The following is a 120,363-nucleotide window of genomic DNA, read 5'->3' as shown; positions in this document are numbered from 1 at the left end:
GATCTACCTGCTTTTATGTGTTTTAGCCCAGCCTTTGTCATTTTTTTTCTAGACATTTCTTAATAATTTCCCATCATTTAATTTAAAGAAAACAATTGTATGTTCTGAGGTTTCTCCTGAAGGTGAATGCTTACCAACATGGGCACAGTCTTGGTTATCTAATAAAGCCAAACTTCACGGTTTCCTCATAACAATATCATGTATCTTTTATTCAGAGTTTGAAGATGAGTTAAAAAAAAAAAAAAACGAATAGAGCAAAACCATGTGGATGAATCCGAATAAATACACCTTTTATTTGACTGATTAACAGATCTGATTATACAAACGCCAACACAGAGCTCTGAAATAACAGGACCAATCAGCGAGACAATGACTGTACATTCTTGGTGTGACCCTCCCTTGTACTGACCCCTTTGCCCACCCACCACCCTGCCTGCAGTAACTATTCAACTGAATCACTAGCGCTTCTTTCTGTACAAGTAAAGCTCAGCTACCCACCTACCCCTCCCCCTCCCTTTTATTAGTGCACTGTCTGTTATCTACAGGTTGGAGCGGTATGTACCACCAGCTGTTTGGCCAATTGTAGAACCAAGTGTCATGATGTACCCTAAGTGCCTTCTACACGGGACTAGTGTTTGGGTGTGAAGCGTTTTTCTTGTCATGTTTGGTTTGTGTAGACTAGCAGACAGTGCTGCAGTATTAATAGTGTATCCACCGTTGTAAGAGCTTGTAGTGTAAGAGCATAGTAATGTAATTGCCTTTTGGTTGAAATGCAAACAGCCAAAAATCTCTCAACACACAGGGCTAGGTTGAAGTAACTTAATAACACCCACTCTCTCTCTCTCTCACTCTCTCACACACACACACACACACACACACACACACAATCATTCAAACACAAATACTGGTATGTTTTTCCCTTCATCTTAAAAAACAAGACTGTTTGCAATTTTGTTTCAGGCATTTTTTTTTTGTTCTCAATCTCTTCCTCTGGCCAAGCGTGACTTGCCCCACCTTACATGAAACACAATCACGCAATCATCCCTAAAGTACCTAAGGACAGACTCTTCCACATGCGCCCTTCAGCTGTTCCTACAGTAAAAACGCTAACTTCACCATCACAAGAAATGGATGGATAGAAAAACCCACACTTTCATCCTTGCAATCTTTTTTCTTCAACCCCGACTCTGACTTCTTCTCGCCCTCTCCTCTACACACACCCCCATTGGTCCCCCATATCCATTTACCCTCATGTAACAGACAGTCTTGTATGTAACAGTGACAAATATTCGCCCTTAGCATAACAGCCAGGAAGAGAAGAGAGGGAGGAGGGAAAAGGAGAAAGAGGTGTGGGAGAAGGAGTCAGGGGAGGAGAGAGGGTGTTCTTCTGAAAGTGAAAGATGACAGGGAGGTAAATCTGTGTGTCCAACCCTCCTTTTCCCCAACACCTCTCTTTCTCCCGGCATCTTGGTGATAGAGTGGATTGAGGAAGGACAAGGGAGGTTAGTGAGGGAAGACCACTGAGGAGAAAGGCAGGGGATAGGGAGAGAGAAGGAGAGCAGGGTAAAGTGTGTGGTCTTCATGTGTCCTGGCTGTCGGTGGCGGGGGTCTCGTTGGCATTGGGCAAGTCCGAGTCACTCTCCCGGCTGGAAATACGGTCTAGCTCTGCCTGTACGTCACCCAGGCCCAGCTTAGAACCTGCATCAGATACATGTAAACACACAAATTATACTAGTGCTGTACAAAAGCACACATTTTCACAGCATTGAGAATGCACAATACAATTTGCACAAGAAATTACACATGTTGAGCGTAGGAGCTGGGAGAATATTGAACATTAGAAAATGTTTGTTGTATTATTATTGCAAAATAATCAACATGCTTTTACTTTGCTCAGTAGGAGGGCATTAATTTGTTATTCAGATTATTCAAAGTGACCATTTTCCTCCTTTCCTTTTCAAGATTATTTTGCTCAAACATACCTTTGTTGATACTGAATGCATTTCAATTTAGTTGCATATTAGCTGACATCTCACTTAACATGTCAAAGTGTTAAATTTGACCTACTCAAAGTGACATGTCATTTTTGTGAATCTTTGAATGGACAGACATGCAATTTAAGCAACAAGATTTTTTAGGTTCCATGTTGTAGTTTTACAAAAGTGATAAATTACAAGAACTACTACTCAACTAGTTCATATTGAACTAACTGGAAGACAGACATTACTTGTCATCTATTGCTGTTTGTTTCCTAACCTATTAGGTATAACTTTGTTTTTTTTATATATATATATATATATATATAGGCTTATCTATCAGTAGAATTTGATATGTATTTTTCCATACTGCCCAGCCTTAGTTAGAATCATGTGTAATGTTTGTGGCTGTTGTTAGTTATGAGAATGCAATGCAACATGCCAAATAAAAAAAAATATATGCAGAGGAGCAGGATGGATAAAATAAGGGGTATAAGGTAGGGATGGGCATTTACAGTAGTTTCAGTACTCAAGTACTTACTAATCATCTTGTTCTACCAGAAAAAAAATTGTCAGACATGGACCTGCTGCCAGTAGCCCACTATGTTTTCTGTGCTGCTCATCAGTACTTCAAATCCCACTTGAAATAACAAGTGATGGGAATGGAACCAAGGGTTTTAAGTTTCCCCTGAACTGTTTAAATATTAAGAAAACAACGACAAGGATCTCCATGAACAAGACCTGTTCAGACATTATTTGGCCATCGTGGTCAACTCCTATACAGCACTTCTGTTTTCACCCTTCAAAATAAAAGTCCCCTGGATACCTTAGTGTTTACCAGACTTAAACTGAAATTCACTGAGCTTTACGCTACTCAGGGACAAAACAGCTAAAAGTAAAATATGACTCCATGGAGAGATCTGTTCATAAGTCTGTAGTAACAGCCACTTTATTGACACGTTGCAAATCAGCACTCAATTCTGCTGCATTTTCCTCATGCATGTTTTCCACTCTTGTAGCTTTTAGCCACAATAGTGGATTTTACACCTGCTTGAAAAACGTCATTAGCTCGCAGAAGCCTTCTCTTTCCACAAAACTTAATAGGGGCATATCTCCAGTCACCAGTTTAGTTATTAGCAGACACCAGTGCACAGGAGAAAAAAAAATGTTACTCGCTTAATGACATCCACAACAAGTACTCGAGTGCTTGTACCCATCCCTAGTAAAAGAAGAGGAAATACTGAGGCTGAAAATGTATTTATATCATCAACCAATCAGACGGAAATTAAACTGTAATGGCTGCCACTGTTTTCTCCTATAAGAAAAGAGTGCAGCTCTTAGGTTAGCCTGCCAGCTGGTGATTTTGACGTAGTTCTAGATCTTGCCACTAATGTTAAATCATTACAAATAATGTCTGTTGCAATTCAACTTTTCCAAAAGCAAAGAAGAACCCTGAATCATGTGTCGGTCTGCTTTCCTAACACAATTAAAACATTTGTGCAAAAATAATTCAGAAGCCCTGGGATCATCTCCCACACCACAATTTAGTTTACCAAAGACTTTCCTAAAAACGAATCGTTCAATATAAAATCCATGTGCATTTGTTGTACAAGAAGAAAATGTGTGATACAGGAAGAATGATCCCAGCAAAAGAGGGGGAGGGGGGGGTCAAGAAAAAAATGGATGCATATGGGGATGGACAATGAAATTAGCAAGCAATAATTAGTGAGGAGTTTCTGTCTCTCACACACCTTAACGTGGCCAGCATCCTCTGACTATTGCACACACATACACACATTATGAATGTTGTTAAAAGTGACGATACACAATACACTACAATGAGCAGAGTTTGGAATGAAAAGACTGTCACACAGAGCTAAAAATGCTTAAAGATGATAGTTGGTGTTCATCATTCTCTTTTGCATGAGCTATATTCATGTCTGACAGAGAAAGCAGGAGAGGAAGGGGACGAGGAGATGAAGGAGGGCAGATGAAAAAACAAAAAGAAGCTGAGTGACTGAAAACAGCAACAAAAACATCCTAAAAAATGTTTTAATAAACTATCACTTTCTCTTTTATACAAAGCAGAGCATTACAACGAACTAAAACGTCTACTCGTGTATTCTCACCTGACTTGCGTACTGTTCCTGGCGTGTTGTTACCGCCTCCTGGCGTCCCAGGACCCCCTGTCCCCGCTTTCTTTGTCAGTAGACTGTTAAAGAAGTTGGCCAACACGCCCTCACTGGTCTGACCTAAAGAACACACAGCAAATGGTTGAACTTACTCACAGAGCCAGGCACATGGGTGGTTACTTACAGCTGTGTTAACGCATCACAAACCTGACTGTGGCATGGCGTTCGCTACGTTGGCCGCAGCAGAGCGATTGCTCGTCCTGGGGGAACCGGTGGGTGCTCTACTGGTGGTGTCCTGTGAGTGGAAACAGTTCATTTTACAAATACAAACACTGGAAGGAGATTCCCTTTATTTTAACAGCTTTAAAAAAAAAAAAAAAAAAGAATAAAGACAGCCGCTTACCACTGGTCGCCCTGCTGTCACAGCGGGCTGTTTGGCGAGCAGTGACTGCAAATTAGAGCACAATATGCACACTCACTCTAATTAGTACCTAATTAACATATCAGGACCCTCAAGTCAGATTTAGTTGGAGGAGCTACAAGATGCCAACCAAGTGGCAATGAGAACACAACCGAAATGTTTCCTGACCTGCAGTTTCACCAGAAACACTTGGTCATCTTCCGCCTGAATCTCCTTTTCATGTACAATCTGTGGACAAGTGAAACAAAATTAAGAAATCTTAATTACATACAGCTCAAAAACAGCTAATAAGCTAGATTTGACCCCTGCAGGAGTATTTGCTAAAGATTAGTGCAACGGCTTGGAAAAGATGATTTAAAAACAATGATATGCAACATTACAGCAGTAAACAATGAGGTACACTTTAAGCTTAGCATGACTAAGAGGATCTTTCCAAGTTAGCCGATTTAGAAGTGAAAGCCTGTACCTTTCTGACTGGCGGTTTGACTACTACGTCCTCAAAGCTGTCGTCAGCTTTTACTGTCTGGAAGTTCTCATGAAGTATGGCAATCTTTTTCTCATTGTCCCAGCCTGATGGACTAATAAAGCAGATGTAGGGGTTAGAAAAACCAAACACAGATGGACGCACAGTCCTGCATACATAATATGAAGGCAGGCTTACATGAAGACAGCGTCTCTTTCCACCACTTGTGCCGGGCAGTGGAAGGGGAAGCCGTAGAGTCTGTGGACCAGGTATTTGTAGAGGATGTCCAGGTTTTTCATCTCCTTCACTGATGTGTAAACCAGAGACGCACCATCTGACACAGCTGTCAAGGACATTTTTAACACGTCTATTTCTAAATGTAGGAGAAGAAATACAAACATCAAAGGGACAAAAACATCTCTTGATACCAACGGCACTGCAATAAAAACAGATTCTAGCAATAACTAACTGCCACTTGTGCTTAGGAGAACTACAGCAGTGTGCCTTGTATTAAACACAATAAACCTTAAAAAATTGAGTACCATTTTCATTCTGACTAGAGAAATGATTCTGTAAATAAACAAACACATTTCAATGGGTACTGGGTAATAGGACTTATCAAACTCTCTTTGCAACAAAGCAATATAAACACCAACAGATCAGACACAGCTAACACTCGCTAAAACCCTGCAATAATAAAAGTGCTGCCCTGAGAAAAGAACACATTATAATGCTTTATCACCCTCCTCCACTACACGGCAGCTGGATGTAACGAGTATGCAAGTTTAAATGTGAATTAATGCCTTAAAGCTCTTCTCATCTGACAGCAAAATTGCAGAGTCAGCAGTATCGATCAACAGCGCTTTTAAAACCGCTAATTATTCTGTGCTGATCGATACTTTCATTGTTTAGTGACACTTCAAAGTTTCTGTTTGTGCAACTTTCAGCTCGCAGCAATGTTTAGCAAAGGATACACTGCAGACAGAAACGCCTGACGTAAGACTGGATGAAGTCCAGGTGCTCGTCTCTGTAGTCGTGCTCCTTCTCCAACGTGCTGATGGCATCGCACTGAGGTCAGATAATTAGGTGTCACACAGAGGGAAATGCATGCAAATAGATGCAAAGTAGAAGAATACAAAGATGCTTCTTTAAAATACACTAACAATTAAATTACAAGGTAAAAGAGACATTTTTCCATATATGTCATGATGATGCGTGTACCTTGGTACAGACCACCACCACTGGTATTCCTAGATTATGTGTTAGTGTGTTGTCTCCTAACGGCAGAAGCACGCTCTCCTCATCTTCACTCCTTCTCTGCGGGGTGCCATCCTCCCCACTACCAGGCTCTGTGTACTCCTGGAACTGTTTTACAACTGCACACAAACAAAATAAACAAATGTCAGGCAGTACTTTTTCAACAGTTTTAAACCTTTGTTGCCTCATGAGGCAAAACATGATTATTAAAAAAAACCCTCCTTATTTACATTTCCCTTAAATCCATACATACTTAGTTTCAACTTTATCTGCAAGTAAAACCGACTGCTGTATGCGTCACTCACGTCTGTGTTCCAGCTCTCGCAGCGTTTCCGGGGCGACTCGGAGTTTGTCGATATGTTCCCTAGCAACGGCTGCCCACTTCTGGAGAGAGTCCAGGGCATTCCAAGGCCGTGACATGTCCAGCGTTATCAGCAGCAATGTGTCCCCGATCGAGTCCACTGGGACAGCTACTCCCTGCAGGCCTTTGTGATAAAGGTCTCCGTCTAACACCCACGCGTTACACCTTGTGTGGTCTAAACACACACAGACACACAAAGCATATGGAGATGTATATAAAGCTCACACAACCATGCTCCAGGATTTCTTCACTGGAACTCTACTGGGAAAAAAAAATATCTTAAAAGGATTTTTGATTTTGAGAATTGGGAGCTCTTGCTAGTTACCATCAATGTCGTCGTCATGGACACTGAAGTAGAGGTATTCCAGGCCACGCCCCTTCATGTATTCCTCAATACCTTGAAGTTTTGCAACCAAGGTTGTCTTCCCTGAACCCACCTCACCTAAAGTCGGCGGATAAACCAGACGTTCAGATACAGAAATAAAAGACATGAGGCACAAGTGTACTCCAAACATGAATACAACCGTTACCAATTCATCTACACATTACTGCGATTCAATTATTGATAATCATACAACACAGTTTTGTTGGCAGCTTAATTGTGATCTTTTTTTTTTTTTAATATTCAATCCAAAACCATTCATTCCAGTCACTTGGTTAAATGTCACACAAAACAAAAATAGATTGATCCAAACATTCAAAAAGCATAATTACACCATTTTTGTAATTTCCTGCTTGAAAATTTACTCCAAGGATTAATTCAATAATCAGCTAATTAGTTGCAGATGTACCTTATAATCTACCAACTAATGTGTTATCTCCTCACAGAAATAAATGTTTTACACACATAATGAAAAAAAATGTTTTGACTATAAAACATATACAGTATCTCCTTTATGTGGAAACTGCAATTTTTTTATTAAGTAACAACAGCATTAATTTACTGCATATTCACTGTCAATAGACTGCACTTCTCATTGAGCTGACAGTATTGTTATGGATGTGTGTTTTAAGGCGGGGGGGGGGTCTAAAGCGACAGGGGGGCTCGCTGCATCATAGAGCAGAGATTGCTGATGTTGTCATGGATAGCACAACACACTTTACATCGGAAACCAACGCGCTGATTAGCTTGAATGGGTTGCTGGCTGCAGGATTACCTCAGTCGGATGTGTGGACAGTGTGTGTGTGTTTGTGTTGCATTAGGGACACGAGGACCGAGCGAGACAGGGAGGCACCCTGTGTCTGCTTCAGGCTCATACAGCTTCGTGGCCTCGTTTGAAAGCACACACAGGCTGATGATTTGTCTTGTCCCTTCAGCATCATCTCCACCTAGCTGCGGCTAGCATCACTGAATGCTAGAATGACTTGCAGTGTTTCAAAGCGGCCTGATTCTCTCTTTCAAGATGAGGTAGTGTGCGCGCACCCGTACTCGTGCGTGGTGTATAAGTGCCCAGAAAAATACACCTGTCTCACTGCTATCGGTCTCACCTTAACTTAAAAGCTTCAACACGAGAGCATCATCAATCCGGAGAAAGGCTAGCTTAGCTGTCGAGCAGTATTAAGTCTACTAGAAAGAGATAACCAGAAGCTGAGCTATTCAAGCTAATGATGCCTATTGGCTAGCCAGCACAGACTGCAGACACACACAGATACACACCCATGACCAGGACATTTTTCCCCGACGGTAGCTTTGATCTTGAATGGGTTGAAACTTCACTCAGGATGGTAGACCTGCAGAAAGAAGAGCCGCTGTTACAACTCGGCTGAAAAAGCCTAATTCATTCATTAAAAACAACGACTGACAGCGAGAGGCTAAAAGGAGCTAAGTGCTGTTGTGTCACCAGCGTCCAGTGAGGCTGGTGCTGATGCTAGCTAGCATCGTTAGCGAACTAGCTGTCAACCCATTCTCCTCCCCGCACAATGCACCCTCTGCGCCCACACTATGTGTTAATACAGCTTAAATAACATTTCACCCACCATAAGTCCTGTCCGTCCTCCTCCTCTGTGTTGGAGCTCTCCAGTGTGTTCTTGGGTCCAGCTGAGGTGGAGGATAATATCGCACTCCTCCCTGAAGTCGCCATCTTCGCAGGGTTTCTACACCGAGCAGAGCGCCCGGATGTAGCAGCTGAGTGCTAAGCTAGCCTAGTGGTGCACTACCGCACCGCGCCGCGGCCGGGGCGTGGTCCGCCCGCACAAAGCTGGACTCCATGCTCCAGACATAAATGATCTCATCCATCGCTAAGTGACGGAGCTGGACTTATCATTCACACCAGGTTATAAACAAAGGGGAGTCTACAATTAAAGACTGTTGTATTTCAAAAATCAAACTTAATAATTGGCCACAGATGGAAATAATAATTTGTTGTCATAATTTAAGGTTTATTGTGATTGATGCCAAAATTAAATTGTGAAACACCAGAGCTATTTTGACAACGACAGGCTATTAGAAAATATATGAATACAGGATATGCTTGTAGCCGATTTAACAGGATAAATGGGCTTTCAAAAGATCCACACAAATCCGTTTTAGACTATATCCTCTTAAAATTGTTTCCTTCTAAATCAATGCCTTGATTTGTTAATAATATGGCACCGTGCCTAAGCCTACAGGATAGAGATAAAGCTGTAATGCCATGTGAGAACTGGATGCGATTCAAATTGCGTTGGTGCTTTGACTATTAGAGGTTTCAGAGAAAGAGCCGTGATTTTGGGAACATTGGAGCACATTCTTCAACAAGACAATAGGATTATTCACGAGAAAAAGTTTGTCGAGCCAAAAGTTAATGTAGCCCCTATTAAAATCTAATGAGTAAAAAAGTCAGTGCACATCGCATTACAGGAATCAATTGATATTTATGAGCAGCCTTCAGCAACTGTTCTCCTACTGCAAACAATACAAAACTAATTTAGACGAGAAGACAAACGATCAAAGTGAAAAGTTAGGAAATTAAATCAAATAAAAGCACAAAACATTAAAACTCATAAAGCACCTCAAGCAAAGATCTGCCGGTAGTCTATAGTTATTTCTTACATATACCCATTTCAGCAGTAAAAACGTCTTTAGCCTATACTCTTCTAAATTAATCTGAACCAGTGAACCTGTTGGGCACAGCGTGAACTTTAATTTAACTGCCAAGTGGTCTCAGGTGTTCGGTCATCCCTGATTATAAGACCGGCGAGGCGTATCGCAGCCAATCAAAGCAGAGAACCAGAAAATCAATTTGAAAGGTGTTGAAAGTTCTCGGTGATAACCACCAGATGGCGCTGATGCTCTATGCTGACGTGTTGCTGGTCCCTGGACACGGCGCACTCTCTGCGCCCCCCCCATGGAACCGGCGGATTACAAACTCCAGTTAAGTGGCGCACTACTCCTCCCCCTCCTCTACTCCTCCTCCTCCTCCTCTTCCTCGCCATCCTTTACCCAGAGTAAACCCAGGCGCAAGAAAGAAGCGCATCCTCATCGTGCCTTGCCCTGTGGGAATCAGAAAGCATCTCTGTGAGGCTGTCAGCGCCAACAACGGCTGAGCTCTGCAGTGTAAGAAGGGGGGGGGGGGAACATATAGCCTTGACTAAGAGAGTGAGGAGAGGGAGATGGGTCCGGAGGCGCTGAGGTATCCATGATTGTGAACTAAACGGCGGTGAAGTTGTTCGGCTCCGCTCGGATCTTGTCTCCAGGTCGTTCAGGTGAGTTTTCTCTCATCGGGAGAGAGCAGCAGCAGCAGCAGCAGCCTGGATGGTGCATGTTTTACCTGGTGCAAGAGATATGCTGTTGCAAAAATAAGTATGTAGCCTATTGTGGTGTTAGTAAAATACACCCTTGATTTAATGATAATGGATGTTTACAGCCTGCTAGGAAAAATGGAGCCTACTTCATATTTAATGTTGAGCAGGAACTGTGTGACTTTTTGTGGATGTGTTAATTATTCAGTCGACTTAATAGAGTTAAAACACTGGCGTTTTTACCACCAGGCAACTGAATATTTTCCCGAAGATATCCAGAGTGTCTAAGAAGTTTCTTTATTCAAAAGAACACTGGAAAATACCTTGTAGGCTTATCAGAGCAAGATATGCTTTAATTTAATTCTGCCTAGAGTGCCTTAAGACAAGATAAGCCCTATGAGAGGGGAAGATCCTCTCTCTGCTTCTCTCTCACTCTCTTATTCTTACCTTTTTCTCTCACCCCATCTCCCTAATCCTCCCTCAACCCGTCTGTCTCCCTCACTCTTTCCCTGCCCCTGTCTCTCTGTCAGCTCTAATAACACTGAGTTCTCAACATCACACTGCTTCACTTCTGATACTATACTTTGCCCGGACGCAGCCTTGTATGTGTCCACTCCATCTTCAATCTGTCACCTTGCATGATTAATATTCCATACAGGGTTGCGTAACATGTCACATAGTTTGCTCATGCTGCCTGTCCTGTGGCTGCAGGCCGATGTTATCCCTGTTTGTCTGATAATCAATATGTGACAGAGTAATTACAGTGTGCTTGAGTGTTATGGACCTTCTGGTGGCTGGATCATTAGTGTCACATCTGTCAGAGTCACTTTACACACATGAACATGTGAAGGTGAACGGTCACGCACTTACTGTACATGCACATTTTAAAACACACACACACACACACACACACACACACACACACACAAAGTCAAGGGTCATGGCAATCGAGCTCTTGTATGATTGATTGTGTCAGTGTGGAGAACAGGAGCGGACAGAGAGGAGCCTTGAATGATTGTAAAGCATCTTACACCACCTATCAATCAATTCATTCTGTGTCATGCTGGTCATTATTTTTGATTTACGCACACATTTCAGTGGATGCAAACCATTTACGGCAGCTCACTTTTTCATTGGAGGTGAATACTTCTATCTAGGAGAATACAGTGACAAAATTGAATTTTTCTGCCGAAATATTTTTGTTGAAAGTTTGAAAGCTGCCCTGTGATTGTGTAAAGTTCTTTACTCCTAAATATTGGGAAGATGTATTCAAACTAAGACCATGAGCTGTCCTCACCAAAGCATTTAAGCCCATTAAACAAGTTGAAAGTCTTGGCATAACCACAGTTTGGGATTCCCCCTTCCCCAAGAATCTATGCCAGATCAGGTGACATAGTTTGATTCAAAATGTTTCTGTCACCTCTGGCAACAATTCAGCAGATCAGTCTTAAAGCTGCACTGTAAAGGAAAGTCCTGCACACAGTTCCTTTTCAGTAGTTACAGCAGGAGAAATCTTGCACATCCTCTGTCGCTGTCAGTGTCATCTGCTGTCAACCGGAACAGACAAGCATCTGCTGCTTCCTATACACACACAAACCTGCGCACACGCACGCAGAAAAGTACCACCATGCTCGCGCTGGAATTTCTGTACACACCACCTTCACGCAGGTTTGCCTTATGTCACATACCTGTGGCCCTTCTCTTTCTCCTAACATAGTCAGTTTCTGCATGCTTTAGCTAAAAAGAATCACCAGCAGCCAAATACACACATGGAACATGAATTATGGAGAAAAGACAGAGGCAGAAAGAGGGAGAGAGAGGCATTCAGGTCAGAGTCAGACCCAGTTCCAAGAGCTTCTCTCCCTAAGGATGACGCTACCAGACCGCTGCATTAATATTCAGTTTGTACCATCTAGCACATCAGACGTGCGGTTATTCTAACAGCAACTGGACTGGAGGCTACAAAAATCTTATACCCCAGTTCTAATTGTACTGTATGGACAGAGACAAAAATTATCTCTCATTCTAAGATTGAATATTCATGCAGCACACTTTGTCAAATTCAATATGAACTGTATGGAAAAGTTGAAGTATCTGGCAGCTGTTTCTTTATAGGCATTTTGGAAGGGTGTTTATGTTTTATTGATAATCCTTAAATGCCTTTAAGTAAACTGCTGTGACAGTAATTTGTTGATCAATGTTATTAATGTTTCTTTCTAAATATGAATCTACATTCAGGAGCTATTTAGCTTAAAATAAACAAATAGCCTGACTTACTGTAAACGGAAGAGCTTTAAATGGTCAGCTGTTTTTCTAGTCGTTAAGCTTAATAGGGCTGTATGGTAGGAGAACAATCTAAAATTGCAATGACAACGATTCAAACCACAACTATGTTACAAGTCGTCTCCACCGTATACAACTCTCTCTTGTTGCAGAAGTGCTACTCTTTTTCTTCACAATTGCAATCACAAGTTCTGCAAGGTTACATAGCCGTGGAAGTGCTAGATAAACTTACAGTTAGCTTATACAGCTCACCGCAGCAATATGTCAATGTGGCAGCGATCTTGGAGAGGGGTTATGATAGATTATAAAATGTTACTGGGATGTAGAGAATCACTGTGCAGGCTATGTCACAAGATTACTGTGATTCACAATAAACTCTTATAAGATATAGGCCTACATTATGGTAGCCTATTTAAACATTGTTTTACTTAACCGAGTGTATCATACACACAACAATCCCTTTGAAAATCAATTCACATATTAACCAGTTATGCATTTTTTTTTTATGTGGATAGACCTCCCCTCTTCATGGACTTACATTCATTATGAGCCTCGACTATACCCTATACTCCAGGATAGATGCATCTCATAAACCACAGCAAATTCAAACTAATGAATCCCAGTTACCAAAATCCCCAATAATCTGAGGGTAGGTATCAGCTGGCTTCATTTTTTTGGGGCTTTTTGTGCCTTTATTTGAGAGATAGGACAGTGGATAGAGTCAGGGGGCGAGAGAGACTGGGGAATGACATGCAGGAAAGGAGCCACAGGTCGGATTTGAACCTGGGCCACCCGCTTGGAAGACTACAGCTTCCATACATGGTACACGCGCACTAACCACAGCGCCACCAGCGCCCCAGCTGGCTTCATTTTTCATTGCAATTGAGGCAATTTGATCGGAGCAATTTTCATGTGTTCAAATTGGAGTGATGACAAAGATAAGGTTAACCGTGCATTACTAACACAAAGCTAACTTGCGATTCAAAGCTTTTTCTTACAAGTTGCTTCAAACACACACAGCTGGTTGTGCATCTGGGTGATTATCTCTTTCTTTTTTTTTTATCCGCTTAGGTTAAAGGTTGGTGGTAATTACATTCAGTTACAAGAGTCAATGTACCATTAACAACATTAAAAGTAACTATAAAGTGTCTCTAATCACATTCAAACAGGTGCAAGTGAAACTGAAATAAGAGTGCAGATTACCTCAATCAAGCTGAGTCTTCACCCGCCCACATGTCTCTGAGAAGAGTTTTTAATTAAGCAGAATAATTGAAAACACCTGTGTGGGTGTTTGATGGATGTTTGGGGCGTTTAAGATTAGGACAGTTATCCCTTCTCACACATTAAGTATATTGCTATGTGATATTGACCATTACTGATGCCCTGTGAGACATTTTCTACCAGAACATTTCCTCTACTGAAATTAATGTCTCATAAAGGTTACTTCCTCAGAAGAATTAGTTTGAACTTCACGCTGTAGATGGTCGATATTTTTTAGCCTTTAATTGCAAATGTAGTCAAACTTTTTTGGAGATTCGGGAGTCCTTTGACATTATGAGGACAGAAATGTTTGTGTCACAGCGATTAGATGCTTGACAGAATTCTATTTAGGGACTGGGAACACTATACAGTCTGTGGAAACCTGAGGAGAAATACAGGGATTTGTTCTAGTTACTCAGCAGAGCACAGTGTGTGTGTGTGTGTGTGTGTGTGTGTGTGTGTGTGTGTGTGTGTGTGTGTGTGTGTGTGCTGATCCGTACACAAAATGTGCACATACATTCAAACACAAGTTTTCAGTAACATGTTTTTATGCATTTTGACATGCGTTTGTATTGAAGAGTATAGTTTTGTGTGTATTTGTGCCTATTTTTGAGACCTTGTGTTGTATTCTGTGGCTTCAGAGTCCTGACCTTGAACAGTTTGAGCACTGTCTGCTTAGTCAGGGCCACTGCACCTGCTCATGTCAGAGCAAACAACAGTTACATTTGTACTGCAGTATCTATCTATCTATCTATCTATCTATCAATCTATCTATCTATCTATCTATCTTTACATCTATCTATCTATCTATCTATCTATCTTTACATCTATCTATCTATACATCTATCTATCTATCTATCTATCTTTACATCTATACATCTATACATCTATACATCTATACATCTATCTATACATCTATACATCTATCATCTAACCCTATTTTTTCCCCTCTTTTTCCAGTGTGTGATTGTGCGTTGAAGATGAGTAACATCTACGAGTCTGCAGAGGCCACACTAGGCTTCATCAGCTCTCCATGTCTGGCCAAAGTGGAGCTGAGAGTGGCCTGCCGGGGGATCTCAGACCGAGACGCCCTCTCCAAACCTGACCCCTGCGTGGTGCTGAAAATGCAGTCGCATGGGCAGTGGTTTGAGGTACAGACGGGAAAGGGGCAGAGTGAAGGGAGGTAGTGGGAAGGGGCAGTTTAAGTGTGTTGTATTTTTTTTTTCTTAAATGAAGGTTGTACTTAAAGGCAAGCCCAATTTTTTATTTCAAATAACTCACTACTGGCAGCCTGATACACTCTCTATTTGAACTCAGGTAATTTCTGACCTACTTTTCCTTCTTTTATGTTGGAATCCATCGAGCCTTCAGCAATGATGTTTCGCAACCATATTCCAGTTATATAACATCTTTACGACCTTTCCTTGACATTTTTTGCTTCTACCGTTCTACAGTGTTTCTGAGACAGCTTCAATGGAGAAAAAACTGTCTTAAAATGTAGCCATTCAATATTTTTAACATTCAATTTTTTGTTAGTTTAAACCCACTTGTCCATGATCCTCTGCACCAGTCAGATTGAGAACACAAGTGTCTCAATCTGCTCCTCAGATGACTCTTTGTGAATTTCTCACTCGCACTTGAAATTATTCAAGCATATCATTGAATTCATGTTTTGATAAATGATTGTGTGTAATCAAGGACTTACGCTCTGGTGCAGAGCTGTGATTGTGTTGCCAACCCTCTCACACTAAATTGCAGGTTATAAATAATGGATGCTAATTGTGACAGAGAGCAACCGAAGTCTTTTTTTTTTGTTGCAGATGTGTGTATATATTGTATTTATGTATCCAAATGTTGGCATCATTTTTTTTTTCACTCATTGTAACATCTCCCAAACAACCAGTGTACCCTAAACGTACCAAAACGATTTTTTTTCCCTCTCTATCCTTGGCAGTTGTTATTCGGCTCTTTGTGCTGTAAGAGGTGGAGGCAACTTATTCTTACAATAGATTTCATGGCATTCAAAAAAGGAAGATGAATTGAGGACAAATGCAAAGTGTTTGACTCTCAAGACCCAAACCTGCTGTTACATGGACTTAAGATGGAATTCCCTGCTTAAATGTCTATAATATTTATCCGCTGAATTTTACGTGCAGGTTCACAGACTCAAAATGTCACGGGCACACACAGAGTTAGACAACAAGCATCCACTTGCACTCAACAAAAAAGTTACCTTGTAAAGCCTACTGGTGCATGTTTGTGAGTGTGTGTTGCAAGAAACCTCTTTGTGGGAATGGGCAAATGTTAATTGGATCATCTTTCAGAGAAAGAGCTTAAGCCACTTCATTTGTGTGCACGTGTGTTTGTACGGGCGTGTGTGTGTGTAAGTGTTTTTTTTTTATTTTTTGCTTTAATGAGATGCCAGCCTATTGAGGTAAGTGTCAGAAAAAGGCCAAATCTGTTTGTGTTTCTTGAGTCTGATGATATGTCGTTCACTTTGGTGTGTGTGTGTGTGTGTGTGTGTGTGTGTGTGTGTGTGTGTGTGTGTGTGTGTGTGTGTGTGTGTGTGTGTGTGTGTGTGTGTGTGTGTGTGTGTACACAGCAACCGAGTGATTGAATTACTATCAGAAGTCAGAGGTGTGTGTGCGTGTGTGTGTGTTTGTCTGTGGCAAAGGGTTATCAACAATAAAAGAGACCCAGTTGTTGCTGCCTTTGTTGAATGTTTTGATTGCAGCGTTGAGACGGACCTTTGTTCGACTTTTTTTCCATTGCTTTCTGTGTCTGGCAGTTAGAGTACAGAAAAGGTGAGATCAATGTTACAGCCATTTCTCTGTGTAGTCAAAGCTCTTGTGTGGTTCAAACCATCAAAAAGAAAAAAAAAATCTATATTCCAAATACTGAAGTTGATACGTGTGAACAATGTGGCAATGGGGTACTTGTGGTAATTGCTGCAATGCTGAAAAGAGGTTCGTAATCAATGCAGAGTGGCAGCGTGTTGAATGTTAAATGAAATCTTTATACCTCGTTCAACTTTTGGAAGATCATGAAAACTCAATTTATGTTTTGAAACTGCCAACTATGAACTTGAACAGTTTTATGAAATGTTATATTCACAGTTCCATACCTTTTTATAATATACAGAAATGATTCAAAGATAGACATTTATATGTAAAACAGGAATCATAAAATTGCAGTTTATTGCGCAGCCCCAACTCTGTAATTTGTTCAACTCAGGCTGTGATCTTTGGAGAAATAGAAACCGTAAAAATGGTTGGAATTGTCTTTTATAACTTTAATCAACACACTAAGACTAACTTGGAGTTGTGGATATGGGTGTATGTTTGTGTGTTGCTCTCCTTCATGTCTGCATGTGTATATGTGTGTGTTGCAGGTTGACCGAACAGAGGTGATTCGTAGCAGCAGCGGCCCCGTCTTCTCTAAGATCTTCCTGGTGGATTATTACTTTGAGGAGGTGCAGAGGCTTCGCTTTGAACTGCACGACATCAGCTCTGGAAACAACGGCCTCCGAGATGCTGACTTCCTGGGATCTATGGAGTGCACCTTAGGACAAGTCAGTGACATGTTCTACAATTACATCAAAAGATAGAAAAAGTACTGAGTCTGTCTTTGGATGTTTTATGTCCAGCACCCAGTACTTTTTAGAACTTCAGGATGGATTGTATCATCCTTAAAAAGTATGTTTAGTCTGTTGGCATATTAAATGCAGGAATCTGGTACGTGACTTTAATTAGGTGAGAGAGCAACTTCAAATTAGAGGGGCAAACTTTATCCATGCATGGAATCCTAATGTGATAATTTTACTCAAGGTCAGCTGTTGTCACGATCTGCATTTCCAGTGAGCTGTCATTGAGTCCTTGGTTTAGAAAAGTCCAGAGGGTCTTGTAAATTATGTTTTCAAGGCACATTCGTATTTGCATGTGCTAATTACTACGGCCTTGTTTCCCATTTAGTGTTGTAGTTGCCCCCTTTTAATGCTTTACTTGTAATCAATATTTTAAGATGTATTTTGTGTATGTGCTTTAAGAATACCGAAGCGCATTTAAAAAGAGATTGCAGCAGTACTCATTAACAAGTTAAGTGAGTTGATTTCGGGAGATTAACAACTCAATCACGCTGAGTGGAATGACAGAGGGAAGGCAGAAAGAACAAAGGATGAAACATGTGAATAAGGGTTCGTTTCCTCTTCTCACCGTATTGGTCCTTTCACACATGCATACAACTCCTGACAACTTGGTGAGCTGCATGTGTGAACGCAAGCAGACACATTTTTCACTCCAACTTTACCTTAACTTTCCCTGCCAGCCCCTTAGTAGATTTCCCGTGTGAAATCCGGGTGAGCTGATAAATATTCAGGAAAATTTGCTATGAATGGCGCACCACCAAAGACTGTATGCACATGACGATGAAACTGCTTATGTCTTCTTTTCACCAGTAGGTTCTTCTCTGCTCTTTTGTTGATATTGTGAATGTGTGGAACAACATTGTACACATATAGCATTGATATAAATACGACAGAGATGGTCTCCTGATTTGAGGGACGTGTGCGAACAAGCAGCTGAGGGAGATTTAAGGAGCAATCTGCTGAAGCTTTCAGCAGCATAAAGCTGCTGGATTTTCAACACTTGTGAGAGTAGAGATAATTGACATAGAAAGGAGGATTTTGAAGGCCAGAGCCAGGGAGGTTTTGAAACTGGATAATATGGTGCCAACATTTTTATGTGGGTCTCAACGACAACATTCTGGATAATATAGCCTATCAAAGGTGTTGTTAAGAAGAAAGACATCGTTAGTGTTGATACTGTATGAAAGCAGCAGAGCCTGCAGCAGAGGCATGTATGTAAAGGTAACATTATGCCACTAGTTTCATTACTGTATCAATTCTCTTTTGTGTGTACAGTGGCAGACCCCTCCTTATCCCATAGGACCTGCTGTCATTCCTGTGACATGCACACAGGGGGAATAAATGTCACAGTCAGCACAGTCAGGTTTTGAGAAGATCTTAATGTCTTAGCTATTATGTCTTTCCTTCAGGTTGAATAGTTATATCTTATTTTATCTTTCCACCTATTGTTTTCTTTTGTAAATCTGTTGGGACTGTTAGAGCATTTAGCAGCAATAAAGCCAGAAATCTGTCTTCAGAGCTGGTGAAGAAGACTTAAATGCAAAGTTGTAAATGGAATAAATATCAGATACTTGTTGGGTTGCCGGAAAAGGCGGAACACCAAATGAATGATAATGTCGCTTTACACATCCAGGAAATGGAAAGGAATAAACCATTTCCGTTAAAAGAAATATGCTGCAAATTCAGAAACATTAAAAAATTGTTATAAAATGTGCAAAAGTACAGAACAAATGCAACTTTTTGTAGCATATTCTGTAATTTCATCAAAAGACAGTGACATTTCTCAAACTGATTTGAAGAACATTTAGTTTGTTTTGGATTTTTTCATGTCCTTTTAAAGTTGCATTGTTTTTGAATTTGCAGTCTGTTTTTCTGAATGATCATTTCGACTGTTGCAGCACCATTGCACTCGTCGCCCATTGTACATAACAGCTTAGCGACTCACCAGACCTTTTATTGAAAAGATACTTTTTGGGCCATTAATGCCTGTATTAAAGAATTTATTTTTAGGCTTTTTTAATGTCTTTATTCAGAGAGAACAGTGGATAGGGTCGGACACTGGGGGGGATAAAGACAGTGGGTAATGACGTACGGGAAAAGAGCTGTGGGTCGGACTTGAACCCCGGCCACCCTCTTCAAGGGGTGTTCATGGGGCTTGAAACTAACCACAAGGCCACCTAACGGCCCCATTAATGCCTATATTGATAGGACAGTAGAGAGTGGTGACAAACAATTGGAGGAAAGTATGGGGTAAGGGTGTGGGAAAGTGGGGAAAGTGAGGGTTGAACTTAAATCTTGGACCACCACTAGGACTACAGCCTCTGCACATGGGGTCCATGATCCATAAGTTGAGCTAAACCAGTGCCCAGTTTATACAGAGATTCTGTAACAGCGCCATAACAAAGTTTTCGCTCTTGAATGATTTTTTAAGATGATTTTGGGGGTTTTTATTAGATAGAAAAGACTCAGACAGTGGTGGATGACATGCACCAAATATCATCATGATTGGGAGTGGAACCGGCAACCATTGCGACAAGGGCTGTGGCCTGCTTTGCCTGCTCTTCTAACTGAGTTAAACCAGCGTCCGCACATTTATACATTGACACTGATCTACACAGCGCTGTCACATTATTGCCTTAGTGTGTGATTTTTAACAGCTTTATGGTGTTGCAGAACTAAAACAGGTGCAACGTGTAAACAAACAACCTTTACACACATTCCTGTTTCGTGCAGTTCCCACGTTTACACAGATGATGCTTCACCTTTGTTACTACCTCTGCTACCTGCTTAATAGTCCAACAATGTTGCCCCACCAATCTGCCCCCATACTTTTCAGGGCAATGAGGCGAAATAGGAGGGTGACAAGCATTTGTTAAAGGTGCTTGTGCTGTGTTTCCAATTTTTTTTTTGCCACCTGTAAGTAACCAATAAATAAATAACTGCAGGTTTGAGTAAAGTTTAATGCAGGTAATGTTTCCTCTCTCTTCAGGAACTAATCAATATTTAGTGTGCTCTATCTGATCACATATTGTACAAGCTTTCACCTATAAAACATCTCTTTGGCAAAACAAGTCTAGTTCTTAACCCTCCAGTAATGAGCTTTCAATGTTAGACACATTGGAATCCCTGTTTCTTTTTGGATAGTAACTCTGAACTGCATCAATTGATTTCCTGTCATTTAACAGCATTTCCAGAGCTCCCGATCCCACCGAGAATCAATGCCACACTGCAGCATGTTGTAGCGTCCATGTGGTTTTATATCCCTGTTTGTGTTTGTCTTTTTATGAAGTATTTACACCTTAAAACTCACACAGTTAGCTACCTCCACATGTGGTAGTAGTAGTAAGTAGTCCCCTATGCATAGCACCAGGCTGGCTCAAAACAGTAAAAGGTGAAAAAGTGTTAGAGCTGGCAGATCAAACCAGTGATACAACCACTTAGAAAATCACATTTGACGGGTACAGAGAGAGAGGTGAGTCCTCCATGCTGCTTTATGTCCGCTGGGCGTGTAAAAAGGCAGAAAGCTAACATTAAGAAAAGGGTCTGGGTGACACGAAGAGGGCGAGCTGTCTGAGGGGAAACACTGTGAGTCTGTGTGTCTCTGTTTCAGATCGTCTCTCAGAGAAAACTGACCAAAGCTCTTCTCAAGCAGGGAAACACTTCAGGGAAGTCTTCCATAACGGTATGACCGCGTGCTTCCAAAGTCAGCTACACACATTACACACAAGTCAAGCACGCACCACCTCCTGCACTCAGACACTCTGAAGATAATTAATTTGACGACGTTGCCTATGCAGTCTGCTTTGTTCCTCATTTCCATCTCATTTTCTCTCACCTCCTTGTTCTACTTCTCTCGCTGTCTCCTCTTCTCCCTCTTTTCTCCTCTTCCCCCACTTTAAAGGTGACAGCAGAGGAGTTGTCGGGTAACGACGATTACGTTGAACTCTCCTTCAGTGCCCGTAAGCTCGATGACAAGGTTTGTGCAAAAAGTGTGCGCGCTTTTAAATGTGCGATTCTGCTTTAAATATGGGAGAAGTTAACACTGTCAGGCAGGTGTGTATGTGTGTGGATGAAGAAGTGTGTGGGTGAAGGGGCCGTGGGAATCAGTGATGAAGCAATTCGCACACAATACACAGGAGTACAATCTGGCATTAGAGGAGGCCTGGTGAGATAGTTGGCCGCTCTCCTCTACCCCAGTAACCCCCCTCTTATCTCAGCACACAGAGATAACTTCATTCATTTTCAGCCTCTACACACACACACACACACACACACACACACACACACACACACACACATTCACGGATGACTAACCCAAACAAGTTGCGCCTTAAGGGAGAGATGGGAGGACGCTAGGGAGGGGTGGGTAAATTGGAGAGGACAGGAAAGGAATAGGTGAAAGAAAGAAGAAAGAACTCGGAGAAAACAGGTTGACAGGATGGTTCTGTTAGTGTGTGACTGATTTATGGTGATCAAAAGCTGGTCTGATGCAACTCCTTACATGTGTGTTCTCCCTCCGAAGGATTTCTTCAGCAAGTCTGATCCTTTTCTGGAGATTTTCAGAATAAATGATGATGGGACTGAGTCGCTTGTACACAGAACTGAGGTAATTACTTTTACACACAAACACCCACATACACACACATGCATACTGTTTCCTGCTTAGGCCTGTTATAAACAAAAACTGTGATGTTTTGTGCACTGGTAGACGGTCATGAACAACCTGAGCCCAGTTTGGAAATCCTTTAAAGTTTCTTTGAATACGCTCTGCAGTGGGGACCAGGACAGGGAGCTAAAGGTGAGTCTGCGGTTGTTTTTCATTACCATTATTGATATTGGTCTTGGGCACTTTAATGTGTAATCTGAAGATGATTTATTTTATCTATTATCTTAAAATAATGATCACCTTAAGAAGACCTCTCGAAACTTTTTCATTCAATAGTTTTTGTGGCATTGAGCAAGTGTATGGGCAAACCTTCTTCTATTTCTTACATATACATTTATCTATAAACTGATATCTGTATCTGCATACAAGTGCAGCTTTCAGTCTGACTAATCTTGTGAAAAAAAACTATATTGTGAAAACCAATCAGTGTTTGGAACTCCTGATTCCCTCAAATGCATCAGAAATGATGACTTCTTAAAAAAAAAAAAAAATGTTTTACAAATCTGAATTATGATGCGGTTATTTTTGCAAAACCTCATCGCAAGTTAAACACAAGAAATCTGCTTCTTTTTTGGGCTAATACTGCTGTGGTAGTGAAGCTTCTGTGTAACAGACTATTTGAGAGACTAACCGAAAACAGATGTACAGATCCAACCAAGACATTACAGTTTACTTTGCAGACATATCTGGAGGGAGACATTTTGCTTAACTCTGGATTTAAACTGATGATCACTTCTCAGGAACTTAGTTAGACTGTAAAACACTGTAATGCACAGAAGAGGTGCTCTTAGCTGGAAGTCTTTTAAAGGGGTTATACGTAACTTTCAAAAATACTGCGGTTGTAGTGATACCGCATGGCCGTTAGGCGAACTGCACCAGTAACCTGTTGCTCGCTCTCCCTCGCGTGCTGCATCATACGTGCTCGTACGTACACAAACGAGCATCATCATCGGCCGCAAAACACTGGATATTTACGGGCATAATGTTTACAGAGGAGGTAATTGGTCATACACATGTGAAAGTCTGTGAAGGAGTCTGTGTGTCTGTATTCATTCTCCATCCTACAAACGACAGTCTCTGCAGGCACTGGCTGAGAGCGGGAGTGTGTGATGAGTTTGTGCTATTGATCTCTGTAAGCAGAGCGGAGTGAGGAGGACGTTGAGAACATGCATAAAATGTCACTTCCTGGAGCCTGGAAAATATGAACCGGGGAAACATTTTATACAGGCAACACAGATAGACGGTGAACATCTATTTTTTCACATCAGTTAACCGTTCGCTTATTAATTGGCAATAAAAAACAATTTATACATATACAAGTTACATATAGCCCCTTTAAAGTTGGTCGCTGACATCACAGGGGAATTCCCCCATCGCTCCCAAAAGCATATACCATCATCAAACAGTTAGCCAGTGAGTTCCAGAACTGGTCAAAGCTAGCAAATATTATTATTTCAACATTATAATTATATTACATTATAATCCTTTCACTACACCTGTATCAAAAGGGCGTTTGTAAGTCTGGGCAAAGGTGAAAATGTTAGTGGAACATCTGCAGATACAACTCTTTTTTTGCATGTTATAAATATAGCAACATAATTTAATTTAACCTTAATTTTTATCTGGAACAATAAATTAGTATGCTGAAAACCTTCGACACAGCTCCCTTGTCAGTTTTCCCCACGGGAGGCACATTTAAGTTAAGAAAAAAGAGGCAAAGAAAGCACCTGGAGTCCTGCAGGCGCAACTTTGCAAGTGTGCTCCTGCGAAGCATACAACTGTGGAGATTTGTCAAACCTAAGCATTACTAAAGTGCCGCACAACATAAGTATTAAGCTGAATTAAAGTGAGTCGGAAAGCCGCCTCAGGCATCTCCGTCTGTTTTCCTTCCCCGATGCAGGAGTTGAGTTCAGGTCATGTGCCGCCGGTTTCCTGATGTGTTCGCTGTGTTATTTAAAGAGACTGACGGGTGTGAAAGAGCTCAGTGGTCGCTCTAAACTCTCACCTTTACTTTCCTGACCTGATCTGTGAGTGTGTATGTGCGTATGTGTGTCCACACACCAGCTCCAAACAGTCGTTCTTTGCCATGAATAAACATGAGATGTGCATTAAATATTCAGAGGCGTCTTAACTCTGCATGGCTCCTGACAGCAGGAGAAAGGGCTCTCACACCCACACACACTTTGACACTCACACACACATACACACACACACACACACACACACACACACACACACACACACACACACTTGCCATCAGCTATGGTTTCCAGGGCTACCTGTTTGAAGCATCAGTGAGAAATGGCAGGGCAGATATTTCTATTCAGTCCAGTGTATCCTTTTCACTGGCTCTTAAATGACCAATACATAAATGTATCAACCTCCTGTGCGGACACTGTCTGTCTCCTCCTTTGTGCTTCTCCTCACACCCTTTCCTCACCTCCCTACCTGTCTTCCCCTCCTTTCGTTTTGGTCTTCTCTCGCTCTATCTCCATCCAACAGTTAGCACGCACTGAATGGAACAACGCTTCTTCATTTTTCCATCACTCTCTCTCTCTCTCTCTCTCGCTCTCTCTCTCACAGCTCTCTGCAACTTGAAGTGGGTGTGAAGCAAGGCTGCAAAAAGGAGCGCTCTTTTCCTCACACAAAATCCCTGTCAAAACAAAGATACGCACATGTAATCACAGACAGGAGCACACACATACTTCAGGTGCAGGCACTTGACAGCTGAAGTGGAAGACAGGAAATAAGTGGGTTACTGGTGGACGTTTTTAATCAGTCGTTGTTAAATTGGTTCTGATCGCTACTTGTTGCTGCAACCTCAGACGAGTAGAGGTCACAGAGTTCAACTGCAAATCTACTAATTCACAACCATTAAACCTTCCTGACAGGTAGAATCCTTTTTCTGTCTAAATGAGTGTCACTATTGACTGACTTTATTGATTACATAAACTCTCCGAGTCTGTCTGGATATTGATGCCTCTTGTCATGTTTAAAATAACTGGATCGTTTCTTTATGAAGTGTGTAGCCTTGGCCCACTGACCCCTGCGTGATTCTACTTAAGATTGAAGCCATTTTTCATCTTTACGAGGAACTACGGTATTTCACCGAAACACACACACATAAAGCTGTCTCTTAAGCCACGGCCCTCTCAGCATCCTTAGATTAATATTTCACCGCTCCATTGCCCCCCCACTAACACCACCTTATCAATCATTCAGCATGGCATTTCCCTCATGCCACCAGCGTGTGTGTGTGTGTGTGTGTGTGTGTGTTTAGTTGACAGTGTTGCAGCTCTGCTCTAACTGAATGTGCGCCTGTGTTATACTTTTCTCTTTGTGTTTGTTTCAGTGCACAGTTTGGGACTGGGACTCAAATGGGAAACATGACTTTATTGGGGAGTTTCAGACCACTTTTAAGGAGGTGAGAGCGGAGCAGGAGGGCAAACAGGTGAGCACAAATGTACACATTTATTAGGCTTAAAGCAAGCTTGATCATTTTTGGATTTAGCTGTTTAAAACGTTTGTGATTGTGACATTATATGTAAACTCTTAATAAGTTGATCAACCGAACGATGACAGCTATGGACAATCCTCCAAAAAGTATTATTATTCATATCTTCACCATTATGATTATTATTATTTATACATTTAATATCTTAAATACCAAGTAGGGGGGGGGGGGGGGGGAATCAATTTATGTAAAAAATAGTTTCATAACTTCCAAAAATCTTATTTTCTGGTCTAATCAGTCACTCCCTACTAAGTGCTAAGGCTAGCTCTTTCACTCAGTAGAATGCCAAATGGAGCAGCAAGAAATTCAGCCAGTCTCACAGATGACTGGAGTAGATCCTGAAGTATTTACTCATTCAAAATAGACTTTGAATCATGAATCCAGAATCATTTTGAAATGAAAATCGATTCTCAATGGAATCGTGACCCCAAGAATTGAAATCAAATCGTGAGACACTCAAAGATTCCCATCCCTAATACTAAGTGTCTAAAAGAAATGCTATTACAAAAGGACCTGAAAGTATTTGAGACATATTAAGACGTAAATATATATATATATATATATATATATATATATTTTTTTTTTTAATGCAGATCTCTTAATCTCTCTTCATCTATTAAGTCTCTTGTTGTTATATGATTATAATAATGACACTCCTTTCTATTAACCAGATGTTGAACCACTAACATTAACATAAACATTTGTATGTTTGTCTGATTTCAGTGGGAATGCATCAACCCCAAATACCAGATGAAGAAGAAGAATTACAGAAACTCTGGTGTCGTCATTCTCAACCATTGTAAGGTGAAGTAACACAACATCAGTCTCAGTTACTTATACTTCCTTTGATTTGATTCTTACAGATCAAGTGAGCCGGCGTATGACTATTAGTTTTATTATCAATTAAAGGTGTCCTTTGGAGTTTTCTTAAAGGCCAGCAGACGTTTGTTTACATTCTTTGTAATTCTCACCAAAATGCATTTTGTCGAGGGCATTTCTTATACTCATTAGATATTTGCAAAGCAGATCTCTCAATAACTACAATTTTTAAATGTTGCGCATATTAATGTTGTATTTGATTTGGATTTTCAATTTGATTTGATTTGATTTTAACATTTGTTTTGAATATGTCAAAAAGAGAACTGGACCTACAAACAAACTGACAGACAGAAAACAATGATGTGTAAAAAATATATATATATTCTGTAAGCTGCAGGTACAGCCTATACATTCCTTTCTATCTAGATACACTTCTAGTAGGCTATAAAAAAGATTTTACTTTCACTTAAAACTGTCAGACATAAACGTTTCTTCAGCCTCAGCAAAATCATATTTTCTTCTCAGTTCACAACATACGCTTGGAGCCAATCCAAATATACCTCTGCTGCTATGAGCTGTCTTACACATGTGTATTACAGCTACACAGACCTAAAAGAAGAATTTAGGTAGACAGATTTACAATGATTTACCCCCAAAATAAACAAGATGAATGAATTCATGAGAATTTGTACTAACAGGCATCAATGGTTGATTGCCAGCAGCTTTCTTCTTCTTCCCTGGCGTTATTGATACATTGATACACTTTTTGGTTCATTACCTCCAACAACTATCAGTGAATTAAATTATGTAAAATCAGTGGCAGGAATGCGTGTCCCATCTTCTGTCATTTTAATACATGGTAATCCCACTCTTGTGTAAGTAATTGCTCCAAAACTCTCAATGTTTATTTATTTACAGTTTAAAAGTCAGATAACATTGGAAAAATGCTTATTTCAAATGTTACACCATTCATTTACAAACATCCAAACATCACATTTATAAAGCAGTAAAAAAAACAACTTACAGAAAATACTCATTTTATAAGCTGTAATGTTTGTGATTTGGGTATTTTTGTCTTTGGCTCCATTAAAATCTCTATAAAATTATAAAATTGTTATCAGTTAATTTAGTTTTCCAAATTAATTATTTCAGCACTAATTTCAAGCGTCACTGCGCATGCACCTCAGCAACATCCACCTCATTCAGCTCTTATCATATCCGACCTTGAATCAATGCCACAACCCTAATTTAAACATTTCCTCTCACAGATAATCAAAATGTATTCCTTCCTGGATTACATTATGGGAGGCTGCCAAATCCAGTTTACTGTGAGTTTTGTCAAATATAATCTCCTAAGCGTTTGCAGCAGCATGTCATTATCTGTCCATGCCCACTCATGGAGTGTGAGTGTGTGTGTGTGTGTGCACGTTTCTGTCCCAGGTGGCAATAGACTTCACAGCGTCCAATGGGGACCCCAGAAACAGCTGCTCCCTCCACTACATCCACCCCTACCAGCCCAATGAGTACCTGAAAGCACTGGTGGCTGTGGGGGAGATATGCCAAGACTATGACAGGTAGAAGCCTCACCATCCATCATCATTTAGCGGACACACACACACACACACACACACTCATGCACTCTAGATTTTCCCTCCGAGGAGCAAATCTTCTACATCAAGAGTTATAAACGTGTTTATCATTTAAAATGTTTTATAAATCTTCTGCTCTCGGTGGGCCTCATTTACCAATATATGTGTAGGAATGTTCATGCTCTGCATACAAAAGAGTGCAGGTAATATTTCTATCAGGAGAAAAGAGATTCTTCACCACCATGTGCACGTTTTCAAAACAGACACATTCTTAATTGACATGCATGTTCCTGCTATTTTAAATCTACACTACACTACCATGCTAGTTCTCTTCATAAGGGTAACAGATCCCGAGAGGTGTGTCCTATAGGAAGTGTCAAAGGTGTTCTATAAGAGAAGCATGTTCCCTATAGGAAAACAAACAAACAAACAAACAAAAATGGATTTAATGACAGAAGAAACTGAAAAAAATAGTCTGAGATTGAGGACAGAAGAATTCTTTTTTTCCTTCCTTGGAGAGAGCTTGGCGAGAAAGAAAAAATAAACTTAGACTGCAATAACCAAGCTGGAGAGTTTTGTGTCCCCTAAGATACTATACGTGCTGTGGCTCAGGTATATAAAACTCATAGATTTGACATTGAAGCTGCTTGGAAAAGAGAACAAATGAAGAGCACAAGATGCAAACCTCCCCTAATTACTGGACAACATTCACATGAGGGATATTAATGAGAGATTCATTGAAATGCAAACAACCAGAAGTTTGTTGAGAGGGATCATTTATTTCAAAATGGAACGATGATATGTACAATTTGCTGTGTTTTCTTGCATTCACGTTTACTTCAAATGAAAATAGCACGACACTAGCAAATTAAGCGATTTCAATATTGTTCTCTTTTAACCCTTTTTAGTAAATGTGTTTTTTCTGCTGTGCATTAAATTATGTGCGTGTACATTTTCTAAAGCACTTTGGCCTTCATCAGTTGTGCGTATGGATGATCTAAAACAGATCTAATGTTGTTCCTAGTGCAACAAATTCAGGTCATAACAGCCATGAATCCTGGGACTTTGAGTTAACTGACTTATGCACAGTTTGTGAACGGGGCAAGATGTTATAGTTATTGGTTGTCTTTTCCTGTGTTCCTTTCTCCATCTTTTTAAATTGTCTCTCTCTCTTCTCTGAATCTCTCTTTCTCTCTCTCTCTCTCTCTCTCTCTCTCTCTCTCTCTCTCTCTCTCTCTCTCTCTCTCTCTTTTCTTTAGTGATAAAATGTTCCCCGCGTTCGGTTTCGGAGCTCTCATACCACCTGACTTCAAGGTAAGACATTAGAGATGTGTGTTTATGTGATAGCAGCAGCAGCAGCAGCAGGGGGGGAGTTCTGGCTACTTGAGATTTTAGATATCTCTCACTGGCACAGCTTGCCTTTGATCAACATAAAAGCAGAAAGCATCTGTCTGTCTGTAAATGTTGTGAACATGTTGTGCTGAGTGTTTGCTTTAAATTGGCTGTAAACGGCTTTCTGTTCTCTGCCCCACAACAAGGTTTCCCACGATTTTGCCGTGAACTTTGATGAGGACAATCCTGAATGTGCTGGTGAGCAATCAAACACATACACACATTCACACATTCACACACACACACAAACACATGACTTCTTGACTCCCAGAAACTTTCTCATTCATGCATCACAGGAGGACCAAAACACTCCTCCAGTGTCACTGCTCTCCGCTTTCTTCTCACCTCGGCTGTCAGTACCATATTTCTCTCTCTGTATCTATCCCCACTCTCTGTTTCTTCTTCTCACAAGTACCAAAACACACACACACACACACACACACAGCTGGGAGATTTGTCAAGTACTTCAGTCTCGAAGATACAGAGAAAAACAACACTAATCTGTATGTGTGAAATGGGCATGTGAGCTCCTCTCACACATAGCTGCATTCCTGCAGTGAAAGCGCGTACGTCTAAGCTGGTGTTTGTGTGGACTTTAAGGGATTTTTTTCCCCCCAAATCAGATGCTCTAATCTCGGTACAAGAACTCTGACCTAATGAGATGAGCACATGATCATGTAGACACAAATACAGGTGGAGAAATATACAAGTACCTGTGTGTGTTTCAGGGATCCAAGGCGTGGTGGAGGCCTACCAGAACTGCCTCCCCAAGATTCAGCTGTACGGGCCCACCAACATCGCCCCCATCATCCAGAAAGTGGCCTCCTCTGCCTCCGAGGAGATGCACACCAAAGAGGCCATGGTGAGAGAGAGCATGAGAAAAAAAGTCTGCACCATTTTGTTCCTGTTGTGTGGCTCACAGCGAGATAACAGGAAGACAAAACAGTAATTAAAGACATCAGCGGAGGTAAAGGATGGAGAAGAAAAAAAAAGGAAACACAGAAGGAGGGGAATCAAATAGAGGAAGGAAGTGATTGCTATTAATTTTATTCCAGTCATACATTTTGAGTATAAATTCCTCTGTGCCTTAATGCTTCCTGCTCCCCTCTGGCTTTCTGCTGGATCAGAATGAGTTTTATTCAAATTAGCTTTTGAAAATTCACCTCTTTTCAAATGTAAAAAAAAATCATCCGACATCTATTCCTCCTTCTCCACGTCCTCCTCCCGCTCTTTCACCCACAAATCGTTCCCCTCCATCTTACCCCTTCAGGAATACTTCATCCTCCTGATCCTGACAGACGGCGTCATCACCGACATGGCGGACACGCGGGAGGCCATTGTGCATGCCTCCCACCTGCCCATGTCCGTTATCATCGTGGGCGTGGGCAACGCAGACTTCACAGACATGCAGATACTGGACGGGGACGACGGGATCCTGCGTTCACCCAAGGGCGAGCCTGTCCTCCGTGACATCGTCCAGTTCGTCCCTTTCAAGGATTTCAAGCATGTAAGTGGGGGTTTGGAGGAGAAGGGGAGAAGTCTTCAGGGCTTTGAGAAATTCATTTACAGGCAGAAAATGTGACGTGTTCGCCAGGGAAGTCATGCAACATCAAGACATAAACAAATGAGGTTGTTCATAAGAATGCAGCAGCAGGGGTTTCTAAATGCTGTTTGTCAGCTATTTTTGTTCCTTGTGTTGCTACTCTTAAAAGCATGCATAACTATAATGAAGCTCTTTACTTTCCGCCTAGAAAGCAACATTAAAGGACAGGACACATGTAAGTTCATAGATCACATAGTTCATAGTATCTAGTCTTTGCAAAGTTTAACATTTCAAATCATGGCAACAAACTTAAAAAATATATAAAACACAAGGTGCAAATCAGACACCCTACACATCTACTGGGAAAAACAATGTCAACACAAGGCTCATGTCAATTACAATGAATACAATGCCATAACATTCATTTGGACGTCCTCAGACGAGCCCTCCAGCGGCATTGCCAGTCCTCCTGATCCTCCATGCATCCTGCTAACTCGTGATCAATGCCATAACCTTAGATAATAAACAATTCCCCATGCGCACACACTTTGGGATCCACTTCAGAATCAAATAACCTAAAATAACACCTATGAAAAATAAAAGAAACTTAAAGTTCAGTCAGTTTACCATTTAAAGCTCCTGTGAGGAGTTTTTAACTTGTAATAAAACAGAGAATTAGTATTGATGCACCTTTTAATGAGCTACAGCAAATATGACCATCAGTAAAAAGATTGATTATTTCTATATAGTTATTTTTATTGCCAGAAACCGCTTCCACAGGATAGTTGAGAGACTAGGGGATTGCCAGCAGGCTGATAAAACAGCCTTTTTACACAGCAATGATTCACAACAAGTGACAGAGAAAAATCAGCAAAGTGTTTGCTGTTACCAGCATGTCCACAGTAATCAACATGAAAGCCAAGTTCCCTGACAGGAGCTTTGAAAGAAAAGAACACCAAAATGTCTCACAAACAAAAATGGAAGTTCAGTAAAAGTAAATTCAAGTCAGATTCCACCAGTATTCATGAAGCTGATCATATTGAGACGGTTTGCTGACTTCACGACTCGTCTCATCTAATGTGTTTGTTGCAAAAATAGTCTTAACAAATCCCGTTTTTCCAGTAATGACAATCTGCAAGGTTGAACTAGCTAGCTTCTAAAAAGTGAACCGTAGAATTCAATAGTTTTAATTCCAGAGCTATGGCTTTACCCTATGTAACCATTACATATTTGTGCTGCTTGAACCGAAGAAACTTTTTAAAAGCTGCAACAAAAACATTTTTATAAAACCCTCCAAAAAAAGTAGCTCACCATTTTCTCTACTTTTTGCTCTAAGTCAGAACATACATTGTTGTTGTTTTTTTTTTGCCAAGTGGGTATCAACACAAGCTGCTGTTACTGCTAGTTCGTACGTGCTAATGGGAAAATGACATCTGCTGTTGGATTACAATCCTAAAACATAATCAGTGCTTGAGATTTAGATTGTTTTCCACAGGCCTGAAAAATGCTGGCTTTGCATGAACATGCTAAAAAAAGATGTTGATCGTAATTGCTCATCAGTGATGTAGAGGAAATATGTGGAAATGTGTGGTCACGGTAAACAAGAATTAGACCAAGTACCTGATAGCAATGCTCAGATATTGAAAGAGGTATAGTTTTGTGCAGACAAACCAAAACTAAAAAGTTCTTCTCCAATAGTGGCGATATGTGTTCTGTATTCAGGGGGCGATTGGTTTTGAGTGTGTGGGCGTAATATGCTTGGTGTGCTCGTCATAACACATCAGCGCTCTCCTCATTGTGTGTTTTTGTAATTATGTGTGCTGACTTTGTGTGCGCATAATGTTTGTGTGTGGGTGCCCTCAGTCTCTTGCAGCATTAATTCTGTTTGGCTTTCACGGGGTGTGTTTGGCTGGCTCAGTTATGGTGAGTTTGGTCTGTGACAGGATGAGAAATCAACCAATTACATCCCAGCTGAAGAGGAAGAGAGTGAAGGAAGGAAGTGAAACATATAGAAACATTTCGGCCAAGAGGTATGTATAGAGAGAGTTTGGTTAGGGAAGAATAAATCAGGAGGAGAAGACAGAGGAGAACGATGGAGGAAGAGTTGTTGGGGGGGGGGGGGGGGGGTCAGCAGGAGACCAGAGCTAAAGACAAAAGGGAGCAGGGGAGTGTGTGACAGAGGTGGAGAGGTGATTTTCTGCTCTGTCGTTTCTTTTCAGAGGGGATTAGCAGGACAGAGCTGCTGTGTGACAGGCAGAGTGGGAGGATAACAGGTAGATAGGAGGGCGGAAATGTGAGGGGGGGGGGGTGTGTTCACTTTGATGATGCATTGTCTCTGGGAATTATGTGAGATGGAGTACGACAGACCCTCTGACTTTGAGGATTCTGAAGTGTGTGCCCACTGTGGGAGCGTTTGTGTGCGCTGTGGGAGCAAGTGTGTGCTCGCTGTCAAGGGCCCTGGTCTTAATTACTTTTTGAGTGTGTGTGTGTGTGTGCGTGTGTGTGTGTGTGTGCGTGCGTGTGCGTGTGTGTGTGTGTGTGTGTGTGTGTGTGTGTGTGTGTGTGTGTGTTCACTGGAATGCCTTTAGTGCTTAAACACTAAATATTTAATTATCAGACTGTACCTCTACAAGAAACATCTACCATTTCTCCAGTTCATTTGTTTTCAGCCCGCCGGTTCTTTGACAGAGTACAACATTTAACATTCTATTAAATAAGAAAGACCTGCCCTGTTTTGAAGACGAAACAATGCAGCCTACATCATCAAAAGAGATTTAGTGTCTTTGTTTGTGTTCCTTTTAGTTATTTACTGCATTGACAGGGGAAAGGTCCAAAACAAATTCAGAGAAGTACAAAAATAGCTGTCCCATTGTTGAACCCCCTCCCTTCATACATCCCAAAAACACATTCAAATTCTTGCAGAATCCATAGAGTAAATATAGGCACAAATATAAAAGGACAACTTCCCAATAGCCACCATTGCGGCTTAAACGGTAAGATCTAGATCCAAGAGTTCTTTCATGCTTTATTTTGTATAGGAATAGATAGAATATGTTGGGCACATCTATAAACCAGCTGCATTACATAAAGACAGAAAGGTGATATGTCCGGGATTTTTTGAGGCCGTCAAATGAGCCTGTCTGATTACATCATTCTCCCTGGTTCAGACCTCCGACAGCATCAGGCTCAACAGTTAATTCTAGCATCCTTGAACCACGCATGGCTGGTGATGTGTGTTTTCTTTTTCTTTCCTTGTGTCCTTCTCGTTTCTCTCTCGGTCTATCTGTGTGTGTTTCAGGCATCGCCAGCTGCACTGGCTAAGAGTGTTCTGGCAGAAGTCCCCAACCAGGTGGTGGATTACTACAACGCTAAAGGCATCACACCCAAGTGTATGTCAGACTACGAGTCCACAAGGACCTTCAGCCCCTGACAATGGAAAATCATACAAACACACTTATATATATATATCATATATATATTCTTAATGTACTGTATAATACATATACACATGCAAAAGCACAAGCACAGACACATACAAGTACACATACATACAGTAGTCTAGCTCAGATTTTTAGCTCGTTCTGGTGAAACAATTTGAACTACTACATTGATGACTATTGCATGTTCAGCCACAAAGGCATCACCTGGGAAATTATTACTATCTTCTGTATATCTGACAAATGTTTATAGAAATAAAAGCAGTCTTCTGAACCAGCATGCGGACTGAGACCACTATAGCCCACCCAAAGAAATGACACTCCTACCTTATTTAGATAACTAGCAAGTAAAGATCTGTGGGTAAGAAAAGCCAAAAATATGTGATCGCACAGCTGTAAAGATCTTAGAATTAGCATTGCAAATGTTATTTATGGGAATGGTATCGCCTCTGTTAGTATACTGCATAAATGCATGAATAATTCAGCTCCTGCTAATGTCCAATCTCCGGTAGCTGCTTGCTAGTTATAGAATAAAGTATCTCTGTCATTTGAGTGACATTCAGGGTTGTTTTGGGGGTTGTTTTGGGGTTTTTTTCTACAGACTTATTTGAGATTTTGCTAAATGGAAATGAACAACAGACAAATTGTAATAATTTCTTAATAACCTTCTTACATTGTAAAGAGTTTTGGGAGGATAGAAAATGTGTGTGTGGTAGACACTCATCTGTGGGCTGAAAACTGTTTTTTCTGTATTCTGCATGTTGATTATAATAAAGACAATTTGGTTATATCACTGGACTGTAATCTGTACTTGTTTGTGTACGAGTATTAAACTTTGTTGTGAGGACATTAGTGTTCTAAAAAAAAGGGGGAATTCACTTTTTTAGGGTCATAAATATGATCCCTTAAAGGTAATCCTTTATGTTTGAAAATGAGATTACAGATAAAGGAACAGTTCTGAGTAATAAAGGGGTTAGGTATGATATAGTTTTGGCCAATATAACAAAGAAAGAACAAGTGGCAGCTTGTTCATTTAATATATGTTTCTCTGGCCTGGCAGCTTCTGTCTCTGCTTTTCACTATAGACTCAGACCATTTTTGTTTTTGCATAAATCCACTGACATTAGATTTCAAACATTTCTTTCCCTCTGTTCATCTCAAGGACAGCCCTGCTTTGATTAGATAAATCACAAAAGACTAATACTTTGAAGTGCCACACACACTCCCTTTGAAAGAGGGGGCAGATTATATAACATATTCTCCTTTCTGCTCCTTTTTGTTCAAGATTTGAGATTTTAGGTTTTTAATGTGTTGTACTGTTTGATCAACGAACGAATCAAACTTAGATATAAAATATAACATACGCACTCAAATAACATCGGCTCGGCACACAGGCACCTTTTATCCACGACATCTCTCTTTCACTCTTTCTATGTCCCCCAGACACACATTAAAATGCAGACATAAATTCATTCTCTAATTTCCATATAGTTAATTAGGGCAAAACCAAAGTTGGGCTGTCCAGAGAGAGCTCTCCAATATGTGACTCATTCTCCGGCAGGCATATCAGTAATTACTTAGCCTCCTGATGTCAGTTTTAGATGCACCAAATTCATCGAGGGGGGTCTTACATGACAGCATGATCAGTTATAGGGTAGAACAAAACCAAACCATTAACTTAGCATTAACCAAAAATAACTATCCCAAGCATATTTTATATTCCATACCATTAAGCTATGTTATTATGCAAAACTATTACTTATACTACTAATATTCATTTACATCTATATTGTTACTATTGTTGAATCTTAAAAAGGCAAACAAACGGAGGGGCAGACATTATGCTTACCATTTTGTGATATTCACTGCAAGGCAGATTACCTTAGAAAGCCTTCTCAGTAACTTTATTAATATTTCTATTGTTGTTTTTGTTACCATTTTTATTTTTATTTGTATTACCATTATTGTTATTATTATTATTGATGTTTTTGTTAATGTTGATAAAATATTGTTTTCACATTTTAAATGTTACAGGAGACCATCAAAAAGAAGCTTATTTGCACAGCATCATGTATAATCACTTCATGTGTCATTGTGATGTTTTATTTGAGGGGTTTTTTAGGGCTCAGGATATGTAATCTTCACAAATGGCGTTTCAACAAGGCAAACTCCATTTATTAAAGACAATTGGGTTGTGTTATATGATAAATGATTCTGAGACCAAGGTAAACACTGCATCCGAAAACTCACCTTCTAGTTTAGGTTGGATTGTTTGTATAAATCCATCAACCTAATAGTTTTAAATAACCGTGTATTTTAACATTGAGTTTAATCAGTTTGCCTAATTCAGTAGCAGGTGGAGAGCGGAACCTTCGACATGATCCTCAATGCGACGGAACTATTACTGTCACGTACCGGATGTAACAAAGGTGACATTTAGAGCGACGAAAAGGAAGGCATGGTTCACAATATGTTGTGAGACCCTTGTCCTTGTGGTTCTGCTGTAGTGTTTATATTTATGTGAAAAGGTATATGTTAAAGAGCGCAATGTGGAGCTGTCGTCTTCTTCTGCAGCGGGGAACTCCACTCGTTTCTCCCCGAGCAGCTGGAAGGTAACTCATGCTAACTGGCTAGCTCTGCTTATGTACTTGATGGGACTTTTGCATGCAGCTTATCTTATCTAGGGTGCTTTTGAGGAATAGTGTTTTAAATATGAATCTATAACTGTCCTTTTTATTTTATATGAACCTGTCATTTCATAAGAATAAAGCTACTTTTATCATTTATGTGGAAGTTGTGGCTATCTGAAGTACCTGTAGTGATGTGTTTACTAATGTAAATGTTACTTACGATTTGATAGTTATTTGAAAAGATTTGTCTATATCAATGTTGGCACAACTTAAAGAAGGCCTGTGGCATCTGTTATTAGTTTGGAAACATTGTGTTTTTCTTTTCTGATTAATATAAAGACAAAACTGACCCTGTAAGTAACCACAGACTGAAAGTAAGAGATAAGTTATCTGCTCCTGAAAGCTGTCGTGGGCAGATTTAGGATTTTGCTGTCAGGATTCATTCAGTCCTCTGTCACTTTTTTTTTTTTTTAATCTCTTTTGGATTCATCTTAAAGCAGTGACAATTATGCCCGACGTGTGAAAGTGTAGCCTTGCTCGTTTGTCTTCAGCAGAGACATGTCAGTCACTGCATTGATTCAGTAACATAGTGGGAATTTATGCAACCCTTGTTCACTTTATTTAACTAAATTAACATACAAGAAAGCCTGGTATCTGAGTACATAGCAATCCAATTAACACGAACACCAATCTTGCTGTATTGATTTCAGAAAACAAAGGAGCCGGCGTTTTCACATTTTTGAAAATGTGTTTTTAATTCAAATTGTGCTGTAAAGATGCCAGGCCAGCTTTGGTGCAGCAGTGGCTCAGACTAAAGGGATTTGACTTGGAACTCAAGTTCTGTTACAGGAAAATGGGGCTGGTTGTTGGGGAGGTTCTAAGTAGGGCCCGATATGGAAAGTACCTGCACATGTACATGCATCACCACTTGACACCCTGGAGGGTGTTTATGTGTGTTATAATCCATATATAACACACTCTGCTGGTGACAGCCAGGAAGAGAACTGCGAGTGCAATACAACGATACTCAAATTAAATGGATGATTCAATTCTAATTAATCATTCACAGATATCTAATCTGAAATAAAATAGCCGATACTGATAGTCACTTGATATGCTGTTATCGGCTGATATTATCGTCTGGCCGATTAATCGGTCGGGCTCTAGTTCAAATTCACTTCCCGGGCATTGCTTTTTTATTTACCCTGCAGAAGACCCCGTGTAGCAATTTGGAACATCAATGTTGAATAACTTTTTATTGCTGCTCTAAACTGCCTTTAAATAAATGGGCATGTAATGTTTACTTTTGTATTGATTCAACACAGTTTTATTTGTCTGGCCGTTATTCATTTACTTCAGACATAAATTAAAACCATACTAGTGAACACCTGCATCTGATTTCCTGATTTGTTTTTTCTTCTTGAAGTCCTGCCAGTTTGGTGTGCTGCATTAGGACAGTTAAGACCACAACATGGTTTGAAGAACACCTCACAGAGGACAACCAGGAGTACATGAGGAAGAGTATGGCAGAGGAAATCAGAAGACAAACAACAGAAAAGCTCAACCCACTCAAAGACGAGCCTTGGCAGCGGCATGAGTGGACAGAAGGTAGGTGTCATGAGAAATGAGCTCTGTGTTCATCATTTACACTCCTAATGTTTGTTCACACTAACTATCTTTAAACCTTTTCCTCCTGCCAGGGAGCCGCAGAGTTGGGTTAGTAGCCGTCAAGTTGGGGATGGCTCCTATCTGGACAAAGACAGGAGAACGACATGTAGTCACCATGTTACAGGTACCATACAGAGTCTCACTGTCGTGTCCCAGTTTTATATTAAAACAGCTGCAGGCATTCTGCAGTGATAATAATTGGATTTTTGTGGTTATCATTCATAACCACGTGACTATCAAGTAAAAAAAAAAAAAAAAAAAGAAGTCAAATAAATTGGATTGTTCTTGAGAGTCTGCTGGGAAGAACAGAAAATATTGAACCTCTTTAAATCCCACCTGCAGGGCTTTGACACACATCTCAAATTCAGCAAACTTAACAGCGAGGTGTGAACAAGATATTTATGTGACAACACAGGGCTGGGCGATATGGACCAAAACTCATATCTTGATATTGATTAGCTGAATGGCGATACTCGATGGAGAGATAGGACAGTGGATAGAGTCGGAAATCAGGGAGAGAGAGAGGGGAACGACATGCGGGAAAGGAGCCACAGGTGGGTTGTGAATCCGGGCCGCCCGCTTGAGACGACAGCCTCCATACATGGGGCGCGCGCACTAACCACTGCGCCACCAGCGCCCCGTGTATTTTATTAAGAGTGAAAACACATGGAAAAATAAACTACCTGTTTGTGAATTTAAAAAGTAATATTATAAAATAAAAATGTTCCTTCAATACAATACAAGAGAGAGAGAGAGAGGAGGAGCAGGGTTAAGAGGGACAGACAGTCAGTCACCATCAGTGAGATGAGAAAAAGGTGACCTGGCACCTCTATAATGTTATTTTAATACAACTTAAACTATATTGATATTGTCTTACCCTATATCTTGTTTGAAAATATATCCATATATCTTAAAAACTCGATTTATTGCCCAGCCCTATGACAATATCAACAATATTTAAATACATGCTGCTGTTTTTATCCTGCACTACAACGAGCCAAATGCAACAAAATTTCGTTCTTATCTGCACTGTAAAGTACAAGTTTGAATGACAATAAAGAAAGTCTAAGTCTAAGTATAATATTTTCCATATGACCCATCTGCAGCCCTAGAGCAGAAGCCCCTCGTGTGACAGAAGCCCCTGGCATGCCAAGTGCTCCTGGCTGATGGAAGAGATGTATTGATAAGAAACTACTAAGTCATCGATGTGGGCATTAGAGAAACAATCATTCCTAACTTGACTACTATAGAAGAGATAAGTAAGAAATTACTTCTCCAAAAATACGATATCGAGAGTAAGACCATCAGTGTCTGTAATGCACTGTAGACAATGTAGTTTTACTGAGCTACAGTCAGGTTAACATGAACAGTAACATCAATGTTAGACCTTATTAAATCATTAATTACATGGAGATAACAGGTACAGGTGTACTCGATACTTTTGTGCACAATCATACTAGTATTATTTTATTCTGTTTCTACAGCTTTCCACAGTTTGACCCAATAAAGCACATAAGACACCTTATCAAAGTCAAAACGATTGGATTTTGATAAGACACATAGAACTATATGATTAATCAAAGATGAACTCAGAAACTAATTGTACACAACAGCACACAGTCCCTGACTGAGCGGACACAGCAGTCTCCTCTGCAGACGGTTTAACACTTGAGTCCAGGTGCACCTCGTTAAGCAATCAGTAGCTTCAGCTGGGCAGAGCCAGAGAAACACAGGAAGAGAAACATGCAGTCGTAACACGTCCACAACTCTGTAGCCAAAATCAGACAAATCTGCACAACTGCGACACAATACATAGGATGAAAGACATTTTATTATAATTTTACATTATAAGAATTTGCATCATGGTGTACTTCAAGTGAATGTTTGACATTTAGAAAATGTCAATGACATCACTTCTGTTATTAAAAATGTATCAAGCCACTATTTACTAGAATGTTTAATTATTCAATCCATTTTCCAGAATCGGCATCGTACATTCGATAATAAAAAATCATCATAGGCATAATTTCAGTCACGCCAGGAGCTCTTTCAGCATGTCAGGGGATTTTGTCATGCCAGGAGTTTTGGCTCCTGGGCTGCAGCTGGATACGACTAAATCTTTTAGTAAGCAAATGAAAGAAAAACTGCTTCTGTGTGTGCTCGCTCTTTTTTTTTTTTTTTTTTAAATGACATACTGTGGTGGGCAGCACAACACATGCAAATTTAAATTTATTTTACTCCTTTATTTCAAGTATTTAAAAGTCCAGTGATTTTAGAAGACATCCTGTTCTCACCAGCAAGTTCACTTTTGTCACATTTTAGTTGTTGTTTTTTTTTGTTATGTTCAGCTGAAAAAGTCAGCGCCAGATGGAAGGTAGAAATTTGCAATCAGATTCTCAAGGTGATGGTACTCCCACCACTTTGGCATTCTTGTACATGTTTCATCAGAAGTGAAACTGAAAGTACTTCTTAATGCAGCTACTCCAGAACATTAATAATGTCATTGTTGTTTTGTAAAAACACATTTTGATTTTTGGGGGATTTTTTTGAAATGTCATCTATTACTAAAATGCAGTTGATGTCATTATTTTGTATTTGTCTGAAATGAAGTGAGTGTGAGGTTAAGGAAGTTAACGTGAATAAATGTTTGACACCATTGGCTTTCATCTACCGTAATTATATAATTGTGGAAAACATGTTTTCAGTCCAAACAGACTTAGTTAATCCTGCCTCTGATGATTGTTTTGTTTTCTCTCCTCAGGTGCAGGACTGCCATGTCCTGAAGTATCTGTCCAAAGAAGAATTTGATGGACACACTGCCGCACTCATGGTCGGAGGGAAAAATGTATCTCCATTCCAAGTAAGACATAAAATAGCTGTTCATGTCATGATAATAACTCACTAACTGCAGCATCAGATGGATTCAAATTTTATGTTGTGAAAAAATAGTCTGGTAAATTCTCCTTCATGCTCCAACAATTTTAGTTGTCATTTGGACAAGATTTTAAAGCCAGATTGTCTTTGATGTGGCTTTAATTTATATTCTTAATGTCAATGTGAACAAAATGAAATGGTGTTCTTTTCATTCATCTTAATGTGCAGCCCCTGACAGCTGTGCAGAGAAATCAGCGCAGAGTTGTATTAAGTTTATGTAAATGTACAGATCATTTAGGATAATCAATAAAAATGTTCCTCTGTTGTGATACAAGATTTCTCAGCCACAATAGGAAGGCTGATGTGAAACATGAAAAAAGGCGTGTGCTTCATTTGAATACATGATGATATATTTGTTATGAAGAGCAGGAAAAATTCCATAAAACTTTTTGGGTTCATAATGGAACCTTGCTCAGCAACAGCCTCTAAATCTGCTGCTGGCAGCTATGAGAGAATGAATGATTTGTAGATCAGCACAAATGAAGGCTGATCGTGGTTCAGAGAACTGACTTTCCCTTTTTGAGCCATATTTAACATAACTTGTTAGATTGTCAAAACTCCTGATCCTGTTTAAATCAATTAAGGTAAATTAAATATAAACACTATTGTGTTACTACAATGTTTGATTTCTTCTGTCAGAAGTTAAATTGTTTAGCTTTTCACTTTCTAAATGTTTATGAATGACAAAAGAAGTCTTTTTGTTTGGAGTCATGGGGCGGCTGTATTTATAAACTGTAGCTATCATGGCACTTAAAGGTCATTTAATTACTGTGTGCCCATTTATTTTCCTGCCCAATGTGTAATTACAAACATTACTCAACTTAAAAACAGTGAGCCACATAGTGTTTTCAGCTTTACAAGGCCCTTTTCAAGGCTGAGGGGTGACTACATTTATCATCCTGATTTAGAATACACAAAGACAATGCATAGTAGCTCTTGGTTAAAAAAGTTCGTTTTCAAATGGGCGATTAGAAGACATATAAGGGCACTAATTAAAGTACGAGTAGTATTTAAAAGTAGTGTTCAATAGAATGAGTGTTTACATCGTGTGAAATTAGAGAGTATCAGATCTCAGTGTCAGCCAGTTTTTCTCATTTTCGTCCTGGCTTCATTTTACAATCAGGCTTTAAAAGAAAATCAAATCAGTGTGACAGATATGGAGACAAAACTGAGGTTTTCATTTCCTTGTGAAGCATTGATCTTCTATCAGGACTCTCGGTTCTGAGACATTTATGAATACAGACCCACAGTCAGGAAATTATACTCACGCACTAACCATCAGGGACCGTATTTCATCTTCTAAATAAACAACATCCATTAGAATTCATAGCTAACAATGAAAAGAACACATATTTTAAAAGTGTCTTTTTATGATTGTAATAAACTCAAATCACTGCCTCAGACTGTTTCTAAAAACTCTAAAATCTAAAGGAGGCTAAAGTTGTTCTTCTGCTAACCCTGAAGCTTCAAAGCTGTGCAAGAAAAACATCACACAGAAGTTATTTGGAAGAGAATCACCAGCTTGTAAATATGAGATGGAATTTGTCCTGATCAATCTTACATCCATTGTTTTAAAAAACAACAGGGATGGATAAATCAAGGTGTGATTTATTCATAAAGCTTTGATAGGTGCTTGTCAGGCCGTTGTCAAGGTTTACTCGTGGATTGTAAAGTGGTTTTGGATCCCTCTCACATGGCCTCTTTATTTCACAGTCAAAAGCAGCGTTTGTCAGAGTGTCAAGCTATCGGCAGGCGCATTTTCAGTCAACAGACGGGGGAGAGAGAGAGTGCATTTAGAGTGACTGGGATGAGAGAGAGAGCCCAGCAAAAGCAAATGTCACTGCCAAATGTGTGTGCGCCTGCACATTTGGCTCCCTTACAGTCATAACAGGCCCACAGTTAATTTTGAAATGCCAAAGTCCAAGTGCTTCTCACTGCTCATTTTTGTTCTACCACTTCATTTCCCACCTTACATTTTATTCTCTTCACCCGTCTCTCTGACTGACAGAGGTCTGAAGAGGATATGGAGATATTCAGGAATGCAGGCGTGCCTCCGAAACAGAAAGTCACCACATTCAAAGTTTCTGACAACGCAATCATCAAGCCTGGTATGCACACATCTTTTAGCTAGTGGTTAAATAATAATAGTGGTTACCTACAACTCCTACATTTAACTGTGGACAAACCAGACATGTTTTGCACACGTTTCTTGATGTTATTGTGTTTTTGTTGTGTTCAGGCACTCCTCTGTATGCAGCTCATTTCCGACCTGGACAATATGTAGACGTCACGGCCAAATCGTAAGTTCTTCTCCGCCATTTTTCCCTCCTCTTGGCTTCCTCTCCTACTTCGCGTCCTCTCTCAGCTCCAGCATCACTTTTTTGAGGATAGATCAGTTGCTAACTGTGCAAAACTTCTGCTTCTAATCATATCCTCTAACTTACAAGGCCAAACAAAGGTAAAGGTGAAAATAAAAGCATGCAAACACGTTTGCTTCTGTGTTTGTGTAGCATCGGTAAGGGTTTCCAAGGCGTAATGAAGCGATATGGTTTCAAAGGTCAGCCAGCCACCCACGGCCAAACGAAAACTCACCGCAGGCCAGGAGCTTCCGGGCCTGGAGGGGTAAGACGCACATACACATGAAATGACATGCATGCTGAGTAACAGCCTTGTCCATGCCAGACAGGAACAGTTGGTGTCTCATAATCCAGTAATGTGAGCATGTGTGTTGTTCATCATCTGCGTCCAGGATCCAGCCAAAGTGTTCAAAGGGAAGAAGATGCCTGGCATGATGGGCAACATCTTCATCACAACTTCTGGACTGAAGGTACACACACACACACACTCTCTGTCTCTCAGGAACTCAAAGGTACACAGTTAAACTTGTTTGTCCTTTCCCCTCTCTCTTGCAGATATGGAGGGTCAATACCAAGTATAATGTGCTGTATGTTAACGGCTCTGTCCCTGGTCACAGGAACTGCTTACTGAAGGTATAAAAAATAACACACACACACACGCACGCTTGTAGTGAGAGTGAAGTCAGAGGTCATCCGCAGCATGCTAAGTGTTCTGACAAAAACGAGCGACCTTGCACCTGTAACACCTGCAAGACGGTGTGATCTATCTTCATTGCCACGGTGCTCTGTCAGCAGTGTGTGTGTGTGTGTGTGTGTGTGTGTGTGTGTGCGCGCCTCTGTTTGTGTGTTTTACCATTGAGCGATTTAATATGCGTGCCTCAATGATGTTAGCAATATCCACAGCATCCATCTCCATACTCAGCATGTTCTGTTCGCCTCGTGCATGTGTATTTGTGTGCACACTTGGTAACACACAGCATATGATTTGTTTTGCAGACAGGCGTTAATGAATACAAATGTGCATTGCATTTCACCTACCTCACTTGTTCCACGCACACACACTGTGACCCACTTTAGATGTTATTAAGCTTAAGGACACACATGCAGGTTAATGATGTTAGTTCATCATTGTTTATCATTCTGTATGCAGCTCTTAGTACTTGTATGTAAATGAGTAACAGCTATTTTTAATGGTTAAAATCAGGGCTAGGGCTGCAGCTCTAACCATTATAAGTGGTTCTTTTGGTGATTTGAATGGTATGTTACAAAATGATCCATGAATGTTTTTCTGCATGTTAAGAGAGACATAACATTGTTCTGATTATAGCCTAAAAAAAAATTAGAAAATAGTTGAAACTGCTTGTAACATATTATATGCAGCCAAGGGTGAAATTTCCAAAATGCTTGTGTTTTTCTTGTTTTCCAAAATTCAAATTTTTGGGAATGAAACTGGGAATGAAATAAAACAAAGAAAGGTAGCAATTCCTCACGTTTGAAAAGCTTTAAATAACACTTTTGGGGTATTTTTGGTTAATTTACATCACTTAAGTTGTTAGCAAATAAAACAAGTCTTTCTATCACTTGATTGTATCAGTACTGCCTACAGACATGCATTGAATCCCCAGGTATTGCATTAAGTGTGTGTGTTTATGTGTTGCAGGTAAGAGACTCAGTATTACCAACCAGAAGCTCCACCCTGCTCAACCCTCCTTTTCCAACATACTTCGCTGAAGAGGAAGGCGACCTTGATGAAGACCTCTACGATGAGAACTTATTTGTTCACACAGAGCCATCATTAACACTGACTTAACCACATATACAAATACACACACCTCAATTTTTCACCCAAACTCTGAAAACTTTGTCTGTACCCTGTAATAAATAGTAATTGCTTTGAATATCCCAAGCCCCTTTTATTTATTTATTTTACTGTGCGAGATAAAACAGAGCCGAGCCTCTCTGTTTGATCCAAACAGTTATTACAGTGCCTTTTCCCGGAAACCATGGTAACTGTAGGAGTGATGATGTCACTAGAGGATCCCCAAGCAGAGAGATGAAAAACAACGACAAAGAAACGAGACAAGAGAGGAGATAGTGTGCAGAAATGTGCAATATCTATGCAGGACACAGGATAGGAGGAGGGAGGGAGGAGGGATGAGCTGGGAACAATAAGCTGCAGAAAACAGTGAAAGAGTGAGGGGAATACAGACGGCTAGAGGTGGAGAAGAAGGCAAGGAATCAAATGCAAAGAAAGAGTAACAAGCCAGGTGGGAGGGATGAGTTAGTGAAGGTGAGGTAGAAGAGTAAAAGGAGGGAGCCAAAGAGGCAGGGAAGAAGGCTGACAAAGGTTGACATTTGTGGATAAGAGGATGAATGAGGACATTAATGTTGCAGCAGGGACCACTGGGTGCTTAAGTCTGTGTGTGTTCAGCACTATTTAAATGAGAAAACCTCAAGCCCTTCTAGGTTGCTGTTAGTGACAGACCCCCCCCCTCCCCCACCCCTTCTGTAATACCCCTCCCTTGTATTCTCCTGCGATAAATAATCAAATGAGAATCATGTCCTCCAAAGTGTTCGACTCCTGTATAGCTTGAATGTATCCTCAAAGGCCCGAGCGTTTCTCAGTTCCTCACTCTCTCTGTCGGCCTCTGCTCCATATCTGCCACATAATTGACAGCAGCGGCAACAAGGCTTGTGTTTTGAAACCCTGACAAGTGGCAGTGATGCCTCACAGGATACCCAGCAGCAACTGAACACACACACACACACACACACACACACACACACACACACACACACACACACACACACACACACACACACACACACACACACACACACACACACACACACACACACACACACACACACACACAGCATCGATGCCTTTTCCTTAATTGAGGCAACACACAAATGCTTGGCGTACAGTTTAGAAAAAAAGATGTAAGGTGATGATACTGCTTTGTGGCAAACAACGTCCTACTGAATTTAACATGCTACAGCTTGTAGGTCCACAAGGCAGCAGGTTCTTTGAAATGGTAATGGTATCGTTTGAAAGTCCTGCAGTGTGGGGCCTGCACATCATAACACTGTTGTGGGGGTGGAGGAGAGGAAAGCAGAGATGGGGGGGGGGGGGTTAATGCAGCAGAGCATAAAGAGAAAACTGAATCCGGCTGTGTGTGTGTGTGTTTGCACATGAGGTTAAAGACCAGTAGGTTAGTCTGTTTTAAATTGGGTAATGACCTGATTAAAGCAGAGAGTCTGAAAACATGGATGGATTCTTGTGCAGTATCTATAGAGTGTGATAACGGTCTTACAGTGACCATCATGTGTTTTTATTAGCTGGACTTGAACAATTGGTCATGAATACCACGGTGCTTTCAAATTCTAACTCAGGGTGAAAAGGCCAATGGTTTTTACCTGACCTTTAGATTTATGTGAATGAATCTAATTTTAAAGCTGCTGCAGTGCAAACAGTACACTCCAGAGATGTAGACTTTAAAGCACTGAAAACCTGATTTTGCAATCAGCCTATTTTATGATGTATGGGTTACTTTGATAAAAGGAGAATGTTCTACCAAGTTATTGTTCGGATTTCAGAGATTTTTCAGTGTTTGCTCTCTTCGTCCTTGTTTTTTTTTTTTATAACTTGGTCACTTATTCATTTTATCCTATTAGAAGTTGGTATGACGTCTCTATAAATTCTTAGATAAATGGCAACAATTTCTTTAATATGCCGCAGTAACGTTTGTGCAAAATGTGAATGTGATGCTTCCTGAGATGTCACAGATTTGAGTGAAGTAGTGCTTTTCAGATGAAATTTGCCACGATAGCTAACAAAACAAAAATGAAAAACAACTGTAGAAAAAATCAATCTTGTCTACGACAATGATGATGGCTTTGTCAGGTCATCTAGAGGCAACAATATTAATTTCAGTTTTCAGTTTCATAACCAGCTAAAAACTCTTCTCAAGAGCTTTAATACAATTAGAAGCACGATGACTAAAAGTTAATTGTTTTTAATTGTTTTTATAAAAGGGTCAGTTAATAAAGATTGCCACCCATATAAAAAGTCCTGCACTCATGCTAGGTGACCATCACTACCCTGAGAAATATACTGTAGCACATTTTCCTTTTTTCTTTAAATCTACTTTAATATCAATGACTACGACTTGACTTAAGACTTGCTTTTACAAGACTAGAGAAGCAATTGGACCCAGAACTCATGAAAACAGCAGAGGAGTCTTTGAGCTTTGGGAGCGAGAAACAATTTAAAGGTGACATGCCTCCGCAAGCCTCCATAGGGCGGCACACTGAAGCCAACACTCTGTGAAAAACTACTCAAGTTAGCAAATCTGAACCCCACCCAGTCGTTCTGTTGTTTATCATGTCCCCTATCTAATCCCTTAATGTATAAGCACACATTGATTCAAGAGGTGGACAAGTTTTGGGGCTAAACTTTAATGATTTGAAGAAATTACACGTTAAGTGTCTGAGTGAAGGTCAGCGTGCGAGTCTGACCCCAGTGTGACATGATGGATCTACTGCTCCACTTCTGCTGGCTCAACACATGAGAGATCTGATTTCCATTAGCAATGAGGACACAACCACACACACACACACACACACACACACACACACACAAACAGTCCCTTTCCTCTTGCCCCTTTATCTCTACCTCATGCACTCACACATCTTTTATTGCCTCCTTAGCAACCAAAGATTCTTTCATCACGACCAGTCAGCTCTTCCCTAGCTTCTCCCTGGCCAAGTTTAGATCTAAAGTGTTGAACTGACCTGCATCTCAACACACAGATCAGCATGTGTGTGTGTGTGTGTGTGTGTGTGAGAGTGTGTGTTCCTTACAATATAAATTATTGAGTGTGTTATTGGAGGGACAGCTGGCTCTTGAACACATGAACTCCCTCAGTCAGAGAGACAGTTATAAGTCTGCAGTGATGGGAGCACAGAGGAGGGAAATGAATGTTAATGCAATTTCACACTGACTCCACTATCAGCAGACCATGATATTATAAATAAATTAAGTGTTTATACGAGCTGTAAAGTCAATTACCACTAGGAATCAAATTAATGAATATTTTCCCCAGTAAAAGAACTTCTTTTCATAAGACTGACCTCAGTCTTTTTAAAAGAGGCATCAGAGTGATATCTGAGGTGTAGAACAGACTCACTTGCTTGTTTATTGTTCTGACTAAAACTCCGGCCATGAATCATCATGAACAAGTGACTCAAAATATGAAATGATGAACTTATCTAATTATGAAATGAATTATCACCTCTGTGCTGCCTGCACAGAATGTTCAAATCAATCCTTCTTTCTGTTTTACATGCTGCTTTTGTACCTTTCCAGCTTGTGCGAACAAGCCTGTGTTCTCCTGTTACTTATATTAATCTTACTCATAATTACAGATATATTGTGTGTCGGTTTTACTCAGAGTTTATAGTTTACTACACTCAGTCGGTCTTTTTTATTATTGTTGCATTTTCTATTATGGCTTCCTTTTAACCTAAGGACCATTTTGTTTTTTACGATGCAGTATGAGCATTGATATTCTATGCATTATTTAGTGTGATGTTTTATAGTTTGGTTAGAATATGAACCTATGAGAGTTTTTATTTCCAGGACTTAATGTGAAAAGAAAAAAATACCACAGCTGGTAATTTCACAATCACTTCTATCGCTGCTCATCCCTCTAAGCCTCACTGCCGGGGCTCCTGCTGTGTTGAGCCCCTCCCAATAGTGCACACCTGCGTCTCAGGGGAGAGAGTGTGTGTGTGTGTGTGTGTGTGTGTGTGTGTGTGTGTGTGTGTGTGTGTGTGTGTGTGTGTTGAGTTTGATGCCTCCCACACGCTTGGGTAAATTTGGGTTCCTTCCTTCCAGCAACCACTGGGTGAGAGCAGGGTGCAGCCTTTGGGTCCCCACCTTCCTCTCCACAGGTGTTCCTATCCTGCCTTCAGATATGTTCAGTGTGTGTGCATGTGTGTCAATGAAAGCGGCTCCTACTTATTTCACCTCAGAAAGGAAGTCATTCTCAGTAGCTTTACTTTTTTTTTACATTTATTTTCTCCTTACCCCTGTGTTCAAGCCCACATTGGAGCCAAGACTTTGCCATTATAACAAAGACCTGTGGAGGAATGGGTAAGTAGAGCTGGAAAAAAATGTTTAAGGGTTAGTTATGGGAAAAAGAAGATCTCCTGAAATCTTTAACCTTTGACTCACCTTATCAAGACACGCCATTTTTACATAATGATGTTAGATGTTCAAAATGTTTGCAATCGTCCTTAATATTTTTTACAGCATGTACTGCAAATGCACACACTATTTTGTGAGGTTTAAACAAGCTAAATGTTGTGACTGAGAGGTAAATGTCAGCGGTTTTCAGCCGGAAACCTTCGCCACAAGAATGTGACCACGGGATATTGAGTAAATCAATATGGAAGCCGAGGGAGGAGGCTGCCGGTGGGGGATAAAGTGAGAGAGAGAGAGTGACACTACTGCAGTTGATGAACCATATGACAACAGCTAAAAGAGGGCTAGACGAGAGGTGGAGGAGAGGAGGCTGAGGGGGTAAGAGAGGCATGATTTTAAGAGGAGTTAATTCTTCCCGTTTCACCTTTGACAGGCAGGAAGCAGGTTAATCTGTGACCTTATCTGTGTGTGTTTTCGGGGTAATAAAGGATTGTGTATGCCTCTATTGTAAACATCCATTAATCATTCAGATAGCATAATAAAGGATGCTTTAATTGCAAATTGTACAACAGCATAAGGCGTGAGCATCCTTTAACAGATTAACACCCACGTACACGCCCACAAGCATTCAACAGCCTCAAGGACATTTTAGACATGCTCATATATTTTTAGAATTTATTTCACATAGGATTCTATTAACCATTAAAACCAGTAAGCCCATTATTGTCTGTTAATACTTTAATTCTCGGTTAATAAATATTTTTGGCAAGTCTGACCCCAGGAGTAAATCGTGCTCTTGCCAGGGACTATTTTTGCTCAGGATTGATTAATACACTTTTTGTGTGTTTTCATTATTTATTGGACTGACCCAAAATACACATAGGTATCTATTTTAACAAAGGGACATGTAGGCCATTGCAACAGAGCGGCTCATTGATGTGTTTCGTATCTAAATGTGTTTTACAATAAAGCCCACTTCCACATTTTAATAATATTCTTCAAGTTTGGCTACATGTGAGATACTTTTAAGTAGGAATAATTCACTGGTTTGATGTATTTGTTTCCTAAAATAAATGATATTCTCAGTTCACCTGAATTTTTCCTGGGAGCCGACACTGATATTTGTATCTCAGAAAAGCAGTCCCCCCCCGCCCCCCCCCAGGACTCACATGGAGAGAAAAAGTGAAATTACTAGCAGAAATGTAAATCAGTATTCATTGTATTCTTTGATAAATTTTCAACAGAGTAGGCCTACACAAAGTTGTTCATTCCAGTCTGCTAGGATGAATTTAGTAAATATGTGCAAATCTAATTTTGAAAACCTCAGAGTAGACAAATCCCCCCCCCCCAACCAATCACCTTCTTGACAAATACACAGATACACAAACATAGTGTCTAACAGTGCTATCTAACCCAGAATTGTTTAACTGTCACTCAAAGTATCAAAAGATTACAACTGAACAAAAAAAGCCCAAACGACATGCGTGGCTGGATACCATAACGAATAGTAAGATATCTCTCTTTAACCTATTTGAGTGAAGTGACCCTTTATGATGCAGCTTCTCCAAAAGCGCACACTCTCTCCTCTAACACACACAGGCACATAAGAGTGATGACATTTCTCACTCCTGGACTGAAAGCCATTCAGACTCACAGAGAGGAGTGCACACAAAAGCAACAACACAAAGAGACCCGGAGACAGTCGGTAAGCAGGGGTCCTCTTAACATTGTTGAGAGTTAAATACATCAAAAAGAATAATTTTAAAATGTATGAAGCATGCAAGCAAATGAAGACCTGGAGGATTTACTGACTATGAACAAAAGATGATCTCTGGCAGAGTCTGTGGGCCATGTTTTAGATGAGTTTGGACCTTTTCTTTGTTGTTACAAGCAAACAAACAGATCAAAAGAATCAAGAATCAGAGCTTTTGTCAGAAATGATTAGAATTTAGAATAAGTTTGGTGTTAAAATGCAGCCAGCTCACTGCACTGTGTGGGTATTCAACTAATTATAAAAACCTTCATCTGCTGTGAAGGCTTCTCAGGAGACCTGTGCGTGTGCTCGTGTGTGTGCTCGTGTGTGTGCTCGTGCGTGTGTGTGTGTGTGTGTGTGTGTGTGTGTGTGTGTGTGTGTGTGTGTGTGTGTGTTGCAGACAGAAGGAAGGGCAGAGTGGGAACAAGTGAGAGAAAATTACATCTGTTTTAGGTCAGCAAAAATACTTTAGAGCATTTAAAGAGGCAGTAATGAAGCTGACAACACACAATACTGGTCAATAATCCACGACACACACACACACACACACACACACACACACACACCTGCATGTACAGTATGCAGACTAATCATCTCGTCAACCCAGCAAAGCTTTACCTGCTGTAGGTCACGTTATTCATTCAGCCCACACACACACCTGTGTTCTATCTCAGCTCACATCTCCTCCCCTCAAAGGTTTTTAAAAAAGTGAGATCATGAGAGATCGTCCTGATATCTTCATGATAACGTCAATTATCACAGCATCATGTTGAATCAGCACACGCTCCCTCAGTCGACACAGTGAATGTTAATGAAGATGCAGATCAGCGGTTTCAAAGTGCCAGAGGATCTTATCTGGATCTACTGTATGCAGGACGCAGGACTGGTGGGGCAACGCTGCCGCTCAGTGGTTCATACAGGAGCTACACACACACACGCACACACACACACACACACACACACACACACACACACACACGCACGCACGCACGCACACACACACACACACACACACACACACAGAAAAAGAGAGAAGTGGGAATAGCAAAGAAAATGTTTTTGTTTTTTTTGTTTTTTTGTGGAGACTCTCCCCTGTGTAGTAGTTAAATATTTTCCAGCTTACATTGACAGACCAGGTCAGACAGACCAGACCAAAAACTATTTTAGTAAGGTAGCTTTGTTCATCAGGACTTTTTCCACATGAACAATCACAGAATTACAATTCAGCTATTTTGACTTTGATCTTGGCTGCTACTGACCTGTAAAAGCACAAACAATGAGATAACAGCTGTATGTGACATATCAAAAACTGTCAAAACTTAAAAAAAACAGGTAGTGGGAGAGCAGAGGAGAAAATAAAGAAATATTCAAAAATACTTGTTTGTGTGCACATACTAAGACAACAAGCCTTATAGTTGTCTATAAAGATGAGGAATAGCTTCTTTATGTCTCTCACGCTTCCTTATGTCTCTCACACTTTTATAAAAATCTCCAACACATCCTAATCCCAGGTTGTTTAATGATGACACTTTGTTACAGCTCTTGAATAGCGACACACATGGTGGCGTGTTTTGCCTGATATATAAAAACACAACTTTGAGTCTGTGTTTCTTTTGTTGAACATGCTGAAGGACTCGATTTGGGCAGAAAACCTACAAATATCAACATCAAAAACAATAAATTGACATTTAGTTTCACATGGGAGTGTCTTCTATACCCTACCCGTTTGTTCTTAAGCTCCTGTTTCTGTCTCATTCAAAGAACTCTGGTGCTAATAAACAATCAGGGTTTTTTAAGGAGTTATTGAACGTCGGGCTGAACAAGCAGTGTTTCTCTGCTGTCTTTTGCTTCACCTTTAAAGTCTGTTTTATCGTGTGTTGTTCTGTGTAAATGTCGTGTTTCTTCATTAGCAACGTCCAACTGATGACAAGGTGTACCCGGACAAAAAGTTTACTTCTACTGGAGGCTACATCAAGCTGAAAAGTTAAACCACCAGTGATTTGCACCGTCAGCACTGATTCTTATTCCAAAAGAAACAGCTGCTTTTTAGTTTTGCTAAGTTTGAATTTATTAAGTTTTTAACTTTATCTGAAGTCATGAATTAAAAAGTGGACCAGGATGCCTACAGACTCCCCAGAAACCTTTTTATTCAGAGACTGTAACTGGACTTGAGCTTGTATAGTGCTTCTCTAGTCTTCTGACTACTTAAAGCACATTTTACACCGTAAGTCACACCTACCATTCACACACTGATGGCAGAGGCTGCTATATGTAAAGTGTCCATCAGTATTAACTAATCCAATTCATACACATTCATACGATACGGACGAAGCAGCGGGAGAAACTTGGGCTTAAGTGTCTTGCTGAAGGACACATTGGACATGTGGCTGCAGGAGCTGGGGATCAAACCCCTGACCTTCCTTTTGAGAGATGACTGACTCTACTCCTTTTGATTTGATTGTTTATAAGCATTCTCATGCACCCACTTTGAAAAATTGTTTCCTGGAGAACTTCATTTCAAAGTGAATGTATTTTAGTTTCAGGGTAACTTCAGAGGGAAACTTATTTTAGACTATTGAGCTCTTGTGTCCTTGCAGAGAAGTGCCGGGGCATTTATTGATGCCCAACAGCTTATAAACACTGACAACAAAGGACACATAGAGGACACACTGCAGGCACCTTACAGACAGAGCAGCACAGGAGAGCTCTGTAGAGGCTCTGAGAGGCACTGAGAAATAAAAACACACTCCACTTTGAAAACCTTGCAATTACTCGTTTCATACCAACATGGGCTATTTCATACAAATGAGAAAAACACAAAGGAAACACTCACCTTCTCCTGATCTATGTGGGAAGATACGTTGCTTTTAAACCAGGAAAATGTCAGAGAACCAAAGCTGAGCCACTTTAGCCTAAAGCTGGAAACCAACAAAGAGGAAGTCACCTTGTGGGAATCATGTTGGATATTTAATTTGAAATGCCAAAAGGAATAAAGTGACCTCTATACTTCCAGAGAAAAACACTGAACACCAGAGAAGATGGAGGTAAGATTCATATCATTATAAAGAACGGTACAAATAAGACAAAAGGGCCTTGATAATATATTTATTCATTAGAAATTAATTAACTCCATTGTGTATCTGAGCTAAAAAAAAAAAAAAGAGGAAAGTATTGTTTATTTGGTAACACTTGGTGTTCAATCTATTATAGCCTACTTCTAATAAAAATGTCAAGTTTGATCTGTTTTTTTTTTTTTTAATTTCAGATACAGCAGATATCTGCTCTGTAAGTATGAGCTCTCCTTTCAGAAAAATAACCTGAATATAAAAGGTAGACGCAGCGTTAAATAACTATAACTTTTTGAAATTCCCTTAAAATCTCTCACTATGACACAATCAATCAATCCTTAATCAATCAATCTTAATTTGTATAGCGCCAATTCATAACAAATTTGATCTCAAGCCAATTTACAAAAAGCAGGTAAAAGACTCTTTGTTATGATAAAACTCCTAAAAAAACCTCTATATTTTCCATCTAGCAACGCTGAAGGGAAATATGGTTGACCTACTGGTTCAGTTTATCTCGTAGCATCTGGCTCACTTTGCCTCATCGCTATCATTTTAGAAATAAAGGCTTAGTTTAGCAATTCAGGCTAATCTTTAGCTAAATTGTTCACATAATTTCATATGTTGGAAATTGACCAACATGTGTCATACACACCTTTATACCTAGATAGATTTACTTTGACTTAAAAGCCATTTTACCTGGAATACAGAAAATGTACTTTGACAAAAAAAAAAAAAGTGTTTTTTGGAGGAAGAAGAAGTTACCTATGTGTCACATGCAGAATCGCTGCTTGTCAACAGGCAAGGCACTGCTTGAGGCTCCAGGCAAGTAGGGGGACCCCAAGGGCTTAGCAACTTTAAACCACAGCAGTGGCTCAAAAAGTGCAAATTTTGCAATGACGGTCAGAAAAAGCATAGCCTCTCCATGCCCTGCTAAACATCACATGTATAAAGATTGTCAATGAAATTGAAGGAAAATAAAGACAAATTATCTGTGGGAGGGAAAAAAGAAAAAGTAAAAAATACAAAGACGAGAAAGCATCGGGGGACTGGCAGACATAATGGTGATGAACGCTGGAGGGGCCCCTAAACAATATTTGCTTAGGGCCCCGACAGACTCTAGAAATAGGCAAAGTCGCCTAGAAATAGTGAGTGGGTTAACTTACCCACTGACTCATCTTACCCCACTCTCCACTGTCCATTGTGTTTTAACTTGGGTTAAAAGTGTGTCCCTTTTACTTATCCAAACAGAGAGTTTGTTCTGAATTGAATTTTATTTTCATTAAGAAAATATGTGTTACTCAATTGGGTTTTACTAAAAGAGAAAAACTTCCTTACTAAACATTAAAAAAACACTTTCCTGCCATGTGGCTCGTTGTAGAGTCACACTAAACACACTATCCTGTAAAAGTCTCAAACATCTTAACTTATCTGATTTCATTTTGTTCAGTTTGATGATGGTGTAGTGTCAAATTTGTGTAGCTAGTAGTTTAGTTCCTGTGCTGTAGAGTAAGTGTAGTAATGGCTCAATCTGCCACTCATCCGTCATTTAAACAAGGACACCAACACACCTCTTCATAGGCTGAGAGGGAAACAAAGATATTTCACAAACAACCTTCTCCCATTTTCGTCTTTTAAGCTGCTAAACTATAGCCTAAAGCTTTTAGCTTAACTTAAGGTAGCTAATGTTAGCAAGCTTTAGTTACATATTGCTGAGAAACGGACAATTTGTTGACCTAATGAATATTGTGAACTGAAAGGCTGTGGGATATTTTTTCAATTCCAAGGAAGCTACAGTAAATTAAGAAATATGTAGATGTACATGTGCTGTGGTTGGTAGCCTACTGTAGATTTTTTTTTTTTAAATCAGACTATAATAGAAACAAAGGTCACATAATTAGCCTTTAGCAGTTTGTTTGTTTTATTTACTGTCTTTTGAAGTGCATGCACCAGACGCTTTGAGATTGGTTTTGGTCTTCACTGTAGTGTTTGCTGTGTCCACAAGGAGGCAGCAGAGTCCATTATATTTATTCAACATGTAATTTGGTAACAAGACAGGAAAATCTGTTCTTCTCTTATGCTAACTGGGTCTATATAGGTCTTAGTTTGTGCCTATATTGTCTGTCCATCTTTAGAGCACAACACCCACACTTGAATTTAATATATATTTATTGAGGATTAGAAACATGATAAAACATACAAAAAAAAGCCTGTGAAGACATTACAAAATCTTAAACACTTTATAGCAAAACATTTACACAAACCAATGATAACACTAAGGCTAATGTGGTAAACCTCTATAAAAATGAACTATATCTTCAGCAGTCACTAACATTGGCACCATGCTAGAAGAGCGTGTTCTTATGTTGGCTAGTGGTTCAATTTGTGCTTTTTTGAACAGAAACCTGAGCATTGAGAAGTTGTTATTTACATGTGTAAATATGTATGACTATACAGCGCTTTATGCGGCTATTTTGGCGCATCCCTGTCTGAGTTGGAGATGTTGTTGTTTAAAGTTTTCCCAGTTGTACTTTTCTGGGCTCCGTGGACCAAGACAAGTTGACATGCTCATCTTGAAGGCATAAATGTAGGGAGGATGGATATATGACCTATAAACCACTAATACAAGAGTTAGAGCAATGATCGCTTGATTGATTAGAGTATGACTGATGTTTGTGTGGATGTGTGGTTGGCTGAAGGCCTGGTCAGGAGAGCGGCAGGGACCGGGTGCTGGCTGGGCTGTACTTCCCCTTGGATGGTGATGGTGGAGGCTGGGTGAGGTGAGGAGAGGAAGGGGAAGGACGAATGTGTGCAATTTTTTTCCCTGTCTCCTCATGCTCTGAATCAGGACCCTGTGACCGACCTCTGGGCCGCTGTAAAAGAGGCGAGCAGGAGATAGAGGTGGGCATGGGGGATTGGTGGTGGCAGGTGGAGGAGGATAAGAAGACAGGCTCAATGTGACTACTGGGTAATGGGTGGCAACTTGGTGAGGGGTGACGACAGGGCGAGGAATGCCTCCCTGACATGGGTTCCCGGGGACTGTGTGGTTGTTCCTTGATGTGTCTGGGTGACTTTGGCACCCTTGGTGACTTTGGTGTCTTGGGTGATTTGGGTGACTTAGGTGATCTGGGCATGGGGTGAGAGGAGTAGGAGTCGACGGTGTGAGCCGAAGGAGTTTGACTTAGAGAGGAGGCGGAGCCTCCATTGTTGGGGACCTTGTAGAGGAAGACATCATACTGAAGGGCCGGCCTCATGTCCGGATGGAGCTTGGCATCTTTAGGGAGGAGCACTTCCAGGCCAATAGTGACTCCATCCTGATATGGGAATATGGTAAGTGGATAAGGAGGCAACAATGTAGGGACAGTCACAGAGGAAAGAATAGTGAAATAAAAGTAAACAAAACATAGATGAAGTATGAAACATTGGGCCATATTTCAAACATAATATCTTAAAGGACCAGTGTGCAGGATTTAGGGGCATTTAGTGGTGAGGTTGCAACCACTTAATTGCTTCCCCTCATTCTCTTGGAACAAGCCTGAAGGTGAGCTCTGTTTGAGTTGTCCTTTCTTGTTAGTGCAACTGATGACTTTGATTTTGATTTATTTTTTTATATAAGTTACCTTTGATATTTTATTAATAGCTGAACCCCCGCCCACAATGATTCACATTTGTACTTAAGTACACTAAAGAAAGATATGTGCAAACATTGTATGTAATAGGAATGACACATGAAGCTGTTTAACCTATACTATCTTTGTTATTCTTTTCTTAAGAGAGCTAAGGATGCCTGGAGAATCTCAATTTTCAAAAAGTGATCAGGCCATCTTCAAAGTTATGTCCTTCAGCCCTTACTCTCAACTGATGTATACACAGACACAAATAATCAGCATCAGACATAGACAAATGAAAAAGGACATAATGATAAATATTCAAGAGATAACATTTCACACATGTAATGCGTTGAGGGTTATAGTAAAAAAAACAACAACAAAGAAACACGTAGGTGCAAAAAATAAATAATATTCTCTAGTAGAAAAATAAAGACAGGATTATAATAATTAAAGCTATAAATAGATTTCAATATTTCTGTTTCCTCTCGATTGAAACTCAAGGGTAGATTAGTTTTAGTTTTAATTAAAACACTGTTACTCTAGTGGGAGTTCAGTTCATTTTGGAGAGCTGTCCATGGTACTGGATTGGTCCACACACTGTTGTTTGTGTGGTTTAATCTGTGAGCAGCCTACTGTAGCACAAAAGCAGGGTCAGCAGTGCATTCTGTTATTATTAGCATGGGAGCGGTTGGGCAGTAGTTGGCTTCATCATGAGCATACATGCAGAGACAGAGAGCAAGCGAGAAAGAGAGCAAGTGAACGAGAGAGGGGACGAGAGAGAGAGAGAGAGATAGAGAGAGGCTGGAGAGAAAGTAGAGCTCATAGCAACACACAGGGACAAGCTGGATAAAATTAAAAAGATTTATTCCAACAACTGTGAACTATAATCCTCCATGTATACCAAAAAAAGTACAAAAGAACCTCAAGTACATTAAAGTATTATAAATCACATTGAAAACCAAGACACAGCATGTGTTATATATTTATATATATTCAAATATCAACTCCAAGCAAATACTTTGACCTCATGTAATCTAGACATATCCACTTATTAGCAAACATGAATAATTCGCAAATACAGATTTACTTGATTTTCACTTACTTCTTTAGCAAATTTTCAGACACTTTTTTTGTTGATAACACCAATGCATGCGAGCAGGAGAGACATTAAGGCGGGGCAGGCAGAGGTGAAGAGGGAGAGGGGTTTTTTCTTTGGGGGGGGGGGGGGGGGGTGGGGGGGAGGAAGAAAGAAGACAATGAAGGAGCAAGAGTTCATTTGCAAGACCAAGGCAGGGCATCAGTAGAGAGGAGAGTCAGTCATTAGTTGGTCCAAGCCAGAGGTTTTAGTCCAGCGTTAGAGGCAGGTGGAGGAAGGAAAGGAGGCAGCGGCGCCACTATATGATCAGCGTTTGCATGGCGGCCTTGTAAACAGGACTATTGTGCTCTTCAAGTTGTGTCTTTGAATTCATATTGTGCTTAAATTTTGACTTCAGGGCCTGATCGGACTGTTTCAAATCCACAATGTACACGGTGTAAACAATGTTAGCCTATCTTGATTTGTTCTTATTAGTGTGTGCATTCTATATTTATTTTGGTCTCCACCACTGCACACTTTTCCAGGTGGTCATATTATACCAGGTTGTTCTGGACCATGTTTACCTCAGCGTTCTCCTCAGTGTTGTTGGGAGTGTGGGCGACAGAGGTGGGCCGGTTGTTCTCGTGTTTGGGGGAATGAGAGTTGAGGATGTTCATGGAGCCCTCTTCCTTGGCCTGTGGGGACTTCGAGGGGTCCACCTGCTTCTGAGGATCATCCTGCGGGGGAAAGTTTTGTGACCTGTTACACTTGCCTTGCACGTACAGTGAACACATTTCTATACATGCACACAGGAGAGAAAGGTCACAGTTTTACGTAGATGTTCTGCAACCCTAATCTACATCAGTTAACCATGTTAGTATGATTGGGTGTTTCTGCATATCTGTGCAGACTTTTAATGCTTTTCTCAAGATTTGGTCTAGAAACAACAAAGAATGTGTTCAGGGTACTTTGAAGACTAATAACTTCCTGTCCTTAAAAATTCTGTTGAAATTAAAATCATAAACATAATTTACATTAAAGTCAGCAGCATTTTCTTGAAAGCTAAAATTGATATCTTTCAATTTACACCAATAGGGGTCAGTGCATGGCTCATACTGGACCTGTGTGCTTGGACATTTATCTTACCAACTACTCATGCATCGGCATTTAAGAAAATACAAATCGGACCTCTGACATTTTAGAACTGCATTGCTGACCATGTGTCTGCGGGGGCTTTTTAGCCTCTCGACCTGACATTTAGAGTATCCAGAAGTCAGTGTCACGCATCCAAAACTACTGCAGCAAAATGCCAGCAGCGCTCTGGGAGCAGAAAGATAAGTCATAATGTGTCCACTTGATTTAACCCTGGAAATGGGATGAAAATGAATGTTTTTTTAAATCCATTAAGATTGCGTTGCTGTTTACAAAGTGTGTGTGTGTGTGTGTTAAATGTATGAACACGACACACCCATCACTGAGACAGCTGTTTGTCTATTAAACGACTGTGTCTGTGAATATGTGCATGTGTTCAGTCCATCCATCGACTCGCTGTCACAGACACGTGAAGGTCATAGGCACAGCAGGCAGGAAGTAGGGCACTATTGATCTGTCACTCTAGCTACTCATTGACAACACTTGCTTAGCACGATTTCAAATATGGGGTAACAAAATTTTAAAAAAAGGTCCCAGGAGCAAAAAGGGCTTTGTTCTCTTGATCTTATTGACTCTATGTTGTTAATCTCTGTTAACATCTGAAAGTATTAGCATGATATCCCAGTGTTTATTGAGATTAGAATTTAAACCAGGCATCAGTAACACTATATGTTGGCTTAATAACCCGGTATGTGAGTACGATTGATGAATACAAAACAGGGAAACACATGAATCAGCCTCCAACACATCCCCCCCCCCCCCCAAACACCAACCAGACATAGATAAAGAATAATGCATACACATTTATATTCAAGGACACACAGGCAGACACACACATGCTCCTACTGAATGAGAATCCCTTTGTAGAAGCACTACATGCACTACCTGCAGGAGGGTAGAAAATGGAAGACCCGCTTCACAAGGACCCTAAAATGGCTGTCTGAATTTCACTGGCACAAGAACAGGCCAAGCAGTAAAAAACAAAACAAAAGGGAGGCCAGGTTCCTTATTTAGTTATTCAGGAAGCTGCAGAGGCACAGGTGAGAGATAGCTAATGTGGAACAACTGGCAACAGGAAGCCCTGCAGGAAGTGATTGATTATTTCACCCACAGAAAAAAGTCGAAAAAACCGCTGATCCATGATCAGATAAAGGAAGAGGATTTGTTAGTGAGGTTTGCAGCACAGAGGGGAGCCAAAAATCTGGCGGCTAGAGGATGCACAGTGGATAGATTTAAAGCGAAGCCAGGAAGGGAAACTGCTGCAGATGATGTGAGCATTTCCACTTTACATACCTGGAAGTTGTTATAAGGGTTTTTTGGTTTATACTCCCAGGTATAGCCGGTTGTCGATGGCTTCTGAAGAGATCCATGTGTTTGAAAAGCATTAAACACACACATACTGTACATTCACAACTTAAGGGGGAAAGCTTGTGAGGAGTTTTGATAAAGTAACCATGGTGAGTTAGATGTGTGCATACCACTATTAGCTGATTGTAAGGTGTTAGATCTGTGCATAAAAAATTTGATTAAAAAAAATAAAATCACTTCCTATGCTGACTGAGTAAGAAAACACAAGAGAGGTTATCATGAACGCACAGTAAAAAAAAAAGGTTTAGGTTAAAAGAGACAAGTTTTACATACAAGTGAGGTGACAGGATGAGTAAGACGAAAGAGACGAAACTGGAGGAGAAAAGGAGAATAAAACAGGAGGAGAGCTGGGGCGTACCTGACATATAATGTTGTCATAGTATGCCAGGTTGTGTGTGTGAGCTTGAGGAGCAGGTGGAGGGGTATCGCACAGTTTCCTTACGTTTGGCTGCGAGCCGTCGGCTGTTGTGGAAACGGAGAGGCCGTCCGTCTGTGGCTCGCTACTCTGTGGGCGGAATTTACTGCAAGAGGGCAAAGAGGAAAAGATGTGTCATAAATGTGTTTGGTTCAAGCAGTCTCTGCTATCGTATTGACTTTGTGAGTTATGCACAAATAAAATGACACCTAAATATGTATGTAGGTAGGCATGTGCTTGTTCATATTTTGATTTTTAATCTTTTTAATTGTATTCTTGATTGGTAGTGCTGTGGAAACATCCAGTTGTGTTCAGTCTTTCAGCCCAAGATAAATGTCCTTATAGGGTAAATAAACTGTATTGTACCACATCGTATCATACACATAATTTGTTATCTTATCATATGGCATCGTATTTGTATTACATCACATCATGTCATGTGTTAAGACATCATATGATATAATACGGTATTGTATCATATTGCATCATATCTCATTGTATCAAACTGTATTATACAGCATCTCACCATATCGTATCATTTCCTATCATATTGAATTTATAATGTAACACCAGGCCCAAATTTTCCTACTTTACCCATTTACAGTGTGAAAATTTGGTCTGGTAGACACATCACACAGAAAATATTCATCACAGTCTAAAAACTTTAATAATTTAGTGGAAACTAAAGGGAATTAGATCATCTCTAAGGACCAGTTTTCAGCTGGCGAGTAGAAATCAAATTGGATTTGATTAAAAAGATTTTTCCCGCTGTTCACTACTTATTCCACATCCCCATTAGGCTCCCCTCTCTCCCTGTCTTTTGCCGTTTCTCTGCTCTATAAATCACTTGCATTGAATATGATTTATCAGTTATGAGGTTGCAGAGTCTTCCAGGAATTAGACTGACTTAAATTAAGCACCCTCTCTTCATCACCCACACAGTAGTGTAATTCACAACGATTATTTTCTCACTTTCACCATCTATTCTTGAACAACTTCACACACACACACACACACACACACACACACACACACACACACACACACACACACACACACACACACACACACCTGCGTTTGCGAAGGCGCTTGTTCTCATTCTTGAGGCGGTGCAGCCTCTTGGCAAAGAACACGATGATCATGAAGAGGAGGATGAGCACACTGGAGGATACGCCCACCACCACACACAACACCTGAAACTCTGTCACCATCCAGTCGCAGCGTGTGCCTTTGTTCCAGATGTAGTCCTGCACGTTGCACCTGGAAAAGTTACAACATTGGCCTTTTTGATCAGCACTTTGACGCTGTTGATTTTGTTAACAGAAAAACACACCAGCCATATAAAGAAGCCAAAAGGTTTAACGTCAGTGTGAATACTCTGCACAAGTGCATTTACTTTATTTATAGCAACAGCATGTAAGCCAGAGTAAAGGGTGTAAAATGTTACTTAGAGCAGATGACATGTGTCCTGAGGTCTGCAGCAAAGCAGGGATTCGGCCTGCAGCCCAGCTCGTAATGAGATCAAAGGATCAGGATATGTGCGTGTGTGTGTGTGTGTGTGTGTGTGTGTGTGTGTGTGTGTGTGTGTCTTTTACAAATTCTTGTCTTTTTCTGTGAAAATGTATGCGTGTGTTTTAAGGGAGCCAGCATGACTCAGCGTGCATGTATGTTTGTATGCGTGTGTGTACCCTGTTACTCAGTTGGTATGAAGACATGAACACAGTTTACTGCCAAGCTTACAGCGAGGCTGCAGGATAGGACAGATGGTGCAATCAAGGCGTGTGAATCTATGAATGTGTGTGTATGTGCACAGGGAGTGTGTGTTTATTTACATGCGAATCCCTCCCTGACCTTAAAGCATTGTCATCTTGCCGGTACTTTCTATGAGTGTCTACATCGGCGGTCACTACACACTCTTTCAACGCCCTGCTTCCAAAACTGAGCTAATCCTTTGGCGACCCCGCTGTGATCTTGACCAGCCCTTATGACACATTAAGCCAACCCTCTGTCTCTGTGCGTGTACATGTTTTCAGTGTGTGTATGCTTCTCTGAAGTGTCCTAAATCTTTTCCTTTGTGTTAGGGAGGGACCATATTGGAAATCCTCCCAGGAAGATAATTAAAAAGGGGAATGTTTTAGGGCCTTAAAACTCCACAAAACCACCCCTGCTGCCCTTTTCATGCATATACTGTACGTATCCTCACGCTACTAAAAACTGATAATCCTATTTCTTTAATAAAATGATTTTAAAAAACATTGCTTCTTACAATGTCCACAAGGATAGGAAACGTCATGTCATGTTAATCAAAAAGTGTTCTTGTTTTCTCACCTGCAGAAGGCACCCATTCCTGCCACCACAGTGCACACTCCTCCATTAAAGCAGAAATTGGGTTCAATGTCACACTGAGGCACGCACACCCCAGGCCCCGAGCGCACAAAGCCGAGTCTGCAGCCGTCAGCCCCTATGGCGCCACCAAAGCCTGCACTATCACCACTGTTCGGCCGTGGCCTGGGAGTAGCCAGTAAGGAGGGTTTGCTTTCTACCTTAGGAACCCCGTTAGGTCTCACATTTTCAGAAACAACAGGAGCACCAGACAGTAGCGGGTTCTCGTCCTCCATGTCAGGCGGGGGTGAAGGGGTTGGCTCAGGGTCTGGGGTTGGATCTAACGCAGAGAGGTCGTCATCGGGGGAAAGGTAGTCATAAAAGTCAGAGAGCGTCCATGCAGTTGGACCTCCACTTTTTTGCTTCTGAGGTTTTGGGACTTTGTCCCAATCCAGAGCACCATCAGGCGGAGCAACATCCGGGGTAGGGCTATGAAACGCCACGGTGATGACGTCATCAGACATGGGGTTTCCTGGTTGGTCTGGACCCGCCCCTCCAGCAGTGAGCTCTTCTCCCCCAGTTGTGTCCTCTTCTATGAAGTCCAGGTAGGTGTGTTTTTGAGAATGATGACGTTTAGTGGAGCTAAGCGGGAGTGTGCCCCCGAGCCTGAGCCCTGCTCCTATCAGGTGATCTCTTTCTGCTGAGTCATCGCTGAGCACCATCCCAGTATTCAAGGCCCCCTTGTTGACAGATGATTGGTTGTGGTGATGATGGTGCCTGCCAAGCGAATGCCTCCCTGTCAGTCATACACAAACAAGCATTAAAGATCCAATCGAACAATCATGTATCATACTTCGATCAAATTGGAGGGACTTAAAACAACTTTGATACAAATTTTAGTTCCAACCAAGTGAATTGATTGGACAAGAGGTCCATGAGAGCTTATGTGTAGTACAGCAGCACTGGGACATTTTACTATATGTACGCATTAGTCCCTCTCAGGTGTTCTAAATACCATAAAATAACAATTAAAGCAAACTGTCTTTGTCTTAGTCATGACATACGCCACTAAAGCAACTGTCAAAAGACTATTTTTTCACCTGTAACATGATAAATCCAAACATACAGATTTAAACATACAAAATCATCATCAAACATTGATGATTGAAGAAAGCAAAAGTGCAAGAAATGTAGGTGTTCATTTTCTGTTTCAACAGTCCAGTTCCAGTCAAGCTGTAAAACTAGTTGTCTGGTTTTGCTAAATGAATGAACAAAATAAATCAGATGTAGTAAACTGCCGTGTAAAAGCAATATTACCGTTTGTACTAAATATTAACATCTATCAATGAAAGTAGCACAAAGAAGATTTTGTCAGTTATCTTGTCCAAATGTAGATTTAAAAAAAGATTAACAAAGGCAAGTGTGCACACATTATCATGTTTCTTTTGTGGATTGGAGCTTATCCCAATGTACGAGCTCTGTTTAGTTTGATAAACACTGTGGCCCAAGGATGAGATGTGAATAATTTAAACAGATCCCTATAGTATTCTGCAGAGATGCCTTCAAGCTGTACAGGCTCGTTTTCTCCAAGATTGCTCTTATGTCAACATATCCTTCACCATAGATTCAGCTAGATTCAACAAACACAATACGATAAAAAGAAAATGCAATAAGAAAAAAATTGGGTTTTCATAAAAGAGCTGCCTTGTGGAAAACGGTGGCTCAACAAAGAAACCCTCTGCTGTGGTTCCTGGTTAAAAGCTAAGTGATTCATTATCATGAACTCGGAACAAGTTGAGGACTGCTGTGTTATCAGACCATGGTGATACAGGATTAGGCATGTTGAGTGAATGACTAATGTGCTCTACTGACCGAGACCGGGTGAGGATTAGATTAGGATTTAGAGCTATATGTTGGAGGCTGACTTGTCAGACACCTCTCCTGTACTTTGCAATCTGCACAAAGTCACAGTGGCAGAGAGAGAGAGGAGAGAAGAGAAGAACAGACTCACAAGAACCCTTACTTCTAATTGATGAGCTAGTCGTTACAAACTCACTTTTCTGCAGCCAAACTTTGTTCAGAACCCACAAACTCTTTTAGAAACAAGTGGAGATGCCAAAGTATCCATAAAAAGTAGACCTGTAGGGCTGATTTTTCCAGAGACTGTATAATACATGGACATAGTCTAAGCGACGTTACCCATTGATTTCTGAAGCAGACTTTTAAAGCCCATCAATGGCGGAAACACATTGTTGGAAAGGCCGTCTCAAACTTACATCCGGTCAACCTAGTAAAAGGCAGAAAGCTGGAGCTGAGGCAGGCCTTAAGCCCTCTGACAAACAGCTACAATGTGCCTGCCCATCAGTCAGATCAGCAACACCTACTATTATGAATACCTTTTAGCCCAGATATCATCAAACCAGATGGAGATGTAGAAAAACATCAACCCACGTACAGTGTACTATTCAGACAAAATTCATCTTTCCAACCAGGCTCTAAACATGCTTGTTTCTCCCGTAAAAAAAAAATACATTTTAGAATGGCGCTGAACCGGACTTTTGCAGTCTCAAGTGAACACTCGAGGAGCTGCATATTTTTGCACTTTCACAATAGCTTCATTTGTCATGTCAACACCAGAGGTTGCAGCTTGAGCTTCCATCAGTAGTTTGATGCGAACAGATTTTATACATTTGGAAAATATGTATTAATTATCTTGATGACACATGAAGATTGATACCCCTGCTAATTATCAAGATAAAGCTAGCATTTGTTTTTTAGCTTAGTAGAAAAAACTGTACACATGAAAAATGGCCACCATGAATTCTTTCATTAACCTCTGAACAGATCGAATAAAGCTGTTTTTATTAAGTTGCAAAGTGGAGCTAACTGGCTGCAGGCATTATAGTTAGCGCACATATTAAAAGTGGTATCAATTTCAGAACGAGGGTTTTGGTAACTTCTGGCAGAGCACCCAAGTGTTTCAAATGTTTCTGCTTGGCTATGCTAAATGGTAGCTAGTAGCATTTTTTCAGTAAGGGCCATAATAATTTGTGATCTATCTTTAAAAGAAAGTAACATTTTGCATTTAGTTAGAGGATTGGACAAAGACTATTCCCAATCGTTTTGCAAAGCTAAGCAATGCTTAAGCTGCATGCATACATTTATCAATTGGAACATAGGAGTAGGAAGACTTTTTGGATGTAAGTTGTAACAGCAATAATAGCATATGTGTGCATTTCCCACAGTTTCAAATATATCATTAGTGATAAGAAAGAAAGAAAGAAAGAAAGAAAGAAAGTGATGTTGATCAGTTTTGGGAAATGTTTTCCTGCACTTGAGTTAATGTTCCCACAGTTTACTGAATTCCAAGGACCCATTTATACACACTTTTCCACTGACAAAATACTTGGCTGGATGGCTTCTCCTCCACTGCTTCCCTCAAATCACTGTGTCCAATGAGATCACTGTGTTCAGTGTCTGGCACTTCCATTCAGAGCTAATACTAAAACCATCTGAACGTGCCTTGAGTCACGAAGACTAGTGGTGGCAGAGGAACCATGAGATCCTCCTCAAACACACACACACACACACACACACACACACACACACACAGACAGACACACACACACTCTCTAGTTGCCATGGTGAGATGTAAAGAGGTGCCATGTTGAAAGGAGGAGTGGGGCGAGGGAGTTGCAGTGGAAACAGAGAATCTAGTGTTTCGCTCTCTCGCTCCCTTGTTTTTCAATCAATCAGCTGCCAGTCAGTAAGTGTTGATATGCCAACTCCAGCTCTGAGAAAGAATCTGGTAAGGAATGAACATGAACACATCATAATCTGTAAAAAAAAAAAATAGACATGCACGTGCACGTTTACACTGACTTAAAGTGATTCAAATTTCATTTAAAAGGTTCAATTTGCCAATTTGTTCCCTGTTGAGATTTAGATACAGCATCCTGTTAGAAGCTGGCAGTCTCACGGCGATTATGAGGGAAAAAGGGGAACATGAAGAGATTACAAGAGCAAGACGAGCAAATTGAACGAACAGGCCCTTGCCCCTGCCCAGCGATTCGATTTCTCTTTAAAAAAAGTGTGTGATTTTTGGCTTGAACTGCTTGCTGAGTAATCACCATGGTAATGCATTTTACCTGAGGTCACTATGCTTGGCTGGGTCAAAGAATCCCAGCAGCCTTGTAATTACACAAATTCTAAAAATGTAAACCTGTTTGAAGGCTCTTCCCAAGAAATACATTTTTTGGTGAGAATTTAGATCTCCTGCCACAGGCTGCCACACCCAACCATTTTAGTTTTTCTTTTTTCTATTGAAGCTGTATCCTTCCACCTTGGTGCATGTGTGTGAATAGAGGGGAGTCAGTGAGATGCTGATGATCTGATCTTTTGTGACAGTAAATGAGATTTCTGGGGCTACAGGGCAGATGGACCTCACAGTATGCATTCACTCTGACAGTGAACAAACACACACTTACATGGCAGAGCTCCTCTGAGTCTGGCTTTTTTTTTTCCATATGCTATGCCAAGGAAGCTACTTTTTATTTGTTCTATATGCAAGGGTAAACATTTTTGGGGTTTTATCCAGGACTCACACAATTAAGAAAAGTATTTCAGGCTATGTATTAACAAGTATTACCTGATTTAACAAGCAGCCAAAGAGAGGGCTTGAGGACATTATGATTTTTGAACATAAAAGAGTACAAACGATTAATGAATTAGCCACATCAAAGAAATAATAACGGGTACATTATTCAATAATGGTAAACATTTGCTCTTGATTTATATAGCCTAATTATTTAACGTCACAAACCTGCTATTGAAGCAAAACTTTACATCACTTGCACCAATAACGTGGTTTGTCCCAAAAATGACGTAATCATAGTTTACTGAGATACATCTGAACCGTAACAGAATATTAACATAAGCCTCAGCTTTGTGCATTTTTAAGCTTTTAATTAGATTGAATTTATGTAAAAGCAAAATACATCTTTTCACTGCACATGTGCAGTGAAATAGAGATTATCCTTTACGTCTCTCTTAATGAGTCGAAAGACATGCTCGCGCACCCCGGGTTTTTGCAGGGTAAGAGAGGCTCATAGCTTTTTTTTTACCGGTCAATATGTCACTGTGTTAACGCCTGGTTACACATCGAGGGCGAGAGATGCGGCGAGAAGGGGCGGGAGCGGTTAAAAACAGTGGCGGCGCGTGCCCACGTGAACCCCGACGACCCTCTGGTGCACGAGCTACCCTGTTGCTGGGCAGCGACTGCAGCGCTCATTTCAACATTATGATTATTTTTTTTTTCACGTGCAACTATTCTCATTGCTCGCGCCGCCATGGTGTGGCATGGGGCATGCAGATACATATGTGTCATAGTTTCCCCAGTGCTTATCTTAACGCACGGACAGTGTCAGAAGGCGAGGGGGGGGGGGGGGAGGATTAAGCAGGTCCGATTAATTTGGGCATCACCCTAAATGTCTGGAGGAATTCAATCCTTTCAGTGCCGTGAATAGGCTTCCTGTAGCAGCCACGGTGCACCTAATCCCGCCTCTGTCTGGGCCACTCACCGCGGCGGCTAGACGCAGCTGCAGAATAGGCTACTTAAATGTCATGCGTTTGTTTCTTTCTTGGATCACAGGCCCACCTTTCCTCCTTATGCAGGTACCAAACCATTTAGTTTATGGAACAAGTCGGTTAAGACGAGGAGGTATTTTTTCCTGACTACAGTTCAAGTTTTATTGATGGCCGTATCCATAGCTGTCAGCAGGAGAGGCAGATATGATCAGAAATAGCCTATTGAATTTGTCAGCACAGCCTAATTGATTTGAAGTATTTTTGATCTACAAACTCATATTTAAAGATGAGATCAATGACATTGCCTATTATATTCCGAAATGCAATAGGTATTTTCATTTTCAATGTGTTTCTTTTTTTTAACTAGTCCATAAAATAAAACTACATCAGCAGAAACATTCCTCAGCATGCAGGTTACAATTGGTTTGTAAGAAGGACTCTCAGTGGTGACAATAAAAAAAGATGAATCCAAATGTATCATCAATTCATTTGAAAAGACTGCTGCATCCTAATGCTGCAAATGTATTTGTCATTTTTCATATAACATCCATATATCAATGCATGCAGGTAGCCTATAGTATTTTTTTTTTACGCACGTACAGGGTGGGACTCTGGTATGGAGCAGTGGGCTTACCGTGAGCTTTAAGGGGTGCGATGACCAGCGAGATGGTCAGCAGCACATGCCAGGTCCCCAAAGGACTGTCAGCACGAGCCATAGTTTGAGCTTTTCCTTTGACACGCTTCTGCTCACTGAGAACCTGATCGTCCCTCAAGGTACCGCTCAGATTGTGGGGCTGTACGATAATCCTCACAGCGGATCCTCCAAAAGTTCAGATCTTGCCGGTTTTCTCCATGTCGCCGTTATCCTCCCTGACAGCTTCTGAGTGCGTCTGGACCTTTTAACAGCTCGGGTTCGGTTCCATTGTACCACGCGGGTCGCCTCTCCTCCACACCTTTCAGCGCGCGCGTGTCCCTCTGCGCTTTTAGGGGGGTCCGTCGACCGGCAGCACGAGCAGCACCGCGAGGGCCAGTGTAGTAATGCGCGCGACCTGCGTGATTTTAATGAGCCGGGTTCGCTGCTGCCCTGCCTTCATGCATGTAGTCCGTTAAGCTGTTCCCTCCAGAAAGGTGCACGGCAAAGCACGGCAAGACGCGCGCACACTGTGCGTTTGGGTCTAAATGTGCCAGAGCATGCACGCATACACACACACACATGCACGCACGCACACACACACACACACACACACGCGCACGCACACAGTAGAGTAAATGTTAATCAGTGGACAGCCTGAGCTTACTGCTGTAGAATGAGGGATTTAAACAGCGTCTGTTGTCACTAGAAGTCAATATGCTCCATTTTACACAACAGCTAATGTGTGAACAGTGTCCACCCCCCCCTCTCTCTGGGTGGTATTTATATGTCAGTGGGTTATTTGGGTGCATGTGTCTTTCACCATCAGAGAGAAGAGTGTAGGTTTGCCCAATATAGTTAATCCTCTCTTACTTTTTATTGTAATAGGAACAAGACAATAGCATCTGCTACTTGATGTCACCCCCACCGGCCCCCAACCCTCTAGACACTCAGATTCCCACTGAATCAATGGATCTTAAAATGAATCCCTAGCTCAAATCCTGCTCGCAGTGACAGGAGAGTGGGGTTGTATATGAGGAGGAAACCGTACAGTGAGGGAGAAGGAAAGAGAAATGTATGGACAAAAGAGGGGATGAGAGAGGGAGATTGTGTGTGTGTGTGTGCGTGTGTGTGTGTGTGTGTGTGTGTGAGAGTGTGTGTGTGTGTGTGTGTGAGAGTGTGATGGGATTCAGGGGACAGACAGACATGAGCTATAGTGGCTAACGTTGAGGAGATGGAGCCTCAGAGTGGAGGAGAAAAAACAACAGAAAAATGTTCACTGATGCTCTGCCAAACAGAGCAGAACGAAATTGTTTCCGCACTCGTTTACCCCCCCACCCCCAAACACACACACACACACACACACACACACACACACACACACACACACCCTCATCTGCTATTATAAATACACATACAGGCACATATATCCCATCTTTAGAACTCTCTCTGTATAGCAGAAGATCTATACCACGTGTTTTGCTTTTTTCAGACAAAGGAAGGGTCAGTACTGTGCAGCATGAACAGATGGATCACACTGAGAAACAGAAAGGAGGAATAGAACACCTTAATCTACGCCAAGCCCTGTGTCTGTGTGTGTGTGTGTGTGTGTGTGTGTGTGTGTGTGTGTGTGTGTGTGTGTGTGTGTTTGTGCATGTTGTGATCAAGCCATGTTGGTTTTCTATCATTTCCCTGTGTTGAACAGGGTGGGGTGGACAGGATGTCCAGATCTCCTATAGTGTGTTCTCTGTGTGTGTCTCTGAGATTGTCCAATGTTCCAGCATCCACCCCAGAGTGAAGAAGATGCTGATTATTAAGTTACATAACATAAGGGGTTTATGATTGCCAGGTAAGCACCGTGTGGTCTTTCTTGAGCAGCAGAGGATCTATTCATTATCAAATGGGAAGCTCATCCATTGAACATGCAGTACACCCAAACTTTTATTAAAGCAGGGCTCATTTTTTATGTCAACCTCATTTAAGATGCTGTGGAGGCGATTGATGTCCCACCCTGTGAAAAATAAGACAAAGAGATTAGATTAAAAAGACCCTTTCTTTAATTCCTCTCCACACTTTCCCTTTGATGGGCTGCCTCTTAGTTAGATCACATGTGGTAAAAGTAGTAAAAGTAGTAGGGGAGTGGTGTACTGGTAGCTCAGCTGGTTGAGCTCATACGATAAAGAAAAGTCTTGAACATGGAAACTCCTCAGATGTCACTGTAAACTACAACTGTAGTGTTCGGTGGATTAAACAATCTTAGAGAAACCAATTCACATTTTAGACTTTGTTATTGTATGGTTCTCTGATTTTTATGAGTTGCCACTTCCGTTTCTGGATATTGAGACGCAGTATATGGAGATATGGCAGGAGGCCGAACATAGATCAAAGGTTATTAATGGCAGAGGAGCTACACATACTACACCAATAATCAACCATAAATGCATTATTAGAGTTTAAGAGTATGAGCATGCAAGGCTGAATGGTGTTAAGTTGAACAACTTGAAATCAAGTTAAAAGTCAACGATACCTCAAGCAAGACTTTTTGATTCTCTTTCTTGTTATGCCCTTTCTGTGTTTCTTTTTCCTTCACACATAACCCTCTGTCTTGGAGTGACATTAGACAATCAACTCGGTTTCGAACAGCACACCAGTGACATCCAAAAAAAGAGCTATCAAAGATTGTCAGCCATCCGCAGACTGAAAGGACTTTATGTTGCCCCCCATCTCCTCCTGCTGCTGTATCAAAGCTTTAGCCAACCCATCCTACTGTATTGTTCCATCAGCTTCTTTGACATGTTATCTGTTAAAAACGAGGCCCAAACTCACACGCATCACGACCACAGCTGCTAGAATAATTGGTCTCCAAAACCGAACTCAACAACAGAGCCATCGCACGCATTGCAACCTTTATAGAACAGGACATCACACATCCACTGAACACCCACCTCAGCCCACTTCCCTCAGGACGGAGGTACAGAGCACTGAGGTGCAGAAGGGCTCGCCTTGGGAAAAATCTGATCCCTGCTGTCATAGAACTAAAGGCCTTGCTGAACAGGCCAGAGTGGGAACTCTTGATAGTTGTTTAACTCTGATTGTTTTGTACTCTGTGTTTTGTGTATGTGCTGTGAGAGACAGTGCTGTGAAGAAGAATTTCCCCCATGGGGACAATAAAGTCTAAAAGTCTTAAAGTCTAACTCTTTCAGATGATGGTGCATGCATGAAGGTAGGACCCTAGCACAGATGGTATAGGCAGACGTATGAAATTTATTAAGCATAGGCCTACATTGCTTCTAGACAGGTATGAGCAGTTTAAACGTGGAAACAACAAACATGCAGGTTGGTACACGGTTGGAGTACAAGGAACATTCAAGAGGCAAAAGCTTTACAGAAATGAAGCAAAGTAAAGCGGCGGTTTTACAAGGCTGAAAGGCTTGTGAATTGGTTTGGGTTGTGTCATACGGGAAATTAGTTACAGGTGAGCAGGTTAGGTGGAGAATTTCATGTGGTTAACACGTTTTATGGTGATACAGGGAGCAGTAATTTAAAAAGTTTCATGCTTGTATGTGAGATTTTATACATTCAACAAATGTTCTTGTTTTGTCTTTTAAAAAGGAATAAACTACATGCATGTAGAACATTATTCTCTATCAGTGTCAAGGTTGGTTAATACGTTTATTTTCCTTTTGTTTTCAGAAAAAAAAAGACCATCTGATGGTCAAGTTTGTTCCTTTTAATTAAACTGGGAACACATCCATGAAGTCAAAACCCTGTAATAAACAAACAATCAAAAACAGAAAAATCTGTGTGTTTTTTAACATGTTTTATGATAATAATGACAACATAAAGTAATATTTCTTAAACCAGGCATACTGCCAGCTGGATTGGTATTGTCAATTATTGCTTTGATGCAAACTTGAGTTGGTGCACAGAAATGGCTTTTGGCTCCTGTTTTCCTTAAATGTTGAAGAATCCAGAAATCTCAGTTTTGAGTCATATGCTTTTCCTAGTCTTCATTTTTCTAATGTGTACCCACACTGAACTCTGAATTTTCTTTCTGTTCTCATTTTGTCTCTTTAGTTTATTGTTGAAGCGTTGTGCTGTGCAGTGGGGGATGCAGATAACCCCCCAACATATACTAAATGTGTAAGATGAGACAAGAAGCTTACATTCATTCAGCACCTTTCAAACTTTATTGTATATTAACTTGTAATATTTAACTGTATTATCTTGTAAAAAAAAAATATAAATCTGTATATTGGTTAGGATTAGTATGTATATTTTGTATATTTGGGTTTAGTATTTGTATATTTACTGATGTTAGGCTTGCTCCAACAGTATTTCGTTGTACTTGTACAGTGACAATAAAGATGTATTCTTATCTTAAAAGGCTTCCTCTATTATCCCCTACACGGCATGCTACCACCCTCTACTGGAGGCATCGCACATTGCACTTTGACAAACCACACCTTTGTAATACACAACTGCACACGTGATCGCCACACGAAGGAGAAACCACTCGGCTGCCCCCGACAGGCTATGGTACGCCGCTTCGCTCCCACCCCACACTATTAAAACTGTACCCTAAAACTCAACAAGCAAGAAAGTAAAAAATGTAGATGTTAGGAGTACTCAACTCCCCGGGGTCTTAGCTTGAGACAGGGTCCAAGTCCAACAGGGCTTCGCTGGACTGCGTGGACGGAACCCGGCGGGCTTCAGCGGGGCTTGAGAGGAGCGATGGAAGCCACGGCACAATCAAAATCATCCAAAAAAAACAATAACACAAATAAAAATTACAACAATGTACTTGACTTTAACGTTGTTAAATTATAAAAAAACATTTCCAACCAAGCACACTTCTAAATCAAATGTTGGTGTGCACCATTTGGTCACCTTTCTTGAGAAACACTAGTAACACAAGATAAAAGTGGAAAGTTGCCTTAAATGTGAGGCAAGTTAAGCAAATAAAAAGTAAAAAAAAATAGAGCAGAGATAAATAGAATTCTGTGTACGTTGTGGAGCTAAAATTCACTTAGTTGTCGCTCCCTTAACGTAGTTTTCACGTGACATCACTCACTCTGACATTTCTCCATTAGTGCATGTCCATATGATCCTGTTTGTGTGCATGTATGTATATACTTCAGCCTATGTGTGTGTTGCATGAGTACATAGTGTAAAAACTGAAATTTCCCCTCACAGGGATGAATAAAGTAAATCTTCTTCTATCTTCTTCTTAATTACTGGTATGTTAGTTGTGGTCTTGAAGGAAATTCCAGGCATGAACTTTATGTAAAACTGTCAGTCAGTGACTGATAACCTCAATCGAACTGAAACCAGCTAATTACACAGTTGTAATCAATAAAAATGTCAACAAGGAAAAGACAATAATAATAATAGACTTATGTTGAATACACTAAGGGTCTAATAAGAATACAACCCTGACCAGTAAAGATAATGAAAAGCTGCCAGTTACTCAGGAAATGCTTCTTTAAGTCAAACCCTTTATACACACACATTCACACATTGTTGAGTAAAAACAGAACAAGTCATCCAGTTTCATGAAAAACAACTTTAATGAGCCGAGTTTAATCTTCAGATTCCTCAACTCTGACATCAGAGCACAAATATTTCACAGATAAAACAGACTGAGCCATTGATCAAATACACATCGACTGTGTGTGTGCTTGTGTGTCTATAAACAAAAGACTACTGAGCAGTCACACACCTACAGCTTTATAAACAGTTGCCTCTACTGAACATTAATGCCAGTGTTACATTTTTGTGTGTTTGTGGTTTTTCTGGTGAGTTCAGTTGTGGCTGGACGCTGTGGGACCCGGCTGAGCTGCAGCTGTCCCGTCTGGCTGCGAGGACGGGTCTGCAACGGTAAGAAAAGATTTTAATTTGCCATAATTGGTGAGAGAATCGGAATCTTAGTAGCGCACAGCAATATTTTGATCTCACAGCTTCAGGAAAGAAAACTCACACATGCCATTGGGCGCTCCAGGATGTCGAGGGGCCATCACCTGGGTGTTTCCTCCCCCAGGCATCATCCTGTTAGGCACAGACTGGCCTGAAGGATGAGGCAGTGTTAAAATGTATTAAAACATTGCAGATTTAAATGATCAAATTTATGACTTTGGATGCATTTTTATGCATTTTAAAATGTGTAAAGTGTTCTCCTGGTAGTGTGTCATTTTGTCTTTGGCATAGTGATTCCTGGTTTGTGTGTGTGTGTGTGTGTGTGTGTGTGTATGGTCAAACCTGGGTGCTGCGCGGTGTATCCCGGCTGCGCCTGCTGCTCTTTTTGCTGGCGAACCTTCATCTCTGCCTGTTTCAGCTGCTCCGTGTGGAAAGTCTGTCTCTCTGTCAGGAGCTGCTGCCGCTGCTGCTCCAGCTGCATGATATGCATACACACAGACACAAAGTCTTAACGACACTGACCGGTTTTTAAGCATGTCAATGTTGTGTCTTTACATTAACATTTTAACAAAAAAATATTGGTGTAAGTTGTGAGAAAAGGATGCTGTGCTGCTGCAATGACGTCAGACAGTATGCACATACAATGTAACAATGTCCTGAATATACAGCTATGTAGCGCAGATTAAAAACCTTAATATAGTTCCTTGACTTTATACAAAATATGTCTTCTAACCCAACCCCCCTTTTTCTCTATTTCTCTAATGATTTGCATGATTCACGTAGTTCAGATTTGTGGATTGGAAAATAGAGAATTCAAGATTGATCTGGACGATTCAAATCTGTGTGTTATGTCCACTCACAGCCTCCTTCTCACGATCCATGATGGTCTCCAGCTCCTCAAAGTGCCTCAGCTTGATCTCAAGCTTCTTCATCTGTGTCTCCACCAGCAAAGCCACCAGGGACTTGACCTTTCTCTCTTCTACAGCGGCCAAGTGCTGCCAATACAAAAAAAAACACAAAGGTTAGAAAAGTTAGAAGCAAACAGACACCATAAATAAAAGAGGAATGGGGTAGTGAGTGCATGTGACAGTTATGAAGGAGGGGAAAGGAGAAGGGGTGTGGAGCTAAAGATAAAAGAAGGAAAAGACTGAGGAAGAAGAAGAGGGGACGATAAGAGGCGAGAGGAAGGTAATATAAATTGGGTATAACCAAGCATGACAGTAAGGGAGGAAGAAAATAAATTAGAAGATTGAAAGGAAGCAAACAACCAAATCAATCATCAGAAAAAAGAGGTGGAACAATTATTTATCGAACTGAAACTTCTCTGCACTTAAACATTGAAAGGCTCACAATGCCAAAGGTTTGCAATATTACTAGAACTCTCTTTTTCAGAGTGAAAGCCTATGATTGTAGGTGAAAAATTCAGTTTTCCTAATAGTACACACATAGACAGATGAAAGCACTTATATTAAATATAAAACGTGTTCAAGAGAATGGATGTATTTGATCACAACTTCTAAAGCTTGCTGTTTAAAAGGTCAAAATGTTGCATTTCTAATCTGTTCTGAAATGGAAGTGGAATTTTTTTTCGGGGACGTTTATGCTCACAGACTTCAAAGAATGTTCCTTGTTGTCCCCTCTGTATCCAGTCTACATACTAAGCTCATCTTACCATTTTTAATTGTTTTTTTTTATTTTTGATGTTTTCACTGGAAACTGATCTTTGACCACTTGCAGGTCTGCATGTTTTTCAGACAAGATTGTTGTTCCAGTGTCATTGTAATAAAGCCTCATCTCTTAGATACATAATAGTCAAAAACAAACGATGTAAACTGAGCTGCTTCCTCTAAATTGCTTCAACAACTAAGCAAAAACACCTCACTGGGATTTGATTAATCACTTATTTTGAACCTAAACATATTTGCATGACCCTTCTCAGATAATCCTTCTGTTCATTTAGAGAGATTCTGTACATCTTGCATGTTACATCTTTTATGTTACATCTTGTGTGCAAAGCCAGGTGATCTCTAAGATGGTGCCTGTCTCGGTTGCTAGGCAACCTTTGGCAGAACTGAAAAAGCCTCTTTTTAAAATGCAAACCCTTATTCAGTTCCTGTTCCTGTGATTGGTGCGTCTTGAAGCAGAGGGGCGGGTCTTTACCTTGGCCTTTGTGGCAGCTGAGGCCAGAGCAGCTGCTGCTGCCGTGACAACGCTGGCCTCCACCAAATCCTGCTCCATCACCCTCCCCTCGTCCACGTCAGCCTCCCGTCGCCCAATGCTCTCCTCGTCATCCCCCCTTCCTAGATCTGCGGATGAATTAAAGCCATATTTATTTACAAACAGATACTAAGCACATCAAAATAAGCACTTGAACACTGGACATATTTACATACCGTCTCTCTCCTCCCCAAGTATATTTTCTGCATTTTCTCTTTTCACTCCCTCAACTTTGGCCCCTCTGGGTTCCATCTTGAGCCCATCTGACCTTAAGGGGACCTGAAACAAGACCCAAATGTTCATACATACAAACACAACAAAGGTAAGACCACTACATTCAGCAGCCAATGTGGTGAGGCTGTCTCAGATCTATAATTGCTTTTCACCTGATGGGAGGAGGAGTTTATGTCTGTTTTTTCTGCATCCATCAAATCTGTGTGACAGGAAAAGACAGAATAATGGATACATTAAAACATAGGTGTATACCCTATACTGTATGTTACATATATGTTACAGTCTTACCAGTTTTTTCGGGCTGGTTGGACATTCCGAGGATCTTATCCCCTGACTCCTCCTGCGTTCTGGAAAATTCCTCTAAAGACAAACATGAAGAAGCAATACACGCATGAAACACATATGGCCTTTTGTAACCTACATTATACACAAATACATGCTATTCCCTCCGTCTGCTCACCCAGTGCAGCCTTAGCAGCAGATGACGCCACCCGTGGGTCGACCACAGACGCAAGGAAGGCCACGGTGCTCATGACGGGGTTTTCTGATTGGCTGAAAGGCACGGGCTGGTACGCCAGCGGGCCGAGGGAGGCAGAAGTGTCTTCCAGGTAAGGGTCTTCTATCGGCAGACGGAGAAAGTGGAGGATACATTCGTCCTGGGTTCTGGAGCCCACATGCTCTGAGACTTTGTTCCAGTCGTCTCGGTAGACCTCTAAAGCCTGAGAGAGACGCGGAAGAGAAAGACGAAAAAGGCTGAGAAGAATACATCGCCAAAATGAAGGGCTTGTGTGGAAGATTTGGATACATTGAAAATACATTATTCCCTTTTGTAGAGGGCTCTGAGTCATGTGAAATATTGATGATTTTCTTACCTCTAATAGCAACAGTGTCTCCTGTTCTGTCCATTCCCTTCCTGCACTCATCTTAGTCTGACACATGAAATGAGAAGAGTAATTCAACAAACTTCATTCAAGAAAGAGACTAGTAAAACAAATAGGTAATAGCATACATTATGTAATGCGAGGAAAAAAAAGATTAAAGCAATTTGAGAAGATTTTATGTTAGTAGTGTTACTGTGCGGCACCTTAGGGTGTTTCTTGGTGTAGATGTCGGAGCGCAGACCAAAGTTCTGGCTGTCTGAAGGCTTCTCTTTGATCTTCTCTGGGAAATATAACATATGCTGCGAGGCGGAAACCTGCAAACGATGAGGAGTAAGTGTCAGACAGCACTGCACATGACACAAACACATGTGTAAAGCTGTTTGCATGCTCGTGTGTTTTACCTGCAGGGGTTTGTGTTGGAGGGGGGCCAGCCCAGACGGCGTGTCTGCCAGAACGTTGAAATGAGGTGTGGGTGGGGGACCCATGGGGAGGGGTCTGCTCTCTGCATCCACCTGGTAGTTAATCAAACCCCACTGCTCCAAAAGAGCATGAACCCTGGAGACGCAAAATATGTCTTTATACTAACTCACATGTTTGATGTCCAAAATTGAAATGTGTAAATAAACACTGCAGACACACTTAACACCCCACACACAATATGTTCCTTCCCTTGATTAATTTCCTTAACATATTCATGATTCACAACACCCACATGGCACACTTCATTTAGCAAGATAGAGCCGTAGCAAACGCCCACACACTAAAATATACCTCATGAGAGCGCAGACGTCGCCTGTGAGGTTGCGCCTGCAGGTCGTAGAGCTGAGATATTCCTGTGGGTTCAGGCGGTATGTGTCGATCATAAAGTTACGGTACGCCAGGTAGCTGCAGTGTAAAGAAAGAATCATGTTTTAACGGCTATGTCTCCATCAGCTGGTGGTCACCGAAGGTCTGCAGTACTCACATTTCTGGAGACTTGGACTTGTTCTTTCCGTTGAAGAATTCAGGCAACGCACGTTTCTCGGTTGAGTGAATGCTGCAATAAATGAAAAGAGTTTTATCTTGGTTCGGCTTCAAAGTTATTCTGAAGAAAATGTTAGGTTTGGACTTTGGGATTTATACAACCACATTTCCTAAAAAGTTTGGATGTTGTGTATCAATGTAAATTTGAATAATACAGAATGGGATGATTTTAGGAATTCAAGCAGAAACAACTCTTTTGACTGAAAACTCTTGACATTTAAAAAAATAAAAACTCTAGAGAAGTTTTGAAGCTGACAGTATACCAAATAAAATGAATGTACGGTGGTCTGGGAGGACTTCCCCCAGAACAAATTCTGGTTATAGAAGTATACAAGTGAGGCCTCTTGGAGTGTTTTAAGAAACTTTTTTTTTTTTTAAACATAAAACCTCCCACCACTGTAAGTCCTGCACTGAAATGTACTTAATTAGAAAATACAAAAGCCTCAAACAATACTCATATACTCAATCATGTTACCAACCAGTTGCCAGTTAATGTCATTAGTTGTTAGATATTCAAAGAGGTGTTTACTTTCAACATTTCACAACTTTTCCAATGTTTAACTTCTGTTGCGTCTGTCCCAACCTTTTGGAAACGTGGTGCTGGCATAGTAAGCAGGGTGACATAATATTCCTGCATTCCTTCCCACAGAAGCGAACTGAGCCCTCCTTCCTGTCCTCCTTTGCCCCTATTGCCTCCATCTCTACTGTCCTCCCCCATTAGCCTGCTTACTTCCCCCAGGGCCTCCGCCGGGCTTGAAAACGAGGAAAGCTGTAGCTGGCAAAGTAAGCAAATCATTTTCTCCAAAAAACAATGATATTTCTCAGTCCTAACATTTGATGTGTTGCCTCTGTGCTATTTTCATGTTTTGTTTTTCTGTTTTTATTCACATGCAACACGACATCCCAACTTGTTAGGACATGTGGCTGTATGAACTTCTACCTTTGTGTATTTATTTACCTGTTGTTATTGAACCAAGATGTGTAGCTTGGTATTATGATATGATGGGTTTGCTCTGGGATGTTTTCCTCTGCCTCGGACAGGCGAGATATCTCCCCTCTCCCCTCCTCGTCATCCTTCACACACATAGAAAGACACAGAGTACATTCAATGACAATGAAAATAAGACGCTAATTAGAACTTAAAAATGTTCTGATTGACTGAAAACATTTTGATTGAGAAAAAAAACAAACAGTAGTTTTACCCTTCCTGGAAAGTCATCCTCCTGGTCATCTGTAAGATAGAAAATCATAGAATGAGTAAATGCTGCATACACAGGAATGAAAGGCCAACCTTAAATTCTATTCTATATTACTGAAACAGAAATACATTTAATACATGCAATAATTCTGCTTCAAGATTAGTTTAACACGTGTGAACGTACCCAGGTCAGCCATGGTCCCTCCTTTAACAGGAGTGTTCTCACTGTCCTTCTTCGGGTTGACTACCAGAGCGGGCGACAAAGTCAAGGTTAAGGGAAGAAATGCTTTTTTTGTGAAAGTGTCTTAGTCCCTGTTTTTGCAAAGGTTTTACCATTCTTGGGTAGGATAACCTCTTCCATGTTAGGAACAGGGGTAGGGTCTTCCATATCTTTGGTTAAATCCTCTTCTGGCTCTTCCTCCTGCTGTCCACGCCTTCTCCTGTGCACATGCAGAGGACATCGTTGATACTGCACACTAGAAATGCCAAGCCATGAGTATACTTTGATGTTTGCTTTAATTGTTATCTCTCACCCCTTCTTTCCTTTCTTCCTACCCTCAGAGGGGGGAGGAGACGGAGAGCGTCTTCTCTTTTTGGAGGGAGTGGATTTGGAGTCCTGCTATAGACAGTCGTGGGTGCAGAGAGTCATTGAGTGAGAAATTACAGATATAAATTAAAGTCTAGTGTTTCATAGATGCCCGAATAAGCAACATTTAAGATCTGTGTACTAATGGTTGAAAACACTGTTTCATTTCAAAGTAAACGTCAAACAAACCTGCTCATCTCTGAGATGAATGCGCCGGCGGTGAATAATTGGTACATTCCTCTCATCCACACAGTAGTCCTCCTCATTCATCCACTCGTTGAAAACATCCGTGTCGAAAACCCAGCCAGCATGGACCTTTAGCAAAAACACAAATTGAGTATCGATGTGGAGCATGATGATGTAACTTGTCAGTGTCCAAAACGAGGACAAAATATCATAACGTGGTCTGAGGGATCAGATTTATGTGTTGTTGAAAGAACACTAATCAAACAGGTTATAGGACTTGGTTTTATTTGCTTCCACCTTATAAAGCTCATATATTCAGTTTTTGTAACCTTAGAGGAAATACATTTAATTTCTGCTAAATGCCCCCTTGACACTCAGCGACTTTCCACCAGCACTCTGAAGAAAACAGGATGTGGGTCAAGAAAATAGACCATCTTTGAAAGCAGGAAATATTACATATAATATAATATATAAAATAATTTTGTGTTGAATTCAAGTAACTGTACTCACCCTCCAAGGCTTCTTTGAATGTGGCAGCTCCTCAACCTCTCCTTCAACATCAGTGGAGGACAGCCAACTGTCATAACTGGGGGAAAGCGATAAGAAAAATAGTAGTTATGTGGTCTGTTTGTGTAGGAGCATGTGTGTGTGTGTGTGAGAGAGAGAGAGAGAGAGAGAGAGAGATAGCTTATGCTTTACCTGTCAGGGTGCATGCCCCAGTGTACTAAGACATGTTTGTCTATCCGCATGACAGGACGCATCCATTCATCTTGAAAAAATAAGGTTTGTTAAAAACATATCTGACAAGAGATATTAAAAGATCTAAAGACATATTAGTGTGTGTAACTGACCTTCATCTTTAGAAGCAGGGGAGGGGTAGATGTGGTGACTGGCGAGTGTTCGATCCTCAGTGAGTGTACCCTGTGGAAGGACAGACCGTGACACAGTAGTACTCGGAAAGGAATCAGTCAGCGCTCTCTCGCTGAACTTCTAGCTTCTCATCTATCAGTTCCTCTGCCTCCATATTGCACTTTACCTGGTGTTTGGTGATAATATCCGTAAGTCTGCTAGCCAGCTCCTGGTCCAGCGCAGGGTCCAGATATAGCACAGGGTGGGACATACAATTGTTCTAAAGACAAAAAAAACAAAAACACGTTCATCATCAGTGGTGAGTTCCTGGTGGGCTGATGTGTTTGTATTTAAAGGTTGCTCTGTCACCTGTATGAGCGCTCGTTCAATAGCCCCAAACATCTCAACATTCCTCTCAGTTCTTGATGGATTCTGCAAGTCAAACCTCCGCCTGTGAAAGAAGGAGAAGTCGAGTGGAATGAAATGAAAGGACGGACACGATTGCAAACAGCGAAGGCATAATGGACCTGCAACTCACCAGCCCTGCTCTGCCTTGAACTTGTGGGCAGTGCCAAGGATGTGGCAGAGTCCTCCACTTGGCCGCAGGTCCTGGAAGCATTGTGCCTGCAGAGGAATGATTACCAGTCTGGTGTGAATTTTTGTTTTGAGGTAGTGTTCAGAAATGCCAGGTACTGTTAGTATCATATCGAGACAGAGGGAGAGCAACCTACAGGGAGTTTAGTGAGAACAGGACTGGTAGCCTGTCTGCCAAAGGCTTCTTCTTGAAACTGGAGAAGCTGCAGGGTCACAGCAGCTAGAGCCTGACACGATGGAGCATCCACCAGCACATACTGAAAGACACACATATTTAGAGATGATAATGAACATTATAGTTTGATTTCAGAATTGTATGCAACGTGACGTCATTTAACAGACATTGTTTTCAGCGTAATTGTTGTTGTGTTTGGTTTGATTAACCTCGAAATTATCGTTGTATTTGCCATTCAGTGTGTGCTATTTTACAAGATAGCACAACTTAAAACTCATTTAAATCTAAAGAGGCCACAGAAGATGTAACGTTATCCATCATGATCATTTGTTTACAGTCTTGGTCACAGGACTTGCTAGCAGGGGGGCGGCTAGCTTGTTAGCTAGCTAGCTACCTTTTTGTAGTGCTTCCCGATCCACTGTCGCACCAGCTCCAGCTGAGCTAAAGTATCCGGACTCTCCCAGAACCTAGCGGACGGACTGCTGTCTTTTTTCCGGTTTGCAGAGGTCAATGAGGAAGCGTGGCTTGTGCCTGAAATCCCGAGGTTTGTTCCTCCGGACATTGTGGCCATCAATAAACACGATTATTTACTAACGGGGGGAACAAATCTGGCTAGCGCGCTCGCTAGCTTGTTGGTTCTCGTTTTCTATCGCGAGACGTAGCGAGATCAGTGCATTTCGACATAATGCTTTTGTATTATTTCATCTTTAGATGGCAATCATTTTCTGTTGTTTTTTTTTTAATTTTATTTAAATTCCACAACTATTTTGATTCAGTAGCATGATTTAAAATACCTTAAAAAGTTTGAATGCGCAAGAGAATATAACCCTTCAGAAAGAAATTGGACTATTATTTTGAAGAGTATTGCAAGGAAGTAACTGAGCAAGTCATGAAAAGTGAAGTGAAGTGAATTGACGTTGGTTAGTAAGATGAACCATAATTCATGCTTTTAATATGAATTATCTTTGCAATAATGGTTTGAGAACATATTTAATTATCTAGCGGAATTACTCGCTCTCCGTTTATATGGACTGTTTTGCTTTGGTGATGTACAACTGGCAATAAATGCTAGGATATCGAAACTTCTGTCAAGCTTCATGTCTGCTTAGCAGTGGCATCTAGTTTGTTATCATCATCGCCCCTTTCTGTAACTACAAAAAGTCAGACTCAACACAGCCTCTATAAACTATTCTGTCTTGGCACTGAAGCAGCAGCACCGCCTGTGAGTAACTCTTTAACCTCCACTTCATGTTTATTCAGGCCCTGAGCTCTTATGGGTGTCCAGGGTCTGACCACCTACGTGGAGGGAAACAGACACTTCCTCCAAGATGTGAAGTTCCGAGACAGTCGCCTCGTTATTGACGGCTGCAGTCTGTATTTCCGCCTTTACTTCACCCACGGTTTGGACCAGCAGCATGGAGGAGACTATGATGCTTTTGCTTGCCTTCTTACCCAGTTCCTGTCTGCACTGGCAGCCTGTAACATCCAGCCGTACGTGGTACTGGATGGAGGTAAAGATGCTTATATTTACTATGCAAATTATTTAGTTTGGGAAACCCAACTTAGACCCTGGTATCGATAGTGGAAAAGCAATTAGTACCTCTTAAAGTCCCTAGTCAGTTCAGAAAAGTTCATGTTTGTCTATAACACAAAAAAAAAACCATTCAATTTCTGTCAATTTCTTTGTGATTATAAGGGATTGACCCCAGTGATAAGAAGTTCCCAACTCTGCGTCAGCGTCTGCAGTCCAAGATCAGGGAGGCTGACAATCTCTCCCGTGGCAGAAATGGCTCTGTTCTCCCCATCCTCGCAAGGTCTGTCTTCATTCAGGTCCTCATGCAGAGAGGAATCCCCGTGGTCCAGTGTCCGGCTGAGGCTGACTGGGAAATTGCATGTTTGGCTCACCAGTGGAACTGTCCAGTTCTGACCAATGACAGTGATTTTTACATCTTTGATCTGCCAGGTGTGGGTAGAAACAAGACTCATCCTATTATGCCTAACAAGCAAATATAGATTCATTTTGCAGTTGTGTTGCAAACATTTCTTGTACTTTCTTCCACCTTAGGGGGTTACCTGCCACTCACTTCTTTTCAGTGGACCCACCTTAACGGCAAAGCCTCTCATTGCTACATCTCCGCTCGGCGCTACACCACTAATGGGCTGTGTCGCTTGTTTGGGGGATTGAACAAGGAGCTGCTACCTTTATGTGCAGTCCTGACCGGTAATGATTATGGTGCTCCAAAAGATGTTGAAACTCTCCTCGCTATGTTAAATGTGAGTGCATTTGGGCGAGGTGGTAAAGGCAGGGCACCCACTTCCCGCATTGAGGGCATCCTCATCTGGCTTTCCTCGTTTTCAAGCCCAGCGGAGGCCCTGGGGGAAGTAAGCAGGCTAATGGGGGAGGACAGTAGAAATGGAGGCAATAGGGGCAAAGGAGGACAGGAAGGAGGGCTCAGTTCGCTTCTGTGGGAAGGAATGCAGGAATATTATGTCACCCCGCAAAGCTCGCTGGCTCGCTGGTTCTCTGGAGGGCAGACCTCCGGGCTTCCACGACTTCCAGAGTGTCTGTCGCTGGCTGCAGCACAGGGTATGTTGCCCCCCATGGCGCTGGATGTTCTGGTGATGCACAGGGTCCTTCTCATACCACAGGTGGAAAACAGCAAGCAAGCAAGCAGCCACTGCTGTGCCAAAGCCATACGCCAGGCTGTGTATGGGATATTACTGCAAGATGTACAAGCAGGGGACGTAAGTGGACAGGGAAATATCAGCCAGGGTAGGGGAGGTGGTAGAGGTCGAGGGGGAAGGGGAAGGGGGAGTGATCAGGTTGGTAGAGGTAGGGGTCAGCATGGTGTAGGAGAAGCAGCTGTCCAGTCTCAGAGTCCTGGATGCCCGGTTTTGGTGGAGGAGTATGACCGTTTTGAACTAAACTTGAAGAAACAACAAGTAGAGGTAAATCTGACCAAGACCCCCATAAGCCTGGAAAAACTAAGCCAGGTAATTATGACAAAAAATGTAATTAATTATTTTTGTAGCAACAATTTTTTTGGCATTGAAAGTACACACATAGCCCATCTTAGTTTATTAATTTCCCTCATGTTCGACCTTCTTTTTCTTCAGGCTCCTACAGCAGTGCGTCTTGACATCCTTTTAAAAGTTTTGGGCACACAGGAGTTTGCCCTGGCTCCCGTTCCTCTCCACCTGTGGCTGGCTGTAGCAGTGACCAGCTTCTGGCTGCGCGAGGCCACACCAACACCCTCACAGCCCCAGCTCCATGCTCTGTTGCTGGGCTTGGTGTATGGAGAGCTGTCCTGGAACACCCAGGCTGAAGCTACCTACCATCAACATGCCAGTAAGTTGTGTCGTATCTTTTCTGTCGTCGCATATGAAGCACTGACAAGCAAGCAACCTTAAAGCTGTTTCTTCTGGTTTTCATCACAGTCCAACAGCTGAACTGGACCGCAGAGTGCAATGTGGGGGCGGGTCTGGATCGACAGCGTGTGAGGCCGGGGGAAAGACGGGGCCTAGATGTGGGAGCTGCTCACAGTTTCAGCCAATGGCAGGCCTGCCTCTGGAGTGCACTGTGTCTCAATCAGCTATTACTCCTGCCATTGCCTGAACCCCACTTAGCATGGTAAGGACATGAAAAGGGAGAGATGAGAAAGAGTTTATATTTCCAGCCAATGAGAATAAGAATTGATCTATTTATTTCATGTGTGCTAAAGTAACAACATTTAAAAGAACCTGCAACAGCAATATAAGATATGTGCAGCACTGGGGTTCAAGACACATTTCTCTTATGTGACAATCATGTAGTTTATTATGTTATGGTATATGTCATATCTTTTCATATTGAGCTGGGCACATGTCAGTGAATATCTTAATTGTTAATTATGTGTAAAAAAAAAAAAAAAAAAAAAGTCAATGTGTACAGTGGTGCAGTGGTGACGCTGCAGCGCGGAGGTTCCTGGTTCGAATCCCTGTGGGACAGGAGCCTCTTTGTGTGGAGTACTCTGGGCACTCTGGCTTCCTCCCACAATCCAAAGACATGCTCGTTAGATCAGCTGATGACTCTAAACTCCCCGTAGGTGTGAATGTGAGTGTGGCTGGTTGTCTGTCTCTATATGTCAGCCCTGTGATTGACTGGCGAGCAATTCAGGGTGTACCCCGACTCTCCCCCCCAATGACAGCTGGAATCGCCTCCAGCCCCTCATGACCCTGAACAGGAAAAGCTGTATAGATAATGGATGGATGGATATAAATTATGTGAAATGAGATGCACTGTATTTTTTTTGTAATGAGGCTGCCTCCCTCCCTCTCTTTGTCTGTATGCCTCAGGTTGTTCAGTGGCACCTTGTTGCACGGCCTCCTCCGGCCCCTGAAAGGTGGCCAAGCTCCTGAATCCCTCCTAGCCGGAGGTCATTTGTCCAGACAACTCTACCTGTGTCTGCTGGTCGCTGTAAAGAACTGCAGCTCCAAAAACCATCCCTCTTCAGCAGCAGGAGCAGCGAGGAGGAGAGGCAGAGGTCGTGGAAGGAGAGGAAGAGGGGGAGGTGGTAGAGGTGGTAGAGGAGCGAGAGGAGGAGGAGGAGGAGGAGGAGGGAGAGGGGCTGAGGAGATAAACAACAGGTTTGCTCTCCTGATGAGCGAGGAAGAGTTTGATGATGATTGAAGATGATTGATGTGTATTGCAGAGAGAAATGAGCTCGCTACGGGGCCAAATCATGAAGGATATTCCAGTGTTTGATTAAAAAAACACTCAGGGAATGAAATGAAATGTCATTATCAAGAGAAGAACTGCACTTCCAAATGGTTGTCATAGAGCTTCTTTATAGTTTTATTGCACTAATTTAACACTTATCAGTAATATTTTCTGCCAATACGTGTTAGGGCAGTGCTCCCAAAGCACACTCTTGCTATATTTTTAACAGATTTATGCAGCTTTTATCCAGGGTAATGTGACTGTAATTGACACCACTGTTTTCAACCGGACAGCTTTTTTCAACATTGAATTAGTTTATATACCAATGTTTAATTTAATCATCTGTTGACCAAAACATCGTCTGGCAGCTGTCACTTTTATAACCCATAAAAGATGTCTTTTATTTCTTTACTATATTGCCTTAATACTTATGAATTTGATGCTCAAGCTTACTTCTTTTGTACAATAAAAAAAATCAAGGAATTCAACATTTTAAATATAGTTATTTATTCCCCAAATACTAATCTAACAGTTCGTATTTCACATGCTACAAAAAACACAACATAGAGTAAGGTGCAAAAAATCAAATACAATAAATTCGGAGACTGCATTTATTCACCTTTAATCCATCTCAGGATCTTTTTTCTGAAGCAAAACCGAGGATCCAATTGAACAACAGTCTTTGATCAGAAGTCTTTCTGTCGCCTTAAACATACATTAGTGGAAAGCTTCCCTCTGGCACATCAACAATACGACTTCAATTCTGGCACAAAAGTGGAAAATAAATGTGACTGCAGGACATATTTGAAAGTAGCAAAGTATATACAGAAGTAATATGTCAAGTTTTCACAACCGACGAGAGCAAATGACACAACTTTAAGAACGCTGAACTCCCCTCTTGTTGTAAGATGAAGATTATGACGAGGCCGATTTAGATGTAGAGGTTGCGGGGTGCGACTGAGACTCAATGAGGTCCATGTCCTCGTCTTCGTTCACTCCACAAGTGTCGACCACACAGATCAGGCAGCAGGTGACCGGAAACGCCCTCACTTTGCTGCAAGTCACCCACCTGGACACACAGAAGAAAACTGATTCAGAAGGCGCTCCGGGGAATTACATAATTGCAGCAATTCTGTACATGCATTGGCAGTCGGAATCAGCTGATCAGTCATGTGTCACACTCTTCAAACATGTTTAGACGGTCTGATGTGCTCTCTTCTGAAGGCACCGGCTGCAATTCCTTTAATCAAAGCTGGATCTTCACACTTTCTTGGACGTAAATCAAAATCATGTATGTTCCCTTGCATGTGGCCATGTCTGTTAAATTCACGTTCAAAACATCAAAAACCTTTAGTTATTAGTTTCATTGTTATATTTTAGTAATGTTTATTTGAGAAACCAACCTGTCAGTCTCGGTATGATACTCCAGCACGTGTCCGAGCCGCCCCACAGCTTGGAACCCCTCCAGCACATAGATGACATCACCGACCGCTGCGCACTTCACTGTTACACCTCGCCATGGCATTGGGGCAGCGGGACGCCACTCGTTGGTAGCAATGTCGTAGTACTCCACAGAGTCCAGTCCACCTAAAAAGAATAATGGCCACAAAAAACATGTTTGTATTTTAACAGGGCTATTCTGTTTATATATGTAATGGGGATATTAGGATATATTTGTTTTTGTACCCAGTGCCCCCTGCCCTCCAACAGCATAGATCCTGTTGTTGACCACCGCAAGCCCGTGGTTCTTCCTGGCCTCTCTCATCCCACACAACTCCCTCCATCTGAGGACAGAGACACAAACAAAGTGTGACTAGAGTGTAAACTCACATCTGTAGCAGTGCAACAACAACAGCATCATGTGAGATACCGCTATTGTTCCTATGAACTCTTCAGTAAAAACATTTGGAAGTAGAGTGCTGACTTTAATCTTGACCATCTCCCTGTAATTCCATGACCTATTTGTCTGGTAAAGGTCTTTTAATCTCATAAAGGGGGCGGGGCGGGGATACACGGGTCAAATCAATCACCATGTCAGCTCTCGTTCCCTTTAAGAGCAAGGTTTCGCCCGTTGCTATTTATTAGGCCTAACTCGTATTGGCATATTCAATTCTTTCCTCCCATTGTCCTCTAGTTCTCACTGTACACACACACAGGTCACTGTTTGAAGTACTTACTGATGTTATAACCTCTGGAGCAGTCCCACTGATCATCAAAAACAAAATACTTTTTATTTTTGCACGAGGCACAGCAGCATAACTTCATTCAATATTGAAATCTCCCAACACGATTGATGAAAGCTCTGTATATTGTCCTTTTTACGAACTTTAAGTAATCATTATCGGCTGATTGACAGTATGCTACTTCTAGTATTAAGGATAGAATTAATGTGGCTCTCATCAAAGCTGCCAAGCCCTGCTATATGTGTTTATAACTCACTGTGATGTGCTGGGGTCGTAAACCTCAAAGTTGTTGAGCACCCTGCCTGACACGTTGTTGCCCACCGTTCCTCCACACACATAGATGAGCCCATTTGCTGCCACTGATCCGTGGCTGCAGCGAGCCATCAGCATGCTGCTCTTCACCTGCCACGATTCCGTCCTTGTGTCGTAGCATTCGAAAAGAGCGAGGGCAGAGCTGCCTGCAGACACACATGAACAGAACAGAACAGCATGATAAATGCTTCCAGATTGGATTCCCCACCCCCACCACCCCCCACGCTCATCAGTATAATTTTGGCTAATTTTCCAAACTCACCCACTTCAGACCCCCCCGAAGTGTAGATCTTTCCCTGTGCGGCGCATGCAGCCAGGCTGTCTCGAGGTGTGGGCGGGCCCAGCTTGGAGTACCAGCTGTCCTTCAGGACATTGTAACAGTCCATGCGCTTGATGGGAAAGAGCTGCGAGCCGCCCAGAATGTAGACCACATTGTCCCAGAAGACGGCGGACGCGTCACGGCGCTTCTCAAAGGGGCAGCGGATGTCTGTCCAGCTAGAGTCCTGCATGAAAAACAAAACTCTTACTTAAGCATATACACTGACGATTTCAACAGACTTACCTACATATAACTATATCTATGATGTTTGTTTCTGTAATATCTTAATACTTTACAAGGAAACAAGAATACATTTATATCTTTACTTGTGGACAGAATGAGATGGAAATGTGTGGTGTGGTACCTTGGGGTTGAAGTATCGACAGGACTGAGGCTGGGAGCCTCCGAACAGAGCGATGCGGTAGTCGTGCTTCTTGCGTCGTGGTCGGCTGTTCTCTCCCAGATCCTCTCGGTCCTCCAGAGACAGCAGGTGGTATCGCATCCCACCTGGGAACAAGATTCAACGTCTGACTACATTTTGTTCTGTATGTGTTTGGGCTCACGTCAACTTAGCAGACTATAAAGTTTAAAAAAAAAAAGTAACATCAACGTTGATCACAGAGGTATGATTGAGCGTCACTATGAGATGCTTTTTAAAATGTAAAGTAAATGAAGATCACAAATTAAATTGTAATTGATTAACACCAGTATTTCTGTAGTGGTGACTCCTGTTTCACATCTCCAGGAGCCCTGCAAAAAAACTGAAATTCTCTCCTCATAAAAATGTGTAATGAGGGATAGTTTTATTATATCCATTTGTAAATGATGGTTTAGGTGTACATGCTCCTGTCTCTACTCACTGATGACCATCTTGAGGCACTGGGGATTGTCCTGGATGAGCGGCTCAGCCTGCACCGTCTTAGAGAGGAAGGTTTTGGAGACAAGAGGGAATCGAACACACCCCAACACCTCCACCATGTACCGTTTTCTGTTGCACACGTCGAACTTTAGCCATCGCACTGCTGCATCATAAATCTGAAATTCAACAACACAACATGTGGTGACATACATGTTGTAAGAGGGATCCTGTTTAGCCCAAAGCCCTCACTCAACTTTGTCCTGATGTGATGAAACTACATCCATTTGGTAAAAGATGTTCCAATACTTTTTTCAACCCATACTACAAGATTTCAGGAAAGATGTTATTATAAAATAAATTAAGCATTCAGTCAAAAGAATATATACCTGAGCCTCAGCACGGACAGTGAGTGTGTCCTGGTGCAGCAGATGTGTGAGCTGTGTGACGTCCAGCTGCAGGAACTCATCCAGTTTGTAGACCTCAGTGAAATGAAGCTGGAAGAAGTCCTCTGCTGCTGCCTTCAGCTCTGGACAGTCCATACAGTCTGCCAGGGCAGAAATACCTGCAGCACAACAGGACAAGGAGCAGTTAGTCTTATGAGTTGAGTGACTGGTGGGCACACATCATGGAGTAGCACATGGTGAGATAAGGCTTAACCTTGACTTTATTTGTATTTTTACCAAGGCAGTTTGTTGCATCAATTTGTCCTTTGAGGAACTCGGCACACATTTTCTTCACAGGCTCAATCTGGTACTGGTTGGCTGCATCCAGCAACGACTGGACGTTACTGCTGTTCACTGAAATCCTAGCACACACATTTTTACCATTTAATACAGCTTCTGGAGACATCCGGTAAAGGGAACAGTGATAGAGGAGGAGGGTATTGGTAAAGTAAAGCTACTTTTTTAAGCAACATTGATACGCAGATCTTATTCATTCATTTTAAGCTGAAATTGTATCCCACATAATGATGACTCTTACTTTTAAACAAGATTTCTTACCGAGCTGTGTAGATGAATTCAATCAGCAGCTCAATGATCTCAGGCTCAGCACTCCTGAGCTCCACCTCATGTGACATTGACTCCATCATTCTGGCTAAAAGAAGAGATGTAGAGTTTGTAGATGAACATACACAAACAATGTTTGGCAAAATTAAATACGTGTTCTGCTCTACAACAGTTACACAGCATAGTTAATAACATAAGATCCCATGTAACATTATTTAGTTTGATAACAATCATTAGAATTCAATCAGCAGCTCAATGATCTCAATAAACACTACCCACATGACCTGCTTCATTATTATCATTGTATTATTGTATTATTATTATTACTTAGGTCTATATATATATACATATATACTGTACATTCTATATATTTTTTATTATATTATTATACTAGTCTATATTATATAACATTTCATTATATTACACTATATTTTTCATATTGCACTATATTATACTACATTATATTATATAACTGCACTCTGCATTACTGTGGTACAACACTGCCTCTCTTCTCTGCTGTTTACATTACTTGCTGCTATTTATTTATCATACCAAGTCACTTTAATCATCACTTGTCACTTTATCTTGTCATTCTCTTCAAATACTGTCTCAATTCTCAATTCCCCCCAGTTAACTTCAACATTCATTTTGTACTGTATATACCCCGTTTTTATTTTTAATTTTATTTTTGTTTATCTTATCTATTCTGTTTAATGTGTATTTGAGCTTTCTTGTCTGTGCTGCTGTAACGCCCGAATTTCCCCTCTGGGGATCAATAAAGTACTATCCTATCCTAGAGATGCACCGATAGTGAAAATCATCGACAACACTGATACCAACGTTTATAGTAACTATTTAGCTGTTCGCCGAGTCCATTAATAAACCTCTTCTCTGAATATGCAGTTATACCGGACATTGTGATCATTAAAATGATGTAACACAACAGATGCACATCAGCTTCTGGTATAGACCATGTCACATTTTTGGGCCAGTGTTAGCTAACAAGGCCATCATGGGCCAATAACGATGTCCAACCAATACATCAGTGCATCCTCAATATTTTTAAACCTGTATAGGACCCAGCGCTTTGTGCTTGCAGTAAAATCAATGTTTTTTGGAGAGTGTGTACTTATTCAAAGGCTTTTGTGCAACACATCTGTGCAACTGTGAACTCCCAAATGATTATAGTCTTTTAATTCACACTTCTCCCATGACAACAGGGAGAATTTTTATTGTCTTTGCAAATATCAAGTATATATGTCCTGTCTAAGATGTGTGTTTGCACACTTACTCGTAAACATGAGGCTGAAGAAGTGGCTGGCAGCAGCTAACACAACTCTGTGGGCAGGGAAGTGTTTTCCCTGGACCACCAGGGTCACATCACAGAGGGTACCCTGAAAACAGACACACAACACATTTTCAAAGTATCACAAACAGTGAAGGAACACACTTGTACAGTAAATGCCCCTCATGCCACGTCCTGTTACATTTATACACTCTCAGACAGACAGACAGACAGACAGACACACACACACACACACACACACACACACACACACACACACACACACACACACACACACACACACACACACACACACACACACACACACACACACACACACACACACACACACACACACACACACACACACACACACACACACACACACACACACACACACACACACACACACACACACACACACACACCTGTTTCCTCAGGTTGTTCATGACTCCCATGATGCTGGACAGCTGTCTGTACTCCTCTTTAGTGGCACACTTCCTCTCACTCTTCTTCTTTGAGCTTGACGCCTTTTCCTGAGTGGCCACCCCCGTCATGTCAGCCTGAATAACTTAAAATTAAATGAGAAGTTGAGTTACACTACACACTACAAACACTTCTAGCAGCAGTGCCAGCAGTGTGCAGCTGCTGTCTCTTTGTGGTTGGTAAGCCAGTGATGGTTTGCCTGCTAGCAGACAGCCGTGTGGGTTTAGAAGCAGCTGGTTTGAGAACAGCTTCTTCTTAGAAAGTCTTTAAGACACACATTGCGATAAAATTGCTATCAGGTGTTCAGATTGTTTTGAGACGTGCTAAAGTTCAGTATTTTGTATGCTAGAAGCTCGCTGGGATTTTTCGTCTTCTTCTGCAGATTTCCCACTGGTTAAAGAGACTTGCCTTCGCCCTCTATCGACGCACTGGTGAATTACAGGTTAACCTGCAGGATTGTGAAACTGATTAGGGCTTGCTGCTACAGTTCGTGGATAGCGCCAATAATTGTGACTGTTAATAACAATAACTTTTCACAATCATTTCACCAATTGGAATGCGACTACTATTGAATAAGAAAAAAAAATACTGTATAATTTAATTTAAGCGTTTTGCAATAGCGCCGTATACTTCGCTGCTTCAACTTACCTGTAGGCTCACCTGTCTGCGCTGCGTCCATATCTGCGCAGTAGTCCAGATAATAAAAACAGGAAGAAAAGTTTATCAGCAGGCACATGACGTTGACGTCATGTGGAATGCGAACTACATTCAGATTCATTGTCAGGAGTAATTGACCTGAAAACAAGCTGAGGGACACTCGAGCTGAAAATGCTCCGTTTTCTCTGCTGTTGCTGCTTTTCAGATGATTACTCCAACGACGAGGTATGTGTGTTATTACATTGTTTATTTGTAGCCTATGTAAATGTTGAAAATAAAATGAAGTGGATTCAGGCGAGAAAGTTGATCTTTCCTATGCTTCAGTGAGATTATGAGACATTAGTATTAGGCCTAGTAGAAGTAGCCTATATTCGCTTAGAATATTGACTGTAGACATTTCCACAGCAGACGCGTATTATTTTTCATTGAGTCTTAGCCAACAAAAACAATCAGCCAAGTTAATTTCACTTTTTTTTCTGTCACAAATACAATCTGTAACATAATGCAAAAGCAACCTTGGCTATAAAAAGTTTTTGACAAGTCAAGTATGAACCAAATGAAATATTATTCTTTGTTTGAGTTAAAACAATATGAATACTTACACACTGTGTTTATAAAAAAAAGTAGTAACATGCCTATAAGCCTTCTTTGTGCTTTGTGCTTGTTAAAAAAATCTATGTGAAGAAAACAACTTTATATTTCAGAGGCAGCCTCTCCTGCAGCCCAGACCACCTGATCTGGATGGACCTGCATCAGCCAGGCAGACCAGGCCAGCACAAAGTGGTACATCATCACATTGTACAATCAGACATTTTGATTGTCTATCTCTTAAACCTGTGCCCTTCCAATGCAAACAATTTTGGACAAATTTGAGCAATTTTCTCTTTTATGTTTCTTTTTTTTGTGCCTTTTGTGTGAGACTATTTTTTCTCACCCCTAGATACAATGACTGTCAAGCGGATTGGCAGGCTAGTGATGAAGCGGATGGGTGTGTCAGAGTTGGACCAAAGGTTTTCAGACATGGCTGAGACATTCAATGAACAGCAGGAGCGCTATGAAGGCATGGTGCGACACATTAGAAATCTGCGACAGACCTATGGCTGCAACCGTGATGATAGCCTGGCTTTGGCCGAGTGTGTGGAGAAGATCAGAGACGAGCATGGTAATAAGACACTTAGAGCTCCCTCTAAAGGTTCTGGATTATGTCCATGTTTTTCTTTCCTTGGGTCAATGTCTACCTATTTTCACTTTCAGAGGCCAAGCATAGGGTCTCCCTAAAGATTACGGGCTATGACTTCTCCCTCAACGTGATTCCTGTGGGATCAGAGGAGGAAAGTGAAGAGGACCCTGTGCCTCCACATCTGCATTTAGCTCAGGATGAACTCAAGGGCACATCTGAGGGCGCCAAGGCCACCATCTCAAAGGGTACCGCGCTTCAGGAGATGATAGGTTGGCTGCTCCGTAGCAAGGATCAGATGGTGGAGCAAGTGAAGGGACAAGCAGGAACTTATCAGGAAGAAGGAAGACTGCTGGAGAACTTGGAGGAGAACATTAAGGAAGCGAGGAGGGCAAAGGAGTTGTCACTGGAATACAAACAACGGGCTGGGGAAGTCCTCACCGAGGCTGCGCAGATCGCAGGAGCTAATTTGTAGTACATGCACATTTTTAGTACTTTGTTTAAACTCTGCAATTACAACACACATGCAACAAATATTGTTAGAAGTAATCATTCATTTCCTGTAATTAGCAATAACTTTAAGTGTTAAAAAAAAAATCAAAATCACAAAAATTCATGCATGTATTAAATTGCACCAAGTAAACACTCTGCTTTGCAGGCAGTTTTTGTCTGTTATAGCATGCTTACCACAAGATCATGAAGGCTTGAATCATATCTGCCTTTTAAATGTTCTATTAATAATTTAACAAATGTAGCAGACACTCTTAACACTAATATGTATGAGAGACCTTCTGGATGGGTGTAAGTTTTTCAAATAACACTAGGGGGCATTGCAGACTCACTTAAATAATACAAAAGTTGCTCTTCAGTTCCTATTGAGATTTAGTCTATTCTATTGAGTTGAGTAAATAGATACTCTATACTTTCTTAATCCCAAAACATTTATAATATATATATATATATATATTACTTTTTTTTACTAGTATTCTGGTTGTTAACTCTGCAGGACAATTAATTTTTTTAATGCAATAGATGATTGACTGACAGCTTAAAGGGAATGCATATTGGTATTGTAAGTTTCGTGACCAGATGTAGGGACCAGATTTGCGCACAATCAATTCATATATTTATTAACTGATTAAAAACTGCAGCTTTCCATGTGTGATTAATGTGAAAGCAAACAAGCACATGGCCCCTATGCCATCTTGATAATTAATTTTGGAAAATCCATTGTTTGAAAGGTGATTGTCAAGTGGTCATGCATTATTTATCAGAGGGGGAGACATTTTCCGCAGCTGCTTTTGCCTTAAGCTTTACAGTTTAATTTCTCACCAAGTGTGCAGGGTGTTGAGGGTAAAACCTGCAAACAGTTTTATCTTAAATGAAATGTTTGAGAAATAAAAATGCCTAAAACATTTACATGTCTAACAAGGCAACTTGCCAATTATGCACTTTTGAGTTCAATTAAATCTAGAATCAGTGGGAAAAAGTGTTTTTAAAATGTATCATTTATTTAAATGTGATATAAATCAAAGGAGTCAAATTAATTCAAGAAATTTAAAGAAATTAATGACTAAACGTCGTTCAATTATAATTTATAGCCTGCAGTATCAACAGTTGTTCTTACAATGCTATCATGTGCCAATAGATTGTGAATTAATTATTTATGTGATTCATTAAGAATCACTCTGCTGTCAAAGAGCACAGACTGACAGCGACAATCTACCTTGAGCGTGGAAATTATGAATGTACAGCCTAGTGTTTGATTTGATTGGATACTTGGTTTGGGGGGGGTGCGGCAGCGACATTGATACTGCTCGCTCATTGGCTGGGACGCGTGTCACTCACCGGAGAGCAAGTCTGCTCGTCTAAGGTAGTCTGAGTAGAGAAAGTAATGAAGATGGAAGGAGCTGATGGAAATCAATTATTGAGGAGATTTATGGAGTAGCGAAGTGATAGCTGTTTATACGTCTCACCGGAACGATAGTGGACAACGATACCAGGAAGTTGACAGATAGCATGCCAGTAAGTAAACAGTAACTTCCCCGGTTTACTTGGTGTCGCGCCTTAGCCAAGCTAGCTAACTAGCAAGCTAATCTATAAGCAACCGTAGTGACAGCTCGAAGTCATTCAGCAAGCCGACCTAAGGAGTGTGACGGCGGGGGATTCATTTACAGTCTGATACTGGCTAACAAATACACGACATTATATAACAGCACAGCTTGTCTCTTCCGACGCTGCACCAGTATCTTAACAGATAACTACACGCTGTTTACAGAGAAGCTTTGTAACCAATGTCATTGTGGAGAACTAGCTGGTTAGCAGTTCCTCCAGACAGGCATAGTTAGTTTTATTGGCATAAACCTGCCTTCAAGTTGTGAAGGCTTTCTGAAACATGAAGCTAACAAGGCAACCATTTTGCTTATGCAGTAATATAGGGGCAGACTTGTACCTGACTTCAAAATACCTGTGCTTGTGTGTGTGTTTGTGTGTGTGTGTGTGTGTGTGTGTGTGTGTGTGTGTTTGTGTGTGTGTGTTTGTGTGTGTGTGTGCGGGTTGTAAGGAGCTTGGTCAGATACTTCTTAAGATTCCTCAGGTGACCTCAGGTGATTTCTGTGCGTGCCCGCGCCTGTACGGCAGACGGCATTGTTAGATAATGCGTTGTTAGGATTTTTCTGATATCTATCATGTGATGCAGCTTTCCCCCAATGGCAGTAGCACTCAGTCAGTTCAGGGGTTTCCTGTCTGAGTATGAAGCTTAGCATTATTGCTGTTTGAAATGAGCTTTTTTTTTCTTCTAACTAATGCGCTGTTCTCAAAAGGAGACACTTGTCTTCATTCTTGTTTATGAGTGTTTATGCCTTTGCATCAAGGAGAGGTGGGATGAGTTTGGATGGGTGGTGGTGCCCTGTTGAAGTGGTGTCCTCAGGGTCAGACTGTGTGTCTCTTCACGCATTAAAAACTATGAGCAGGCTTGTTAATGTGCTATATTTATTGCTGCTCGTGTCTTGGTGCCCCTAATGCTTTTTGACAGTAAAGCCCGCCAGGTCATGGAGCAAGAAGATGGTGTGCGCTCTGCTGTCAGCCTCATCAGCATCATAGCTATAGTCACCCATTGCTGATGTTTCTGTGAAATATCCTGCGATTTTTTTTTGATAACATCAGTTGCCATCCCTCCACTTTTCTTATGAAATTATGCATGCACAAAGTACAGTTTAGTGAAATACATGTGTTGATTTTACAATCAAAAGTTTATTTTTTGTAAGCATTGATACATTTATCTCCATTACTAATCAATCAAGTCAGGCAATTTATCTGCACGGATTAACATTAAGTGATTTTGAGAGTTATTTTATGCTCTGGCCTGAACACAAATGGAGGGAAAGAAGGGCAGATAAAAGGCAGCATTACAAATGAAAAATCAGCAATGTTAATCACTGGTCTCTCCAGGCTCACTTGATGCAGCAAGACAGGGAATTGAAGGGGAGGAGAGAGGAGGAACGAAGATGCATCACTGGCTTAGAGGCAACGGAGAAAAGAGCGTAGGCTGCTATAAGAGGATTCCTTCCCTTCAGATCTCTCTATCTGTCTCCCTCAGCAGCAAAAACCACACAAACACACACGCACAAACCACAGACTCTGTTGTCCTGTCTACTTAGCTACAGGCAGTACCCTGCTGCATGTGTGTACACGAATGTGAGAGGAAAAGCAAAAAAGAAAAACCTCAAAGCTACACGCAAAGTGCTATTCAAGAAGACCCTGGGGGGATGCAAGGTGGGAGGCAATGAAGCAATAAGGTTAACAACAGTCCAAGATAGTCCAAATAAAGAAGACAACATAAGAAAGATGTGATATAAACCGAAGAGAAATGTCAAAACAAGATGCTTAAGTTACAGGAATGGATAGCTCTCAGCAGGGCTGCTGGTCAAGCTGTGAGTTCTGGGTTTGCTAGAAGCTCTGCCCTTTATTATCACGGTTATGTAACCCTGACTTCACCTTTACTAGGGCATCCAACCGCTCCTCAAAATAGTTCCTTAATGGCTTTTGCTTCTATTAAAGTCGACACAAACTCAACTCAGTTTGGAGCTTTTTCACTGGAAGTATGTCGTAACATTTCCTGTTACTGACATTGGTTTTAAAGCTTATTCGTGGTTTGGGTGTGCCTGTACAGGGGTGAGTCAGCTCAGCATTCTTAAGCGAGCAGTTTTTACACTAATTTGATCTGTTTTAAAACTCTATTTCGCTGTTGCTATAAGTTGTTGAGTGAAGTAACATGGGTGTCATACTATTATCAGCGTAACCAGTAGCTTGTGTTGATAGTCGTGCACCCTGCACCACAGGAAAAAGCAGCTGGGGCAGCTTTAAAAACCCACCCACTTTGTCTCTTTTCTCTCTGCTTCCTTTCCTTCTCCATTCAAGACTTCAAGCTTATTGGCCCACTCACTTCCTGAAAGCGTCCTTAGCGTATGTGTAATATGGAACTGTGGTAATCAGCTGGCCGAGGAATGAATGTGTGTGGGTGTCCCCCTTCTCCATTCTCACTTTAACTCTCTCTACGATCCCAGACAGGTATGTTGAGCTTTAGAGGACACTTTTATGTTCTTAAAGTGTTGTTTTTCTCACTGTTTCTCTGTAAATCCATGTGAAGGCGTGTTTGTTTTCTGTGTCGAGATTTTTCTCAGGTGCTCAACTGTTGACCTGTGAGGGCATGCGATCATACTGACAACAAGGATTAGGAATGTAAACTCAAAGGAGATCTGTTTGTGTTGGAAGGCGGAGTCAAAATTAAGCTCATTTAGACTGCCAACCCAGAGTGTGTTGTGTGTATTAGTGTGTGTTTCAGGGAGTCTGAGGCGGGAGCGTGGGTGTTAATTCAGAGGGGACGAGCTGTCAACTTTAGCTAGCTCACAAGAACAGGTTTTGTCCACCAGGCATCAAATAGACACACTTGCACACACACGGTTGTGCAATGTATGACACATTTCTTGTCACTCTTTTGCAAGTGCTTTGCTTCACCATAGATTTGCATTCGTGAGAAAACTGAGTAAGCCCCAGCTAGTGTGCTAATCACATTGGTTAGATCAATTTCTTGAGCCTGTTTACATTACAAAGAGGTTTGTGTTTCATTGCTTTGAGGTGGCCAGGGGCAGCACAGATTGAAACCAAATGAACTCTTCTGTTTTATTGACCTCTTTGTCTCTCACCACTCTTCAATTACCCCTCCCTTGGGTTTTCATGAATTCCTTTTATCCCTCATCTCTCTGACTGAACATCCATTTATCTATCCTTCAATTCATTTAGCTATTGATCTGTTCTCTGTTTATCCTCCTGCTATGCCTATCTGTCCCTCTCCTACATTTATAATTCAGCTACTTGTTCATCACTTCACTGGTTTGTTACATATTCTTGTCAATCCTGTTCAGCCACTTATTCTTAACACTGATTAATTTATGTGTGTATGTGTGAGTGTTTGTTCTGGTCATTGTGCTTGGGCTGTAAAAAGGAAGTGCACCGGCTGCTTCATTGTTTGTAGTGGGTTTCTGGTGTAACTTGATTTCTGTCATGATCTGTGTATCAATAATGACACGGAGATGGCTTACAGTTAGTTATCCAGACTAAGACAGAAGACAGTCATCAGCCTAATAACATAATTACGCTCTATGGTGTACTCCAGGGTCAATTAGTTCCGCTGGTAGCTCGTGGATTTTTCATAATGCTGTCTCTTGGGTTTTGAAAGCCTTTTTAGATTGAATTGACTCACAAAAGGTGAGTAGCCCCACATATTGATTTCTAGTCTGTCATCTTAAGAGGAATTACTTCGATACATGAAAATAAGTGGATACATACAACGGTTTGGATAATATATTTATTTTTTTCAACATATTTTTATTAAAGCAAGTTCAAAACATACAGTGCAATTGGGATGCAGTCAACATTTTTATTTTTTCCTCAGAGACATTCGAACACCCAGTATCACTTTGCCCTGTAAACAACCCTCCCAGACCAACAAATAGACCTCTTAGTTTAAAGACAAGAATAAAAGTGCAAGATTGGAAAACTCACAGAAAAAATAAATAAAATCCAATAACCAAATAAAAACAAATAAATAATAATAAAGAAAATTGACAAGACAAACATAAATAAAAAATGAATAAATAAATGAACAAACAACATTAACAAGAATGAAAGTCGTTATGTGCATACAACATAAGTAAATAGGAAAAACAGTATAACCTGTAAAAGAGACAAGATCACTCACGCACACTGCTCAACTTGAGCAATAAAAGGAAATACAACAGCTGTTCACATCCAGGCTACCACCTAAGCGGCTGAAGAAAGAAGTAAGGTCAGAACATAAAATTTGGTATTTAATTACGCACAGGTTTGCCCTGACTCGGGGGAGAAAAAGGGGGAGGGGGGGGGGGCGGCTGGACAGGCACGAGAGGACAGGATCAGTATCGGCAGGCGATGGTGTTCTACTACAATACCTCGTCAGGTGAGAGTTTCTCAAAATATTGAAGCAGAGGTCTCCAGTGAGTGTAAAACAGTTCGGATAATATATTTGTAATTTCATTTCATCTATCAAGCAAGGCCTCCCCCTTCTTCTTTTCAATATTGCAAATGTTGGTTTTGGCTGAACAAAACAAGGTATCTACTATCTGGAGAGGTCATACGTTTTATCTTCAGGAAATTGATAAGTCTGACTATTTCCAAACTCAAACCATTTCATTATTCATGATCTGCAGATTTATTACAAATAAAAACAATGAAGAAAAATGTGGTGCAGATGTGATGTGTCTAAAAATCTTGTTTTCCCAAACGTACAGCCCTTGAGAAACATCACATCATCAGGATTTATAAGCTTATAATGATCCTATATGATATTAGTTCAAATATATTGTGACACATGTAAAATATACAAATTTTGTCCATCTATAAAGGTCCACTTGAATGGTTTAAATTTACAAAATGTCAGTGAGTCTGTAGGAGAAGAGCATATCCTCTTAATGGCCTGACTCATCCGCACTCTGATCAAAGACTTTTAATTTGTCATTAAGAGAGCTGGACATTAACATGCACATGGCAGCTTTCGATTTGCCCTCCTCCGTCACAAGCATGAAAGAATAGAACAACACTCCACCACAAAGGGACTAATTTCTCTAAATGGAGGCTATTCTGCCTTATAATCCTTCCCCATTTTATGAGTCACTGGCTCCCCTCCCCCCTTGCCATTGCTGTCGTTGGTACAGTCCATAAATAGACACATGGCTGCAATGGAGGGACCAAGCACCGGAATCATAAAGAATAACTTATTCTGATGTGTGAAAGACAGATTAGGGAGAAGGACAAACAGGAGGGGGAGAAATGAGGATGAGTGGAGGGACGGGGGGAGAAGATAGGGAGAGTAAGAGATATAAATTCAACTACAAGCATGTTTTTTTTCAAAAACACACTTTTGTATTACACTTGCATAAACAGATATTATATTAGTATATGCATTTAAAATGTTTAATCATTGCAATTTTGAAAACTACACTTTTGTACCTGAAATCTGCTGTCTTTGAGAATATGCTTGAATTATTTTCTCAATACAGCTGGAAAGATTTATACTTTTAAGAAGAGGAAATGTGGGAAGTGTAAGACGTAATATAACAGGGGGAATAATGCCATCTTCAGCTTGGATTCGAGCACACATTTCTGCATAAGTGTGCACATACATAGAAGGACTTCTTCCTTCCTCCTTCTTTTACTCAGCCTCTGTTACCAGACTTACCAAACATGGACTCTGTTTCTGCATTCAACAGTTTATTTAGTCTTGTGCTTATGATTTGAGAGCACGCAGATACTCTGCAAAAAAAAGTCTGCTTTCGAACATGCACAATGCAAGGAGATGCTGTCCTCCTCCTTAGCTCATAGCTTATGCCCTTGGTCAGTCGTATCTTATTGTGAAATTCACAGTACAGTGGTGGTTAATGTGGCCCCAGCATGAAAAGACGAGGACTGCATTCACTTTATTTTAATTACTGTATTTTCCGCACTATAAGGCACACTTAAAAGCCTTTAATTTTCTCAAAAAACGACAGTGCGCCTTATAATCCGGAGCGCCTTATATATGGATCAATTGGTTAATTGGTTGATCCATACTGGTTGTACACGGCGCTCAGCGACACTGACTCGGATAATGACGAGAGGGAGCCGGGCATGTTGGATGCCGTACTCGCCCAACTGTTCAATTCGGACACTGAAGAAGAAGAATTCGAGGGATTCGTGGACGGGGAATGAACTGAAAAAGTGAGCTTTACGTGTTATACGTAACTGAACAATGTTGAGTTACGCACTAACGTTTGAATTAGCGGTATCAGACTGTGTTTCTTTTACGTGTTTACAACTGAACAAGGCTGGGAGATATTGTGAATATGCACATTAACGTTTGAACAACATTGAGTTATTGTGAATGCACTAATGAATGAACAATTTCGAGAGTTACTATATTATGAATGCACTAACGTTTGATTTAGTGGTATCAGACTGTTTCTTTTACTACGTGTTTACTGAATCAGGGAAAAGTTCCCCTCCACGTTTGGGAGAAGAGGAGTGGATGCATAACGCAACCCCAGTCAAACGTTTGACTGCAGTATCTTCTATTCTATGCGCCTTATAATCCGGTGCGCCCTATATATGAAAACGGTTCTAAAATAGGCCATTCATTGAAGGTGCGCCTCATAATCCGGTGCGCCTTATATATGAAAACAGTTCTAAAATAGGCCATTCATTGAAGGTGCGCCTTATAATCCGGTGCGCTTTATAGTGCGGAAAATACGGTATTAATTAATTATTAAGTCTCTTTTTGCAGTTAAGTTTTGTTAAATGATAAATTGATGATTCCTTGAAATGTCTCATAATGCCTTCACAGCTCCACGGAGTGCCAAATTACGTTGAAGGTTTAGTCCAAAAATTAAAACCACAATATTGAGGAATTCATTTTGGTGTGCTTTTGTGCCCATTGAAGTTCTCTTAGTGCACTGTATTGACATAAACCGCTAGGTGTCGGACTTGCAACCTACTGTTTCGCCTAGCTCTCGCCAACCTGTCCAAAGCCTGTCCAATATTTACTGTAGTCAGCTTCTTGCTTGGTATATTTTTAGCTTCCATCTGTCACTGTCCTCTTCAGTCTCTTAGCCTCAGTCATTGTATCAAACAGTACAGAGCTAAATAGCTTCTTTTTAGCTAAAGGCTGGTTTGGAACTAGTGCTGTAAAACTGTGCGCACTTCTCGTGAGAGAACCTTGACCTGCTGCAAAAGTCATGTGAAAACAGGCAACCCCAGCACTCTGAGGAAATGGGTTAGAATGTCTCTCTTCTGACAGTTATTATGCTATTAGATCGACTTTAAAATGACTATTTAACAGTGGATTGCATGCGAGAAGATGGAAGGCAAACCATAAAAGCATCTCTTGAAAAGGAACTTATGGATCAGTCCAACATTTTGTCACAGACAGGAATATTTCAACAGCTATAGGATACGGTTCCGACATTCATGGTCACCGGTGGATTGTTCTCCTTTTTGACTTGGCAGATCAGTCAACCTATCCTCTGGTTGCCATAACATTTGGTGAAGATATCTGTGATTTCAGAAGGAATTTATGAAATGTATTCCCTGACTTTTCATTTAGTGCCAACCGAATACTTTGGAAAATAATGCCTGTAAAACGAAAACCTTTGTGGTCAGTGTAGACTCTGACTCAGACTCTGTGTTGAGTGCTAATTAGCAAATGGTGAAATCATTTCTGACACCCTGTTTTTGTGGCGTTTTAAGATGCTTTTTAGTTTAGCACCCTAACAAGCTATAAGATTTGTTATTCAGCTTACACTACTGTGCTATGTCTGAAGAATAGTCTAATACAGCTAGTAGCCTGGATGTTTAGTCATATTAGGAAAATTGCATTTATCAAACTCTGTCAGTTGACTAATTGCCTACAAAATTAAGTTAGAGGAAAGACAAATCTATGTATTAATCTTTAGAGCTGTTTCTTTTTTCTTTAGAAGAACCTGATCGTGTTTGTAAAATGCTCAGAATTACAAAGTTATCCAAATGAACAAGATTCTATGTTTCTTCACTAGATAGTAGTTGATGTTTAAATCTGTTGTCAAAATCCCATTTTAATTTGTTTTCAGCTATTTTTGTATCTCTGTCGCTTTTTCTCTCTACATTTACATCTTTCACTTGCTCCCTCGTGATTGCAAAACAGCAATTCCAAAAACAAACCACTAGCTTCTTTATTAAAACTGCACCATAAGACTAATTGGTGATGAAAAGAAATCAAGAGCTAAAAAGCAGCAAGCGAAGATGGGTATCACCCGAGGAGAAACTGTTTTCGAACAAGTGTGGTGCCAAGAGGATGACAGAGAGAGAGAAGTTGTGATGCTGACAGCATAAGTGATGTGATGGATAACACAGGCTATCAAAAATAAAAAAGCTTGATAGAGGCAGAGGTGACTGAATGGTAGTGAAAGTCAATGAGAGCCTCTTGCGCTGTCTTTCTCCCGTTTTAAGATGCATCACAAACTGTTCATCTTGTTCAACAAGCATTTAAATTCAAAGACATTCTCTCTCTCATCAGTTCTTTCATGGTGAAGGCAGCCAGGTTTCTCTCCGTGTGGGTGATTTTTTTTTTTTTCTCTGTTTGCAAGCCTGAGTTGATATGAGGTTATGTATCGTACGTGCTGCAGAGGTGTGTGTCTGGAGAGGAATCTGAGGGAAGAAGAGACTTATGCTTCTTTGGAGTATTGAATCTATGCCTGGAGTGTGTACAGTCACTGCTCACCACTGCCGTGACATTGTTTGCTATGTGTAACAGAATATTTATAGCAGGAGAGACCACATTGTAGCAGGCTGGCAAACATGGAAGGAGCCTTGTTAAAGTTGTGAGTGCTTTTGTGTAAATTTGATTTGCTGTGTGTTAATAGTAATGCAGAGTGTATGTGTAATTTTTCTCTCTCTCAGGTAGAGGTGACTCCACTGCAGATGACGGATCATGTTGGCTATGGACCAAGGAGTGGTGGAGGAATGGCTGTCAGAATTTAAGGTACTGCTTCAATCAGTGTGTGTGTGTGTGTGTGTGTGTGTGTGTGTTCCCAAAAAGCAATATTAAAAAGCATATTGCATGATGAGTATGCATGCACTGCGTTCTCTGCTGCTGATATATTATTGGCAAAATTTCTTCCGCACTCTCTGAATGCCCTGTTGACGAGAGATTGCACGCTCCTATTCAAATATCAGCATTCAGCACCTGATACGTGACAGCCACAGAAACCAGGGCTTGTCGAGGGGTAATATTAAAGGACAAAATTAGATTTTCCTGTGCAGTCCACCAGGACCAACCTGTCGCCCACTCTCAGTGAAGCTGACTTCCAAATGCAACCAGAGCGATGCTGCCTCCCTGCACATAAAGCTTCAATACCGCAATTGTTGTAGTGCTTGTACTCATTTGATTGATATCAGTTCTCTTTTATTCACCTCTTACCATAATTATGTACAGATTTCTTACTCAAAATCACATTTGTGTGTCTTTGATTAGAGATTAATCAATAGGCAGCAAGTGTCAGATTGAAACTGATAAAAAAATCAGTCTACATTAACAAAAGTTTGTCTAACCTTTCTTGCTGTGAATTTATTTTTTTAACTACTCGCATGTCATTATTTTATAAGAGTTCTGCTGTTTGTGTGTTTCAGACCCTTCCTGACAGTGCTGTGTCCAACTATGCCGCCTCACTGAAGGACAAAGGTGCTCTGGTCCCTGCACTTTACAAGGTCGTCCGAGAGAACTACAGCGATGTATGGACACTTACTTTTAAATCTCAATTCATGTTGATGTTACACATGTTTAACTCATGACTACACAACCTTTGACCAACATTTTGTGCAAAATGTACCTGTATCGCTAATATTTTTCTTACAGTCCTTTTTGTGCCTTATCTTAAAATAACTACTGAACCAAAAATGGCAAATGCAAAATATATTACACTCTCAGTTTGAGTATAGTTGTTAACATGTTTCAATATTTCTGTTGTCTTATCCACCCCAGTTGCTAGAGCCAGTGTGTCACCAGTTGTTTGAGTTTTACCGAAGCGGTGAGCCACAGCTGCAGCGTTTTACGTTACAGTTCCTGCCAGAGCTCCTGTGGAGCCTCCTGTCCGTCAGCGCAGCCAGAGACCCCCACACCTCCGGCTGCATCGAGGCCCTGCTGCTGGGCATTTACAACCTGGTAGGAAGGGAGGAAGAAGGTGGTGGTGGTAGTGGTGGTGTGTTTGTGTGTGTGCATGCAATGTTGATGTCCCTGCTGATCTGTTTCACTTATTATCTATTTACTGGAATGTCTTTATGTGTTTTGAAATATTACTCCATGTCTTATCACTTTGTTAAAAAAAATCACTGGTTGACAAAATATGGGTGAAAAAAAGGGAACTGAAAAACAGAAGCATTGTAATATGCAATATGGATAGGTTTGCCCTATCATTTTCTCTCAAGCTTTGCACAGAGTGATGCCTTTAAATGTAGTTCAAGCATCAAGAAAATGCACTTTCCCCCTAACTTGCTCTTTGAATAGCAGAATAGGTCAACTGTCACTCAACCCACAAGCTGGCTCCAATTAATCTATTTGACTTTAACATGCACAGAGGGGACACCAGAACCCCGGGGTGTGCATGTGTTTGCGTATTCACAATATACACACAAATAACCAAACCGAGAAGAGTGTGGAAACAAAGACCCTCAAGTGCATTTACAGACACCCACTCATTACTGATGAGCGGGCTTAAAGCGATAAGCTTTTGTTTTTCTTGCGTTTTCTCAATGTCATTTTGTGTGTTCACAGGAAATAGTCGATAAAGATGGACAGAGTAAAGTGTTATCTTTTACCGTCCCTTCCCTCTCAAAACCCTCGGTGTACCATGAGGTGAGGAATGCAAACAGGTGCACACAAAATCTTTAATTAGCTTATGTTCAGTTTAAACAACAATGACTCCCATCTTTTCCACTCCAGCCTTCAGCTATTGGCTCCATGGCCCTCACAGAAGGTGCTTTAGCCAATCACGGGCTGAGCAGGGTGGTGTACAGTGGGCCACATCTCCAGAGAGAGAACTTTACAGCACAAAACAGGTAAGCTGCATGATAGGGGCAGGTGTTTTCAAGTGTTGTTGTGCAGATGGTGATCTTTAAAATGACCTCTACTGAAGCAAGCGTATAATGGGCAGCTAGCAACAACCAAAATAGAACCAGAAATAAAGAAAGATGAAGAATTTCATGAAAGAAAACACACTTATTTGTTCAGAAGCAGAACCATGCACTTATAGGTTTTTGTTGTTCAGTCAGAATGAAACTCTGGAACATATTCCCGAGGGTAACTTTAAAATCCTTCAGTGTCTCCTCTCCTCAGCCGTACACAGTGTTCAAATGTTCAGCATCTGCCAGGGCTAATCTTTTTATGCATGCTACACTAGCTTTAATGTGTTGTTGTTGCTTTTAGGGTTTCTTAAATTACTGTAAGGAGGCCACAGAACTCTGAAGGTCATGGTTGTCTTAGTGGAACATTCACCACTTTTTTCAGTTCTTGTTTTATAACCACGTTTAATACTGACTGAGAAAGTGGTTACGGTACATGTTGTAAAATAAATTAGTTTTTCAGCCAGATCATGTTGTGATACTTTGATTATAATCTTTTTCAATTAAAGTTGTTGGTGACTATTTAGTTAAGTTTAAAGGGGTATTCCTGCCATTTTTCCAAATCTGTCTTTTTACAAGTGTGTTGGAGAACTACTTCAAATTACTAGTATCTTACTATTTACATTTTTGTGTTTATTTTATTCACAGTATGGTTGGAAGCTTGACTATGTCTGAGACTAGCTGCTCCTAATATGTTTACATATATAGAAAACGCTTTATACGCCATGAAATGTAGTCTGACTTAAGGCATGCTTTTTAAATGTTACATTTGTGTGGTTAGATTTGATGTGCTGACCTTCCTGTTGCTGTGCTACAACGCTGCTCTGAGCTACATGACGTCCACCTCCCTGCAGTCCCTCTGCCAGCTCAGCTCCAGGTAAAGCATACACCCACACAGACCCACACAGACACACACACGCACACACAAACAGAGACATCAGGATAACTTAATATTATACGACTCATGGGTCACTTTATCACAAGGACCGGGGACCTCGACCCTCATGCACGCTAGAATATTACCATGTGACATTTGTGTCCTTTTCTTGATTGTTAGTGTATTTGAGAAGGCTACTTCACCACACACACACACACACACACACACACACACACACACACACACATTGACACACACAAACACAATGTTTTCAAGCCCTCGCTTCTCTGATCCTTTTTTTGGACTTTCCTACCAAAGACTGCAAAGATACCACTATTATATTACAGCAAAGATGTGCTTTGAACTCATCGACTCATGTGACTTTGGTGATTTGCCAGCTACAGTTGAGCATGTCTCTGATAAGCGCAGAGCCAAAGAGAAGTGATAAGCTTTGATTTTGCACCCAGAAAGTGAACTGTGTAACAGCTGTGTGCAGTATAAAGCAGCTACTATTGCCCCTAGTGCACAGTTAACAGTTGTCCTCTGACATTATATGGTATTTAAAATCATGTGAGTAATGTTGTAAACCATTAATAAATTGTGTGTTTTTCACTTAAACAAGTGCTTCTTCTGAGATTTCAATGATTTTCCCACAGGGTGTGTATATGCGGCTACCCACGGCAACAGATACGGCGCTATAAAGGCATAAGCACGCGGCTCACAGTCACGTCAGAGTTCCTGGTTCAGCTCATCACGGGGATACACTATGCCTTGTGAGTGTTGATCAGACTTACTTTCTTTGTCTTCATTTTTCTAACTTTATGTATTTCTTAACATTTCCCACTGTTCTAAAAACTCAACTGTGCCGATAACTGACATTTCTTACAGCCAATGAAATTTCAAACATGGCTATGCTGCGTCTCTTGCTACGTTTGGTATTTTTAGAGAAAGGAATTCCGAGCAATTAGAGATCCTTTTTCATGAGTGTCACACATTTTGGTCAGCTTGTACAGTATATGTCTCATGTGACCAAATTTGAGATAATTATACAACAATGTAACAAATTGGTCCATGATTTAGACCACAGCAAACCAACTACAAGTGTGAAAACACCCTTAGACTGACTAACATGTTTTTGTGTTTGTTCCTGTGTGTAGGTGTAATGGGGAAGTTGAACTGGGATACAAAGCACTGGATGACGTCCTGTATCGGGCCCAGCTGGAGCTTTTCCCTGAAGCTCTGTTGGTGGGTGCAACCATTTTTTCTGCTTGTATCACATATCCCTTCTTTTTATGTGTGTGCTTTAGGAGCAGAAGTGTTTGTGTGTGTCTGAGACAGAGCATGTGATTTAGACACATGTCTGTCTGTAGTTTTGATTCATGCACAACACACTATGCTGTATTGTGTTGGCCACTGCGTGTGTCAGCAACTGCAAGCAGTGTAATCCCACTAGATTATTTACATGCTTTCCACTCTGCTCAGTTAAGCTATAATCCTTGAGGTCCAGGGAGTGGAGGATTGGACCTAAGCTCAGAGTAATACTACACAAGTCAAGGTGTACTGCTCCACAACATTCAAAAAACACCACCATCTTAATAAGGTGATGGTGATGGGATTCAAAAGAAGTATGTGGACACGTGCCATGAACACACTACAAACTACTGTGGGAGGGTTAATTTATCCAGTGTGTTTATTTGTGTTTACTTGTTGCAGTGGGACACACCAGGTGGCTGCTAGCCTAGCATAGCTTGGTGACATGTCCGTCATGAGGCCAATGAGATGCAGTCTCTCACACAAAAGGCATGTTGTGTTGTGATCATGATGCCTTCTACCTCGTGTTCACACTCAACTGTTCAACATAATCATTGGTACAAGGGCCACTCGAGGATTTCCAGCAAGTACTGAGATTATCATGGAAAGACTTGTGAAATGAAGTGAAACACAAAGCATGTTTGTTTTTGTTCAAGCAGAATTCTGTGTAACTCATTTGTGCTAAGCTTTTAGGTTTATCCCTGTTCACAAATCTGTTGAGAAATGGGATTATGATCGGACGCTATTGCTTTGGTCACATGATCTGAACTTCAGTCAGACTTAGGAAGCAAAACACTTCTGAGAAGTATCTGAAATTTGTACGAGAGGCTTTATGTGCCAGGCCAGGATCTTCACACTTGGCTGTTGAGTTGTGTGACACCTGTGGGTGCAAAGGATGAGCTTTTCTATACAGTTGACTTGTTCTACAGTTTTTCTGACTTTCACTGATGTAAAGTGAAAGTGGAGACACATACTTTTGTATTTAAGGTTTGATGAGTTGTATGTAGGTCATACTTTATTACATGGATCAGTTGGCTAGAAAATAAAAAGAACATAAGAGTAGACAGTTTTATCAATAAGGCGTTTTTAAGAGTTAGTATTCACAAAAAAATGTTTTATAATTTAATTTCACAGTTTCATACTTGATGAAGCAACGAACAACCATCTATTCTACTTTCATATAAGCTTTTCCCAGATGTCCAACGTAGATTTGAAACCTTATTTTTATGTCAAAACTTCCAGAATGGCAGTTTTATATACTTCATATACAACCCTTCTGTCGTCTCTGTCATTTTCTGAGGCAGTGATGTTTTTGTTGTGTGCTTTTTTTTTTTTTTTTTTTTGTCCTCAGGTGGGTAACGCCATCAAGTCGTCCCTGCATGGCGCAGCACTGAAGAGCAACAACAAGGAGGGTGCGCGGAGTATCCAGGTGGAGATAACACCAACCTCCTCTAGGATCTCCAGAAATGCTGTCACGTCTCTGTCTATCAGGGGACACCGCTGGAAGAGACACGGTGAGACTTATACACGAGGGGGAAAAGACTATGTAGATGTGAGGACACATCAGTCGGAGTTCCAGTCACTAAAAAAACAAAACAGGAAAGCTCCCACATGCACTTTTCACATTTTTCTTCAATCATATGGACGGAGAACTTGAAGGATAGAGCAATCGCTTAAGACGTTTTCATCTTTCTGTCTCCCTACCATATCATGTCCAACAGTCAGTTTGTACGCAAGTGTTCTTGTCCACTGTCAGCACCTGAATCTGCAGGGCACCCATCCTCAGTTTGCTAGCTCATGCTCTTCATCTCTCATTTTAGAGTTTCCACATTACAGACATGATTTGATCCTGGATGACCCGAAACAGGCGAGTGTCAAAGTATAAGAGAAGTCAGGCAAGAAACAGATGAATGCAGCCAGACAAGGAGATTCAACAGTGCATGAACCTTATATGACAGAAACAGAAAAACCAGAGAGCAGGTAGTATAAAAGAAATAGACATCTTGAAGATTTTCTGTGTTGTTATTTGAGATCAGCTTACAAGAAACTCCTACTTATTCAGGTGAAAAAAAAAAAAAATTAAACCTTATCTTTAATTAGGGTCAATGATAACAGACTGTTTGCAGTTCAGGAGAAGAGCATCTCTCTCAGGCAGATAATTGCAGCTTTTAGCTTGTTTAATGAGTAGGTTTCATGTTGAGCTCAACACTTCTTTTCCATCTCATGAATCCTGCTCATTGCAGCCTGTTTTAGAGCTGCTTGTTTGTGCGTTAAGCTTTTGTTAAGAGCAGGCACCAGACAAAAATACTATCAAAAATTATTGGATGTGTAGGGTTGAGAGATGGCCCAGTTTTGTGTTTGTATTTGTCTCCATGTAGCATGTTTTTGACCATGTGTTATGTTCTGTAACTCTGATTTTTGTCTTTTTATTTTTCTGCCATCACACTGATAACCTCTGTTTGTCTTGTGTCACTGTGGTCATGTGTGCCTGTGCACATGACCGTCTTTTGTTTTTCATGTCTGTGTGCATGATTCATGTCTGTCTGTCTATCTGTGTTTTTGTTTCTATATGCAAATGCTCCCCCCCCATCAGAGTCCCAGGAGGTGAGTGTAGAAATTGACGCTGCACAGGGGGGCGTGGCCATCCCTGAGATCAGTGTGACAGGTGTGAGCGGCGAGCGAATGGCCAACGGAGACTCCCTACGGCAGCGCCCAGAGAGTGACGTGTTGGGCGCCGCGTCTGAGGTCAGCCCGGACCCCCGAGGTCATGACTCCTGCACGCGGGGTCAGGAGGTCAGGAGGCAGAAGTCTGTAAGGCGGATGGTGGAGAATGAGGGTTCTGGGTCGGCTTCCACAGGGAGAAGCCAGTACTAAGACCCCCTCCTCCTCCCCCCCCCCCCTGCCCTGCTCCCGGTGTAACCTAGGTAACTGTGTGCAGGGGCGTGGTCTGAGAAGCTGCATGACTACTTCCCCCTTTACCTCTTCGCGCTGGGTTCCACCGACCTCACTTGCCTAATTGTCTAATTTCTTTCCTCTCATCTGTCTATTGAACGTAATTTATACATTCACTCTCTCCTTTGTTGCTGAAAATCAAATTAATCATTTAAGATCTAACTGTAACAGATCAATAACCTAATAAAAACTGCATAATAATGAAATGTTCCTTGCTCCATCACACAGTCATACTAAACATGGGTTAAACAAGGAACATACACTACATGTATAAATTTAACTTAATAAACATTAAATAAGACATTTACTGTAGATAATAAACTGCTGGCAGCTGTATCTAGTTTAGTCCGTTTTAATATAAAGCCGGGTAACTAAAAGAGGTGGTACCATTAACTCATAAAGCCCCCAGATATAATCTCTTATAGCCATGCCATGGTTTTTTACGGGGCTTACTCCTGGGTTTTTTTGCTGGAGCGATCACTACATTTTCGGGTTGCTTAAAGCGCACCTCAGTACGCCTCGACATGTTACCCCAGGGTTTCACCTGGAAACAGATTACTTCCTTCTGACTAGTAGCTAGAAGCTGAGGAAAGATATGCAGGTCCTGTATTGTTTTATAACTGTCAGTGTTAATGTTGATAACTGCTGACCTGTTTCTCAACATGCAGAATCCACCATGAAAGATTTTATCAGGACCTGCCTATCTGTCTTTTTACCAGCTGTTCACAGGTGTTCTGTTACCAAGGTAGCGTCAGATCCAAACTGTGTATACGTATGTGGGTGACTGGTGACTCACACAGGTGGACGCGATGCATGCCCCAAATGGAGCAGGAAAGATCTTTTAAGCCGTGTATGTCTTTAGAGATAGAGTGGTGGAACATGTATTTAGGGTTTACCTTCTCTACCTTTGTTCTTCCTTTACCTTTCCTTTGTGGTCTCTCCCAGGCTTATGTCCTTTCCTGACTTTGGGACAAACATGCACTACTCTGCCAGTAAACAACTCACTGTTGTCTCAACACTGCTGGTGAATCTAACCTGTGTGCTGGGCTATAATAAAGATCTTGCACTGTCTTTGTTCAGGTGGTGAGTAGTCCCTGTATGCTGAGGCTACAGTGTGCAGGTGCCACCTGCTGGACAGAGACAGAACTCCTCTGTCATGCAGCCCAACACAAAGCTCTGAGTTATTGCATTGGACTCATAATCTAACAGTATATATATATTAAAACCACATAATCTTTGATTGGACAAGAGGGGCTGGATGACAAATGAGTTATTTTTCCTCTACATACTCCTGTTTTTCATTTTGGTGTTTTTTCTCCCTCTGTCTCACAGACGCAGTGGATCTGGGTTCCCCGGATGAGCTGATGGATATTTCTGAGGTAGATGAAGGGGTGTGGCCAGGTGGGGTGGGGGCAGACATGACCCCTCCCACCATCACTATCAGCAACAGCGTCACCACGTTGAACCTGGGGGCCAAGGCCATGAAGAAGTGTCGGCTCGGCGGTCGGTCCAGCAAGGACAAGGACAAAGAAGCAGGCCTCCTAACAACTGGCCGGGCTGCCAGCGAAAACGCAGAGCTTTCTGTCAAGCGCCTGACGCTCACCTCCAGCCAATCGGTGCCCAAAGCAGGAGCTCTCACCAGCCTGACGCGCACTGCCAGTGCCGTCTTCTCCCGGTCCTTTGAGCAGGTTGCCAGCGGCAACGCCCCTCCCAACAGCAACCACACCACTTCTGAAGCTGGCCGCTACTCATGCATCCTGCAAGAGGATGGGCTGGGGTACTTGAGTCCAGCGTCAAACCACACGCAGCGCTCTCCCAGCATAAGCGTGCACCTTGGTTCTGACCTTTGAAACCGGTGTGACTCCTCAGTCCTGGAACCCTCTATCCTGTGACCCTGTACCTGTGACCTGGAACTCCAAGCCATGCCAACGTAAATGGACCGTAAATGAAACCCATGAGCATACACTCCCTTGTCACTCCATTTTTAAGGTCTTTGTCTGTTCTGCTCCCCTGCTCCATTCACAGTCTCCTCTGAACCTGATGGATGTCTGATATCAGGGGTAGATCACTCCAAGGTTCAACAATTTGTAATAGTGCAGTTACCGTGAAGTGGTGGCAGGACAGAGCTGCACTCCGTTGCAGAGCAGCCCATCGTAAACGGTTGCACTAAAAACTCCTTACTTAAATACTGTGTGGAAAAGTATTTGAAAATTTGAATTATTTTAATTGGCATTTTTTGCCCTGCATGGCTTTTCCATACGTTCATCCTGACCTCGTCTGGGTTTGTCAGAAGGCAGATGTTGACTGTGTGAATATGCTTGAGTGTGTGTGTGTGTGTGCGTGCGTGTGAATGTGTGTGTTTGTACAGTTGATTTTTTTTAGAATAAAGGCTGCTGATTGATACAATGAACAAGGTATGATTCTACAACTTAAAAGCGTTTCTACCCTTTAAAAAAAAAAAAAAAAGAATAGTTGATTTCTTCCCATAGCAATACAAATCTCTTTTCTGTTTTCATTCTTTTGGGAACATTACCCAAACTCTTTTCACACTAGAAAATCTGCACTCTTCCCTTAAAAAAAAAAACCATGAAAAGCTACGACTAAATAATCAACCAGTATGATAAGAACTGATCATTTATGTTTACAGCTGCACAGTATTGTCATCATGATGGAGAAGCAATATTTGTGTCTTTCCTTCCCTATTTCTGCTCTAGCACTTTCCTCCATTGCTGTGTATTTGATGGCACAAATTAAATCCAACTCGTATGAAATAAGAATAATTTTGATCATGGGGTGGATGGCTGTAGATGATTTGTTAAGTATTGAATTTTGCACACGAAAGATCAAACAATTTGTGTTTTCAATTTTGGTATTTTCTTATGACAAAAAAAAAAGGTTTGACTCGACTAAGGTATTTTCCTGTGACAGATTCTGTAAATGCGTTGTTGCTCTGTACTAAAACCACGCCAACTGCACTGATATTCACTGAGGCAAAATGATGTGATAGGAGTAAGAATTGTAAACTGGTACTGCAGTTGAACCACTCTGTGTGTTCTGAAGTGGAAAGGTGTACAGGGCAACAATGCATCTTTACCCTTTTTTGATCCACCCACCATTCCAGCTGTTTGTAGGACTCTGGTGATGTGTTTACTGTGCCCCCCACCCACCTGCTACATTCTATATCTTAAGTCAAACATTCATGCTGCCCCACCCTTACGCAATAGTGTGTTCTGTTGTTTCTGTACTTGACCTGTCCCGTTTCCATACAGTAGCCTGGTGGGAAATTTACAATCAAAGTGTTTCTGTATGTGGGTTTTACAGAATGTGAATGGGTAAGCTCTTGTTGTACAGCATACTGTTGTACTAAAGTTGGTTTATTTTGGCCTTTTTATGTCTGAAGATAACTCACTGCTACAACTTCTGGGAATAAAGTGTTTCTATATTTCATTTGTGTGCTTTATTATATTGTGTTGTTTCCATATTTACTGACAATGTTAACCAATCTATCACTGTATTTGTATAGCGCCAGTACATAACTAAAGATTATCTCTTGACAATTTACAAGAGATAAGAGCAGGTCAAGGACTCTTTGTTATTAATTTCAAATGACCCAACATTTATCAACCATGAGTGACACACTTAATGACATTGATCAAAATGGCAAGAAATGAGTTTTAAGCCTACTCTTCATAGTAGAGACCTGCCTCCTGGACCCTGACTGGTAGAAGTCTCCAAAGGAGTGGAGACTGATTACAGCCTGAGGTAGTATCTCCCATCCTCCGTCCCCTACCATCTCGTCCGGAGCTCAGGCTGGAAAACCTTTTTTTGCGGTTCTGAGCCCAGACTCGTCCCCCGACCGGCGTCTCTCAGCAGCACCCACCTCTTCACTTTTACCATCGCCTGCT

The 120,363-nt window shown here is 41.1% G+C and overlaps 9 protein-coding genes across 18 annotated transcripts; 5 read left to right on the top strand and 4 right to left on the bottom strand.

Moving 5' to 3' along the window:
* Positions 1-269: 269 nt before the first annotated feature.
* On the bottom strand, positions 270-8,773 carry dync1li1 (dynein, cytoplasmic 1, light intermediate chain 1). Its single transcript, XM_020631732.3, has 13 exons — positions 8,588-8,773; positions 8,268-8,341; positions 6,936-7,052; positions 6,555-6,785; positions 6,214-6,368; positions 5,967-6,060; positions 5,191-5,326; positions 4,996-5,107; positions 4,698-4,757; positions 4,512-4,556; positions 4,316-4,403; positions 4,106-4,228; positions 270-1,698 (listed from the first exon to the last, which is right to left on the bottom strand). Exons 1-13 carry the CDS (start codon positions 8,689-8,691, stop codon positions 1,580-1,582), a joined length of 1,458 nt encoding a protein of 485 aa, XP_020487388.1. The 5' UTR covers positions 8,692-8,773; the 3' UTR covers positions 270-1,579.
* Positions 8,774-9,929: 1,156 nt separating this feature from the next.
* cpne4b (copine IVb) lies at positions 9,930-35,270 on the top strand. Of its 2 annotated transcripts, none has more exons than XM_029276947.2 (16): positions 9,930-10,145; positions 14,834-15,024; positions 17,265-17,444; positions 21,127-21,198; positions 21,418-21,492; positions 22,039-22,122; positions 22,225-22,314; positions 25,535-25,633; positions 26,420-26,500; positions 27,784-27,843; positions 27,956-28,089; positions 29,364-29,418; positions 29,643-29,694; positions 30,225-30,358; positions 30,767-31,003; positions 34,338-35,270. In XM_029276947.2, the coding sequence occupies exons 2-16, from the start codon at positions 14,854-14,856 to the stop codon at positions 34,467-34,469; spliced, it is 1,656 nt and encodes a 551-aa protein (XP_029132780.1). In that variant the 5' UTR covers positions 9,930-10,145; positions 14,834-14,853; the 3' UTR covers positions 34,470-35,270. The 2 variants fall into 2 exon arrangements, with proteins under 2 accessions (XP_029132780.1, XP_020487387.1); XM_020631731.3 differs by having other exon boundaries at positions 9,932-10,294.
* Positions 35,271-36,873: 1,603 nt separating this feature from the next.
* On the top strand, positions 36,874-45,963 carry mrpl3 (mitochondrial ribosomal protein L3). Its single transcript, XM_020631580.3, has 10 exons — positions 36,874-37,088; positions 38,533-38,714; positions 38,807-38,898; positions 41,536-41,634; positions 43,717-43,816; positions 43,948-44,008; positions 44,219-44,330; positions 44,458-44,535; positions 44,621-44,698; positions 45,726-45,963. Exons 1-10 carry the CDS (start codon positions 37,009-37,011, stop codon positions 45,873-45,875), a joined length of 1,032 nt encoding a protein of 343 aa, XP_020487236.1. The 5' UTR covers positions 36,874-37,008; the 3' UTR covers positions 45,876-45,963.
* An 11,282-nt stretch (positions 45,964-57,245) lies between these two features.
* Positions 57,246-71,833, bottom strand: LOC109982419 (chondroitin sulfate proteoglycan 5). Of its 2 annotated transcripts, none has more exons than XM_020631609.3 (6): positions 71,258-71,833; positions 65,044-65,833; positions 63,787-63,975; positions 62,659-62,821; positions 60,365-60,517; positions 57,246-58,408 (listed from the first exon to the last, which is right to left on the bottom strand). In XM_020631609.3, exons 1-6 carry the CDS (start codon positions 71,337-71,339, stop codon positions 57,800-57,802), a joined length of 1,986 nt encoding a protein of 661 aa, XP_020487265.1. In that variant the 5' UTR covers positions 71,340-71,833; the 3' UTR covers positions 57,246-57,799. The 2 variants fall into 2 exon arrangements, with proteins under 2 accessions (XP_020487265.1, XP_020487266.1); XM_020631610.3 differs by having other exon boundaries at positions 62,743-62,821; positions 71,258-71,830.
* A 4,967-nt stretch (positions 71,834-76,800) lies between these two features.
* On the bottom strand, positions 76,801-85,764 carry smarcc1b (SWI/SNF related, matrix associated, actin dependent regulator of chromatin, subfamily c, member 1b). 3 transcript variants are annotated; one of them, XM_020631743.3, is made up of 28 exons: positions 85,508-85,762; positions 85,076-85,195; positions 84,883-84,968; positions 84,714-84,795; positions 84,532-84,624; positions 84,347-84,416; positions 84,195-84,264; positions 84,006-84,081; positions 83,499-83,624; positions 83,257-83,342; positions 83,057-83,163; positions 82,908-82,967; positions 82,728-82,756; positions 82,484-82,599; positions 81,467-81,538; positions 81,274-81,387; positions 80,904-81,057; positions 80,706-80,816; positions 80,494-80,550; positions 80,082-80,340; positions 79,910-79,981; positions 79,774-79,820; positions 79,564-79,666; positions 79,331-79,476; positions 78,031-78,165; positions 77,513-77,645; positions 77,235-77,321; positions 76,801-77,126 (listed from the first exon to the last, which is right to left on the bottom strand). In XM_020631743.3, the coding sequence occupies exons 1-28, from the start codon at positions 85,682-85,684 to the stop codon at positions 77,059-77,061; spliced, it is 2,856 nt and encodes a 951-aa protein (XP_020487399.1). In that variant the 5' UTR covers positions 85,685-85,762; the 3' UTR covers positions 76,801-77,058. The 3 variants fall into 3 exon arrangements, with proteins under 3 accessions (XP_020487399.1, XP_020487400.1, XP_020487398.1); XM_020631744.3 differs by having other exon boundaries at positions 83,257-83,339; XM_020631742.3 differs by having other exon boundaries at positions 80,706-81,057; positions 83,257-83,339; positions 85,508-85,764.
* On the top strand, positions 85,522-90,300 carry aste1b (asteroid homolog 1b). 3 transcript variants are annotated; one of them, XM_020631745.3, is made up of 7 exons: positions 85,522-85,657; positions 86,374-86,624; positions 86,810-87,076; positions 87,179-88,107; positions 88,231-88,462; positions 88,552-88,744; positions 89,449-90,300. In XM_020631745.3, the coding sequence occupies exons 2-7, from the start codon at positions 86,387-86,389 to the stop codon at positions 89,780-89,782; spliced, it is 2,193 nt and encodes a 730-aa protein (XP_020487401.2). In that variant the 5' UTR covers positions 85,522-85,657; positions 86,374-86,386; the 3' UTR covers positions 89,783-90,300. The 3 variants fall into 3 exon arrangements, with proteins under 3 accessions (XP_020487401.2, XP_065804388.1, XP_020487402.2); XM_065948316.1 differs by having other exon boundaries at positions 88,527-88,744; positions 89,449-89,588; XM_020631746.3 differs by lacking the exon at positions 85,522-85,657 and adding an exon at positions 85,881-86,033.
* On the bottom strand, positions 90,296-97,041 carry klhl7 (kelch-like family member 7). Its single transcript, XM_020631747.3, has 13 exons — positions 96,912-97,041; positions 96,206-96,348; positions 95,784-95,886; positions 94,487-94,580; positions 94,166-94,290; positions 93,872-94,047; positions 93,487-93,661; positions 92,991-93,133; positions 92,570-92,810; positions 92,252-92,453; positions 91,499-91,596; positions 91,216-91,399; positions 90,296-90,881 (listed from the first exon to the last, which is right to left on the bottom strand). The coding sequence occupies exons 1-13, from the start codon at positions 97,039-97,041 to the stop codon at positions 90,728-90,730; spliced, it is 1,968 nt and encodes a 655-aa protein (XP_020487403.2). The 3' UTR covers positions 90,296-90,727.
* On the top strand, positions 96,990-99,514 carry si:ch73-345f18.3 (uncharacterized). Its single transcript, XM_020631748.3, has 4 exons — positions 96,990-97,145; positions 97,625-97,703; positions 97,861-98,082; positions 98,175-99,514. The coding sequence occupies exons 1-4, from the start codon at positions 97,092-97,094 to the stop codon at positions 98,570-98,572; spliced, it is 753 nt and encodes a 250-aa protein (XP_020487404.1). The 5' UTR covers positions 96,990-97,091; the 3' UTR covers positions 98,573-99,514.
* Positions 99,515-99,941: 427 nt separating this feature from the next.
* On the top strand, positions 99,942-119,905 carry hycc1 (hyccin PI4KA lipid kinase complex subunit 1). Of its 4 annotated transcripts, none has more exons than XM_020631626.3 (11): positions 99,942-100,122; positions 109,102-109,183; positions 109,831-109,932; positions 110,183-110,362; positions 110,972-111,052; positions 111,140-111,255; positions 112,100-112,195; positions 112,852-112,968; positions 113,353-113,440; positions 114,858-115,020; positions 116,100-116,427. In XM_020631626.3, exons 2-11 carry the CDS (start codon positions 109,133-109,135, stop codon positions 116,378-116,380), a joined length of 1,275 nt encoding a protein of 424 aa, XP_020487282.2. In that variant the 5' UTR covers positions 99,942-100,122; positions 109,102-109,132; the 3' UTR covers positions 116,381-116,427. The 4 variants fall into 4 exon arrangements, with proteins under 4 accessions (XP_020487282.2, XP_020487277.2, XP_020487278.2 ...); XM_020631621.3 differs by lacking the exon at positions 116,100-116,427 and adding an exon at positions 117,791-119,905 and having other exon boundaries at positions 99,946-100,122; XM_020631622.3 differs by lacking the exons at positions 99,942-100,122; positions 116,100-116,427 and adding exons at positions 102,508-102,666; positions 117,791-119,905.
* Positions 119,906-120,363: the final 458 nt, after the last annotated feature.

Source organism: Labrus bergylta, chromosome 19, assembly GCF_963930695.1.
Source record: "Labrus bergylta chromosome 19, fLabBer1.1, whole genome shotgun sequence".
NCBI classification, from domain to species: domain Eukaryota; kingdom Metazoa; phylum Chordata; class Actinopteri; order Labriformes; family Labridae; genus Labrus; species Labrus bergylta.
The sequence above is the reverse complement of the archived record's forward strand: the minus strand, read 5'-3'. Positions and strand labels throughout refer to the sequence as shown.

Excerpts from the sequence above, each read along its gene's own strand:
- dync1li1 (XM_020631732.3), bottom strand. The coding sequence starts at position 8,691 with ATGGCGACTTCAGGGAGGAGTGCGATATTATCCTCCACCTCAGCTGGA. Across the intron at positions 5,327-5,966 it reads CAGGCGTTTCTGTCTGCAGT|ATGGTGCGTCTCTGGTTTAC; the intron begins GTATCCTTTGCT and ends CAGCTGTGTCAG. Across the intron at positions 4,229-4,315 it reads GAACGCCATGCCACAGTCAG|GTCAGACCAGTGAGGGCGTG; the intron begins GTTTGTGATGCG and ends TGTGTTCTTTAG.
- cpne4b (XM_029276947.2), top strand. The coding sequence starts at position 14,854 with ATGAGTAACATCTACGAGTCTGCAGAGGCCACACTAGGCTTCATCAGC. Across the intron at positions 21,493-22,038 it reads CCCGTAAGCTCGATGACAAG|GATTTCTTCAGCAAGTCTGA; the intron begins GTTTGTGCAAAA and ends CTCCCTCCGAAG. Across the intron at positions 28,090-29,363 it reads ATATGCCAAGACTATGACAG|TGATAAAATGTTCCCCGCGT; the intron begins GTAGAAGCCTCA and ends TCTTTTCTTTAG.
- mrpl3 (XM_020631580.3), top strand. The coding sequence starts at position 37,009 with ATGTTAAAGAGCGCAATGTGGAGCTGTCGTCTTCTTCTGCAGCGGGGA. Across the intron at positions 44,331-44,457 it reads GAGCTTCCGGGCCTGGAGGG|GATCCAGCCAAAGTGTTCAA; the intron begins GTAAGACGCACA and ends ATCTGCGTCCAG. Across the intron at positions 44,536-44,620 it reads TCACAACTTCTGGACTGAAG|ATATGGAGGGTCAATACCAA; the intron begins GTACACACACAC and ends TCTCTCTTGCAG.
- LOC109982419 (XM_020631609.3), bottom strand. The coding sequence starts at position 71,339 with ATGGCTCGTGCTGACAGTCCTTTGGGGACCTGGCATGTGCTGCTGACC. Across the intron at positions 60,518-62,658 it reads ATGACAACATTATATGTCAG|GATGATCCTCAGAAGCAGGT; the intron begins GTACGCCCCAGC and ends TTTCCCCCGCAG. Across the intron at positions 58,409-60,364 it reads ACACTGAGGAGAACGCTGAG|GATGGAGTCACTATTGGCCT; the intron begins GTAAACATGGTC and ends TTCCCATATCAG.
- smarcc1b (XM_020631742.3), bottom strand. The coding sequence starts at position 85,684 with ATGGCCACAATGTCCGGAGGAACAAACCTCGGGATTTCAGGCACAAGC. Across the intron at positions 81,388-81,466 it reads AAGTCCAAGTCTCCAGAAAT|CTACCTGGCGTACCGTAACT; the intron begins GTGAGTACTGCA and ends TTTACACTGCAG. Across the intron at positions 81,058-81,273 it reads GACGTCTGCGCTCTCATGAG|GGTTCATGCTCTTTTGGAGC; the intron begins GTATATTTTAGT and ends TTGCGTCTCCAG.
- aste1b (XM_020631745.3), top strand. The coding sequence starts at position 86,387 with ATGGGTGTCCAGGGTCTGACCACCTACGTGGAGGGAAACAGACACTTC. Across the intron at positions 88,108-88,230 it reads GCCTGGAAAAACTAAGCCAG|GCTCCTACAGCAGTGCGTCT; the intron begins GTAATTATGACA and ends CTTTTTCTTCAG. Across the intron at positions 88,463-88,551 it reads TACCTACCATCAACATGCCA|TCCAACAGCTGAACTGGACC; the intron begins GTAAGTTGTGTC and ends TTTTCATCACAG.
- klhl7 (XM_020631747.3), bottom strand. The coding sequence starts at position 97,041 with ATGAATCTGAATGTAGTTCGCATTCCACATGACGTCAACGTCATGTGC. Across the intron at positions 94,048-94,165 it reads TGATGCAACAAACTGCCTTG|GTATTTCTGCCCTGGCAGAC; the intron begins GTAAAAATACAA and ends GTTGTGCTGCAG. Across the intron at positions 91,400-91,498 it reads TGGAGGGCAGGGGGCACTGG|GTGGACTGGACTCTGTGGAG; the intron begins GTACAAAAACAA and ends TATTCTTTTTAG.
- si:ch73-345f18.3 (XM_020631748.3), top strand. The coding sequence starts at position 97,092 with ATGCTCCGTTTTCTCTGCTGTTGCTGCTTTTCAGATGATTACTCCAAC. Across the intron at positions 97,704-97,860 it reads GACCAGGCCAGCACAAAGTG|ATACAATGACTGTCAAGCGG; the intron begins GTACATCATCAC and ends TCTCACCCCTAG. Across the intron at positions 98,083-98,174 it reads GAAGATCAGAGACGAGCATG|AGGCCAAGCATAGGGTCTCC; the intron begins GTAATAAGACAC and ends TTTCACTTTCAG.
- hycc1 (XM_020631621.3), top strand. The coding sequence starts at position 109,133 with ATGTTGGCTATGGACCAAGGAGTGGTGGAGGAATGGCTGTCAGAATTT. Across the intron at positions 109,184-109,830 it reads AATGGCTGTCAGAATTTAAG|ACCCTTCCTGACAGTGCTGT; the intron begins GTACTGCTTCAA and ends TGTGTGTTTCAG. Across the intron at positions 110,363-110,971 it reads TGCTGGGCATTTACAACCTG|GAAATAGTCGATAAAGATGG; the intron begins GTAGGAAGGGAG and ends GTGTGTTCACAG.